The sequence below is a fragment of the Aethalodelphis obliquidens genome, unplaced genomic scaffold, assembly GCF_003676395.1.
Source record: "Aethalodelphis obliquidens isolate GAN/ISIS:26980383/991018 unplaced genomic scaffold, ASM367639v1 scaffold21, whole genome shotgun sequence".
Classification (NCBI taxonomy): Eukaryota; Metazoa; Chordata; class Mammalia; order Artiodactyla; family Delphinidae; genus Aethalodelphis; species Aethalodelphis obliquidens.
The window spans coordinates 2676461-2818782 of NW_020837965.1; the positions used below are offsets into that span (position 1 = coordinate 2676461).

At 46.5% G+C, this 142322-nt stretch overlaps 3 protein-coding genes across 6 annotated transcripts in view; 2 read left to right on the forward strand and 1 right to left on the reverse strand.

Annotated features, from left to right (window-relative positions):
* Positions 1–68324: 68324 nt before the first annotated feature.
* On the forward strand, positions 68325–89796 carry VASH1 (vasohibin 1). Its single transcript, XM_027120116.1, has 7 exons — positions 68325–70177; positions 76749–76837; positions 78048–78104; positions 79668–79742; positions 82440–82821; positions 84592–84704; positions 85629–89796. Exons 1-7 carry the CDS (start codon positions 69875–69877, stop codon positions 85699–85701), a joined length of 1092 nt encoding a protein of 363 aa, XP_026975917.1. The 5' UTR covers positions 68325–69874; the 3' UTR covers positions 85702–89796.
* A 3489-nt stretch (positions 89797–93285) lies between these two features.
* ANGEL1 (angel homolog 1) lies at positions 93286–116756 on the reverse strand. 4 transcript variants are annotated; one of them, XM_027120113.1, is made up of 10 exons: positions 116631–116756; positions 113253–113828; positions 112110–112336; positions 111583–111652; positions 110547–110980; positions 108113–108239; positions 107799–107804; positions 96966–97035; positions 96277–96440; positions 93286–95327 (listed from the first exon to the last, which is right to left on the reverse strand). In XM_027120113.1, exons 1-10 carry the CDS (start codon positions 116692–116694, stop codon positions 95167–95169), a joined length of 1899 nt encoding a protein of 632 aa, XP_026975914.1. In that variant the 5' UTR covers positions 116695–116756; the 3' UTR covers positions 93286–95166. The 4 variants fall into 4 exon arrangements, with proteins under 4 accessions (XP_026975914.1, XP_026975912.1, XP_026975916.1 ...); XM_027120111.1 differs by having other exon boundaries at positions 107694–107804; XM_027120115.1 differs by having other exon boundaries at positions 107694–107804; positions 113773–113828; positions 116631–116738.
* A 15429-nt stretch (positions 116757–132185) lies between these two features.
* LRRC74A (leucine rich repeat containing 74A) overlaps positions 132186–142322 on the forward strand; it is a 35545-nt gene continuing 25408 nt past the window's right edge. Inside the window, exons 1-5 of the mRNA XM_027120861.1 lie at positions 132186–132222; positions 133983–134111; positions 136863–137035; positions 139302–139409; positions 140423–140519. Coding sequence (XP_026976662.1) covers positions 132186–132222; positions 133983–134111; positions 136863–137035; positions 139302–139409; positions 140423–140519 — 544 coding nt within the window. The remainder of the gene's footprint in view (positions 132223–133982; positions 134112–136862; positions 137036–139301; positions 139410–140422; positions 140520–142322) is intronic.

Below are 142322 nucleotides of genomic sequence, written 5' to 3' on the forward strand. Positions count from 1 at the left end.
TCAAATAACGGCTTAGTTTCCTGCATCTGAAAAATAGTGCCTAGTTGTAAACTCCAAGGACTTGGAACTGAAAGCCCTACTGCTCTAATATTATAGATGAGGAATTAAGGCACAGAGAGGTTAAGGGAGTTGCCTAAGGTCACACAGCAAACAAGTAGCTGAGCTGAGCCAGACTAACTCTCAGTCTCACGATTCTCCATCCAGTTCCCATGCCGGCATGCCATTTGGTTGAATTGATCCATGGGCTTAAGGACCACATAATTGAATGAAGCCGTTACATCCCATTCCCCACCTTACTGAAAGCTGAGTTCTGTTGGATCTGTCCATTAGGGTCAGACCCCACCTCCTGCCTCTCTGCCTCACTTTTCAGGCTCACTTTTCTTACTATCGTGCAAAGTCAGTTCCTGCCCTCAGATGGAATACTCTTCCCAGCTCTTTGCATAGCTCCTCAGATCACTCAGGTCTCTGCTCTAAAGTCCCATCTTACCTAGACTTGTCCCTTCTTTCCTATTCCTTCCTATGCCTCCTACCCTCTCCGTTTTTCAGAGCCCTGATTGATTACTCTCTGAAACATCGTCCGTGCTTGTTCTCTTGTTTGTGTCCACCTCCCACACAGAAATGTGAATTCTGTGAACGCAGGGACTTTGCCTTGCTGTATCCCCAGCATCTGGCACTCAGTAGATGATCAATAGATAATGAATTTGTCTGTTATTACTATATTATTGATTAGTAGTCTTTAGAACCAAAATATAGCACCAAGCATAGGGTAGCAGGCAACCAGGTGGCTGCCGTGAGACACAGGAGCACAGCGGTGCTTTCCTGAGTATACCTAGATTCCAACACTCTGCAGAGCACAGTACATCTGGCTCCTGAGTGGGGAGGAACCTCCACAGAGCAGGGCCACATCTCCTCCAATGCCAGGTCAATGAGCTAAAACACAGGAACGCGGCCAGAACTTCAAGCTGCCCAGGAAGGATTAAGGTGCTCTTTCCTACACCCTATTTTTACCAGATAACAGATTCTCTCCATGATGAGATGCCCACTGCCTGGGACCCCACCCCTCACTAGGGCCCCACGCCCCACCAGACCACATGGCTGCCCTTAGAAATGCATATCATTGATGGTCACTCCGTCTTCCATCTGCAAAGATAAGAAGGTAACTGGCATCTTTAGGTGAGGGGCCTGGTTAACCCAGGAGTCAGCAGAGAAAAATGATCTGCCTCTGATCATGGAATTTGGAATATCAGTGCTAAGTGCGGGTAGGGGGGTATCTTCAGGCCTAGCGGTCCCTTTCTGTGACATGTGACATCACGAACCACTGGGAGCCACAGAAATCCTTCTCCCACCTCAGGAACCCCTCAGTCAAGTGAGGAGGGAGTCACCACACCAAAGTGGCCTCACGTTTTCCCTTCTTACACTCTCATTGAGATGCTCAGTGGCAGCCCAGTTTTTTTCCTGCCCTTGGCCCAAGCCGGGAACATCTCTGTATGTGAAGAGACTGCGTTTACTCTACAGGGTGACCCGAGTACCCTAAAATGCCCTTGGAGCTGCCCAATTCTGCTTAAAGATGGCTTCAGTATTCATGCTTTATTACATATTATTATTTTAATCAGTGGCTAGCATTAATAATATTATATGCTAGGCACTGTTTTAAGTATATTACTTGTATTAATTAATTTAATTCTCACAAGGCCCTATGAGATAAGCAGTATTATTACATCCATTTTCAGGTATGGAAATTGAGGCACAAAATGATTAATTTGCACAAGATTCTGCAGCTACTAAATGGTAGAAAAGGGATTTTCAACAACCCATCTGGCTCTATAGCTGCATACTCTTAAGTTTTTAAGGCTATGAATTTTCTTCTTATTTCAGCTTTAGCTATATTCCTCACTTCAGTTTGTACATTTTTCATTGTAATAATTTTCTAAATGTTATAAAACTTCAGTTTTGACTTTATTGTTAACCTAATAGTAGTTTAGAAAAGAGTTTTAGGTTTTTCAAGTGATTTAAGGTTTTTTTCTCTTTGTTTGTTCTTATGAGTTAGAAGTCTCTGATTGCAAGGAAAAACCTCCAGCTGACTTAGTAAAAGAGAAGTTTTTCTAAGGATATAAGGCTTGGTGTACTCCAAGGGCAAGAGTGCAAGTGAAACGTTTTAACAGCCACAAACCAGTGAGTGGGAAGTCATCAGGAGCCTCTCTCCATGTCTAATCTCTACTTCCTCCTGTGCATCTATTTCATTCTCTTTTTTGCCAACCTATTTCTTCTGTCTTAAATTCACATGGCAGCTCATGATCACTCAGATTCTCAAATCTGTTTATTACAGGTCCAGCCACTTGAGAGATGATATTCCCCTCTCTGTGCCTCAATTACAAATTCTCAAGAATTCTGGCTCAGCTGGCTCAGGTGTCCAAAAATCAATCAATCAATCAATCAAAGCCTGTGAGGTAGGGTTAAATTGCAATAAGTGGTTGTTGGAAGCCCAAAGCTGGGAGACATAGTTTTGGGAAATGGGGGAAGAGTAGTTGTGACCAGACTGGACACACAAAAAGGTATTCACTACTGTTTATTTTCTTATTTATTTCTGGGTTTACTACATTGTGGACAGAAAATATATTCTGTCTTATTTCTGTCTTTAGCAATTTATAGAAATTTTCTCAATTATGGCTTTTTTCTTATTTACTTTTATAGAAGGAAATGTGGTAAAGTTTCCTACTGATACTGTGTCTGTCCATTTTTTACTATATTTTAATGCTATATTGTTTGACACATAAAGTTTCAGATACATTGCATTCAGTTTAAGGAGTATATTCTTCTTCTCTTGGATGCTTAGAAGTCATAGACTCTCAGGGTTGGAAGAGAGCTTAAATGTCATTTAGATCATTCCTCCTTCAGAAACTTGACTGCTCTTTCTAACATTCCCCCAAGTGGCCATTCAGCCATGTCCTCTCTCCCAGACCAGGAAGCCCACTCCGCTATTGGTCTGCTCTGACAACCAGAAAGTTCCTTCTCAATGAACTGGACTCTACCTTCTTGGTCTCAATTCGAACATTGAGCATCCTGTCCCATACAGCATCTCTTCACATTTTTCAGATCAGTTTCTAGAAACACAAAACCAGATCCTTCTTTCTGGATGTCTTTTCTGATAGCTTCAAATGTACTAAACATATCACAAATTCTGAAATGCTCATTGGGAAAGAAATACTTGAAACCTAAAAATCTTCTTTTTTCTGCCCCTCACTTTATGAGGGATCCTTTAAAAAGTTAGACTATGTTTTCTTTGCTTTAGTTTCCCCTCACTACTCACTAGAGACACAGAACCCTAGATTAGAACTACATCACAAGTTAGCTGTCACACAAGGCCAGTGGCCCAGGTGACTGAGCTCAGGGTTTGGAGATGACTCTGGAGGCTATTCACTTGAGTCCAGCCTGGTTCTGAGGACACAGAAGCCCTTATGGTTTCTCTGAGAATACCCAGGATGGGCAGATGGCTATTCTGCCTGCCTCTCCATAGGCTGAGGGTTCCAATTTCATGAGACACTCCAGGACCAGAGGGAGACCCAGATCTCAGCTCTAATCTTCACAGTTTGGAGAGTCTGAACCTTATGAAGGGTCATGGACCTCTTTGACAATTTGATTAAATCTTAGAATGCTCTCCCTAGAAAAAATCTCACAGGTGTGTACATAGCTGCTGGCATGCTGTAAAGCCCGTCCATAGTCACCAGGCTATCCATAGTCACTAGTCACCCTGGTGCAAAGAGTGAGCCCTCTGATTGGACTTGCTCCAGGAATAAATCAGACTTAAGGGCTAAGGAAAAAGTCACAGCCACACAGAAGTCACTTTATTTTTGAATCATCTCATGTGATTCGAAAGCTGATATCTTTGTTTGAAGGGAAGGGGTCTGAGAGAGAGAGTGAAGGGTGACATTTAAAAGACACCTGCATACAGTTCTCAACCAGCTACTTTATTTTCTTTACATCTGTCTCATGATATGGAGAATCTAACAGTATTTCCATTTCCTTGGTAATTTGGAAGTTCATTCTAAAACACAGATCCTCAGAACAATATTGGTCTGCAAACAGCAAGAAATGTCCCCTCTCTCCAATGATGGTCTTCCTTGCCTTTCAGCAAGTCCTGGGTTGCCCCTCCCATATATCTGGCAACCACATTTTCTGATCCACGTACACTGAGATAAACTATCCGAAATCAGAGGCAGCCAGAGGTGTTGGAAGTCCATGGGCAGGGTAGGCAGGGTATCCCACCCAGCACTGCAATGCCAAGTTTTGGATATCACAAGATTGAACTCTGAGAAATTTTACATTTTTCTATTGGATTGGTGGATCTTCATCCTTTGGTGGTCACTAATGCTTCTGAAAATCTGATAAAGCTACACACCCCCTCATAACAAATATACAGTGTACACAGAAACAAACATTTGTAACCATTTTCAAGGGATTCACAACTTCCCTAAAGCTTATCCATGAATGCTCTAGAGCTGCACCATCCAAGATGGTAGCCACAAGCCCCATGTGGCTACTGAGCCCTTGAAGTGTGGCTAGTTGGAATTGAGATACACCAGAGTATAAAACGCACACTGATATTCAAAGACTTAGAATGAAAAAAAGAATGTAAATTATCTCGTTAATAATTTTATATGATTGCAAATTGAAATGATATTTTGATATATTAAGTTAAATAAATTACATTATTAAAATTAATTTCACCTGTTTCACAGCCTTAGGAGATTCTGGATTCCCAAACTACAGATATTTGCTTTAGCTTCTGCCCCACCATATTCCCTACTGCCCCGTTTCCTGATGTCGTCAAGGTGGCTGTGCTAGGCAGGGCTCCCTAGGCCATACCTCTACCCTTTCCCTTCCTCATCAACCTCGCCCAGGGCTGAAAGGAGGCTTGGGAACAGGTAGGGACCTTCCTAAGGGAGAAGGCCCCTGATCAGGCACTAGGAAGATGTCACAGCCTCTTGGTGGCCTCCAGATGTGGCCAGGGACTGAGCCTGCAGATGTGGCCAGGGACCTTTCAGCATGAGAAATGCGCCAGGGCCAAAGTTTTGCACTTCCTGCCAGTCCACCAGCCTCAGATAAAAACCCTGAAGCCTAGGTTCTAGGGGCCACAGCTCCTAAAGACCTGGGCCCAGCTGACCATATAAAGAATGATGCTTCCATGTTCCCCGGTATACATGAAGACCATGCAGTGGTTTCCACCACAGCCTTTGGACGTATTCTAGTTCCGGGCAATGTCAGCTACTAAGACCCAGAAATGCCATCTAGTCCAACGCCTCATCTTACAGATGGAGAAACTAAGACTCAGATGGGTTGAGTGACTTGCCTAGCCACACCACTGCTCAGTAATATCTTCAGGGTCTAGCACAGAGCCTGGCTCAGTAAATACATGCACCATGAATGAGGAAACAATTGCTCTGGGGAAGGAAACAGACGTCTCGCTGCACAGGTCAGTGCGCATTTTGTTACCCCACTGACATCCTACCCTCACCCCTCTTTGGAAAATAGAGAATTTGTTTACCCTGTTGATGACCACAGGGAAAGTATGCAGGAGAAAAACATAAGAAGCTGAACAGGATTTGAAAGGAGAGATTTGACCTGTGACTGATCACTGGCTCCAATCATCCTTCCCTCCTCCACAGGGATTTCAGGGTCTCTGTAAACCCTAGGTACTCTCACCTCCAGACACCCCATCCCACTGCTTACCAAACATATTCAAATGCTCCCATAGCCTACTCAAAATTTATACCTGACTATCTGAGTTGATATGCAATTAGTTATTGACATATGTTATGATTTATAGACATTTAATTAAAACATTATTAACTTTAATATTTGGGTGTGTTGTCATTGTTGTTATTGTTAAGTCTCAAACATTTTCATAGGACTTCGCGAAACTCAGACCCCAAAGGCAGGGCAGCTATTCACCTGGTGACTCCAGTACAGCTGTACTGTTGTTCACCTCTGGTACACTTCTAATTGGCCAGTTCCCATGCCTGCCAGATGTTAAGTCTTTGAACATTACCTGTGCTCAAGGATAAAATAACCCTGTGTTCCATGAGCTTACTTTGTCATTGGATAAGCAATAAACTTAATTAACAGTCTCAGTTTGTTCTTTCGCAGAAAGAAAGAACAATTCATATGGGTCTTAAAGAGTAACAACCGATTCCCAAAATCAGAGGTCCACGTGGGCCCCACCCTCACTTAGGATGACTCACCTGCCAGAAGCAGGATCCCACAGCCATTGACCACACTAATGCTGACGCTGCTCACTAAAAATGATAATCAACGAACACATACACAGCACTTCAGAGGTTGTAATTTCACATACCTATTTTTGCTAATAGGGTGGTGGAGAACATGATGGTGCACATGCTTTCCCACCACTCAGAAACTGGAGTCCTAGTGCATCTGGGCCCCTCCTCAGCTGCCAGGAAGACCACGTAATCCCACATCTGGTTCATCTGAGGCATGGGGCTGTGGAGGGGAGGTGTGCCCTGAGGCCATGTAGACCCCATTCCCAGCAGCATGGACATCTTCTGAAAGATCATTAGAAATGCAAAATCCCAGGCCCCACCCCAAATCTACTGAATCAGAATCTGAAGCCCAGGTGATTCATTCATACTTTAAAAATTTGAGAAACACTTCTCTGATAGATATCGTGGTGGGCTTGAGGTCTGGAGAACTGGGTTTGCATCCCAGCTCAGCCACTTTCTAGCTGCATCACCTTGGAAAATTTACTTATATCTGAGCTTCAGAATCCTCAGCTAAACAACTAAAAACAATGATAATGCCCTTCTCCAATCTCTTACGAGGATTATTGGAGCATGTACGTAGAAGTGTTTTGTAATGTATTAGGTGCCGGATAAATGCAACGTTCCATTTCTTTCCACTGTATGCATTTTTTCAAGTAACTCCAATGCTCTAGGGCCAAGAGGACAGCACCCTATTTCCCTTTTGACGTGAGGCTAGAGCACAGTCACATTGAAATGATAGCAGCTGCACCCATAGCTGCTCCTCCTTGGACACAGTCCTTGTCACTGTTTCCCATGGTCCCACGTGGACTTACTAAGACTAGGCAGCCTCAATGTGAGGGGAAGCCAAGCTGTTCATACAATTCCTGGGAGATCTGCCAGATTAACATTTATTAAGCCATAAAGAGGGAATATTGCAAAGAATATGGGCTTCCGAGACTAACAGATATGGCTTTAAATCCTGATTCTGCCAGTTCCTAGCTGTGACCTTGAACAAGCCAGCTCAACTTCTGAGCCTCAATTTCTTCATTTGTACAATGAAAATAATAACACAGACTTTTTTTTTGAGATAATGTATGTAAGGCATCTAATATAGCACCTGGCACATAGGTGCTCAATAAATGGTGCTCGTAGCAATAGTTACTGTTATAACCAATAAGAATTATTATAACGCTCGTTATAGAGGTCTGGTTTCCCAATGACCGTGAGGAGCTTGTCCTAGGCAAATCTTTTGGGCCTAGAATAGCTTAGGAGAAATATTCAGTAACTGACTCATTATTCAAGCACTTATTAAGCTCCAGCTGTATGCAGGGAAGATTTGTGTGGCAACAAGAGCATAGACTCTGCTGTCAGAAGAGCCCGGTTTGCATCTCCAAGGCTCCTTCCTGCTCTAGCATTCCAGAATGTGTCAACTTGCAGTGTAAGGAAGGAGAAAAGGGTACCCTAGAGCAGGAGCAATTCTGAGTGTCATAAACCAGGTAGGATTGTTCCTTTGCTGAGGGGAAAAGATATGACTGGGGGCAACAGGGATGAAAGGGGAGGGCATAGCAGAGAGCCCCACTTCACAGGGAGTCAGAGATAATCCGACCTCCAGAACAGAGCCCATAGGGTAGTCCCCCAACCTAAACCAGAGTAATGTTTGATTTTTTATTCTTTGAGCAGCTTGGAACATACTGGAAGTTAATGCTGTAGAGCAGCAATTCTCAAACTTACATGTGCCTCAGTGTCACCCAGAGAGCTTGTTAAATATATAGATTAGTGGGCTATAGCCCCAGAAAATCTAATTCAGTAGGGCTTGGCATCCACACATTTAACAGATGTTTCTGATGCAGGTGAAAGAAATTCTGCCTTAGGGACTGAAACACACTTCTTCTGACTCTAAATTCTGTTCTTTTTCTATCATCCTAAGCTCCCCTGGAAGGATGGGTAGACACATGGATGGATGGAAGGACAGATGGACAAAGTGAATGACAGTTTCCCCCACATAGGTCCACAAGGCTGTGGGTGCATAACAGAAACTGGGGCCCTAAACTTGTTTGTCATTACTGTCTCCTTAGCATGGTTCTGGGAAGAACCACTGAGCTCTGGAGCGCTGGCCAGAGGATTCTGGGACACTGATCAAAGCCAACTTGTGTGATAGAAAGGGTGTGAGCTATGGAGTTAGAATACGTGTCCAAGTAAGTCTAAGCCCTTGTACTCCCTGGTGTATGATCACATGGAATTCACACCTTTACTGAACCTTGATTTTCTCATTTATAAAAAGACGATAAAAGTGCCCAACCCACAAGAGTGTTAACTACTAAAGTATAATAAATGCTAGCTAATTTATCCAGGTAAGGACACAACTGCCAGTCTTCACTTCTTTTTCCTACCTGATCTGAAATCCTTAAGGGGGATCTAATTACCTCTCACGTTTATGTACACACCACTTTCAGGTCCTATTTGAGTCCCGCAACAGCGTGTGGCTCTTGTGAGGTGGTTGCTGGTTGTAATTCCCAACTGAGAGATAGTTGAGGCAATCAGAATGCAGAGAAGTCAAGCCACTTATCCAAGGTTACCCTGGCAACGGTTGGAGAACTACAGATCTCAAGCGCATCTTTGGGTTCGAAGTCCAGTGGCTTTTAACTACTCCCCAGTGCCTCCTCTAGAAGAGGGTGCTCTCACATGAAACCTGAAAATCGCCTTTGACATGGCTTGGGAGTATGGCGGGGTCACAGCTAAAATTAAGTTGGTCCCTTACATTTATTACTAAATTATAATTGGAAGTATTTGAATATTCAACTCCTGTGTGTCTACATCTTGCTGTCTAAGACTGGTTGGGCTGGGAGAGTTCCTGGGAACTCTCTTGAAATCCTTTCTTCAAGTCTGTTTCGTGGACTCTTTGCCCCTCTGGCCTTCAGAAGGCATTTGCATCCTGGTTTCTGAGAGAGGAGGCTCTGTGAGGGGACAGAGTCTATTTATTCTAACTTGCTCTGTCGCCTCTAATGTACTGTCACACAAGTGACTTGCTGTGCAATGCTAGAAACAATAAAATGCACGATTAAGAGTGTGGCTAATGCCTCCCAGGGAGTCGGACTCTCTGGAGGTCACATTTCCCTGTGAATTCATCGTCCATGGACAGTTTCCCCACGGCCTTCAGAGGGGCTCTGCTGTGGGGTGCCTATCTTGCCCTTTTTTCCTCTTTTCCATATGGAGTTGGGGGTTAGGTGGAAAGTGGGGAGGGGAGAATAGAGAAGGTAGAGGGACCCACTCCACCCAGTGACCCTCTAGGTGAGAATGGACCTGTCTCACCCTTTCCGTGGGGTTGTCTCTCCTCATCCTGAGTTCAACCCTTGCTTCAAAGAGGCAAGCTCTGGCTTTTATGACTCAAATGACCTAGAACAAATAGATCCCACTGTGCTGTTATTGCTCTGATCTTTTTAGTAAGTCCAAGTCTTCCTGGTTCTTTCCTTTTTTGGAGAGACTAAAGGATTCAGGTCTTCTTGGATTCTTTTAACAAACACAATTGACTTAACAAGAATGTCACTTCCCTCCAACCACACAGTCCCAGATATTAGGGCAATATTACCCCCCTATTGTCAAGAGATGGGGGTGGCAGGGACCCAGGAGAAAACTACAAGAAGGGAACCAGCATGCATTGCATATAATCACGTGCTGGGCATTTATATGGCTATCTCCAACCTCACCCAGCCAGATGGGTGGTGGAGCCCCGGTCTGGCTGACTCTAAAGCAGTTTTCTTCCCACTGTACCTGCCCTTGGATGACCCTAAGTGGCCTTCTCTGAGGAGACCCATCAGGTAAGAGAAAGTCCAACAGCACCATTGGCAACAGGAGTGTGGGACACAGCCCTGCTGGGGACTGTAATCGGGAAACTAGATCTTGCTCAAGAAGCTGCATCGAAGTACCTGCCCAGGTGTCCCTGCCCTGACTCTTGGAGGAGCCCCTACACAGAATCCCAAGTCAAGGGCACATAAGGAAAAATCAGGTACTGGGTAAACTGTGAAGAGAAAGTTGGTTTTTAGTTCTTCTGTTCTCTCGAGGCTGGTTGTCTCATGCTCCCTCCTGCCTCACGTGTACCCTGTTGACACACCTGTCCTGATCCTCAGGACACCAGGTACCACATAGTCCATCTGATAAACTTACCTGAGGTCCTGGGGGTCAGCAGGAGAGTCAGGCAAGCAGCGTTAACTGGGGCCTTCTGGAGCTGAGATCAGCGTCTGGCATGCACCCTCACTGTCCCCTACTTGGGAACTTCAAGACAAGGGGAAACCAGCCCACAGGGAGAAGGGGCTCTTTGGCACCCTTCACATCACATCCTGGCAGCTCAGGGAATGCCACTTCCAGCTCCTGTGACTCCTACCTGTCGGCTTATGCCCTAAGGGATTCCCTTACTGTCTCTCGGCCTCTGACACAGGCTCCTCTGAGGTTTGAACAGAGTGCTGGGGTCTCTATCTCCACCGACAGCCAGCGACAGCTGTGCAGGATGCTGGGGCAATCACCTCCAAGATTCTCTGTCTTCTGTGGACTCCCCTTCTCTCTCATCCACAGCCCTTGCTACTCCCAACCATATCCAGCCCTGGGGAGAAGGGGTGCAAACTCAGCCCTGCCCATCTCCCGCCCTCCCAGCCAAGGAAGGTCTCCTTCAGGAGTTCATCTGGCCCCAATCCTTGAACGCTGGGTTGTAAAGGGGGCCCATCCCTGAGGAGGGCTGATTTTGAGCAAAGCCAAGCCCAGCCCACTTGCAGGATGAAAGAGGCTTGGATCTGGGGGTAAAAAGAATTCCAGCCGAGCAGCTGCTCAGCCCTGGGCTGGAGAAGCGGTCAGAAGGAGGGGGCAGGGCTTCAGAACGGAGGCACAGTCCCCCTGGATGTTGCAGCTATCCCGTGCTTTCAGAGAGATCAGTTAGGGGCTGTCTTACTCATAATAAAAAGAAACTGCACTTGATAAAAGAAAAAAAAGGAAAGAGTGACCACAGGGTTCTCTGAGTAGCGACTACCCGCACTCTTTCCAGACCCGCCTCCAGTGAAAGCAAACTCAAGTTTGGGGTCAGTTCTCTCGGCCTTGTTTCCGGGCCCACGCCTATGGCATTGGTGCACCCACACTGCTGGGGCTCCCAGGAATCCGAAGACACCCAGAAGGTTTCAGGGCAAACCAGGCTGGGTGGATTTCAAGACACCAGCTCTACGAAACAAACCCAGAAGGCGCTTTCCGGAGGTGACGGCAGAAATGCCACAATGCAAATTGTGAAAAATCAGACTAGCGAGTGTAAGACAAGGCACAGCGTATTATTCTCCCCTTTATGTGCTTAATTTTGGGGCATCTCAGTCAGCGCTGGGTGGGCTGGAGCGGAGCAGGGTTACGGGGAGATGGACTCATGGCTCAGAGCAGAAGGTAGAAAGGCCAGAGAAAGAAGCAGAAGAAACAGCCAGGGGGAAACACAAAAGCAGGGGGGACTCCATGGGGCTTGCCGCTGCAGAGCCAAACTTGCAGCTCCGGCAAAGCTGACTTTAAGCCGACCTTCAGCAGCGCTTCTTAGCAATGTACACCCGGCAATCGCTGGTAAATCTTTATTAATTTTAATTGGCGGTACCCATTTATAAGAACCATTAAAAAGGATAAATTGAGCCCATCCGGCGTAATGTCTTTTGTTAATTAGTTTGTCAGCACTGTTTTAATAGCCCCTAATGACTTCATATTTCAGACCTGACATTAAAGGAGACGCTGTGAGAAAGGAAATGGTCTTATCACCGTGTACTGTAACGTTTTTCTTTTTTGAACAAAAAGTGTCCTTCCAAATGCTGACCAAGGTTAGATGTCATGTAATTCTCAAAGGTAGGTGCCCGAGGACTTCTGAGGCCCCCAAGTCCTGCCACCCAATCATTTCTCAACTTGCCTCTTTCCTCCAACCATCTCCCATAGGCATTCCCCAAACACCCATTCATTTCTTCCTTCCTCTCTTCATTTATTCAACAAACAGTTATTGAGCCCCTCAGAATCAAGGAGTATTTGGGGATGAAGTCAAGTGAGACACAGATACTTTCTAGGAAAAAAGACTTAAACGCTTTGCATTCTCCATCCCACTGAAGGGCTTTACTCTCAAGTTCAAGTCCATCATTTTGGGGGGGCAAGAAACAAAATACGGGAGGGAAGAGAAAGAAAGACACATACTTCAGATGGGCCTTGACTCCTGGTTCCAAAGAGTTTTGCTCTAAAATCAAAACTCACACACAGGTAATCTCCCAAGGAAGGAGCACGGGGAGAGAGAGAGAGAGAGAGAACTACGTTTGGGTCTTAGCACCTTTTGCTGTGGGGTTCAAAGGAGAAGGTATAGGATGAAGCACTGAAATGTTGGAAGCTTTTAGAATTATTTACACATTTCTAAAATCTAAACCAAAAAATAGGAAATTAAGCTTTGCTAATGTATAGTGAAAGTTTCACACCTTCACTCTGCCTTGGTCTGCATGTCCAAGGGCCCCTGTGACTCAGAGTAAGGGGTGAGGGAGGAAAGTCAGCAGCTGTGTCCCCTCGGCTTTCTGTGTGTTGCCCGCTCAGTTTACCTTTGCCTCGTTCAGTGAAGTTACGGGAATATAATCCAGGTTTACCTGAATTACTCTCACAAAAACCACAATGAGAAACTGTAGCTTAAACTGCAAGTTGACATGAAAAATGACAGAGCTGAAACTTCTCCCGGTCCCAGTACAAGCTCTTTGTCAACCATATTATGAGGTAAAAATAATGTTGCCCTAATCACATTTGACAAGCAATTGGTCAAAAAAAAATGTGTGAAAAATTATCAGGAAGACTATTTGAAGTGTGGATTTACATCCACGATTATTCACAGTAAACTTTGCCCTGGGCGTATTCTGTGCCTTGAGATATTAACTAATTAGTCCCATAAATGGGACTAATTTATGTTTTATGGATAAATAAATAGACATCAGTGGAGGTGCATGCAGGTTCAAAAACATTCTTACTGGTAGGGTATGCAACCATAAAAGTCTGGAGACCACCCAAGTGTGGGACTCCCAGCAAGTACTTAACCTCCTGGATCCTCAGTTTTCTCATCTGTAACCTTGTAGGTTGTTCTAATGACTAGAGATAAAGCATTTAAAGTGCCCATCCCAGAGCCTGGCACTGGGTGGAGCTTTCATCCTCATCCTCTTCATCACATCAACCAGCAATAAGTTACGATCCCTTCCAACAGAGTCTACAGCAATTATGGAATCACTGAAGATTAGAAACAAACAAACAAAACCAAAGTCTCCTTAAAAGAGACAATAAGAGTTTCTTGCAGGGCTTAAAGCTCTCTGGATGCACTTTCTCAGAACTTTCTCCTCTCTCCTACATTGTATGGATGCTGTAGAGCCGGACCTCAGCGGCTGCAGCAGACAGGTCATGCACAGGGATGAAGAGCGCCTCAGGTGGACCACCTGTCTAGAGGAGTGGCTACTTCTCAGCGCCCTGCAGTAGTAGCCTTGTAGGAAGGTGGGAAGATCAGAAAGGCAGTTACCCTTAGGTGAAATCTTTCCATGTTTTAATCTTGTATCTGTCTGTTATAGTGCCTAAAATAGCACTTTGGAGGTGCATTTTTGGGGTTCTTGCAGGGTTTTCAACTTAAGGTGTCCCCTATTGAAAAACAAGTATTCATGAGTGCATTTGGTCTCAACTAACATCTAAAAAGAGATTTACAAGTCAGTCTTTTGAGAGTGAAATCAAAGCCAAGAGGGGGAGTGGGGAGTAGGGATAGAGTGGGAGAGGAAGAGGAAAAAGGGCTAAAAGACAAAGTGGGGGACCCTGAGAGTGTTTAACATTACCCACACCCCCGCTTTGCTAAGGCTGACCCTTAGTCTTGGAGAGGGGATTATTTGCTTTTGAATATCTACACCTCCTTTTCCTCCCTATATCTTCTCACTTCCCAACCCTATCCAATCTCCTCTCCCCCAAACACACACACACACACACACACACACACACACACCCCTCAAAGCTTCTAGACCTCCAAATTAAAAAAAGCAAAAAGCAAAAAAGAAAAGGTTATGATGTAATAAACAAGATTTGAAAAACCACTAGATTCGAATACAGGACAAATTTGAAAGGAAAAACATTGTGTGTACATGTATGCATGTGATGTGTACTGTTTACAACTTTCAGCAACAACTAATCCTCTCATTCTCCAAAAACAAACCTCTATTAGCTCACACTATGAACTAGACCTCATGCTAAGTGCCAAAGGTACTATGACAAATAACTAATAACCCTTGTCCTCAAGGAGCTCACCATTTAGGTAGCAACGTCAACAAGCACATTATGACAGAAAAATCGTCACACGTTTTAACAGAGGTAAATCTATAGGAACATAGATAAGAAGGGTCCCCACCTGTTCCACTGGGGAAGTTGGTTTGGGGAAGGCCTCATAATAGGAGTGTCCCATAAAATAGATCATTCCTAAAACTTTTTTTTTACTGTGTGATGCATCATAGAGAAATGAATATAAATGATGCACATGTTCCTTTTAAAAATAATAAATGAACATCTGTGAACCTATGCCCCAGCCTAAGAAATAGAACAGCTTCCATACCTTTGAAGTCCCTCTGCGTGCCCCTTTCTGATATAATACTTATGTTTTATTAATCAGTCCCTTGTTTTTACTTATAATTTTACCACATATATATCTCACTAAACTATATACTTTTTTGGTTTGCTTGGTTTTGAATTTGATATAAATGAAGTGATGCAGTATTATGAGTTTTTTAATTCAACCTTTTGTGGGTTTTTTGAGAATTGTCTACATTCATATATGTAGCTACAGTTAATTAGTTTTTACTGAGGTATAGTAGTCTGCTGTATGAACAATACCCTAATTTATTGATCCATTTCACCATTAGTAACTATTGATATTTGGTTGTTTCCAGTTTTTTGCTATTATAAACAAGGACACTATGAACATTCTTCTATAAGTCCCCTGGTACATATGTCCTCTGCAAGAGGAACTATTACGTTGTCACTGGTATGTACGAATACAGTTGGCTTAAACTTTGATTTTATATCCAATAACTTTGCTAGATGTTCTCATTAATTAGAGAATTTTACCTGTAAATTATTTGGTATTTTTTTATAGACAACTATATCATCTGAAAATGATGTTTGTTTCTTTCTTTCAAATTCTTATATATATTCTTTCTTATTTTACTACAATTGTTAAGACTTCTAATATGAACTTGTATGGAAGTGATGATAGCTGACATCTATGTCTAGCTCCTGATCTTAAAGAGAATGCTTTCAACATTTTACAATTAATTATGCTATTGTAGGTTTTAAAGAATACATTATTAAGATTCCTTTATTAGGTTAAAGAATATTTCTTCTATTCATAATTTGCTAAGAGGTTTTTTTTTTAATCATGATTGAATTTTTAATTTGCCAAAAGTTCCTCTGCTTAAAAAAAAAGTTGTATGATTTTTTCACCTTGAATCTGTTAATTCCTTAAGGTGAATTACCTTATTCAGTTGTCTAACATTAAACCAACCTTGCATTCATAGGAAAAACCCAATAGTTATTATCTATGTTAATGTATGTAGCTACAATTAATCAGTTTTTATTAATGTAGAGTATTGTGAACTTAGTGCCTTTTAGTTCTAGCTGGCAGTGCTTTTGCCAATAAAACTCTCATAAAGACTTTGTGGGTTTCCAGTTTATTTGATTCTGGTTTGCTTCATGCCATAGAGCTACATTCACAATTCTTTTTTAGATAGGGCTCTCCCTATTTTTGGAAAATTAAAACCTTTTTGTCTAGCTGAGCTGGTCTAATAAAATCATCATAAACTTCAGAAGTCTTATCTAAGGGTCCTATAGCCACACTCTTGACTCAATCTTTACCCTGAAGCCATTACTTTGAAAATAATTTACTGGCTTCAGGGACTGGAATTAAGATGTAGTTTTGGTTCCCAGCCCATTAAGTCCTGGCTTCTCTATAGTCACTCTAAACTCTTCTTGCAAACTGAATAATTCTTTCTTCAGCTTATCTCCCTCTTCTCATACCTTATCATAGGCAACCAAAAGAAACTAATCAAGACTGTCCACATTCTGCCTGGAAATCATCTTATCAAAGTCCACTTTCTCTGCATCCTCACCAGCTTTTGATATTGTCACTAATTTGTATTTCAGCTGTTCTGATACATGTGCAAAAGTTTCTCATTGTGGTTTTAATTTACAGTTCCTTGTGGTTAGTGCTATTGAATATCTTTTCATGTACTTATTTTCCATCTGTATATAATTATCAGTGGAATGTCTCTTTGTGTATTTAGCCCATTTTCTAATTGAACTGTTGGCTTTTCTACTGTTGAGTTTTGAGATATATATATATATATATATATATATATATTTTATCCTCATGAAGTCTAGCTTATTGACTATTTCTTTTATGGGTTATGCTTTTGGTGTCATATGTAAGAACCCTGACCAAGCCCTAGGTCCCAAAGATTTTCTCCCATGTTATCTTCTAAAAGTTTTGTGACTTTACATTAAAATATATGATCCATTTTGAATTAATTATGTAAGTTATGAAACAAGGTGAGCTTCATTTTTTGGCCTATGGATGTCCAATTGCTCCAGCATCATTTTTTTTTAATGTTAAGAGACTCTGAATCTTGCACACTATTATATACAGAATGGATAAACAACAAGGTTCTACTGTATAGCACAGGGAACTATATTCAATATCCTGTAATAAGTCATAATGGAAAAGATATCAAAAAATATATACATGTATAACTGAATCACTTTGCTGTGCACCAGAAACTAACACTAACTAAACTAACATTAATATTGTAAATCAACTATACTTCAATAAAATAAATTTAAAGAGAAAAGAGAGACTCTAAATCGTATTTAACTCCTCTGTTTTTGAAGGCAATGCTCCAGTGGGGAAAAAGGGGTACTACCTCAATACTGCCAGGTGTGAGTGGAAGTTTGGATTTCTCACTCTGCTTCCATTGACATCTGGGGTACCCTGGGAAACAGCAGGAATCAGCCCCCAGTGTAAAGAGCAGAGTAATAGATCACAGAGCTTGTGGGCCCAAGATCAGTTCAAGAAAATACTTAGAAATATTAATGCCTTGTACAAATGTTAGCTATGATACATGGATATGTGGTATGAGGTGCACATTCACCACCCCTTAAGAGATCATCCATTCTAAAATCCCTGTTTTACAGATGAGCCCACTGAGGCTCAGAGAGAGACTCAAATGAATGCCACATATACTCATAAAACCTCAAAAAAATTTAAAGTATGCAGTTATGACTAGAATTATTGCAGGGAGGAACAAGGTGTAATGGTAACTGAGCCAATCACCGGTGAACAGTGTGATTCTGAAACTGGGGTCTTAAAAGACATTGGGATTCCCTTCTTGTTTTCTCTCTCAGTTCACTCACTCTGAGAGAAACCAGATACCATGTTGTGAAGATACATCAGGTGGCCGTGAGGAGAGGCCCACATGGCCAGGAACTGAAGTATCCTACCAACAGCCAGCAAGGAACAGAGACTTCCAGTCAATGACCCTGAGTGAACCATCTTGGAAGCAGCTCCTCCCTCCCCGTTCAGGCCTTCAGACAATACAGCCCCACTTGACATCTTGACCACAGCCTCATGAGAGACCACAAGCCAAAACCACCCAGCTAAGTGGATGGTTCCTCCCCCACAGAATCTAAGGTAATAAATATTTGCTGTCTTCAATCACTAAGTTTTGGATACAATTTGTTATGCATCACTAGATAATAGCACAGTGAATTATTATCATAAGACCTTTTAAAACCTGTTCCCATTTCCATTTCTTGCCACCCCAGCGATCATGGCTGCCCCAGTCCATTCCAACCCGTGTCAAAATCTCAAAGTAAAGAGGGCTGAGTCTTGATCCCTTCCTTTCCAACTTTGCCACGTCTCAGGCAGCAACTGCTAAGCTCCACCCACCAATGCGTATATGGGAGTGGCAATAGGGTCCCACACCTGCATAGCTGGACCTCAGGAACTGACAGCTACCTTCCAGTAACAGAAGACTGCCTGCAAATTTTAGAGATCAGCTCTCCGATTTCAAAAACTAAAAAATTTTTTGGAAGAAGTGTTTCTATTAGGTCACACTTGTGAAAATGTTTCCATTGAACTACCCCCTCAGTAACAGAGCAGAAAGTTTTAACTGGCCCTTCTGAGAGACGACCAATTTACACATCCACTGCTCCCCGACCCAACACACAGACACACAGAGGTAACAGGTAATGCACCACTCGCCACTGAATAATGGGGCGTCTGCCATGGGTATCTGATAGTTATTCTTGGGGGAAGCCAGCCTCACCTCCCACCATGGAAGCTGGAATGAGGACGTGTGACCTAATCTCTGGCGCGTGAGGATACAGAGAAGTCAGAACCATGGAGATCCTGCCTTGGTGGCAACATCCAGTTTCCAGGGCCAGCAGACGGCCATGCCCACAGCCCCACACCTGTGTCTGGCACTGGGGCGCCCAGTGTTTAACAGTGGTGGTGACAGCTCTGTCATCATTGGGCTTGTCCATGGTGCTATCTCTGCACTTCTGGGTGCCTGGTCTCCATATATGCCCAAAATGACTGCCCAGCCTTCCCAGACAGCCAGGGGTTTCCCAACATCCCTTCCAAAAGAGCCACTTTCTGTAGCTTGCAACTAAAACCTCAGATGAGAATACATTTCTCCCCTAAATCAGACCAAGAAAACTTCGATGTAAATTCAGGGCTGAGTAAGTGAATTCATGAAAACCAAAAAACCTAAATTAACTGTCATTATCACCAATTAATAGTTGTTTTCCATGAACTGCTTATTGTTTTAGGCAACGCATTACCCTAGAAATGACTTTTTTTTTAAGTGTAACCTTCTTTTTCAAAAGAAAAAAAAGGTACATGGGTGATGACTTGGGGAGACAAAATCCAGAAAACCAAAGCAAAAAATGACACATGATTTATGAACTTGAGTACATAAAAGGCACAGAAAAACAGTCTTCAAAGATAGTGCAAGAAAGAGGAGAATAAAGGAAAATGTTGCTTCTTTATTAGATGGGGACAGAGAGGAATGAGTAGCAGATGATAGGAAAAAAATATGAAATAATATTTTGATCTGGTATGAGCTTGATCCATATCAAAAAAAATGATAAGGTGCAGAAAAGCAGAGTTAACACAGGGACTTGGAGAAAGGAAGGACAAAGTTGCAGGCTTGAAGCTAGGTCAGAAGCTAAGAAAATTCATTTGAATGAGCTGAGACATGAATCTTAGGAAACTAAGTGCAGTCGTTGCCGGCAACTGCAAACTCAACAAACATGTATGGATTACTACTATTATGTTTGCAGTGCTGGCAACTGCAGACATATTCCACTCACAACAATGTTTTCCAGTAAAAATTCTTATCCCTTAATCTGCAGGTAAAGAAACTGGGTCCAAAAGTCATGTGATAGGAGTGGCATGGTCCTAGTGCATCTTTCCCACAGCTACCTTCCTAGGTGGGGAGATGAGGAAAGAGACAAAGACCCCAGAGGAACCAGCCTAGACCCTGGGCCAGATTCAGGGTAGCAGGTATTGGAGGTAGGTAGTGTGCTAACTGTTGGCAGAGACAGAGAAACCAAAAGTGCCCTGGAAATCAGCTCTAGAGCCTGCCTACTAGCTGTGTGACCTCGGGAAAGTTAATCTCCTGCTCTGGGCCTCAGTTTCCTAGTGAAATGAGGAGACGGGTCCGAGGGATCTTTGCCGTTGCTTCATATTCAAAGTCTATGATCCTGGCTAGGATTCGAAAATTCATAGAGGGATTCTAAGAAAGCTCGTGAGGCCTAAGAAAGACTATAGTTTTCCATTTACAGAGCACATATATATTTCTCTGGATTTCTGTTGCGTTACCAACACCGCTTGTGTCCTGAGTTTAGCACCCTGCTCCTACCCCCCTGTCTTTCCTTTGATGCATTATTGTTCCCACATTCCATGGAATTCTGATGGGGCTGCCAATCACAGTACCGACCCTACCCCTGGCCTAAGTGATTGGCCCAAAGGTTGGGCACATGACTCAAGAAAACCAATCAGAATCTTTCCCTGAATGTTTATGGGTGGATACAGGAGGAAGAAATGAACTGACTCCTGGGGTTGTAGGACTGATAAATATATACTGGAAATATTCTCTCATCACCCTCATCCCTACTACCACCACCCTTCCATATAGATATTTCCTCAATTTTCCACCTCACTGAGGAGGTTTATCTAGGGTAGAAGAGAAGCAGAGGCAGGAGGTAATGGGAGGAAGGGAGAACAGGCACTGTGGGACCACATTGCATGAGGACCTTAAAGCCAGCTCCACTCAAGGCTTCTTAGCATGGGAATCCCCAAAGTCTACATATTTGGTGGTATCAGCTTCCTATGGCTGCTATAACAAATTACCACAAACTTAATGGTTTAGAACAACTGAAATTTATTCTGTCATAATTCAGTAGTCTCAAAGTTTGAAATCAGTATCACTGGACCAAAATCAGGCTGTCAACAGGGCAGTGCTCCCACCAGAGGCTCCAGGGGAGAGTCTGCTCCTTGCTGCTTCTAGCTTCTGATGGCTGCTGGCATTCCTTGGCTGGTGGTAACATCACTCCAATCTCAGCCTCTGTGCTCACATTGCCCCCTCTTCAGCCTGCATCAAATCTCCCCCTGCCTTCCTCTTAGAAGGCCACTTGTGATAACAACTAGAACCCACCTGGATAATCCAGGATAATCTCCCCATCACAACATCCTTAATTCACTAGCACCTGCAAAGGCCCTTTTCCCAAATAAGTAATGTTTACAGGTTCTAGGGATCGGGACCTGATATCTTTGGGTGGCCATTATTCAGTCCATTATGGGGTGTTGTTAACCAGCTGGAATTCCATTTCTACTATTTGCTGCAGAAAGAGTTGTAACATAATGTTGATTGCGTAAAATTAGGGAAATAACAGATATAAAGAAGAAAATTAAATCCCACCCCATTTAATCATTCAACTATTAATGAATGCCTAATATAGAACAAGGTGCTGGTTAACAGGAACAAAAGTGGCCTGATTTCTAACCACTGGGGCCTCATAGTCTGATGAAAGAAAAAGAAACAAGTAAACAAGCAAATATAAACTGCTCTGATGGAAACTATGACAATGCTTTATTGCCTTCCATTATTTTCCTATGCACATTTTTTGCTATTGCTATATGCAGTTTTATTATCTCACTTTCTTCACTTGATTTTATATATGTAATTAGCATTGCCCATGTAATTAGGCATTCTCCTAAAGCAAAATTCTTATATTGAAATATGCCTTTATCTGAACATGCGGTGGTATGTTTAGTCATTCTCTAATATTGTTTTAAATTCCTTTTACTCTCACAAACAATATGATGAACATCTTCACTGGAATGACTAATTGCTTCCTTAGAAAACATTCTGAGAAATGGAAGGAGTTACTAGGTCGGAAACCATTTTTTAAATAGCTCTGGATGAATACTGCCAGGAGTCTCTCCAGAAAGAACAGCAGTTCACACTCCTACAAAATTGTTTCACAGCGTCTTTCTCTACATTTCATCTTTTATTTTTAAAAATTTATTTAGTTAATTTATTTATTATTTTTGGCTGCGTTGGGACTTCGTTGCTGCGCGCGGGCTTTCTTTAGTTGTGGCAAGCGGGGCTACTCTTTGTTGCAGTGCGCAGGCTCCTCATTGTGATGGCTTCTCTTGTTGCAGAGCACGGGCTCTAGGCACTTGGGCTTCAGTAGTTGTGGCACGCAGGCTCAGTAGTTGTGGCTCATGGGCTCTAGAGCACAGGCTCAGTAGTTGTGGTGCACGGGCTTAGTTGCTCCGTGGCATGTGGGATCTTCCTGGACCAGGGCTCAAACCCGTGTCCCCTGAATTGGCAGGTGGATTCTTAACCACTGCGCTACCCAGGAAGCCTGTCTACACTGTATTTTAAATTTCTGTCAAGTTGATGGATAAAAATTGTCTTTTTTAAATATGTATTTTTCTGATTATTAGAGTGAATCTTTTTTTAATCTCAGCTATCAACTTTATTCCTTCTATGAATTTTTTTCATGTCCTTTGTCATTTTTGCCCTTAGATTATTAGGTTTTTTTTTCATGAATTGGTAACCAAATTGTCATGTCTGTGGCAAATAGTTTTTTTCTGGTTTGCCAACAACCTTTTTATTCTGTTTGTGATACTGATTTCAGACTTGTGGCATCCAGAATTATGAGAGGCCACCAAGTTTGTGGTAATTTGTTACAAGGGTCACAGGAAATGAATACCCCCCAAAGGGGACCCCAAATGTGAACTTTTTAGCTGAAAGAGGTCTGGCTTTGCCTCTGGAGTTACCTCCATGCCTGACAGTGGGCTTACTGTGAGGAGAGGGTCAGCATTCCAGAGGTCTTGATTCAGTCTCACAAAACACAGAACTGAAATGTGACAATGTTCTTTTGGAGACAAAAATGCAAATTGCTCTTTGGACTGGCCTTCACCTTCATTTTACGATTTATCTGTTTTTGGTACACATATGGTTCATTCTCAAGATTTACAAGGTCTAAAAACCAGTTTTGTAAAAAAATTCCCATAAGTACAGTAAGTTCTCCTCTAAGTTGACACACTTCTGACAAACCTACCCCACATGATAAGAAAGATCTTGCCAGTTGGAGTGCAAGGCCCAGCTGGGAGCATGCATAGATATAGGACAGTATGTCGCTACTCTCCATCCCCACCCCTGGAAGAGCATGAGGGTTTTGTCATCACTATTGCTGTTCATCTGCCTTTCTGTGTGTTTTGGAAATCATTTAATATGACACATGTCTGAGTGTACAAAGACAGTCAAAGGGTACCCAACGGCACCCAAGCTGAGAGCCAGAGTTCAATTGCTCAGGATAAGAAAAAAGATTTGAGAAGCCATAAAAGCATAAAGAGAGAAAGAGAGGAAACAGGTGCCTGGCACCTGGAAGGAAACTGAAGAAGGAATGGAGATGTTTAAAAGGAGATTTCATGAGTTTTATCACGAGGAATGTGACGCAAGCCTTCTTCCTTCAAGGAAATATATGCACTCCACAGGTGCACTTGGAATGGAGCCATCGGGTGAGAAGTGAAATGGTGAGAGCAGCCTTGAACTGGATGCTGGTTGAGCACCAAGATGGAGGGAGAGGGCCAGCCAAGCCCAGATCACAGAGGCCCGGGGCACTCGCTGGCAGAGGGACGGTCACTCTCCGTGATGTGGTCCAGGGGAAGGCAGCACTCTGGCTCATCAGCTCACACTGGGCTGGTTGGCAGGATGACACTTTTTGTGCCTCTTTTGGCTACACTGACCAGAGTAAGCTCATGCCTCCATCCCTTCCCACCTGGAAATTCCCAGCAGCCTCTCACCTGTCCCGCCCCCAGCCACCAGTGTGATCTCTCTAAGTCACAGGTCTGATGCATTTCTCCTGGATTATAACCTTTGATGACTCCCACTTGCCAGCCCTCTCCTTTGCACGCAAAGGCTGGAGACATCGTCCTGTCCAACTTTCCATCCTCGTCCCCTCTTCCCTGTGCACAGAGCCTCTGTTTCACCACGCACGCACGCTCCAACCTCCACACTCTGACATGTGCCCTTCCCCACCTGAATGCCATCTGGACTCCTAGGTTGCTCTGACAGATTTATGCACCCCCTTCTCTGGGCTCTCAAAGCACATCAAACCTACATGGATTCTTGTAAAAAACAAGTTAATCCTCCGAGTACCTATTACACACCAGAACTTCTGCTAGTACTTTACTGTATTGGCTCACTGACCCTACAACCTTGTGAGCTCAGTCCTACGGTTAACTCATCTGAGGAAACTGAGGCCCAGAGAGGTTACATGCCTTGACCAAGGGTATATAGCTAGTGAGTAGCAGTTCTGACGTTTAAGCCCTGGCCTCTTAACCATCACTTTATATGGCTCGAAGCACTTCCCATATTGTATTTTAATTGTGTGTCTACAACAGGAGCTCCCAACCCTGGCTAGCCTCAGGATAACTTACTCTTAGCCTAATGAATTGGAATGTCTTGGGGTAGGGCCCAGGAGTCTGTCATTTTTTAAAACCTGTCCAGGTGGAACAGGCGCTCAGCCAGGCTTAGGAGTAGAGTGACCAACCATCCTGATCTGTCTGGCACTAAGAAGCTTCCCAGGGTGTGGGAAAGTCCTGGGCAAACTGGGACGAGTTGACCACCCACTCGGAAGGTAAGTTGTGCCCTTCAGTCTCCTCGCAAGGACTGTGGGCTCCCTGTGGCTGAGAACCACGTGTTACTCACCCTGTATCACTCTGGCACCCAGCAGTGTCTGGCTCAGAGTAGGAGCTTGATAAATGGAGAGACATGTGTCGTGTGTCGAGAACTTATCAACAAGCCAGAACAATTAGCTTCAGGCTCCGCTGGAAAATCATCTTCAGGGGCCCTGAGCAGGGTGGGAGGTCAAGTCAGAGACAGTCACCCGGGTACAGCCCTCGTCTTGCTCACGCCACACTGCCCCACTTTACCTTCCCGTGAGAAGCCACTCTGGCTTGGGGATAACCAGGTGGCAAGGGTCAATTGGAAGACTACCCCCAGGAGACCTCAAAGGGAATCCTCCTTTTCCAAGCCATGTGTGAGCAACATGGGGCTCCCAGGAAGACTCAGAGGGTGAAGGCAGAGGCCTTGGTGAACACTGGCCCAATCCCCTGCGTCACAGATGAGGAAACCGAGTCCCATCCTAGTGGATTTGTGTGTGCTCCTTGTGAAAGAAGGAAACTAGCTCTTTGCCCACGATATATTTGCAAGTGTATTTCCTCAGTTTGCCCCTGGTCTTTGAGGTATGTTTATGGTATTTTTTTCCCATAGTGATGTTTTTTAATTTTTATGTAATCATGTACTATTAATGTCTTTCCTTTATGGCTTTGGGGTTTTATGCCCTACTGAGAATGGCTCCCCTACTACTTACTTTCTTCTAGAACTTTTATAAAATATTTTGAGTGTGAAGACTGTTAGGGATCCAGCCTTTTCCCCCAAAATTAAACCCAGACAGGAGAAATAACTCTTTCAAAAATCACAAAGTGGGTCTGAGGTCTGCTGATTAGGGTGTCCCATTCTGAGCTCACCACACTGTCATTATCCCCAAATTGCATAGAGATCTTGTCTTTATCCCCAAATTGCATAGAGATCTTGTCTTTAACCACTCTTTCTGTGGTTAAAGAGAAGCCCAAAGAGAATAACTTTTCACAACTTGTTTTCATTGTATTCTGTCTTGAATTATAGTCATTTGTGAGTTTGGATTTCCTCATACTCATTTTGTAACTACATTCTGTTCATCTGTGGCTCCCACCAACCCTCAATACCTTGCCCAGTGCTTCGCATAAATAATTGGGAATTAAACTGAGTTGTATGCTACAACTGGCTGTGTGAAGTGAAGGGCCCTGGGATCTCCTCAATGCAGAAACAAGGGAGTTGGTTGGGTCACTGACCTGTAGACCCTTCTATTCCTAAGGCTCCATGACCTTGGCAGGGGTTGCCAAAGAAAGAGATGCACCCAAGTGTGACCTCTGTCTTCCCTTCCCATTTGTCATGATTGGGAGCCTGCCTGCCAGAGGGCTCTGGAGCAGTTGCTGGGTTCACAGGATAAAGGGGCTTGATCTATGGGGAAACACAAAGAAGGGATTAGACAGGAAGAGAAACTGCAGCTCCTCTGCCTGATCTTGGGTCTTCTCTTGTCAGCCCACCTCTCAGATGTGAGTGTTTCTTAGACCACAAGGGACAGAATGGCAGAAATTGAAGAAAAGTGAGAACTGAATAGGCAAGAGGGTGCTCTCTGTTTCTCGAGCCTTCAGAAACTAGAATCTGCCCAGTGTCCTTTGTGGTCAGCATATCCCACAATTCAAGGCCAATACAAGCATGTCCCAATTCTTTAGAATGCTCAAGGAACGCAGTGTCCTGACATGTTGCAGACCCTTATGCGTAGAATGGCCACCATTACTGAAGGTGCCTTGTTCACTTACCCACTCAACAGTTACAGGACGCCTGCTGGGTGCCTGACTCCATGCGCTGTTCTAGGTGCTGGGAGACAGCAGTGAAAGAGAGAGAGAGTTGCCTGTTCTCATGGAACTTACTTTTCAGTAGAAGGAGACAGAGAGCAAACAAGTAGACCCAAAATGCACAAGAAAATATCAGATACTGATAAATGTTACTGGGAAATGCTATGCCAGGCAGTGTGTTAGTGGGGAGTCAGGAAAGGAGGGGTCATGTCACCTGAGGCCTGAGTGATGAGAAGGACCCACCCACCTTGTAAAGACAGAGAGGAAGAGTATTTCAGGCAAAGGCACAAGTGGAGATCCTGAGGCAGGACCTAGTGAACTGGAAGAAGGCCAGCTGGAGCATGGTGAGTGGGGAGGAGACGGGACAAAATCGAGAGTACTAGATAACAATAAAGTACACTTCGCGTGCACTGACAATGGCTGAACTTGTCAACAGTGATTCCGAAAGATCTTTATCACCTATGCCTAGAGGGACTTCCCATGTCACAGGTGACAGGGTCTTCAGCCAGCCTCTGGTCCAGTGTGTCTCAAACTCAGGAACTCTCTCTGACAAAGGAGAATAACAGCATATCCCCAGAGTTTCTAGAAGTTTTGCTTTTTGAAGATGTGTGTTCTAGCTTTGAAACAAAAGCAGATTTTGCATTCAATTCCCCGAGATATCCATATTTGCTTTCATGTTTAAAATGACGTTCTGAATAATCACATTAAATGAATGCTCCAAAAGGTTGGCCATGGATGTGCTCTGTGGCCTTACGGACCCCCTGGCATGCCATCAGGTACCCCAGTTTGAGAAACACCAATCACTTGGCAGATGAGAGAACAAAAGCCCAGAAGGACAGGATGAGGTGATTTTCCCAAGTTCACCCAAGTTGTTGGAGAAACATAAAGTGCTGGTGTCTTGTGCTTTCTGAATATTAGGATTCTAATGGACAGCTGTTTCCTGCTCATTTGAATATATTTTGAGGGCTTGTTTTATTTCTTTTTTAATTTTAATTGGAGTACAGTTGATTTAGAATGTTGTGTTAGCTTCAGGTGGACAGCAAAGTGGATCAGTTACACATATACATATATCCACTCTTTTTTTAGATTCTTTTCCCATATAGGTCATTACAGAGTATTGAGTAGAGTTCCCTGTGCTATACAGTAGTTCCTTATTAGTTATCTATCTTAGATATAGTAGTTGTATATGTCAATCCCAAGCTTCCAATTTATCCTTCTTCCCTTTCCTCCCTGGTAACCATAAATTTGTTTTCTACATCTGTGACTCTATTTCTGTTTTGTAAATAAGTTCATTGGTACTATTTTTTTTTGAGATTTTCTTTTCTGTTTTTAAAACTCTTTATTTTATATTGGAGCATAGTTGATTAACAGTGTTGTGTTAGTTTCAGGTGTACAGCAAAGTGATTCAGTTATACATATACATGTATCTATTCTTTTTCAAATTATTTTCCCATTTAGGTTATTACAGAATATTGAACAGAGTTCCCTGTGCTGTACAGTAGGTCCTTGTTGGTTATCTATTTTAAATACAGTAGTGTGTACATGTCAATCCCAAACTCCCAATCTATGCCTCCCCCCAACCCTTCCCCCCATAACTTCATTCCCTAAGTCTGTGAGTCTGTTTTGTAAATAAGTTCATTTGTATCATTTTTTCAGATTCTGCTTATAAGCAATATCATATGATATTTGTCTTTCTCTGTCTGACTTACTTCACTTAGTATGATAATCTCCAGGTCCATCCATGTTGCTGCAAGTGTCATTATTTCATTCTTTTTTATGGCTGAGTAATATTCCATTGTATATATGTACCACATCTTCTTTATCCATTCCTCTGTTGATGAGCATTTAGGTTGTTTCCATGTCTTGGTTATTGTAAACAGCGTTGCAACGAACATTGGGGTGCATGTATCCTTTCGAATTAAGGTTTTCTCCAGATATGTGCCCAGGAGTGGGATTGCTGGATCGTATGGTAGCTTTATTTTTAGTTTTTTAAGGAACCTCCATACATTCTCCACAGTGGCTGCACAAATTTACATTCCCACTAACAGTGTACAAGGATTCCCTTTTCTCCACTCCCTCTCCAGCAAGAGCTTGTGTTATACCCGGCTTGACAGGCTCCTCTCTGTTCCCAAGCTAGTCCTATTGGCTTCATCCTAGTCACTGCATTGTCCTTTCAGGCTGTGGGAGATGAAGGGCATGCCAGCCCTGTGAAGGGGATGCTGGGGGCCAGAGACACTCCTTGTGCAAAGCTGCCTTCCCAGGATCAGCTTCCCCCACGGACCAAGGGAAGCATCCTCAAAATTCTTCTGGGCCCCCACTCATGAGGTAAGAGAAGCCATCTCTCCAGCAAAGATGAAACTGTCTTCCCATGGCTTTAAAATCCTTGCACTGGCCGCATGCAATGTATTGTGCCACTGTTTAGCATGAGACTTACAAAGAGGTTGACGTGAAGGGAGAAAAACTTATGTTTTAATGCTAGTTAATGCAACAGGTGACAAAATTAAATATGCAGGGTAAACTCAACTAAACTTGCAGGGGAAAGCATAGGAAAAAGGAAAGACTAGAAAGAATTAGGCCGAAAGGTTAACAATAGTAGTCACAGGAAAATGAGATTGTGGAGAATGTGGGGATGTGGGATTTGGGCTATTTTTATGATTTTTACATTTTCCAAATTTTCTCTGTGTGTGATGGGGTGGAGAGGATTGAACAGAAGGTGTCTTTCTCAAATTCCAAGCTCAAGAAAATATCAATATGAACATAGAATATTTTTTAAGTCTTGAAGGTGAGTATTCAATGTGTTTATAGAGAAAGCCGTGTGGAACTTACTGGGCTATTGTAGCTGCCAATTAATTAATGGTGATAAAATAGATACGAATAATTTATGATCAGCAAGTTGATTGTTCTGAAAAGAGTGCTTCTAAAATTCTGGAACTACTTTCAAATGGACTAAACATTTTCCATATAATCCTGTTCATATTCCTTACCATTTGGGGAAATCCTTTGATAGTTTAAAAGGGAAAGCAGCTTAACCCTTACCTAAGTTATCACAAATTCATGGAACCCATGTACTACGATTCCAGGGCACATCTGGCTTGACCTGTCCACCCCAGCCTGTGGCAGAGGGGAGAGTGCCCTGGAGAAAATGGCCAGGAGGCTCTCACTCCTGCTGTCCCGGTTCCCTGGGACCTCATAAGGGGTCAGCCCCCATCTGTCCCCCCCCGGACTGAATTTCTTGACCTGTAAGATGAGGAGCATGGCCCAGGCATATCAAATGCCTCTCCAAGTTATTCATTTATTCACTTTTACTTATTGAGCACCCACAGGGGCCAGGCATGTCTCCAGGCACTGGGGACAGCATTGAATGAAGCAAAATCCCCATTTTCTTGGCATTTCACCTTCTTCCCAAACACGTAGAGCTCTGACCTTCTCTAACACCTGTTATAGACAGGGCTGCTTTCTGCACGTAACCACACACCGCCTGTCATGTGAGTTTAACTGACCTGCCAATGTAATATGGAAGAACCTTTTGTATTCTATTACAAGTTAATCACTAAAGGGATGTTGCTTATAAGCTTAAATTATACATAATGGCCCATCTCTGGAAACCCTGCCTTTCAGGCAATGAGCATTAAGCTAAAATACCTTTGTTCAGTTCACAGGAAACATCCAGACCAGGCTCACCTGTGAACGACTGCAGGGAGGAAGAAATTAATACATGGCCTCTGGAGGCTGACCGGAACCGGGAAATGTTTGACTTTACTCCCTTTCCTTTTAGTATAGAAGAAGCCTGGATTCTAACTCAGGTAAGATGGTCCTTTGGGGCACGAGTCCACCATCTTCTCAGGCTGCTGGCTTTCCGAATAAAGTCGCTACTCCTTGCCCCACCCACTCATCTCTCCATTTACTGGCCTGTCGTGAGGCGAGCAGTACGAAGCTCGGGAATGCCAACTCGATTATAAACCCCAGGGGAGCAGAGACCATGATCTCTTTCACTGTGTTTCCACAGTCCTTAACACAACCCCAGCACCCTAATTTTTCAATTAGGAAAGCACAGTATCTGCACACTGTAAGGACTTGATGAATGTTTGTTGGGTGAATAATAAGGATCATACAACATGTTGGACATTTACAGACATTAGCTCCTACAGTCCTCATGAAAGCCCTAAAAGGTGCAATTTATGATGGGGAAAGAGAGGTTAAGTGACTTGTTAAGACACACAGTAGGTGGTGGATCCTGGAAACAAGCCCAGGTCTCAACCTTCATAAAATAAGATGTAACACGAAACAAGACAGTTTCTGAAACATATCACATGCATAGTGGGAACAGTAAGTTCTTCAGAGAAGGGAAGGATTTGTGAGGCCAGAATGGGCAGGGAAGAAATTATGGCAGAAGTGGGGCTTTGGCTGGACTTTGAAGGATGGAGGAGGGGAGAAGGATGGCAAAAATGACAGTGCATGAATCCATGAGGTCCAGAGCACCCAGGCAAAGACCTGAGATTGGCCTCACCTGACTCAGGGCACCTTAGCCAACTGAAGGGTCTGGTGCACGTTTCTCTAACAGCTGGAAAGTGATGAGAAAATAATTGTTCAATATGTGCAAAAGATCACTAGCCTAACTAAGCATGTGGATGAGCTTGAAATGAAGCCAGACACCCTCCCCGCTGTGAACACCAGGCTGCAGAGCAGACCTGTTGCTGCTGCAGCACCTGAGCCTGACCCTGAGCAAAGCAGTGGGGGCTGGGAGCAGGTGCCCCTACAAGGCCTTCAGTGAGGTAATGGGGGCCCTTCATACACTGCTTGTTTCTGCAGAGCCTTGACCTCTGCCATATGCACTCTGACTCAGTGACCTCTCAGGAAGAGGTTATTTCACACCCACAAGATGCACTCGCAGGCCTTCCAAAATGATGCAGGGAAAGCACCCTGGCCTTTGATTCTGGTGACCAGAGTTCTTGACCTAGCTCTGCCATTTCTGGGTATGTGACTTTGAACAATTCATGACAAGACTTGTGGTCTCTGAATAGTAGTATGGGACAGTACAGTGACTTCCTCACATCGTGTGGCACCCTCAAACCAGTTGAGATTAATATAGTGCATCAAGACCAGGACTCCTTAGAATGATATGAAATGGAATAGCATCAAAAACTCAACATGCCCAAAGATGACACGCAGGTGGACAATGGGCACATGAAAAGATGCTCAACAACGTTAATCATCAGGGAAATGCAAATCAAAATCACAATGAGATATCACCTCACACCTGTCAGAATGGCTGTCATCCAAAAGAACATAAATAACAAACGTTGGCAAGGATGTGGAAAAAGGGAACCCTTGTACACTGTTGATGGAAATGCAAATGGGTGCAGCCACTGTGGAAAACAGTATGGAGGTTTCTCAAAAAACTAAAAATAGAACTACCATATGACCCAGCAATTCCACTCCTGGATATATATCCGAAAAAAACAAAAACACTAATTCGAAAAGATACATGCACCCCAATGTTCATAGCAGCATTACTACAATTGCCAAGATATGGAAGCAACCTAAGTGTCCATCAACAGATAAATGGATAAAGATGTGGTGTATATATACAATGGAATACTGCTCAACCATTAAAAAAAATGAAATTTTGCCATTTCCTGCAACATGGATGGACTTGGAGAGTATTATGCTAAGTGAAATGTCAGACAAAGACAAGTTCTGTATGATACCACTTATATGTGGAATCTAAAAATAAAACAAATGTCCCTATTGGCATGTATGTCTTCTTTGCAGAAATGTCTATTTAGGTCTTCTGCCCATTTTTTGATTGGGTTGTTTGTTTATTTGTTATTGAATTATATGACCTGTTTGTATATTTTGGAAGTTAAGCCCTCATCAGTTGCATTGTTTACAAATATTTTCTCCCAGTCCATAGGTTGTCTTTTTGTTCTGTTTATGGTTTCCTTTGCTGTGTAAAAGCTTATGTTTGATTAGGTCCCATTTGTTTATTTTTGCTTTTATTTCTATTGCCTTGAGAGACTGACCTAAGAATACGTTGGTATGATTTATGTCGGAGAACGTTTTGGCTATGTTTTCTTCTGGGAGTTTTACGGTGTCATGTTTTATATTTAAGAGTTTAAGCCTTTTTAAGTTTATTCTTGTGTATGGTGTGTGTGTTCTAACTTCATTGATTTACATGTGGCTGTCCAGCTTTACCAACACCATTTGTTGAAGAACCTGTCTTTTCCCCATTATATATTCTTGTCTCCTTTGTTGAAAATTAATTGACCATAGGCATGTGGGTTTATTTCTGGGCTCACTATTCTGTTCCATTGATCCATATGTCTGTTTTTGTGCCAATACCACACTGTTTTGATTACTGTAACTCTGTAGTACTGTCTGAAGTCTGGGAGGTTATGCCTCCAGCTTTGTTCTTTTTCCTCAGGATTGCTTTGGCAATTCTGGGTCTTTTATGGTTCCATAGACATTTTAGGATTATTTATTCCAGTTTTGTTAAAAATGTCATGGGTAATTTGATAGGGATAACATTAAACCTATAGATTGCTTTGGGTAGTATGGCCATTTTAATAATATTAATTCTTCCAATCCAAGAGCATTGGGATATCTTTCCATCTCCTTGAATCATCTACAATTTCCTTTTTTTTTTTTTTTTTTGGTTTTTTTTTTTTGGCCTCACCACACGGCTTGTGGGATTTTAGTTCCCTGACCAGGGATTGAACCTGGGCCCTTGGCAGTGAGAGCATGGAGTCCTAACCACTGGACCACCAGGGAATTCCCTACAACTTCCTTTATCAATTTTTTATAGTTCTCAGCATACAAGTCTTTCACCTCCTTGGTCAGGTTTATTCCTAAGTATTTTTTGGATGCTATTTTAAAAGGGATTGTTTTTTATTTTCCCTTTCTGATACTTCATTGTTAGTGTAAAGAAGTGCAGGACTTCCCTGGTGGTCCAGTGGTTAAGACTCTGCACTTCCATTGCACGGGGCACAGGTTCGATCCCTGGTCAGGGAAGTAAGATCCCACATGCTGCGCAGTGCGGCCAAAAAGAAAAATAATTGTAAATCAAGTACACTTCAATTAAAAAACAAAACACCAAAAACAAAACAAAACTGATTTCTGCATGTTAATCTTCTATCCTGCTACCTTGCTGAATTTGTTTATCAGTTCTAGTAGTTTTTGTGCAGCGTCTTTAGGGTTTCCTATATATAGCATCATGTCATCTGCATATAATGACAATTTTACCTCTTCTCTTCCAACTTGGATACCTTTTATTTCTTTTTCTTGTCTGATTGCTGTGGCTAGTACTTCCAATATTATGTTGAATAGAAGTGGTGAGAGTGGGTATCCTTGTCTTGTTCCAGATTTTAGTGAGAAGGCTTTCAGCTTTTCACCATTGAGTATTATGTTGGCTGTGGGTTTGTCATAAATAGTTTTTATTACGTTGAGATATGTTCCCTCTATACACACTCTGGTAAAAGTTTTGATCATGAATGGATGTTGAATTTTATCAAATGCTTTTTCTGCATCTATTGAGATGATCATGGACATTACATCAAAAAAAAAAAGAGCATAATACACAGTCTTTTCAGATGCACATGGAATATTCTCTAGGATTAACCACATACTAGGACACAAAACAAGCCTCAACAAATTTAAGAGGATAGAAATTATTTCAAGCTTCTTTTCTGACCACAACAGCATAAAACTAGAAATCAACCACAGAAAGAGAAATGAGAAAAAAAACAATTATATGGAGCCTAAATAACTTGCTACTGTTGTACATCAACTACACTTTAATAATAAAAAAAAAATGTGCATCTCATGTTTGGTGAAACTTATATTCATAGAAGGTGATCACCTTAAAATGATTCCCATTGTGCACCATGCTCAGAAAAGTCTGAAAGCCCCTGGCCTAGTGGCTGAGGGTGACGGGTGTGGAGTCAGATGGCCTCAGTTTGAATTGGGCTCTGCCACTTGCTAGCTGTGTGATTTGGGGGCAAGTTATTTCACCTCTCGGTTTCAACATCTATAAAATCTGGAAGATAATATTACTAACCTCATAATGTTGTTGAGAGAATTCAATCATTCAATCAATAAATCAATATATATAAAGTCCCTAGGACCACACCTGGCATTCAGTAAGGAATCTGCTGCTGCTGTTTCCATGTTGGTTGTTGAGGCAGCTGGACCAGAAACAACTGAAGTCCAGGAGGTCCCAAAACTAACTCAAGATCCCTTGGTTTTCGCTCAGTTCAAAGAGCCCAGTATCATTTTTCTGAAGCTTTAGCTTGGGTCCAGGCAGGCCTGGGGGCCAGTGACAAAGCAGGGCATGGAAAGGGTCCTGGTTCCCTCTGCCCAGGCCCTGAGATTCCCCCCGGAACTGTCCTTCACTCAGAGGCAAGAAGCACCAGAATACTCCGACAGCAAGCATGTCTTGGAGCTCCAAAATGAACGCACCAAACTGCAACAGAAACTGCAAAGACACCCCTCACCCCCTTCACACACACCCCAGGGCCGGGAGAGCCAATGTCAGTAAGAGAGACAGCTGGCAAACTGGTTTTGCTTTTGCTTGTTTGTTCCTGCAAAGTAACTCACAATTTGACAGAAAAATAAGATAGAGGTCACAGTCTGTTAACGGTCTTAGAGCATGTGCTAAACATCGTTAAATTGTTCTCCTCAAGGATAACACTGAGTTACAATATGAACAGTTATATACATACATATAGTCAGCACATACATGATACAACAATAATGTGTAAGTATTGTGAGTAAACCTATTTCCTCACAGCTTTCCAGCATTGGATTTTACTACTTTATATTTGCAAATTTAATAAGTATATAGGGACACCTATTCTAACTTACTTATCTTTAAATAATGAGGCTGACCTTTTTTTCCAGGTGTTCACTTCCTACATCATTTTTTCCTAACATGTAACCCCCGGTCTTTCAGTCAGCAATGTGTATTATGTAATTGCTAGGGGTTGAGTTTTACATTAGGTGGTAGAAAAGCAATGTTTATAAAAGCTTCAGATAAACTTCCTGTTCTCAAGGACATGGCTCCGGAATGGTCATGACAAGAACCAGCTTCACTACAACTGTATGTGCTGGCGAATGTCACTTCTAACAAGGTCCAAGCCAGCCTACTGCCAAATGCAGTTTTATAACAATCACTTTGCCTATGATTCTTCCTGCTATCCAGAACTGAACATCTCTGTCTATAAGTCAAGCCTCTGGGTCATACATGCAACTGAAGAAGCCAGAGGTGACACCATCCCAGCCAAAATCAATGAGACCATTTTCTAACCATCCCTGTTCTGGGAAAACAACCTGCGGCCAGCAATGCCTTCATGATATGTGGTGTGCTGTCCATGACCAGGATGGTGTCCACCAAAACTGAAGAAATAGTCTAAGTATATGCCACCGAAACCCAAAAGGAACAGTACATCACCTCCAGTTCCAAAAGAAGTGATGAAATGTGACCAACCTGCACTATGGTCCAACTGTCCAAAAACTGTACATGGGCAGTGATGGCTACTGGACCCACTACCATGTTGATTTTTATCATGTGTGAGGAAGACAACAGGAGGGTCAGGCCATGCCAGAGGATAAAACCTTTGGGGCTGGAGGTAGAAAAACTAGACACATTTGTATTTATTGGTTGGTTTGCTGCATGTGTGTTTGCTTGTGTCTTCCTTACACAGGAGGCTTTCCTCAAATGTTTGGTGACCTTGGCTGTCTGTTCCCATTTAGGAGCAAGACATTAAAAGTCAGTTAGTACCCTGAAACCTAGAAACTCCACTCCACAGACCTGCACACAAACATGCACCAAAAGATACATATGAGAATGTCCATACCAATTCTATTTGCAATAGCCCGAAGTCTGAAACTACCCAGAAGTCCACCAAGAGTAGAAAGGATAAATAAGTTGTGGTATGTCAACATAATGGGATAAAATGCCTCAATGAGAATGAACAATCTATAACTGTGTGCAAAAATATAGATGAATCTTACAAACATAATTCCAAGTTAAAAAAAAAACAGAAACCAAAAGGCTCCCATGCTCTATGAGTCCATTTATTTAAGAACAGAACAGGGAAAATTATTAATCTATGGTGTCAAAAGTAAAGATGGCAGTTATCCTTGGATGGGGATAGTGAATGTTCCTCCTATGTAAAGCAGAAAAGAAAAATGGAGAGAAATACACTGTAGGGAGAATTTAACACACCATTCTCAGTATAAGACAGATCAAACGGACAAAAATTGAGCAAAGACAGAAATCTAAACAACCTAATCAACAATGTAGGCCTTTAAAACCATTTAATCCTGATTTGAGCACACACATGTGCACACAAACACACACATATTGGCATTCTGATTAGAAGGGCATTAAACTTATATATTAATTTTAGAAGGAGTTATATCTTTATAATAAGCTGTTTCATCTATGAGTATGGAGCGAATCTCTCCCTTTGTTAATATAGAGAAAAGCTACGGATTTTTGTATATTTATCTTGTATATAGCCCCCTTTCAAAATTCTATTGGTAATTTTAATAGTTATTCATTTTAATCATTTGCTATGAGACTAGGTTTGCAATCTGGCCTGACAAAAAGATAATTTTCCCTTCTTTAATAATGTTCATATGGACTATTTCATTTCCTGTCTTATTTCATTAGTGAAAATCTCTAAAACTGTTCATCATTAGCAGTGATAACAGACAACCTTGTCCTGTTACTGATATTACATGGACGACTCTCTCAGGCACTGCTCAGAATCAGAAGGAGCCTGTGTCCTGTAGCCCCTACCCAGGAGGTTACCAAGGTCCTGATGCAATAGAGAAGGACAAATCTGACTCCATATTGGATGTTTCTTTTACTTTAACCTTTGTATTCTATTGCTTTTGCTACAAGTTAAGAATGTTGCCTGTAGCCTGAAATATATAGGATAGCCATTCTCAAGACTCTGACCTATAAAGGTATAACGCTTTTCCATTCACATAGAGATAAAAAGTTACAGAACAGAGAATAATAATTGTCTTGTTGGAGGTGTATAGGAACACTGTGACCAGACCTACATAGACAGCTGCAAGAACGAAGGATTCAGCACCAAGAAGCTTGCAACAATCAACCGCACCCCCTCCCCTTTTAGTATAAAAGAAGCTTGAATTTTTTTTTAACATCTTTATTGGAGTATAATTGCTTTACAATGGTGTGTTAGTTTCTGCTTTATAACAAAGTGAATCAGCTACACATATACATATATCCCCATATCTCCTCCCTCTTGCATCTCCCTCCCACCCTTCCTATCCCTCCCCTCTAGGTGGTCACAAAGCACCTAGTTGATCTCCCTGTGCTATGCAGCTGCTTCCCACTAGCTATCTATTTTACATTTGGTAGTGTATATATGTCCATGCCACTCTCTCACTTCGTGCCAGCTTACCCTTCCCCCTCCCCTTGTCCTCAAGTCCATTCTCTATGTCTGCGTCTTTATTCCTGTCCTGTCCCTAGGTTTTTCAGAACCATTTTTTTTTAGATTCCATATATATGTGTTAGCATATGGTATTTATTTTTCCTACAAACAACTCAATTTTGTTTCTTTTTATGGCTGAGTAATATTCCATTGTATATATGCGCCACATTTTCTTTATCCATTCATAAAAAGCCTGAATTCTTAACTCAGGTAAGATGGTTCTTTGGGACAGTAGTCCTCCATCTTCTCAGTCTGCTGGCTTTCCAAATAAAGTCACTATTTCTTGCCCCGACAACTCGTCTCTCGATTTATTGGCCCATCAGGCAGCGAGCAGTACCAGCTTAGACTCAGTAACGCTGACCACCACAACCCTTCACTCCAGGAGCCTACAAAAGCCCGGAGCTGCAGTCCCTGGGGAGGCTTCTCTCCACTCCTTTCTCTTCTATGTCCCTAGCTCAGGCCCCCGTGACCTTGTTCCCAGGCTATTACAGTGGCCTCCCAATTGGCTTCCCTTCCTCTCCTCCTTCCCCTCCTGTGTCCTCCTGCAGTCTGTCCAGCACACTACAGCCAGCGTGAGCTTTCAAAATGCAAATCTGATCATGCCCTTCTTCTTCATCCCATTCTTCTGAGAATAAAGTGGTACAAGCCTGTGTGAGCACTGCACCCCCTCCAGCTTCATCTCCTCCACTCTCCCACCCTCTCAGGAAGAACCTACTGTCTTTCAGTTCCCTGAATGCACCCTGCCCCTTCCTGTGTCACCACCTTACACCTGCTTTTATTACTTCCTGTACCACTCACACACACACACACACACACACACACTCCCTAACTCACACATATCACCAGTGTCATCAACTCCACAGATGTATACATACATTTATCCATTCAATGTCTTCACCTCTAGACCATAAATTCCACCACAGTAGAGACTGTGCGTTTCTGCCACCCTTAACCCCAGGACCCAGTACAGGGCCTGGCCCCTAGGAAATGTCCAATAATTATTTTAAATTAATAATTAGTAGGCCAGTGGTTATTAGCCTTTCATATTTCATAACCCACGGATTCCTGTTTTATCCCCCTAAGAGATAGGTAGACATAAAAGCATCTTTTATCCTTATTTTAAAAAGTAGTTTTTGGGAATTCCCCGGCGGTCCACTGGTTAGGACTTGGCGCTCTCACTGCCGTGGCCCGGGTTCAATCCCTGGTGGGGGAACTAAGATCCCACAAACCAGTCAGCGTGGCCAAAAAATAAATAAATTGGGGCCAGGCACATGATATTATATAGGCTGGTTTCTTTCGAGTCTCAAGGAAGGGTACCACAACTCCAGTTTCCCCTGCCGAACCTTGGTCATGCCGTGCAGTTTCTTTACCAACCAGGAATGGATTATCTGTTGAGATTTCATCCCTCTGTGATTCACCACAAGGCCCCGAGCAGGGACACATGAAGGAGGTATAACTCTTAAGAACCCACAGAATGCGTGTTTGTTCCACAGTCACTGCACACACTCACCTCCAGCACCCGGCCGCTTCTTCCACTGAAACCCAGCTCTCAGTGCTACTCCCCAGCTCAGACCTCTTCCATGCCCAGGGCCTCTGCCCAGAGTTTTGTTCTTTGTTATGTCGATGGGCAGGGGGAGGGCTCCGACAGTCCCACTTTTTTTTTTTTTTTTTTTTGCGGTACGCGGGCCTCTCACTGCTGTGGCCTCTCCCGTTGCGGAGCACAGGCTCCGGACGCGCAGGCTCAGTGGCCATGGCTCACAGGCCCAGCCGCTCCGCGGCATGCGGGATCTTCCCGGACCGGGGCGCAAACCCGTGTCCCCTGCCTCGGCAGGCGGACAGTCCGACTTTCAAAGATATGCTGTAGGAAGGAACTCCAGCTGGCGTCCCTCCCTGGAAGCTGAAGCCTTGCGGCACAGACAGAATCTTACGGATACTTATAATTTCGGCTTCCTGTTGGTCTGCTGCAAGTGCACCCTGAGGGCATGCCTGAGCCTGAAGGCAGAGTTTTGGAGCACTTAACTATGAACGCAAGAGACCTCCCCTCCCATGTGGTCAGCCAAACCGCAAGTGTATTCCCTTCACTCATTATAATGTAGCTAAGGCAGTTAAGTATGGTGACTGTGGCACAATTAAAACTCATGTAATTAAGGAAAGTGGGGGTGAGAAGAAAAGGACTGGTTCTGAAAGCTCAGCCCAAGGGTTGAGAAAGAGACCAATATTTATTTTCACCACTAGATGGCAGGCTTCCTGCTTTAATTCCCTCGCTAGTCCAATTAAATTGAGAAATGATCCCCAATCAGCCCTGCCACAAAACAATCCTCATAGAATGTTACCTGCCACAAAACAATCCTCCAAAGTACCCTCATAGAGACTCATAGAATGTTACGGGCCGACAATTTGGTGCGTTTTTTTTAGCCAGACCTTACATTAACAGAAGAAGAGAGAGCCGAAGAGATCAGTAGATCCCAGGTTTACAAATTCTCCCGGGCCACCCTGCCTCTTGACAAAAGCCATCCAAACATTGACTTAAAAAGAGATATGATATGGATATGCTCAGTTTCTGAAAAATTCGTAGAGCCGTGTTATGATTTGTGCACTTTTCTGTGTGTACGTAATACTGACAGGGAGAGAGAGAGAGTAACTCTTCCACAAATGCAGTGGGATGTTTGCCTAGATTTGGTCTTGTTTATTTGTGAGCTTGGCTAGCCCTTGGCTGGTGAGCAACTTGAAGTCTGGGATCCTTTATGCAGCTCTGTGCTCCCACAAGCCTTATGCAACAACTGACAAAAGGACAGATGAGGCATCTGAATTGTTTGGAATAAATTAAAGTGACTGCAACCAGCTGGGTGACTTTAGCCAAGGGACTTGCTCCTCGGGACCTCAATTTCAAAAATTCAGTGCTGAATTACACTATCATCTAATCTCTGAGTACAGAATAAATCCGAGAAATACCTAGTAGAGTGCTGCAAATGTTATAAGACAGTGTTTCTCAAAGTGTGGTCCAAGGACCCCTAAGGGTTCCCCTTCCCTTTCCCAACCCTTTAGGAAAAGGGCTGTTTGTAAGAATAGCAGTAACGCCAAGGAAAATGATAACTTTCCATCGTGGCTGTAGCTATTCAACCATGTAAACTTTTTTTTTTTTCTCTTCAAAAGACATCCTTAAGGAATCCTAAGTATTTAGCTGGAATCTTGTGCTGGTGGCCAATTTTCTCCTTGTGTGTGTTTGGGAGAATAAAAGGAAATGAACTGGTTTTCTTTCAACACTGTCCTCACAGATCCTCATGGATTTTTGCTGCTGGCGGTAGATAAAACAATCAGGGTGGGAGGATGGTTTTCTTCATATACTTCCATCAAAACAATATATCACAAGACATTCAATGCAGAAGTGGATATGAGAATGTATAAACTAAAATTAAAGAGATTTGCAAAAATGTAAAACAATGTCATTTTTATAAATTTCTTTAATTTGGAAAAATATATTGTTCATAAAAATTATGTAATTTATGTTAACATGCAATGGAGTCTTATTGTTATTTTAAAATATATTAAGTATTTAGATTTTTCTCAGTTATAATTTATAATAAAGTATGGGAAATATCAGAATATAGAAACAAAAGCTGTTTGGGGTTCTCAATTGCTTTTACGAGTGTAAAGGGGCCCTGAGAACAAAAGATTTGAGAACTGCTGTTGTAGGAGCTTAATTAATCCCTTTATTAGCTCTCGGTTATTTATGTTTCATTCTTCAAAAACAGAAAGTTATATCTCACAATGTTAATTTCAGCATTATCAACACTAGCAAAGAAAAAGAAAAAAGACAAGCTGAATGTCTAATATGATAACATATGCTCCATTAAGGCAATGGAATTATATCATATAGTATTGCACAGGGTTTCCCTGGTGGCGCAGTGGTTGAGAGTCCACCTGCCGATGCAGGGGACACGGGTTCGTGCCCCGGTCCGGGAAGATCCCACATACCGCGGAGTGGCTGGGCCCGTGAGCTATGGCCGCTGAGCCTGTGCGTCCGGAGCCTGTGCTCCTCAACGGGAGAGGTCACAACAGTGAGAGGCCCGCATAATGCATATAGTATTGCACAATAAAATGATTATATGACATCATGTTAAGAGTGTAAAAACATAAATCGGTATTGCCACTAACTGTAAAAATATGAGATTGGAATCTGATATATAAAATGAAAACAGTAAACACCTATTATATTATGTTGGGATGTTGAGACTATAGGTGCTGTCTTTCTTTAATTAAACTATTGGCTATTAGCATTTCACTGCATATTTTTTAAAACAGCATTTTTAAGTGAGCACTTTAAGACCTGGCTTCCCCAGGTCTCCCACACTAGGGCCAAAGAGGCCATCGCCTCTTTCCATTTAACAAGCCAAAAAGGTTCCTGATTTTGAAAAGCCAACTTCCTCCAGCGGACCCCCAACAAAAGTCCTTGTCTCGCAGGCCTCTGGGAACAACCTCTGACGAATGGCAAATCTGTACAAAACACAACTGCCCTGGCCGTAGCAACACTTGAAGAGAACCAGTACTGAATGGGAAGTGGTCTGGCGTTCAGCGGGTCAGCAAGCAAACAGGAGTCTTTGTGAAGGGAACAAAACTGCATCTGCCCCTCACCAAGAGGGTCTCCGGCACCCCTCCTCTCCTGCGCTGCCACCCCCACACACTCACAGTGAGCATTTATGTTTTGCTTCATAGGCATACTATAAACTCCGTCTTAAGCCAACTGCTTCTGAGGTTTTGAAGTGAAAAACATGGCCAGAAGGAGGATGCATGCTTCAAGGAACCCTTACCTCCAGTCCATTAACTGGGTGCTGTTCACATCTTTCCCAAGACCAGCTGGGGTTATTCCCCTTCCTAACTCCAAATGTGCTTATGGTTCTATTTCAGACTCCCAGGATGGGCAGCACAGTGTGAAAGAAATACACTGGATAATTAAAGAGATGATCTTATTCAGGCTCTAGCAAGAGGGAGGTCATTCATTAATGCAGAATATCTCCGAGAAAAGGCAGGAGGGGTTTTACAGAGGCAAGAGAGTGGGGAGGAGAGTGGACAGCAGGTCTCATCTGAAGGCTGGAATGGATCTCATCTGTAGTGGGGTGGGTCTCATCTGAAGAGTGGGATGGGAATAAGCTGAATACGTGAGGGCAGGGTTGTTCTTTGCAGTTTCTCCACTGTCCCAGCTCCCCGGCTCTCTGGGAGCACGGGGCTCAGATAAACTTCAACATGGTCAACAGATTACTAAAAATCTGGACTCGCTTGTAGCAGAGAGGGGAGGAGGTAAGTGGTGAGAGTGAGGTCCCAGATGCCTCCGGGGAGGTGGTGAGGGGAGAGACGGAAGGGCGGGAGAAGCGGACACCCCTCTAGACAGTCTCTGGGCAGCTGAAATTTTGTTCCTCAAATTCAGAAAGCTTCTCCTTTTCCCCTCCTGTTCCTCTCTCCCTCTTTCTTTCTCAGGTGCCAGGTGAGTGAGGACAGTGTTGAAAGAAAACCAGTTCGTTTCCTTTTATTCTCCCAAGCACACACATGGAGACAATTGGCCACCAGCACAAGATTCCAGCTAAATACTTAGGGTTCCTCAAGGATGTCTTCTGAAGAAAAAAAAAAAAGTTTACATGGTTGAATAGCTACAGCCACGATGGAAAGTTATCATTTTCCTTGGTGTTACTGCTATTCTTAACAAACAGCCCTTTTCCTAACATCTTCTTTGATGAAAGCAAGCCCTACCCTGCTTCTTTGCCCTAAAGCCCCTCTTTTCAACCAATCCAGCCAGATGTGTGATTTTTTCCATTCACACAGCACAGGGTTTAAGGATGGAAGAAGGGATGAGCTGTTTCCCTCATTAGTGGCTCTTTCCACCCCTACAGAGACTGTTTGTGGAGGATTTGTGTTGCTGGCTGTAGATAAAACAATCAGGGTAGGGGCCGCTTTGGAAATAGGGGGAGGGATGGGGATTTTTCCATCTGGAATCACAAGGCTGTCGGTGGCAGGGCCAGATGGAACCACAGTCTGTCTGTGGAAACAAAGCTTCTCTATAAACTGGTCATGCAAACAAGAATATGAGGTTTTTGACAACACGATGGCCAAGAGATAGGAAACTGAGACTGGTTATGAAATGCCAAGGACAGATCCCTCCAACTTTGGTGAATTAAGCCCTGGATGTAATTCAGCAAGGAGCTTCCTTGGGCTGATGAAAGCAAGGACTGTAAAGCTTTGAATTCAAACTGGGACACTAGAAGAACAACTCACGGTCAGCCAGTCTCCATCCTCTGAATTTAAGTCATCTTTCAGCTGGGAGCGAACATGCTTCCTTAACGCACCAGAACAATGTTGGGACTTAGATTACTGTAAAGAATTTTATAAATGCTGAGTGTCCCTGTCAGCACTATTAATGAACATCCTCTGAGCTGCACTTGAGCCAAATTCCAAGGTATAATTAGGGGTTCTAAGCAATGATAGAACATAGATGGCAAGTTTGAAGCTCCCAACATCCAATTAGAGGGATGGGAGCAGATTTCCCAGAGCACAGGAGATGAAAACCACCTGTTTCAGCCTGCTTCCTAAGTCCTTCCTTCCAGGAGAGTTCTTTGTGTCACCTAATAATGCCAAAAGGAACGCTTCTTGGCCCTCAAACCCCATCTTGCAACCAGAGGTCAATTAACAAGCTGTGTGCCCTAGAGCAGGTCACTTACCCCCTTTGAGCCTTAATTCTGTCTTCTACAAAAATGCAGCCGTTGGACAAGGATCCGTGTTTTCAAACTTTTTAAAGCAGTGGAACCTTTCGTTTTTCCCCTGAGGAAACCTTTATGATGGAACTCAATTTGTAAATATCCTATGTCACTTGGAGGAACTATAGTCAATATGTCACGTATCAGAATGATGAAGGGAAACAGCTCGTCTTTGTAACTTAAATCTCCAGATAGACTATCAGTTCCAATGTATTCAATCACTCCTTGCAAATATTAAGTGCTTTATAAATATTGCGTAGGGAAAAAAATGTGCTTCAGTGGAAAACTATTCATCATTTAGAGCATGCACTTCCAGGTTACCTGAATGTGATGCTACAGGGACTCTTTCACTGTCTTTGAGCTATTTTACAACTCTGTAAATTGTAGATAAGCGATAGCAATGCAAATAATTCTTGTTTATAGACATACAAATAAATGCTGTCCTATGGAAATGCCATTGACTTCCCTCCCAATCCCCCAAGGGAAAAGCCAGTTTTCATCTATTTGTAAATGTATTTCAACATTCCTTTACTCCATATACATTGAGGCTTCTTTAACTTCTCATTTGAACTGGTTGTAACATCTCACTAGCTCTCATTAATAACAAGCTAAATAAAGACTTTAACATGTGTTCATTTATATTTGTATGAGTGTCATGATTTTTAGCTTTATTTGAAAATTACCATATTTTGAAAATTTTCTAATGTTATATCACAATTCTTACCAATCCTGATCAAATGTGTAACCTCCACATTGAAAGAGCCACCCAAAGCCAGTCTTCAAAGTCTCAGTAAATCCTCCAACTTGGCCCTCCCTCTATGGCTGTGGTTCTCCCCATCACCGTGAGCAATAAACTCAGCCTTTCCCTATCAACAGCTTGTTTCGGTGATTTTGGGGAGATGGCATTTGAGAGAAGGGAAAATATATGTGGAGGCAATTGTGCACTAGGCCTAAATCCCTCAGGAGGGCTTCTGCCCGGGCCAAGTTCAGTGGGATGGTGGCATTTGTTTTCCCATGTGGATACAAATCTAGAGTTTAGGGGGCTGGAAGGAATCCAGGGGATGAGCTCATCCCTTCCTTCCTTCCTTTATGGATGAGGTCACTGGGACCCACAGAAATAGGTCAGCTAGGGGCTGGGATATGAATTCGACCCTGCAACTCCAGGCCAGGTGCCCTGCATTCATTTATTCTCTCACTCGTTCGTTTTTTCAACAACCATTTCCTGAAGGCTGGGCACTGTGCCATCTGATGAACGCTCGGAAGTGGGGTCCCATTTCTGAGATATCTGCCCCCGTGGCCCTCTGTCCCTTTTAGGCAAATCTTGGACTCCATGTTCTTTTTCTCAAGAAAGTAGTGAGAGGGGAGGAAGCTGAGAACTGCCTCTGTGAGAACATTCAGCTTCCAATCCCCGAAGTCTAAACACTTGGGAAGAACAGAGAAGCCTATAGGTAACGACTGAAAAGTCCAGTAAAGGTTTTCCCTGAGCTAGTATCAGAGGGGAGAAGAAAGGAGTGGCTGTGCCCTGGTCTGGGGCAAAGCCCCAGGGATGCCCACAGCAGAGCCGCAGGAGGGAGTGCCTGTGTGGACAGGGCCCCAAGGAGGGCTCCGAGTCTCTGCGACACAAAGCGGTGGAGAGCCCCACCCTCCCCAAGGCCATGCGGACAAGACTGAGGGACAGCTCAGGAGTGACCTGGGGAACCAATACCAGGACTGGATGACCTGGCACCATTAGGGTCTTGGCTCCATTAAGACTCTGAAATTTAAAAAAAAGGGGGGGAAGGGGGAGTTGGTGTTGCAGACAGAGGGATGGGCGCTCAGAGCCAAGGAGGCTCCAGGATTTCTCCCCAGATCCGGGTCAAGAGGACAGTGTTTCCTCACTCTCCGCCCAGACTAATCAAACTCCCAACCAGCACTGGGGGTGGCCACTCCCGAAGTGGGGGCCACCCACCCTCCAACCCACTCTGGTCATAGGAGAAAGAAAAAAATTCTTCCTGAGTTGAGGTTGTAAGGAACTCCTCAACAAAGAGAAATCCTGGGCAGAACGATGCTGGGATGGTGGACACTGTCAGTGCTTTTATGTCAGTGTTTGCTGACTGTTGCCACAGCCAGGAATTGGGACCAGAGGGGATCAGGGGGGAGGCGCAAGGAAGCACACACAGCCTCACTTCCTCTCTTCCCACGCAGCAGCGGATGGGACCCCGGTGTGCCCCCCCCGGTGCTCCCCTCTCCCCTGCTGGCCTCCAGCCAGATCCCAGATTCCAGTCCTTTCCAGTGCCCAAGAGGACCCAACTTTCAAAAGGGGGAAGGAAGGAAGGAAAGAAGGGGAGGGGAAGAAGGGCTCATAAGAGAATGGAGGGTTTAGGCGAGGAGGAAAGCAGGCATTGGTGGGGAAGGGGAAATCAGACAGGAGGAAACAAAATGAGTAACTAATTGTGAAATGGTGGCACCTGAGGCCTTGGGCCCTTTTGGTCAACTCTCGCCCAGGGTCCTATCACAGGGAGCTCAGGAGGGCTGTTTCCGGTGTCGCTCATTCATGTAGTAGCTCAAATTTAGATTTACAAAGACCTCCAAATGAAATACTGAGAAGCACAGACCTGCGTTTTAAGAAGATGCTGCTCAACCTTCAGCTTGAAGCTTGTCTTCATCCTGGTCACCCCAGATGCCGTGTGCCATGAGTCAGTACTGCTAACCGATACAATGGTCCTCCTGTCCAGTTTCACTGCAATGTTTTCTTTGTATTTAACGGACTAATCTGTTGAAGGCAAACATTTAAAATAAATCGCAAATTTTATAATGCTGTTAGGGTTCTGCTCTTTGTTTTTTAATTTACAGGGAGGCTTTAAAACCAGAAGTGATCCAAGTCTCCCTCAGTCCCTGAGAGGCTGTGGTACCACCTCTCACAGCCTTAAGCCTCTATGGGGCCTGAGTTTCCCCTGGAGGTCGCCCACGAGAACAAGGACAGCCCCTCCAAACGCTCAGGAAGGAAGCAGTCAGGGCACCATAACTGTTGAAGAAAAAATTATTCTGACACCTGTTAAATGGGAAGGAGTGTTTTATTTAGGACTATCATAGTAGGTGTCAAGACTATTGCAAGAGGGAAGAGCGATTGGGCTCAACTCCTAATACAACAAGAACAAGTGGGGATTTATAGCCAAGGAGCCGGGAGGGGGAGGGGGTATCAGTGGATGGAGAATTACTAAGAGGAGGCATGGGGTGCTGATCAGGAATTCTTGCTAAACCAACTTAAACAGGATTCTTGCTCAAGGCAGCCAGGGTGATAGGCCCTCAAGGGTGGCGGTATTCTCCCTAAACTGACTTAGCAGGATCCTTGCTACTGCAACTGGGCTCTGCAGGCCCAGCAAGGACAGGCTGAGGTCGAGGCATAGTTGTGAAGTGGGCTCAGAGGAGCCTGACTCAAGTTTGGTCAAGGAGTCTGTCAGTCACAGCCTCTTTATCCCAGAGGGTCCCACAGCTATTGTGACACCACGTGAATTAGTTCTTCATGAGAGACTAAGAGGAGGGGAGAAAAGACATTCTCTGGGATGCCAACTCAGAGAAGATTTGAGCCCTGACAAAGTGCCCCCATTTGTTGGTGACCCACACAACAGCCTTTCCCTGACTCCCTCCTCTCATAGGAGGAGTTGCAAACACCAAAGACTCACTTTCCCAGCCTCCTTGGTAGCTAGAAGGAGCCTTGCAACCCAGTTCTGGGCAAAAAGGGAGAAGGGAAATTCTCCTGAGTGGCTTTTAGGAAATATTTTCCTCTCTGAATGAGGGAGTGGGAAGATAACACGCCTGGTGCTGGGGCAAGCATCCCCCATGGCGAGATGCAAGCCCAAGGATGTAGTGTCCTTGGAGCGTGCTGAAGATGGAGGGAAAAAGGAGCCTGGGTCCTTGGTGACATTGCTGAGCTGTTGCACCAACCCCTACTTGTCTATGCCCAGACTTCTAACTATGGGAGATTTAACTAAGCAGCTTTTTGATTTAAGCTACTCTTATGCTGGTGTTCTATAACTTGCAGCCAAAAGTACTGCCAACCCCCAGGGCTGTGCTAGGATTTGTAAAGGACACAGAGACATCCAAACATCAGTCTCTTCCTTCTATTCTAGAAGTTTACGGTCAAGGTGGGGAAACTAGACATATGTACACATGTACCATGTCCTTAAAAATTAAATAATTTGAATATAATCAAGTTTTAAACTGAAGTCACAGCAATTCCACTCCCAGGAATTTTTCCCCCAAAGTATATTAAAAGATATCCACTGAACTTTAACATATAATAGAGAAAATATGGACATACCCTAAATGTTCAACAATAGAGGTTGAAATTACAGCCCATACATAATATCATTAAAGATGATGATGTTGATCTATACTTAATTATAGGCATTCTCCAAACAAAAATTGGGTAAAAAAAACCCCAGGTTATTAACTGTGCATTAAATAAATCCACTCTTGTGCAGAAAAACATCTCTGAGTCTAGGTTAAATGTGAAGCTGTCAGCAGTGCTTATTGTTATATAGTGCAATTATGATTGAGCTTTATTTTCTTTATGCCTTTCTGTAACTTTTGCTTTCGTTGCAATAAACACATATTTATTTTATAATAAGTCCACTCAGAATGTTTAGAAATGCAACTGATTAGTAAGTCTCTATATACTAATAGAACACCATGGAGAGCTTTACAAAATCTACCAACAATTTGCAGAACAATATGGTATATGAGGAGGGAGGTTTAGAATAACAAAGATGATTCACAGTCCCAGACACAGTTCATGGCTTTAAAGAACCAGGTCCCAACTTGGGGGCACTAAGGACTCAACCTTGGGTTCACTCACCCATATGCAGTAAAGACGATCTACTGACACCAGGTGGTGGTAAAGAAAAGTAGAGTATTTACTGCAGGGCTCCAAACAAGGAGAATGGGCAGCTCATGCTCAAAAGAGCAGAACTCCCCAGTGGCTTTCAGGGAAAGGATTTGAAAGGCAGTGTGAGGGAGGGGTTGCAGGGTGTGGGATCAGCTCATGAACAATTCTCTGACTGGTTGGTATGAATGTGGTTCCAAGTATCATCAACCTTCTGGCTTCAGCTGGTCTAGGGTCTATGTGCTTGCAGTCAGCAGTTTTCATATGGTAGGGGTTGGCTTCCTGTAAAAACAACTTAGGAGTGTGGGTCAGGCCTGTATATCTATATCCTTCAAGGAACTGGGAGTTCAGTGATTCTGCTGTGTGGCAGATTTATAGTCTAAATACCAGTTTCGCAGCCCAGGAGCTATTCTTTGTTTCTACATCTTTACACTTCCTAATTATTAACTCTTGAGTCACCCTTTTGAGACTCATGGGAGGCCTGGGAGACTAAAGCCTTTTACTTCAAAAGACAGGGACATGGGATTGTATATGGTTTCAGACAGTTTCTGAAATGGTTCTGTCCAGTTCTATGAGCTGTAGAATATTCATCACATATCTCACCCTCCCCAATGACAGGATGTATACTGAAGCAAAACACTGAGTGGTAACTATTTGACATTGTGGAAAATAACTCTAAATAAAACTTTTTGTATTGTACGTGGTATAGACAGAGTATGTAATTCAGGCATTGTGAATAACTTCTAGGAAATGCTTTCAGGCTCTTTTCCAGGCTTTTGCCTAGGAATTGTTTGAAAAGTCTGATTTAACATTCCGTCTATAATATAGAAACCTAGTTCACACCAAAACACTTTGTATTTCTTAGAGGCACAAACACATCAAAGGCTCTCTCGATATCTAAAATACTTTCAAATCATAAAAAGTGTTATCAGGTGAAACTCTGTGATATTCTGATTGGCTTATTGCTCACTTGGTGTGACTCTGATGCTGCCCGCGGCACAACTTAATTCCGGAGGTTGACCTTCTTTCCCTGTTTCCCAGTATATTCTAGCAACATAGGTAGCATTCCATCATTCCTTAGACAGTGTTAAAATAATTGTGATTGCATTTAACATTTGAGTACAGAAAAAGATGGTGAAAGGTGGCAGAATGTGTCACCTCAAAATATGCCACATTGTGGCACAGTGGTTGAGAGTCCGCCTGCCGATGCAGGAGACGTGGGTTCGTGCCCTGGTCCAGGAGGATCCCACATGCCGCGAAACGGCTGGGCCTGTGAGCCTGCACGTCCGGAGCCTGTGCTCTGCAACGGGAGAGGCCACAACAGTGAGAGGCCTGCGTACCGCAAAAAAAAAAAAAAAAAAAAAAAATGCCACCTTGGCATAAGGGCTATTTTGAGCTAAAGAACAGCAGATGCAAGAATGTCATTCTGACCTCCCTTTTTTCCCTGAAGGCAGGAGTTAATACTCCCATGTGAAAGATGCCCTCCTGTAACAGAGAAGAATAAACCTGCCTCCATATTGGATCTATTCCTTTAGCTCTAACCTTTGTGCTCTGTTGCCTATGCTTAGTCATGCTGGCTCTGCAGCTTTTGTAAAAGAATGTTGCCTATAGACGGAAATACACAGGATATACACAGGATAGCCCATTCTCAAGGCTCTGACCTTTAAATGTATAACACTCTTCCATTCACAGAGAGATAAAAAGTTGCAGAACAGGGAATAATATTTGTCTTATTGGAGGTTTATAGGAACATTGTGACCAGACCTACATAGACAGCTGCAAGAAAGAAGGATTCAGCACCAAGAAGTTTGCAACAATCGGCCACACTCCTGCCCCTTTTAGTGTAAAAGAAGTCTGAATTCTAACTTGGGTAAGATAAATTGTTGGGACACTAGTCCACCATCTTCTCAGTCTGCTGGCTTTCTGAATAAAGTCACTATTCCTCGCCCCACCAACTCATCTCTCAATTTATTGGCCTGTCTTGCAGCAAGCAGTATGAGTTTGGACTTGGTAACACTCCCTATACCAGGAGGAAAGAAATACTATCATCACCAGAGATGCGGAGTCAAAGCAGAGAGAAATCCATACAAACAGACCTTGTTAGGATTACTCTTATCTCCTTTTAGTATCCCCATATATTTTAGTAAACTTTTCCACAATTGCTACTCTTTGTTCAACCTAGTATATGAGCACTTGGGCCTATCAGCGTTTTTGGGTCTTCCTTTTCCTCTGGCGGCTCCCACGTACATGCAAAAATCTATATGCTTGTCTCCTCTTATTCTGTATTATGTCAATTTAATTCTCAGGACCAGCAGAGACCCTAGAAGGGTAGAGAGAAAGTTATGCCTCCCCTACAATGATCTACGTTTATTTACCAAACCGAGCCACCCAAGATTTGGGTGACATTCATCCATCCCACGTTCTTGTGGTCACTCGCCTCTGGGATGCTTCAGCTGCGTTACTTGACTTTCGGAATAATCTGGCTGTCCTGTTCATATTGCCAGTGCCCTGCATACCACTGACCCAGGCACTGGACTTGCTGGGACTCATAACAGGCTGCCCCAAGACATGCCACATTGATTATTTTGAGTTAAAGTTACTTAAGAAACAGCCCGTGGGAAAAATGATATAAAAACACACAATGACACCCCCTCCTTCCCCTTGAAAGTAGGAAATAAATCTCCCATGTAAAAGTAACCTCCCTACATCAGGAGGGTAGAAAGTATCCTCATCACCCGAGTTAGGGAATTCAAGGCTGAGAAAACTGTATAAACAAACGTTGTTACTTCTTCATTAGTCTGCTATCCCAAGCACAAGGCCCTTTGTTAAATCTTCACACAAAAAATTGTTTCCTTGTCGAAAAATGATATAGAAACAGCCTGCTTTGGTCGCTTCAAGGGTCCTATTTCTATGAGACCTCCATGCATACAAATTAAATTGGTTTTGTTCTCCTGTTAATCTGTCTTGTGTCCATTTAATTATATGACCAGGCCAAAGAACTGCAAGAGGGGTAAGGGAGAAATTTCCCCCTCCCACATACTCAAACTACTTTCCCAGTTTGGGGTGTGTGTGCGTGTGTTGAAGGCTCTACTAAAAATCAGTGCATGTGTCACATGTATAATTCCTTTTTCATTTTGATTTGTAGAATAGCTTTACAGTAGAAACACCAGCAAACAACTTTTAGACTATTAAAAGGCTTTCTTCCCTTCCTAAATGTTTTAATTGTGCCAAGAAGCTTTTTATGGACCTTGCAACTTTGTTGCTAGCTTCAGGTTGATTATTGTGATTGTATTGTTCACTGTGCGTAGAAATAGTATGAATACGATTTACATAGATTGTTCAGTTTTTAATATTAGCCATAGAACTGGTTAGTATCTCAGTAGTTCAATGAAACGTTTCCTGTATTCTCATCTATTTTGAGAAATTCTGTGGGGTTTTTTTTAATTGTGTCTTATGGTTCAAGTTTGTAGATTTTAATAAGCAAAAATGTTTAAAGATGTGGTAATCTTCCAACTAATACTTATCTGTCTTTCATGACCGCACAAACTGCATCTTTAAATCCATAAATAAGTTTCCTTAAGTATCATACTTTTCTGGTCTTTCATGCTTAGTGATAAGGGGGAAGCACAAGAAAAATTTCAGTAGAATACAGTTTTTATTTTGTAAACATTAATGTATTAAACTTGCTATACATTGAAGCAAATAATATCTATTTTTATTTGAATTGTATATATGAATTGGATGTTATAACTAGTTGATTTTTTTCATTGTGTTAGAGGTATTTTCACTGAGCAAGGTCAATTGGTTACCTCAGTATTACAACCTATATAGTCCAAGGGACCATTTCAAAATAAATAAATAAATAAATAAATAAATAAATAAATAAATAAATAAATAAATAAATAAATAAATAAATGAATGAAAATAAATCAGTGCATGGCCTCTTGCTTCCTCTTTCCTCCCACCCCCCAGATACAGGAAGTGGTTTGTCTCTCTTTTGTTGCTTACTGGCCAGGGCCTTCAGCATCTCACCTTCTTTATTCAGTCAGTCAATAAATATTTATTGAAGGCCTGCTACGTGCCAGGCACTGTGCTAGGTGCTGGGGGAGAGGCAGTCACGTAGCTTAACTTCAGAGAGCTTACTGCCTCATGTCAAAGACAAACCTTATTCAAAGAATCACACAATCAAATATAGTTCCCTAAGTGCTTTTTTCTTAACTTCTTATTCTGAAATAATTTTAGATTCACCTAGAAATACTATAGAATTCCTGTGGACCCTTTGCTCAGCTTGCTTCAATGACAGTACCCTATGTAATCACAGTACAATGATCAAAACCAAGAAATTAACATGGATACAATACTAAGCTACGGCCCTTATTGGATTTCTCTAAGGGCTTTTTATTACATTAATTCTTGGGAAGTAAATATTGGGTTGGCCAAAAGGTTCATTTGGATTTTTCCCTAAGATGTTATGGAAAATCCCGAACTAACTTTTTGGCCAACCCAATACTACCATCACCCTCCATTTTATAGATGCAGAAACTGAGTTTCAGAACAATTACATAACTTGGGCAAGACTCCAGCTTGAAAGTGGCACAGTGAGGACTGCAGACCCAGGCAGCCTGGCTGTGAGGGGTCTGCTCCCCACCACTGAACTACACCTCCTCTTAACATCAGCCAAGCAAGTTTCCTTGTTCAAACTCAAAGAACCTTACTGTCACAGCACTACAATAAACGGCTGGGGAGCTATTAGAACGAGTTGTAACTGTTGGATGCCATCTTTAAAGTCAAAATATTTGCTTCCAAAATCAAAGTTTGTTTCAATGGCAAAGGCTTCCCAAAGGAAATTACTATTTCAATCACTATGGATGAAACAATGTTCTTTGGGCTAACAAAGGCTGAGCTCTCAAACATTTCCCTCTGGTTGAAAATAACTTTAGTTGAAACATTTTGACTCTCAAAAGGAAGTTTCTTTGTAAGAAACTGCAAGAAATCCAGGTGCAGTTAAGGCTCACCCCAAACCGAAGCCTTCGGAAAAGCCAGCTTCCTCTCAAAATCATACCGTTTCCAACTGTCTCACCCCTGCATGACTCAAAGCCAGAGGAAATCTGCAAGAATAGAGGTATGTTGATCTGCTTTGCATAGGAGGATATCAATCCCAAAATGGGAGCGAGGGGGAGATCAAAAAAAAACTGAACAAGGAAAAATACCTTTCTTGCTTAACTATGCATCTGTGGAATTTGTACTTGTTACCGAAATGCAGAAGTTACTTAAATGACCGCAGGGTTCCACTTCTCCCTTCTCCAGCGCTGAGATGCAGTACTACTGAGCATGTCCCAAAGGCAGTTCAGTTACTATAAAGAGGAGTCTCTTTTTTAAGATATCACTGTTAACAGTAACATCTCGTGATTCCGTCTACAACAGATTATAGCTCGGGTTTGCTCTCCGCTTTGTCCTTCCTCTGATTTCGAGCCAGTCGCCAGGCCCTTTGGAATGGCTTACTTTCTGGATTTTGCTGAGCAGAAAGCAAGGAAGCTGCAAATCAATGACTCCTTTACATTTTTGGGAGGTGGGGGGTTGGGGAGGGGAGAGACAAGAGCTACGGAAATGTAGTGAAGAGGTGTGTCCTCAGAGTGGAGTAAGAGTAGCAAGAGAGAATCTTCCAGCCTGCACTGGGGAGCCATGCATTGCTTTCCAGCAAGATCTGAAGGGATAGCCAGCTATCTGGTGCACCTAGGGGTGCTGAGCCCCAGACACCAAGGCTTCAAGTCTTCTCAAGAGTCCCTTGCCCCAAATGTGGCACAGACACAGCAAGGGCCTAAAGGAACATGCAACAGGGACATAGGGGTCCCAGAGTAGCCAGTGGGACTCAGGACAAGCAGAGTATTTCAGATGAGGCTTTAGAGCTTAAGGTTTCAAGGTCTTCGTGTAACCTGGAGAAGGTGGGACACTGTGGGGAAGACCCAGTTATCACTGAAACTTAACTTCCCACCAGTTCAACACGTGGGATAAACCCAAGATGACTTAATACAAAGAAGTTTAATATTTTTGAACATCTGAGTTTGTGAGCTGACGTTCACACCAACTATACATTCATTTATACATCTATACATACATTCAACTATACATTTGTTCATCTGAAAAACACATCATACACTGAGATGGGACCTGAGGACATGGTGGTTCCCCAGGCTCCCGTGATCAACAGTCAGACGTGTCCATCCTAAAGTAAGGAGAGGCTGCTACACGGTCACTAACGGTAAGATAAAGTCCTGGGGTGACTTACAGGCGTCATTATAACCTTCCAGGGACTTTAAAGCATCCCCATTGGACACAGCCTGGCATCCACAGCACTGCTGGTCTAGCCCAGCAGGATGGCTTCCTGCTATAACCAACCAACAAGACAGAACCTCTGGTTTTCAGAAAACGTCACTCTCCTGCTTACCAAAGAGAATGGGTCCACGCCCTGTCCTTCACCCACAAAGATGACACCACCAATGCACACTGGCTTTATTTCTCCAGGGGTGGAGATGGTTAGCCATGTTCTAGCCACACTCTCTGACCCGGTCTGACAAGCATATAGGCAAAGAGGGCAGGCTTTGGTAACTCTGGAATGGCACTAACCAGCACTTTTAGAGTTTCACTCGTGGCACCAACGTGTCATAAACCGGTGATGTTTGCCCAACTGTGAAGTTTGTCAAGAGGTTCGATTTTACAAAGACAGCCTTTCAAGTATGGATTTTTAATTTATACATTCACATATTTATTTTTGTGTTTGATATATATGGATTAAGCATCTCCTCAGTGCCAGGCACTGTTTTAGGAGCAGGAGACATGGTGGTGAACAAGACAGACACTGGCCCTGTTCTCATGTTGCTGGAAGGAGAGACACTGAACAAGGGTTCAGAGGGCTTTGAAGAGGGAGAAGCAATGGGTGCATTGTGTGTGTGACAAGGAGGCTGCACCCAGTCTAAGGAGGCAAAGATCCATGCTCCCCAAAGAGCCAGAGTTTAAACCCAAACATGGAAGGTAAGTAGGAGTGGGCCAAAAAGGGCGGGGGGTGGGGGGCGGATCAGGAGGAAGAAGAATGCATCAGGCAGAAGGATATGCTAATGGCCAGAACCTAGGACTGCAGTCTGTGCGTAGCTAAGGAACTGAAGGCGTCCGAAAGGGTTGGTGAGTATGGACGAAAGTCAAGCTGGAAAGGCAGGCAGGGGCCAGAATGTGAAGGGTTATTTTAAGTCCAGTTAAGAAACTGAGGCTGTCCTTACTCCAATGGGAAACCATCACAGAGTTTTAAGCAAAGGGGTGCTTTGCTCCCAGGTGGAGAATGGATTGCCTGAATCTCCAGTAGTGGCCCTGAGTCATGAGTGATGGTTGTTGTGTAGCATAAACCCTATGGAAAGGCTTACTGCAGCCTGGTTTAGACAACTGAAAGGAAGCAGAGATGCCCACCGGGACTTCTATGCTTCCCACACTCCCCATCACAGCTTTCAGAACCATACAAACAAGGACATCTTAAAACAAAATGGAGTAGAGGCAGGAATACCACACTGTCCTAAGTACTACAGATTTATCATACCTCTGATCCTGCTGGCATACATCTTCCAGCTTTCTTTTTTTTTTGCTCCAGACGCGCAGGCTCAGTGGCCACAGCTCACGGGCCCAGCCGCTCCACATGTGGGATCTTCCCGGACCGGGGCACGAACCCGTGTCCCCTGCATCGGCAGGCGGACTCTCAACCACTGTGCCACTAGGGAAGCCCTCCAGCTTTCTTTTTCTTCAAGATTATCTTTACTCTTCTTGGCCATTTGAATTTCCATATGAATTTTAGAATCAGCGTGTCTATTTCCACAATGTAAAACCTGCTAGTATATCGATTGGGATTGCATTGAATCTAAAGATGAATTTGGAAAGAACTGACCTCTTTGCAGTATTAAGCCTTCCAATCTATGAACATGGTCTAGCCCTCCATTTATTTAGGTTTTCTGTAATTTCTTTCAATAATGATATGATGTGTCCAGTGATGAGGTCTTGCATATGTTTTGTTAGATCTATTCCTAGATAGGCGATGTTTTAGGTGATTGTAATGGGCAAATATTAGAGATGCTAATTAAAGGAAGTAATGTCTGGGGAAAGTACTTTGCAAAATGTAAAACTTTATGCAAATCCAAGATATTCTTTCTCACCAACACTACTGAGCACATCACTTTGGAAAGCCAGTCTACACACCCGTAAGGCATCTTTCCCAGTAGCTATGGATTAACCAAGACGCTAAGGCTCTAGAACCAGGAACTGCCAAAAAGTGACATCAGAGGCCAAAGAAGAGAATTACTGGCCTGGAATAAACTCTTAGAAAAAAACAACTTCTCAGTCTGAGTCTGAATTTTACCCAACAGCCATCAGATGGCCTCAGGGGGGAAAAGAGCTCAAAAAGCACATCCTTCATTCAAAACTCAGGGACTTGATACAAGATCTTATTCAGTCTATGAGCTCCTGACACTGTTGCTGAAAATTAGCATAGACCAGCCCTCAGTGGGAGCTGAGGTCCTGCTTCAGCTTCTCATCTTCACAGGAATTCTGCACAGAACCAACGAAGGGCAGATCTAGCTTCTTCCTGGGCACAGTCCCTGGCAATGCTGACGCTCTCACTTTCAGCTGCCTCTGAGTCTGAACTAGTGACTCACAGCCGCTTCTCTGAGCCCAGCCTCACAGGCACCCTCCCCCTCCTGCCAAGCGCTGCCTGCCACAGACACAGCTCGGGTTCTCACCTCCTTCCTCCTTCCCCCAGTCTGGAGGAGACAGTGGCCAAGCATGAAATCTTCAGGATATTAAGAGTACTTATAAAATACAAAAAGGAGACAGACTTTGCTGTTATTTACCCCCAGATCATTCCATTCCAGTTTCTCGGACTCCTCTCTCCATTCATCAGTGTAGCAATAATCATTATTCACTGAATCAACAAATATTTTTTGAGCATGTGCCACATGCCAGGCAGTATTTTAAGCACCCGAGATACAGCAGTGAACAGCACAACTGACGTCCCTTCCTTCATGCAGCTTATACCACTGCGGGAAGGGGTGACCGCATCCCCAGGGAAGGAGGAGAGGGGCAGGGAACAGGGCCATCAGTTGCAAATCGAAAGGATTTTAGAAGCCCGAGGTCTTAGTTTGGGTTCCCCCCAAAGCAGACGCTAAGATAAGGATTTGAGAGCAGGTTGCTTATTGAGGGAGTGATCCCAGGAAGTATAGGTGAGCAAATGGGGAAGTGACAGCAAAGAAGGAAAGCCATAGTTTGTTAATGAGGGGGGTAAAGCTGTGGGCGACTGAGGCCCAGTCCTGGGTGTCCCTCATAGAGATATAAAATGTGCCTCAAAAGTATCCCTCTGCAGGACAAGGAAGCTCAGGGGTTTATCCACCAACTCCCACCCTTGATTAGTCGAGGGTCACTCCTAGGATCTTAACTCCCTGGCATCTCTGGCAGAGAGAGGCTGGAGGCCACGAGCATGTACAGGAGCTGTCTGCAGGTCACCTCTGAGATGCGCTCCGGGGATGTGGGTGGCACCGTTGGCATCCGCTACTCCCAGTCATCTTGTTCCATGACATGCCCAGCACCTAGTGTGGTTTCAGGTGCACGGCAGGCACTCAATAAATATATGTGGAGTAACTGGGTGTCTTATCACCTGAAGATGCCTTTAAAGCTGTCCCAGAGTCAGCAGGAGAAAGGGCCCTGAACGTGAACTTGTCAACAGTGGGCTCCAAGCACATTAAGCTAATGATCTTGGGCAAGTCCCTAACCCTTTCCAATCTCAATCTTCACAGCCATAAAAAGGAGACTCTAGCAACTTCCTTGCCTGCCTCATTGGACTGTGATGAGACGCCAATAAAAGAAACGCAGTGAAAGTGCTTTGGAACACCAGAACATGCTAGAACTATCTTTCTTGTGGAAAAAGCCTGGAATATGGAATGTGTTCTGAAAAAGTAGATTCTTGGTCAAGTCAATTGTGTGTGTGTTTCCTCAATTATAAAACAGGCACAATGATAATCAGGCCACGACACGTCTCAGAGTGCTGTGATGGGGCTCACGAGGCAAGATAATGGATGTAGCGTGCGCCACTTCCTTCTGAAACTCTACAAAAATGACAAAAAGGGATGTGGATTTTTAAAGGGGGGGGGGATCATAAACCCATGATGACACGGCAACAGGAGAGGAAACGATAGCAACAAAACTCTGGAAGCCGGAAAGTAAACGGCCAATTAGCAAATGGCTTAGCCAGCAGAGCAAATTAAATACTAAAATAGTGCTAGGGAATGAAGGAACGTAGCTCGCCCCAAACTTTAGGCACCAGACACCTCTGGCAGTGAGGGTGAAGGTGGGGCAAAGAACAGGAAGATTGGCCGAAAGTCTTTTTAAGAAGTCAGAGCTTCAAACCCCTCCTCAACCCTGGCAGAAACTCTGGGGGCGGCCCCCAGCCAGCTGTTTCTACAAGCCCTCCAAATGATCGAGGGGCTCTCTGGAGATTATCTAATTCCACAAGGGTGCACATTTACAGTTGTCTTTCTATGGCCTTGGCTATTTTACAACCCTGTAAGGATAAAAGTTTACTTGTAGAAAAACTGAGAGCAATGCAAATGTTTCTTGGCCATAGAAATGCAAATTAATTTTTTCCAGTAGAGATACATTGGCTTTTAGAAAAAAATAACCCCATTCCAGTTCATTGCCCTATAGCATATTAACTAGATTTACATCCATTGGCAAATTCGTTTCAGTATTACTGATTATATAGTTCTGTTCAAATTTTCCCCTTAACTGGTTTTAACAACTTCCTAGTTCTCTCATTAATTAAATAAATAAATCTTTAACACAAATTCATTTTACATATGTATGAGAGCTACTTTCAGCTTTTTGAAAAGTATACTTTAGCACAGTGATTCTCAGAGTGAAGTCCTGGACCACCGGGGTGTCACCTGGGAACTCGATGCAGATTCTCAGACCTCACCCAGACCTGCTGAATCAGAAACTCTGGGGGTGGGGGCCAGCCACTTGTGCTGTTAGGAGCCCTCAGGTTCTAATGCACACTCAAGTGTGCGAAGCACTGCTTTAGCACTTCCATCAAACGCTACCAAGATGCTACCTTAGTCCTGACTCAGTTGAAACCTTGGAACTTGACAGTCTACGTGGTCTCTAACATAGCTCTGCCTGTGACAGATGAGAACAGGCCAGGCCATCCTTCTCTCTCATCTCCAGGGATGCCTCAGCTGTCCCGTCACTCACTCCCTGTCTCCTTGCAGCACCAAGAGATGGAACAAGGGTCCTTCGTGAGCTGGACAGAACATAAAATTCAAGATTCCTTAAGAGGATTCGTTTAGGGCCCGTTGGCACCTGCTGGTCTGACTCTGTGGGACTAAAACCCTCAAGCTTTGGAACTAATGGTCCCAAAGGGACCATTACCCCAAAGAGAAGGGATGAGCATGAAGGAAAAAGCTACCTCAGAACCCAGCCCCAAATGTTGTGTTATTTATTCTCTGCCTCCTGCAATAATAATAGAGTGTTATTTCATTGCTGACAGATGCAAAATAACAAGCCCGTTGTGTGCTGATCTGGAGCACATATGCCACCCATTTGTCTTGCAGCCTGACCGGGCGTTCTGCCCTGTTCACAGGCAGCCCTCCCTGACAGCCAAATGCCATACAAGCCCGATAATTGCCCTTCACTGGGGGGAGGATCCCCTTCATCTGCACAACTGATGCTAACGTGTAGCTGGGCTTGAGAACCATGGTTGTAATCTGGTCAGACCAGTGAAGTGAGCTGCTTGAGATAACCTGAAAACCTGAATCAGCATGGGTCTGACCTCCATTCTGGGCTTGTATGGGGAAGGGCATTCTAGCCACTCCTCACTACCACAGCCCCAACTCTGCCACTTAGCAGAGGGGTCAACTTGGACACGTTTTTTTCCCCTCTTCTAGCCTCTGTTCCCCTGGTAGAATGCAAATAATAGAAACACCTTCCTCTAGGGGTGCTGTGAGGACTAAATGAACTGAGGATTATAACGCCCTTAACACAGAGCCACTCCCCAAATAAGTGTGGGTGTTTGTACTTGGTGGTGGGGTGTGATGATGAAATAAGATTCCCTAACAGCACCTTGGAAGGGGAGTAGGGGCCATAGGAAGAAAAGCAGGCTGAACTAACTGAGGCCAGGAAGGAGCTGGTTCTAGAGGACCCGCTCCATCAATGAGAAGCCCCCAGCCTGCACTGAGGTCCCTGCACTGACAGTCCCGTGACTGTCCTTTGCTTTGCATACGACAAGAGTGAGCCACAGGGCCAGTGGGAAGAGGGAAATCTGAGTGGACGCTCTTTGTCAAGCAGGAAAACACTAATTAAATGATTTTTTTCCTCCTTTCTTCATTGCCAAAATACTTGTCTTAACAAGATCCTTCTAGGTCCAGGTAGGAGGCCACTGCTTACCTAAAACCAGTGGTTCCCAACTGGCAGTGATTGTCACCAGTGGGAACTTGCTACTAGCTTCTAGCGGGTAGGGGCCTTGGATGTTGCTAAACGTCCTACAGTGCACAGGACAGCTCTTCACAATAAAGAATGGTGCGGCCCCAAGCGCCAACAGTGCCCAAAACCAAACATGGCTGCCCATATTAAGCGAATCTCTCCCTCCACTATGCTCTTCAGACACCTCGTTTGAGCCTGTGCTGGGGCACTGGCCTGACTCTGCCAGGTGTGGTGGTTAGCTGGTGGCCTCCTGGAACAGCAGAAAGGGCAGAAGCTCTGAAACCTGGCTCAGCCACCCACTGGCTAGGACCCAGAAACAGTCATTTAGCTTCTCTGAGGCCATTTTCTCATCTGAAAATGGAACTTAGAATCCTAATTTGCAAGGTTATGGTCAAGATTAGATAAAATACTCTGTGTAGAGCACCTGGCACATGGTAAGTACTCAGTAAATTTTAGGGTCACATCTTCCTAGATACAACCCAGAGGGCCACAGTGATGTCTTGCGTATCTTTACATTGCCTATAGCATCTCAGGCTATGCCATGCACACAGTAGGCGCTCAGAAGTTGTTGAACTAAAGTGAAGTCTTGCCTGGAAGCCAAGGCTCAAGAAATAAACCTAGCCCACCTCATGGACCTATAGTCCTGCCACTTGTAAATGGTTTTAATTCAGTCCTCAGGATGCACCCGTATCTCAGAACAGGATCTGTTTCTCCCTGTCACCAAGTCCTGGGTCCTTCCAGTGAGCAGGGAGGCTGAGCTTGGCCTTTTTTTTTTTTTTTTTTGGTACGCGGGCCTCTCACTGTTGTGGCCTCTCCCGCTGCGGAGCACAGGCTCCGGACGCGCAGGCTCAGCTGCCATGGCTCACGGGCCCAGCCACTCCGCAGCATGTGGGATCTTCCCGGACCGGGGCACGAACCCGCGTCCCCTGCGTCCCCTGCATCCCCTGCATCAGCAGGCGGACTCCCAACCACTGCGCCACCAGGGAAGCCCCTGAGCTTGGCCTTTGATTCTTTCAGGGACAGCCAGAGCCTTGGCCACTGCTTGGGAGCAACTACCACAGTCCAGCCATTCCCAGCTGACCAACTCGATAACCTGCCAGTAGCCAAATACCTGCCACAGTACCTGGAGAAATAAGTCAAAGGAAATGCCAGTTTCCTAACAAAGGAGGGATGCAAGTCTGGATGAGTATGATTTGCTTGGAAAATGAGAAGGGCCATCACCCAGTCCTCCAGATTGAACAGAGCCTTCCTAAATACACACCCTGCCCACACCCACCCGCTGACACACACAGCTCGGCCAGAGCGGGAAGCAGATGTGAGAAGACCATCTCTATCCCTTTTCACTGAAAAGCTTTCAAGGGTTCATCTACCACCAGCTTCTCCCCTGCTAGAGAAGACATCAGGGAAGGCATATTGGACCAGGGGGGAGACCTGAATGCAGGTGTGATCCCTGCCAATAGCATGTTGTATCATTTTGAACAAGTCCTGTCACCTCTCTGAGCCTCAGTTTCCCAACTATGAAATGAAACCTGACCAAGAAGGGCCCTTCCGGCTGTGATAGCCTATGCTCTTTCTACGGCCAGTCGTGGCTTCGCTCCCACATAGACCCGCTGAATGCCACGCAGACAAACGCTGATCCATTCCGAGTCCAGCCCTTGCTGCTCTCCAAGGCCTGGATCTCCTATTACTTTACCAGGTGGCCCCCAGCGAACGGCAGGGGAGCCCTATCTCCCCCTCTGTTAGAGTTCTTTGGAATGGACACAATAGTCCTGCCCCTCCTCAGCACCCCACCCCCACCCCGGAGGCCAGGCCAGGCTGCCCAGGAAGTATCAGGCAGGGACTCAGATTGCAAAGATACACGGTGACACAGACACTCTGCCAACCTCCAGGAATCCTGGCCAAGAACAGGTAATGCTGACACCAAGCAGGCACCATAATTGCTAGGTGTCTAAGAGCTAACTGCTCCAGGCGTAACATTGCTCTAGGCTGCTTTCTCCAAATCCCTGGATAAAAGGAATCTAGGCACAACCATCAACAAAAATGAGAACTCCACTCCAAATCCCCTCTCCTGTCCTATTCCTGAATCTTCTTCCCTCCAGGCCCCAGTACCCTCTCTGAGTACAGTGTCTGGGTCCCATTAGCTCAGGGGCTTCCCCTGACACACAAAGGACTGCATCTCACCTGCACAAAGCTTTCTTTCCTATGCGATGCGGAGCAGTACACAACTGTCTGCCAGCTGCCCTGCACTCTTGGCTACGGGGGAGGCTCAGGGTGGGGAAGCGGAAAGGACACCAACTCCGGAGTGGGAATCCCAGCTGTGCCAAGTAGGACAATTTATAATCCTCAGTCTTTTTGCATCTTAATTTGCAGATCTGTAAACTGATATTAGCAAAACCTACCTTACAAGAGTGTCCTGGGGATTAAATGAACTGACCTACCCTAGGTGCTCGGGAAAGGGCGCTATTTTTATAAGGGGTTTCACCAACTTGGCTGAGCGATACAGTTCCAGGCACAAAACACTCAAAACAATTTGTAAAAGAAGCATTTGAAAACCAGAGTTCTATTGGCACTTTATTGGAAGTGAATCGGATTCCCTTTGGACTAAGGAAGAGCAGACTTCTTCTTCTCTAAGAATTGTTCATTCAATTCAGACAGATGCCAAATGCATGGAGAACTTTGATTCTGTTGTAAGAAGCCCAGAATGGAGGTCATGGGACCCATGCTGATTCAGGTTTTCAGGTTATCTCAAGCAGCTCACTTCACTGGTCTGACCAGATTACAATGGTTCTCAAGCCCAGCTACACGTTAGCATCAGCCCGGGAGCTGTTCCAACCTATGGGTGTGCAAGCCCCATCCCAAAGCAATTTCACCAGAATCTCTGCCAGGTAGGGTGAGGTATCAGTACTTTAAAGAGCTCCCTGGATGCTTCTCATGTGAGATCCACTGGACCAAGAGATCTCCATGATCCCCCCCAGGCATCCTGGTGTGTACAATAACGTATGATTCAGAGTAGACATTTAGTATATGTTTATTGAATAAATGGATGAAGATTCTGACTCATCTTTTTTGCTATTTCCATATTCACCAAAAAAAAAAGAAGAAAATAAAAAGAGCTGAATTCCAAGTAAGAATCCTAGAGCAGTACTGTCTAGTAGAAATTTCAGCAATGATGGAAATGTTCTATAATCTGTGCTGCTCAGTACAGTAGCCACAAACGGTCTGTGGCTACTGAGTACTTGAAATGTGGCTAGTGTGACTGAGGAACTGAATTTTAAATTTTATTTAATGCTGATTAAATTTAAATAGCCACATGACTTCTGGCTACCACACTGGACAGTGCAAACGAAGAGTATGTACCTTTCATGAACACATCTACAGCTGTGTGCTTCCACGTCCCTCTTTTACCAACAGCACCCCATTTTCATTTAGGGCAGCCCCCTGTCACCACCACCTGCAGTCTTTTGGGGACAGCTAATGAAGTTGCCCTGCCCTTCTCCAGCCAAGGGGTGAGCCCAGGACACAAGCTACATCAACCTCTCCAGAAATTTTACTCTAGCTTCAGTGTCACAAGAATAGTAAATGATGGGCTTCCCTGGTGGCACAGTGGTTGAGAGTCCGCCTGCTGATGCAGGGGATACGGGTTCGTGCCCCGGTCTGGGAAGATCCCACATGCTGCAGAGCGGCTGGGCCCGTGAGCCATGGCCGCTGAGTCTGCGCGTCCGGAGCCTGTGCTCCACAATAGGAGAGGCCACAACAATGAGAGGCCCACGTGCCGGAAAAAAAAAAAAGAATAGAAAATGAGTTGGAGTAGATAAATACCAACGTTAGTAGTGGCATTAAGACACTGTGTGTCGGTTTCCAGAACATTAGTCCAGAGTTTGACGATCACAACAGTGATATATGAGATGGGCTAGGCATTATCATCACCATCCTTGTCATCATCAAAGTCCCTGGTACCTAGAAGATCTGATGTGCCAGCTTCTGAACTAAGTACTTAAGTTGCCTAGCTTCCCTGTGCATCATTTCTTCATCTGTAAATTGGGAATTAACTCCTCCTAACCTCTTCCGGCGTTTTTGTGAAGACAGATCAGGTCCATAAGAGCTTTGAGCCAAATAAGGAGTTACCCAAGGTTTCCCTCTCTGGGCATTAGTGTGGGGGAATCATGAGAGGATTTGATGCAGGACACAGTATCTAGGCCCAGTTTACAAGCTGTGTGACACCAGGCAAGACACTTGTCCTTTCTGGGCTTTCAGTTAAAGTGAGATTGAGTTAGACAACTCCCTTTCCAGTTTCTCCATTTTCTAACTTATTTGCATGCCCCTCCCACCTGGACTGACACCTATCCCTTCCCACTTCTAAGAACATCCCCCAGAAAACTCTCTAGCCAAGACCATGCTGGCCTTCTGGCCAACTCATTTCTTCTTTCCCCGACAACCCACCTGACCAGAAAGTTGCCCGGGGTAAGCACTCCCGTACCTTCCTGTACTAAGCGTCTGGCAAAGCACTTTACTGGAAACATGTTTAAACATCTCCTCTACTAGTAGACCATAGCCCTACTAGGGCAAAGACCATGTCCCTCTTATTCACCACTGTATCCCCAGTGCCTAGTACAGGGTCAGGCACATAAAAGGTGCTCAGTAAGTACTTACTGTTTGAATGAATACCCCAAATCTATCTATTTCATTATTTATCATTGCAGGAAACCCACAGTATTCATTATCTAATGCTGTGTAACAAAGTATCTCAAAACCTACCGGCTTAAAAACAACAATGATCACTTCTTATCTCCCAATTTCTGTGGGAGAGAGATTCAGACAGGGTACGGTGGGGTTGGCTTGTCTCTGCTCCTCATCTGGAACGTTGGCTGAAAGACTCAAAGGCTGGGGGCCGGAATTGTCTCAGTTCACCACCTAGCTGGTGGTTGAGGCAGGCTGTTGCCTGAGAGCCTAGCTGGAGATATCGGCCAGACCACTTCATGTCACCTCTCCCATGTGGCTTGGGCTTCCTCACAACATGGTGGCTGCGTTCCAAGGGTGGGTGTCCTGAGACAGTAAGAAAGAGACAGGAGGAATGTCTCCTTTTTATGACCTAGGTTTGAGAGGTACATCCTATCGCTTCCACCACCTTCTATTCATTAGAAGCCAGACACTAAGTCCAGCCCACATTAAAAGGGAAGGGGATCAGACTCCATCTTTTGAGAGAAGTGGTAAAGAGCTTGCAAACATATTTTAAAACCATGACAACCATCTAGCTAGCACAAGAGGCAAAATGCATGGTGAAAGCTAAGTGTCTGAAGAAGCAGGGATTCGGGTCAAATTATTAGCTGTGTGAATGTGAGGAAATGACTCTCTGAGACTGGGTTTCCCTATCTAAACAATCAGTAGGTTGCAGTTATTGGTCCCTGGTGGTATTTACATGCTTGGAGTCTTCTTGCCTCAGTCATCTTAAAAGGATCCCCTCGTAACTTTCTTGACATCCACTGACCCTTCCCATCATTGATCACCCTTGGTTTCTGACAGTGGAGGCAGCAAGAGTTTGCTACTGGAGCTAGGGGACCTAGGATTCAGACACCAGGGGCAACTTTAAGGAACAGATGTTGAACCATTGAGGACCTCGGGATTCTCCAAGGTCTTCTCAGTCCCAGCCCAGGAGAGGTGAGAAACGCAGCAGTCACAGACCTGAGGAATCTGAATCTGCCTGCCGGGGCCCAGGGATCTGCATTTACTTTTTCACACTAACTGCTGCTGGGGGGAGGGGAGGAGTCTTAAAGCACGTACCCCGGCTGTCTCACCTTAGTCAAGTTCCTTGCTTTTGTTCCCAGTTCGAGGCTTTTCCGCTCCACCACTCTGTGAAAGGGGGAGGGGGAGGGTGCCTTGAGTCTCCGCAGTCCTGGGCCCCTCATACAACAGTGAGCCGTACTTTCGCCTTTTTCTGGGCCGGCTGACCCTCCCCAGCCATCGCCTCGCGTGGGTCATGGTCCTAAGACTCGGGCGGAGCATCCCCCTGCCGTGTGCGCCCGGCGCCCAGAGCCGGGTCCTGGGAGGCCCACAGGGACGAAGTCAGCACACCCCGCTATCACTGGTGCAGGTTATGGGGTGGAAATGGGTGACTTTTAACCCTTTCATTTTCAAGGGGTAGTGACCCTGACCCCTTGATAGCCTCCTTTAAGGAACACGCGCGCCGGGAGATCTCTGTGCTCACCCAGTGTGAAGACCTCGGCTGACAGATGGGGAAACCGAGGCCCATAGAAGGCAGTGATCTGTTGCATGTCCCACACGATCTAGAACCCTGGATTTTCAAACCATAGTCTGGTTTCTACACCCTGAGGGAAATTCAGTCAGGCAGTCCCCTTAGGAAATTCCCGACCGCGGGCCTTCCGAGCCCGGAATCTCCATGGAGTTTGAGTTCGTTGCGAACTTCGCCTGCAGCTCTGCACCGGCTTCGCGGCGTCCTGAGAGAGGGGTGAGAGGGGAGCGCAAGCCCACCGGCATCCTAGAGGTAACTGGGGGCAGAGGAATGGCTGAGGGAGACGGAGGCCCCGGCGGGAACGCACTGGCCCTTTAAGGGGGGGACGGAGCGCATGCGCGGCGCGGGCCGGAGCCGCGCCGGGTGGGCGGCGGGCCGGCAGTGGACCCCGCCGGCAGCTGCTGGGTCCTGAGGCGGCGGGGGTGGCGGTGGCCTGATCTTCGCCGAGCCTCGGAGAAGCGACCTGCGCGTGGACCCCGCGCTCGGCGGGCTGCTCTCCGGGCACTAGCGCAGCCCGCGCTCGCCGAGGCTTTGTCACTCGCCTCTAGCTTCATCCGCGGCCGTGGCTGCGCGAGCCTCCGGGCTTGCTCTCCCCGCCCAGCTGTCCTGCCTCCAGCCCTTAGCTGGGGGCGTGGGGTACGCAGCTGGAGCCCGAGCTAACAGCCGCGGAGCATCCTTCGCCCGTCCCGGCCGCGCCACCGCCCATGCTGCAGCCAGTCCAGGGCGGCGACCCTGTGGCCGCAGCCCGCCGCTCGGTGACCCTGCGCCCCGCCCGAGCCTTCCCCGCTGAGCCCCGGGCCCGGGAGCGGGACCCGCGCCCCGTGATGGCTCGGCTGGCGCAGGTTGGCGCTGGGTGCCCGCCATCCGCCCGCTGAGACGCGCCCGGCTGGGTACCGACGGGGCCTTGGAGCTCCCCGCTTCTCTTCCCCGCCGCGCCCTTCCCCCTTCTGGGGGCTCCGCCGCTCCTTCCCGGGGGCGAGGGCACAGGGGGCCGAGACAAAGCCCACTTTGTGCGGGGAGTTGGCTGCGGGCGTGGAATGTGCGCGTCGGCGCGCGCCCCCTCCCCGCGCCCCGCCAGCTGCGAGTCTTGGCTCCCAGACTCCTCTCGTCGGAGAAATCGCGCCCCCTCACCGCCCTCCGGTCCGGGGGTCCCGGCTCGGAGCTGACGCGGCCTGGAGTCGGGTCGGTCCCCCACCCCGGAGCACGCGCAGGTGTGAGAGTACGATATTTTGTAGTGGAATTTGCTTGCCTTCAAAACTGGGAGCTGGGGCGCCCAGTCGGCGTGGGCACCCGTGCCTTGACCCTTTCGTGGCCGCAGATCTGAGCTGCCTGGCCTCAGTTTCCGTCTGACTTTCCTCTGCCAGCCCAGACTGTTGTCCGTTATTGTTCTCGCCGTCAAATGGGGGTGCTTTGTGAAAGCTGCCAAGTTGGGAAGTATTCTCTAGATCCCGTTTTTCATAAAGAACAAGGCCTCTAAGGCTCATCCGGGACAACCAACCCTCTCTGCCCCGCACTTCACGTTGAGGCACTGATTTTTTTTCCCCCCATCAAGTAGTATTTTATTGTACGGGAGCCACGCCCTGGTTTCTTAAAGGCGCCTTGCACTCTGTTTGGCCATGTGTTATCTCTGCAGCTGGTGTGTGGGAGGCCTCCTGTGAGCCACCTTTTCTACCCCTGTCCGCTGAGACATCCTCCCACCCCCGTCAAGGATTTGGGGATGCCAGGGGGGAAGAAGGTGGTCGGGGGCAGCAGCAGCGGTGCTGCCCCCACTGCCGCTGCTGTCCCCTCTGGGGCCAGGCGTTTGGAGACCAGCGAAGGAGCCTCAGCCCAGAGAGATGATGAGCCAGAAGAAGAAGGGGAAGAGGACCTGCGAGATGGAGGCATCCCCTTCTTTATCAACCGGGGTGGGCTGCCTGTCGACGAGGCCACCTGGGAGAGGATGTGGAAGCACGTGGCTAAGATCCACCCCGATGGAGAGAAGGTGGCTCAGCGGATCCGTGGGGCCATGGACCTGCCCAAGGTGAGGGGTTTGTGTGTGGGAGGGGAGCGGAGAGCTAAGATCTTAGTGACCTTGGGGCTTCCAGAGCAAAGGGACACTTTCTGTGTTGGGGTGGGGAACTACTGGCATGGTAATATGTTAAAAATATAGGTAGGTTGAACCTGTCCAGAAGAACTTTCAGTTGCCGTTGAGGTTGTTCTGTGAGGTCCACCTGCCCTGTTTCCAGGAGGCCCTCCTCTGTCTCTTCTAAAAAGCCCATGTTTTGTGGGCAGAGCAGCAAATTAACTAACGAGTACACTAAAGTGGCCTGACATCTTATTTGCTAAGTCAGAGAACTGTGGGCAGAGAGAGAATGAATGACTAAGGAGGCTCCAGGGCTTAAGATGTTGAGAAAATATTTTCATGTGTTGTTTTGCTGAATTCTCCAACAGCCTTGTGCATTAAGTGCAGTTTGGGGACCCATTTTACAGACAAGAATGCTGAAAACTCAAGTAGGAACTAGGGGTCCCACAGCCAGTAAGTGGCAGAGCTTGGGTCTCACCCCCAGGTCTTCCGGTTCCAGGGCCTTTGCTTGGGGGGACACGAGGTTCAAGGGCAGTTAGAAGAGGGCCTGTGGAGAGGGGCAAAGTTCAGTCATTTATCTGTGTACGCCTGGAACTTCTCCATGACAGCTCTCCTTCAGTTGTGTCACCGTGGAGGCTGAGGCTGTCTCATTCATCTTTGTCTTTCCAAGACCTCCTGTGTGCTTGGTACAGAACAGGCACTTGTAAGTGTTTGCTGAATGAAAGGGTTCTTGAGACTTTCTGTGCCCTATAGTGCTAGGTGGAAAAACGTGCCTGATTTTTTTTCCCCCAACGTTATGGTTAAGACTAAGAAAGCACTCTCCCAAATGCAGAGTCCTGAAATCCCCCAAGAAAAGCCAATTGGACAGAGGTCAGAGCCCCAGGCTCAGGTCCTGCCTGCTCAGGTGAGAAGGAGGGGGCCAGGGAGAGCAACAGTTAATGTGGATTAGACATGGAGACAGGTGGCCTATTTTGTTTTCTTTTTACCAAGTTATTGGTAGAACCATCAGAGACTATCTTCTGGGACAGGCTGAATTCAGAGGTTGAAGGTTGAGGAACTGCCATATATTTCCAGGGGAAATCAAATGTGGTTTGATTTTGAAGGCTACCTAATCGCCTTCTGTACTAATTTAGAATTTAGCTAATTCCCTGTGTCTGGACATTGTTTCCGATAATTTACTCTTAAAGTGAACACTGTGTTGCACATTCTAAAACATGAATTTGGGTGTCCATCTCTGATTATTTCCTTGGGATAAATGCCTGGAAAAGGAAGTGTGACGTCAAAGGATATGGACATCTGTTCTGATCACCCACCTAGCTATGAACTCAAGCAGGCCCCTTCAACCTGTTTGAGCCACAGTTTTCTCATCTGTAGAATGGGGTTGATTGTAGTGAAGCTTAAATGAGAGAATATGTTTTAAAGCATTTAAGAAACTGTAAAGCCTCAAACCAGTACTGGTTACTGGATGTTCATTACCTCTGTTCACATCCTTCATCAGGAGAGGAGGCTAGATCTCACTCAGCATTTGTTCCAGTGAAGCTAGAGCCACATGCTTCTCCCACGTGAGCAAGTTGGGGATTAGCAGATGGCTATCCAGCCATCCTGCTGATGTCTAAATCAGGCTACGAGAGAGTGTGAATGGACCCCTGCAGAACTGTCACAACTCCTGGGGGCTGAAAAAAAAAATTGACAACCTCATTAGCAACTGGTTTGGTAATGTCATCTTGTCATCTTCAAGCTTCGTGCATAGGAAAGATACTGATGAAGGAATGAAGCTATTGTCTGTCGGGGGGTGTCATGACTGACAGGAGTGTGCAGGTCCTGAAGGAATTTTGTGAGAGGATTGGGAAAATTGAAACTTCTCCTCCTCAAACCACAGGGAAAGTGTTCCTCCTCCAAAGGAGGGTTCCTCCTCCACCTCGGCCCAGAGTAGGAAGGAGCCCCAGAGTCTGGGCAGGGTGGAGGAGGCCGGGAGGCAGCAGGGTCAGGTCCCAGAGTGCCAGCATTATGCACCCAGTGCTGGGCTGGCCCCTCCCTGAGTGGTCATGCCCTTGGAGTTGACACAGAGGCATTCACAGAAGAGATTACACTGTGGTGAGACTAAGAGTTTGGGGATGGCATAATGGTTTTTTTTTTGTTTGTTTTTTTTGTGTTGTTGGTTTTCTTTTTTTGGCTGCGTTGGGTCTTCATTGCTGCGCACGGGCTTTCTCTAGTTGCGGCGAGCAGGAGCTACTCTTTGTTGCGGTGTGTGGGCTTCTCATCGGAGTGGCTTCTCTTGTTGCAGAGCATGGGCTCTAGGAGCGCGGGCTTCAGTAGTTGTGGCATGCAGGCTCAGTAGTTGCGGCTCGCAGGCTCTAAAGTGCAGGCTCAGTAGTTGTGGTGCATGGGCTTCGTTGCTCCGCGGCATGTGGGATCTTCCCAGACCAGGGATCAAACCCGTGTTCCCTGCATTGGCAGGCAGATTCTCAACCACTGTGCCACCAGGGAAGCCCTGGCATAATGTTATAAAAGGCCACTTGAGCCAAAATTTAAAATAGGGAGATTTCACATTCAAGGTCCAGATTTTTGGCATCTTTTCAGAAAATGAGAAGATCTGGAAACAGAATCTGTGACCCCACATGGCAGCAGGCAGCTGGAGGTGAGGGCTGGTTCCACTCCCCCAGGTGGCCACGGTCCCCACCACTCACTCTCAGCCTGCTTTCCCTGCGGTTACCTGTACGGCCCCTGCAGGTGGTTGAGTCTGGGGCCCCTGCAGTGTAGTGTGATAAAACATCACATCCAGCATGTTCAAATCCTGGTACTTCCGTAACTACTTGTAGGTGGAAGGTATGCAAACTCCTTGTGCCTCAGTTTCCTCAGCTGTGAAATATAAAATGGGCATAATAGCAATACCCACTTTTGAGGGGTTATTGGGAGGAACTGATGAAGTAAAGCATGTGAAATGGGTGAGCATGTAATACGTACCCAGCAAATGGAGCAAGGAGGTGAGGGTGCAGCAGACCACCCCACAGGCGCTTTGGGGAAACGTCCTTTAAAAGGATGATGCCAGTATGTTAAAGGGCAGCAGTTTCTAAAAGGATCACAGATCCAGGAGCAGTTTGTGCCCCTTTGTATGAATGTCTCCTTGATGTTTCAAGCTGCCACTGCCTTTTTTTTTTTTAATAAATTTATTTATTTCATTTATTTATCTTTGGCTGCGTTGGGTCTTCATTGCCGCGTGTGGGCTTTCTGTGGTTGCGGTGAGCAGGGGCTACTCTTCATTGCGGTGCGCGGGCTTCTCATTGCCGTGGCTTCTCTCGTTGCGGATCACGGGCTCTAGGCACACGGGCTTCAGGAGTCGTGGCTCACGGGCTCTAGAGCGCAGGCTCAGTAGTTGTGGCGCACGGGCTTAGTTGCTCTGCGGCATGTGGGATCTTCCCGGACCAGGACTCAAACCCGTGTCCCCTGCATTGGCAGGCTGATTCTTAACCACTGAGCCACCAGGGAAGCCCCTGCCACCACCTTTGTGAAAGCTCAGTGGCCACTGGTGGGGCTCTGGACACCGAGCTCCTGCAAAATGCGAATTTGGACATCTCCCCCAAAAAAGCCAGCATTGCCAGGGTCCTCATGGGCTGGCATGCACAGGAATAACAGTGACAGTGGGCAGGACCCGAGCCTCTGCTGTGTACAGAGGACTGTGTGCAGGGCCTTAGGCCCTGTCCTAAGGCCTGGACATGCAGTGTCTCATCTAGGCTCTGAGGCTGGTTCTGTTATGGAACCCACTAGGATCTTACTGCCAGGCAGTGAACGGCAGGCTTGGGATTTAGACAGAGATGGACCGGTTCCAGATTCAGCTCCATCAGCCTTTAGGCCATCGTACATCTTGTCCACACACTCAGCTGCAGGCTGCCCCACCTCCCCCAAGCCTCCTTTCTGTTCTAGTCTGAGATGGACCTGTTCTAGATCCAGCTCCATTAGCCTTTAGGCTATCGTACATCTTGTCCACACACTCAGCTGCAGGCTGCCCCACCTCCCCCAAGCCTCTTTCTGTTCTAGTCTGAGATGGACTCCGCCGGGGGAGAGTGTCTTAATAGAACTCAGGACTTTAGGGGGTTCCTGGAGCAAAGGTAACCCTTGGCCTTGGTAGTGGAGGAGGAGTCATCCCTGAATTGATCTGGGCCAATATCACTTACCTCCACTGTGACCCCACTTAACCCTACAGCTCAACAGTGAGGGCGCATTTCCTGGCTTCTGGTTTGGGGTTGGGGGCTGTGGGCAAAGCCAGGCTGCCAGCCCTCCACTAGGCCCGATCATTTGGATGTACAGAATCTTGCCTGTTTGTTTTGAATGAATGAGTGTATGCTTGTGTGAACATTCAGAAGAAAGGTGCCGGCCTGTTGGCAATGGTTAACGTGAGTTAATGTGTCACTGAGCCGCTGGACAGCTCCCTCCAGCTAAGCCTCAGTGATGGTGGCCTTTAAGCCCCTGCTCATGGATCCCAGGTCTTTTTTAACTTTTTCAGAGCTGTTTAGTTTTTGCAGAGCCGCCAGTTCCTGGGTCCTCTGTCTGGGTGGCAGGGGATGCCCTCGTGGGTACCGCCCGGCCCTGCCCCAGGGCTGGCTCCTGTGAGCTTAGTCTAAGGACTCTTGGACCACAGTGCCCTCCTTGTTTGGAGTGTCTCCCCGGAGGGTGTACTTACAGTCCCTACCCAGGCTCCTCGAAGTCACTGGATGCCCTCACGGGAAGTGGGAACGACGTGCCTGGGATCGATCTTCCACCTGAAGAAGCCACGTGCCATGCTGTTTATAGTAAATTGTGCAGTAATTCCTCTCCCACCCCATATCCTTGACACGGGGAGGCCAGCCAGGCCCTCAGAGAGTTCTGGAGCCCGTCTGGCACAGGGTGGTCAGGCAGGCAGGGGGAGAGCCCACCGTCCGGGGCTTTTATCCCCCTGCTGATTGTAAGTGGTGGCGACAGTTTGGGCAGCAGGGGGTGGTATGAAAGGGAAAGTAGCTTCCTCCAGATGAGGTGTCAGTGGCTTGGGACTGCCCAGACCGGAAGGAGGGGACGGGCAGGGAAGGGGAGGAAGTTCACGCAGAGCTGCCTCCTGGACCTGGCCTTCCCTCTGTGCCTCGGCCCCTTGGGGCAAGTAGGTGTCTGTTAGGGGCTGTGCTGTGTCCCCCTGCCATCTGTGATCACTGGTGTGTCACTTCCCTTCATGTCAGAGCCCCAGCCGCTGTAGCCGCGTTATTTAAAAGGCTGTGCCTTCGCCACACCACAGGGAGCACCTCCCCCGGCCCAGCGCTACCTGTGGGCTCCTGCTTTGCCCTTTCCCTTCCCTACCTGTGCACACTGACACTCTCAGCAGCCCCTGCCTGCTGGGGGGCTGGGCAGAGGCCTGGGGGGAAGAGCGTGGGACCTTTTCGTGTGATGAGCCTGAGGCCACCTCACAGCTGGCAGTGCTGGTAGCCAAGGGGGACCCCAGAGGGGTGGGCCTTGGCCCTGGAAATCTGGTTCTTCTACCCAGTGAAGGCCGTTCTGTAACCCCGAGGACCCGGTTGATGCTTCCCTTGGCTTCTGAGGCCTCACTGACTTGTGGCAGCCAAACCGCCAGCCATCGGGCTCCCCTGGCCAGAGAGGGTGGCCTGGGGGTGCACACCTGGTGGTGGCCTCTTTCCTGGCAACGGCTTGGTTGCCGAGGGACAGCCCTGGGGGTCCACAGCTCCTAACCTGACTCCCAGCATCCAGGCAGCCCAGGCTGGCGGTTCCCAGCCCTCAGGAGGCCCCTGCCCGACACCCCACCTCTCCCCTTCCTGGGTCTGGCTCTGGAAAGTCTCTTCTGGTGAGGAGGACTGTACAGTTCCCTGGTTACCTGTGCTGGTTACAGGTGTGGAGCTGGTAGGACAGGGGGCTATTGAAGGGGAACCGGAGTTCCTGTGCTGCCGTGGAACCCCTTCAAAGTGGCTACTCCATGGCAAGACCTGTCCCAGACCACGTGCCCCCTGCACTTACTCCTGGACAGCTTAGCTTGGAGCTGGAAGGCCTGGTCGCTGTGCCGTAATATGGGGGGTGGTGCGTGACACCACCTGCCAAGGGTGTGTCCGCCTCTCACGGAGCGCTCCCCCAGCCCAGGACAGGGACACCCGATAAACCGATTTTGATCCGGCCCTTGAACCAGAGTGAACACCACCCCAATACTGACATGCCTGTTAGGCCTTGAAGTTAATGAAATTTAAAATTCAAACACCTGTGAGTCAGGTGAGTCAACCTGTGTTTTTCTGAAATCATTAAAGAAGCATAAAATTGGCACATGGACGTGAGCTCCAAATTAGAAATGCTGTCCAGTGCCAGGAGGGAGAGGAAGGGCTGTGGTGGGGGCCTGACGGGAGCCTCTGGAAGGGGCTGCCGAGGAGAGAGGCTCGGCTGAGGAGAGAACCAGGGTGGCCCTCTGTGGGATGTGGCTTCTCTGGGGGCTAATCTGAGTGTTGGGTGGGCTGGAAGCTCCACGGTGAGCGTCCCTCTGTGACCAGAGCTCTTTCTCCGTCCCCAGATTCCCATACCGAGTGTGCCTACGTTCCAGCCCTCTACTCCTGTCCCTGAGCGCCTGGAAGCCGTGCAGCGCTACATCAGGGAGCTGCAGTATCCTCCCTGGTCAGGGTCATGGCCACCGTCCGGCTGGTCCAAAGGCCAAGTGGGGCTTGTTTTCGGACAGGGCCAGAGAGGGCCCGGCAGAGCAGCCTCACTCCACAACTCCAGGGGCGCCGTTCCCATGTCATCTCTGTGCCCCGGAGTCGTGTAAGCACAGCCTGTGTCCACCCGGGTGTTGGAGGTAGTTTGATGAATGCCAGACGCACTCCAGCCTCTCTGCCACCTGCTTCCTCCTCTGTGTGATGGGGTAAATGTCTCCTGAGCAACCTGCTGGTGGAAGCCTAGTCCAGGTCCGCCAGGCCAGACCTCTGCTGACCATCCAGCGCCAGCAGAGGGAGAGAGGGGAGTTTCCCTTGGGGCTGTTTAAAAACTGGTCTAAAATGGGGATGTGGTGGGAGGGCGGCAGGTAGATGGAGAAAAAGGATTTTATGCTTCGGGAGGTAACTTCCCCATCTTGGAAGTTTCTCCCATTTCTTCACCTTTTTCTTCCCTGGCAGGAGGCCAGTTGCCCAGCATGGGAAGAGCCTCCCCTGAGCGCAGGATTCCCCAGTGTCCCTGAGTTGGGCCCCTCTACCCCTGTGCCCTGCCTGGAGCTATGCGACCTAGGCTCTCCCCCGCCCTCCTAGCTGCAGATTCGGTCAGAGATGGCAGGACCAGGCACCAGGCGCGGGTCCTGAGCAGAAGAAAAGCCAGGCTGGTGACTGAAAACTGGGTCCGGCCCTTCCTTTGCCGTGGAGGGGGGGGGGGGCGTTGGGGCCCAGAGAGGGAGGCGGTTGGCTCGGGAGCAGCACTCAGCAACGCAGTCGTGCAGGAATCCCACCCCAGCCTTCTCCCAGTTCACGCTGCTTCTCACTGGTTGGACTATGAAGTACTGCAGAGAGCTGCCCAGGGCTCAGCCTCTTTCCCAGCCCTGGCTGCCTGCCCCATGGCTCCCTCCCTAGGAGAGCAAGGGTGGCAGCAGAGGATGAGAGGGAAGGACGCAGAGGGGCCCTGTGGGGCAAGGAGAAGCAGCGTGCTGCGTCCCCTTCTCCCTTCCGACAGTCGGGTCTTGAGCATCCTCCCAGGTGCCTTACAGAAGCATTTTGTGGGGTCCTTACCCAGCCTGCACCCCTGGGAGTGCTGGACCCCCAGGTTCTGGATGAGGGCAGAGGGACACACCTCTTCCAGGTCAAGCCAGGAAGCCCTTAACCGGCACCCACAGGTACAATCACACAGGGACGCAGTTCTTTGAAATTAAGAAGAGCAGACCTCTGACAGGGTAAGTGTGGGGAGTGCCTCGTCCCTCTGCACCAAGGTAACAGCGCCTGGTCCAGTTGGAGCCCCTCGGGCACCTGTGGGTGGAAGCTTATGAGGCAGGCAGGGACTCTTCCCAGGGGAGCCCGCCAGCAGGACAAGTACCACCGTGGGGCCCTCCTTAGGACATCCTAAAGAGGGGACTCTGGCCAAGACGGGCAGCTGGGGCTCCCTTGAGGATAAGGAACCCTGACATCCACGCTGAGCCAGGAAGGTGATGGCAGCCCCCCAGCTTGGTGATGACAGAGGGCAGTCCCAGGTAGATGTCTGGGTGTGAGCCTCGCTTCTTTTTAAGAGAGGTGGGCCTCGTAGGAGAGAGCCCTCCGCCTCTCTCCATTCCCTGGAGCTGCCTGTGCACTCCCCACGGCAGGGACCTGCATGTCACCCCAGTGGCCTTACTGGACTCTCTTCTGGTCATTTAATACAAGGCCCAGTTTCTGAGCAACAGGGACCCCACTGGAGAGAACACTGCATCTCTCACTTCCCATTCTACACTCCAAGTGTTGACCCCTGACTGGATCCACCCCGAAGAAACCCTTAGGGCAGATCAGAATGGAGACTGAATGCCACAGCTGGGTCTGGGGGCCCAGCCCAAAGCTGTCCAGGCGTCTAAAACCCTATGCTTTTAAAATTAATGTGAATTTTATGTCTTGCTCCACATATAATCTGTCCATGTTCACTGCTGTGTAAAAAATGCTTTAAATGGCCTATTAGCTAATTACTTAATTACCCCCTTTCCAAGCCCCCGGGTGGAATGCAGCCTTGCTCACCCCAAAGCTTTGCTCTTGTTGTCCTGTGGCCGCTGTGTGTGTGGGCCCAGCTCCAGCCTCATGGGATGGAGGAATCCAGCACCCTCCCCAGCAAAGCCAGTGGCCAGGCTGCATTCCGAGGCCCAGAGGGCAGCATTCAGTGAGGAGGGAGGAACCAGGCTTCAGGGATAGTCTGTGTTAAAGTGGCCTGAATTCCAAGTTCAAGAAGCAGGCAGGGGAGTCACTGGGCAGCTAACTTCCTGAGATCCCATGTCCAGGCCCCAGGCAGCTGGCCAGCTGCGGGGCAGCAGTTACAATCAATTACAAACTCTTCAGAGAAGTCAGAGTTGGGTCAGGGGTGTCCACTGTGCTGTGAAGAGACAAGATCAAGATCAAGGCCAATGTCTCCAGCACCCTTGGCATGCTTTCCCATGGGACCCCCAAACACCACCTTCACAGAGGGCTCCTAGCCCAGTGGCTGTCAAAGATCTGCCTACCACTGCATGCCCCCCATTCACCCTCCCCGCCAGAGGTCTTGGAGCAGAGCCTGAGGGGAGGGGGAAGAGGCCTCTTTCCTTAACTTCAGTGGTTGCCTCTTCTCCCATCCCCTTAGGCTCAGGAAGGATGTGAGGGGAAGGAGAGGGAGGTGCTGGGCCTGAGCTGAGGCAGCTTGGAAGGGAGGGGAGCCTCTGTCCATCTAGCATCTCTAGTCCACCTCGTGATACTCCTTCACCGGAAGGAGCCTCTGTCCTTATGACTCTTGCCTCCCTTCCCCCCAGGCTGATGGACCTGGCCAAGGAAATGACCAAAGAGGCTCTGCCAATCAAATGCCTGGAAGCCGTGATCCTGGGAATGTATCCTTCCTCTGAGAGGCCTGGGTGGGGGGTAGGCACGTGCTCAGCACCTCTGGGCCAGCTTCGTCCTCTGGAAGAGGAGGGCTGAGTGAGTTCCAGGGCCCTCCCAGCTCCCTCTCCCAGCAGTCATGAACTTGGCCCAATGTGAACGAGCTTGATGGGGACTCAGTCCCTTGCATCTGTTGCTAACTTCCGAGGCTTACTGGGCAGCTTTTTTTGAGTCGTGGACGCGGTGACCCTGTTCTCAGAACCACAGATCAGGGCACATTGTTTCATAAGGCTGTTGTGCTATTTCCCAGAACCAGAGTCTGGAAGAAGCAGGTTGGATGCCCAGATGTTGGCATTTCCAGGACATGTTAATTTGTGGAGATAATGGATGGGATCTTTGATATAAAACTGCCTATTAAAAAAAAAGCAAACAGGGTTTCTCAGTCTCCCCCACCCAAAGGGTAGAACTGGGACCTATGGCTGGGTTACAAGAGTAGCTAAGTGGGACATATAAGCCCCCCAATATCCCCAGTTAGAGCAAAGTAAGGAGACAGGTGTTTATGGCCAGTCCTCTGTCATAAGTGGACCCTGCCTGAGCCCTACCCTGTTTTGTTTTTTTGCAGAAAATCTTAACCTTGTAGAAGCATAGATTAATATAATGGAACCCATGTGCCCATCACTCAGTTGTACCAATTGAAGGCCAATCTCGATCCATCTCTGCCCACCACCCCTCACATCACCCTCTTTCCTGCACCTACCAAGGCTTTTAAATATTCTGTTTGCCACCCCTGGTGCAGGCACCTGGCTCTGTGCTGAGCAGGGCAAGGTGGCAGGTGCCTAATGGGACGGAGGAGTCCACTTGCTAGGGCAGGTCCCGGAGGAGAAGACAACGGTCAAAGGCCAGGAGCACAGCTTCTCTGAGGAGGACTGTGATCTGAGGGGGACACTCCCCACCCCCGTAGGCATACCTGCCTTAAACTATGTGAAGACACTGAAGGGGTGCCCCCGGTCCCCCTCCCTGAGGGGTCCTCAGAGCTAAGCCTACTGTGGCAGTCCTCTGTGGACCAAAGAGCCCCACGAGCATGGCCCTGTCCAAAGGGTTCTTTGCTGGGACGAGTGTGAGGCCAGCCCAAGAACTCCAGGCTGCTGCCAGCAACCGCTTCAGAGCCACACACCAAAGTGGAGGTTCCCACCCCATCGTAAGAGGGAGACTCATTTCCCCTTCCCCTGAGCACACAGAGAAGCTGGTCCAGATGGGATCACGTGGTCCTGCAGGCTTTTCAGGGGTTACCTGCTGGCTCGTATGTAGGCGGGAAGAAAACAGGAGCAGCCCTCATCTGGGGGGACCCCTCCCCACTGTCCCCACAGGACCACCACGGGTCCCTCCTACACACGTGGTGAGCACTGTATTGGGTTTGTCCCTGGGCCTCATCCTCGCTGCACACTGAGCCTGCGCCTTGCTCATCTGTGTCCCCAGTCACTCGCTTGCAAGGAGTCGGGCTCCGTAAGCATCGTGGTGACTGAGAGAACAGACTTCGGGGTCAGGCCAACCTGGACCTGAATCCTAGCTCTGCCGCGTCCTCACTGTGTGACGCCGAACAAGTTCCTTAACACCTCTGAGCCTCGGAGTCCTCCTCTGCAGAAGGGGACGATGGCAATCCCACCCTGCAAGTTTGTTAGGACAGTTGAATGAGCGGGTGCGTGTAGGACGCTGGATGCAGTGTCTCCGTGGTCTCTCCTCCAAGCTTTTATCCTGTTTATCTCATTCTACCCGTTTGTTCAAGAAGAGTTTTGAGTGACCGTTATGTGCCCACCTCTGTGCTGGGCCCCAGAGATACAGCAAAGAACGTGACAGACAAGGTCCCCATTCTCAGAAGATTACATTCTAGTCGGGGAGACAAAAAATAAGCAAGTAAACCAAGAAGTAAGAAAAATAATTACAGATTGTGGTGATGTGCTGTGGGGCAAATCCATAGAGCAGACTTGCTGTAGAAAGGGAGGTCAGCGGTGCTGGCCAAGCCTGAGGCCTGAGGACGAGCTGGCAGCTGCAGCGGGGGGTGGAGGGGCAGCTAGAGGAAAGAGCTGGCACAGAAGGTCCCCCGTGGAGGTTGCAGTGGGCCGTTGGACCAGGCTCTCGGCCTCCCAGGCCACAGGGGCAAGCTTGGTTTTATTTGAAGAGCAATAGGCAGTATGTCTGTGCGTAGGGGGTGGAGAGAGAGAGAGAGAACAGGATTGTCAGTGCATCTGTGAGGAAGTGTGTGTGAGAGAAAGACGGTGTGAGAGGCAAGGTAGAGGTGAGGAGGGCTGTGTGACTGACAGGAGGAGAGAGGGAGACGGGGTGGTGGGCAGAGGGCCCTCTTACCCTTCCTTCAGCCCAGGACTCTGGAGGGCCCTGTGGTTTGGAGTGCCGGCCTCACTCTTAAGGTGTTATTTGGTGAGCCCTGCTTGAGGTCATGGCAGCAGCTGGTAATCACTGAGTGCCCTGACCCATAGAGATTGAGTTTATTGAGCACCTACTTATGCCAGGCCCAACCCTGACGACAGGAAGTGGAGGTGAGCAAGACCTGCTGCCAGCACTCAGGAGCTGGGGTGCAGGGCCGCTCACTTAGCCTCTCCCAGGTTGGGGTGGAGGCCGTCCCCGTCCCGCCCCTGCGCGCTGGCCCTCGGGCCTCTCCCTGGCTGTTTCCTTAGCTGGGGCGGCGCGGCCAGTTACCTCACCAACAGCATGCCTACCCTGGAACGCTTCCCCATCAGCTTCAAGACCTACTTCTCAGGGAACTACTTCCGCCACATCGTGCTGGGGGTGAACTTCGGCGGCCGCTACGGGGCGCTGGGCATGAGCCGGCGCGAGGACCTGATGTACAAGCCGCCGGCCTTCCGCACCCTCAGCGAGCTCGTGCTGGACTATGAGGCCGCCTACAGCCGCTGCTGGCACGTGTTAAAGAAGGTGAAGCTGGGCCAGTGCGTGTCCCACGACCCGCACAGCGTGGAGCAGATCGAGTGGAAGCACTCGGTCCTGGACGTGGAGAGGCTGGGCCGCGAGGACTTCCGCAAGGAGCTGGAGCGGCACGCCCGCGACATGCGGCTCAAGGTCCGTGTGAGCGGCCGCCCTGCCCGCGAGTGTCCAGGGGTGTGAGCATCCAGGGGCCGACAGGGGTGGAGACGGAAGGGCTTCCGCTTCCTAGGGGGTCGCTCTTCCAGGGAAGCCCCCTCCCTCCTCCCCTGTCCCCCGCCCCCGCCCCAGCAGAGGTGGTGCCAGGATTAAGGGAGATGAGGGGGAGAGGTTTCCGGGCTTTGCTCAAAGGTCGTCATCCATGAGACAGTCCCCTCCGGTGAGCAGGCCAGAGGAGGCTCTGAAGGGGGCAGCAGACGAGCCGGGTCTGAGCATGTGGAGGAGGGCAGGGGTGCCACAGGCCAGGTGGAGGGGGCTGTGCGTAAGGACTGGAGGGAAATCATAGCCTGTCTGGAGGGAATGGTCGTGTGGGGTGGGCAGCAGCTGTCATCACCCCCGTGTATCCTGACTCTTGACCCCTAGCCCCAGTGAAGGGCTAGGAGAAAGTTAGAAAAAGGAGGAGGTTCAGACTGTGGGGACACAAGGCGGGGTGGTCCCTTCTCCTGCTTTCCCACACCCACTGAGCAGGGGTCTTGGAGGAGGGGGAGGGGCTGCTGGACCCAGAAGTAGTCGGGCTGAGCTGCTGAGGAGTTGGTCCCCAGAGCCTTACAGGTGAGCAAAATCTTGGCCTCTCCCTGGTTTCCCGTGGATGGGGGTGCCTCCTCTGGGGCCTGCCAGCCCCTCCCCATTGCCCAGTCATGCAGCCCTGTGCGCTGCCCCTCTGGGTAGCCTGGGGCCGCAGCCATGACTGTGGCAACTTTGCATCCACTGCTGCTCCCCAAAACGCCGGGAGGGCAGCGGGCAGCAGTGGGTGCTCCCTTTTCAGGGTAAGGAAGTGAGGTGCGGGCAGCCCAGAGACTTGCTCGCGGGCTGTGGGAGGCAGATGGGACTGGGGCTCAGTGTCCGGATGGCGAACCCAGGCACATCACAGGTGCTTTCAGGTGTCCCAGCGGGGATGCGGCAGAGCTAAGGCAGCCCTGCCCCGCCAGCCAGCCCCTAGGCCAGGACCGTGGGGCAACAGTGCCTTCCCCAAGGCAGAAGCGGGCTGTAGTTGACCCTGCCGCTTTCGGGGGCTGCCCTCTTCCCCTGCAGAGCTCTGGGTGCCCAGCTGCTGGAGTGTTACTGCATCTTCAGGGGAGCAGGTTGGATCTAGAGTTGGAGGCACTATTACCTAGTTTTTCGTGCTGTGTTTCCCAATCTGTTGGGTGCTGTGCATTTCCCACGTTATTTGCCCCCTTCCAGTACCACTCCCGTATACCCCAAGTTTTGAAGATTCAGGTCAAATGGACAGTGCTGCATAAATTCACTTGCTTTTCTCATTTTTTTCCTTAATCAGAGATATAGCTGCTAGTCTGAACTTCTGATTGACTCGAGATAACCAGTGTCACCCTTGGGTCTGGTAGGATCCCAGCCCATAGCTCAGACATGGGCTGTTTCCCCAGCCGGCCCATCTACCTGGCATGGGTAAATGGCCCTTTTCTCAAGGGCCACCATGAACCCTCAGTAACTTCCACCCACATCCTTGCTATTTCAGGGGCCAACAGAGATTAGGCAGCCCTGCTGTGGAACCACTGCCCTGGCAGTTGTAGTGCCTGGGAAACAGGTTTGGGAAGACCCTGGGATGGCAGAGCATGGCTCGAGGCTTCCTGGGCCCTGCCCAGGGCAGCTTTGGGGCTTGTGGCTCCTGCCGGGCAGGACGGGCTCTGGGGCAGTCCTGGAATGAGTGTTTGTTTCTTCCTCCCCACCAAGATTGGCAAAGGGACCGGCCCTCCCTCCCCCACCAAGGACCGCAAGAAGGATGTGTCCTCCCCACAGCGGGGCCAGTCTAGCCCCCACCGCAGGAACAGCCGCAGTGAAAGGCGGTGAGAAAAGGGTTTCGCCTTGGGTGGGGGGCTGGGGAGACAGCAAAAGGCGTTTTCTTTCCCTCTCATCTTCCAGATCCCTCTGTTCTTCCCCCCACCTCTTCTCTTTCTCACCTTTCTCTTTTTTGCCTCTGCTGGAGGGAACTTAGGATGGTGTGTTTGTTTGTGTGTTGATATGGAGGCAATGCGATCCCATTTCTCGAGAGAAGACATTGCTGGCCCACTGGTCATCCTATGCGGGGCCCAGATGCCAAGCCGGAGACCCACAGGGAAGGCTGGAGGCCAGCTGCAGAATGGGCTCTGTGGGAGGGAGGGTAGAAGGGGCGGGGCCCTGCCTACAGTGAATCCTTCCAGGAATATCACTGGAGAAGATTTGACGTCAGATGGCAGCTGGTGGCTGGCTTTGAAGGAAACTTTTGCCCTTGTGAGTCTGTGGTTTCTGCAGAAACATCCCGTTAAGACACCAGGCTTCCTCATCAGATTTGTCTCCTACACGTCGGCCTGGCTCTTGCTTTAAATGTCGTTGTCATTCTGGAAGCACCTCTCTGGTGTAAGGGCCGCCAAGCTGGCCTCCAATATCCAGCATCCTTCACTTTGACCTAGGAGGGTTTCAGAGAGAACAGATCCCCCTCACAGAGACGGACGCATTACACTATTACTTTCTTACTTAACTGCAGCCGGAATTGCTGACCTCCGTGAAAAGCAGTACCCTGCAAGGGAGTGCAGGGACCACACTCAGGACAGCAAGGCGTGTGGGCGCTCCAGAAGCACACTTCCACAGGGGCTCTACTGATTCCTTTGGGACACCTTGGAGACTGGGGAGGTGGGGAGCCAGCAGGGGCAGCCACCCCTTGCTCCCTGCTCCCGCACCTCCCTGACGGGCCACTCACCCCTTCCCCCTCCTCTGCTCTCTCCTCCCTGCAGGCCTTCTGGTGAGAAGAAGCCTTCGGAGCCCAAAGCCATGCCAGACCTCAATGGGTACCAGATCCGGGTGTGAGGCAGGCGGCAGTGCCCCAGCCGCACCCACTTCTGGGGGCCGGCATCTACCTGCCAGAACCGGCCTCGCTCCTGGGGAAGTTGGGGCTGATGGTGGGGCAGGGTGAGGGGCAGCGGGAAGAGCGTGTCCCAGCTCAGCCACCCAAGATGCTGCCCCTCCCGCTGGGCCAAGCCCCCTCACTTTGGACCACGAGGCAGTGAAGAGTTTAATTTTGAGTTTTTAACTCAACAACTGAAATTTAAGGTATTTGGGAAAAAACTTAAAACTAATGGATCTGCCAGTGGCTGGAAGGCCAGTGCTTAGAGGATCTAAGCGCCACAGGGCTGGGTGAGGAGGGGTTGCTGGCTCTGCTGGTACCCCTGCCCCAAGGTCTCTCTGGGATTTGGGTCCATTCCATCTATGGGAAACCTCCCAGCTCTGCTAGGCCTGTGGCAGGATGGAGGGAGGGGTGTTTCTCCAGTCCTGTCTGCCCTGGCAGATCTTCACCCAGGGAAAGGAAAGCAGGGTAGGAACCACCCTGAGAAAGGGCTGTATGGCCCGTATCAGGAGCTCAGCACAGGCCACATCTGCCCCGAGAGCCAGAGCCTGTGGCTCAGAGGGTCCTCGGGCCCTTGCAGCCCCATGGACAGTGTTTTGTGGGCTGACATTGCCTCGTGGCAGGGGCCGTGCTGGAATGGGCTGGACGAGAGCCCAGGAGAGAACCACTGGGGGAAGGGTTCCCGGACCCCTACCTGGCCTCCTTGCTCAGCCCAGCTCTGCCTGTTGCTGAAGCCGGGGCCTCCCTGCAGAGGGGCTGGGCTGTGCCAAGGGCCCAGATATGCACTGGGCTCAGCATGACTGTGGGGACTGAATAGACCTGGTGGGTCCAGGAACCGTGGCTGGGGATGGGGTGGGCCACTCAGGCCTAGGTCTGTCCCCCTGGTAGGTAGTCCCCAGGGACTGCTCCCCCTTCCTGTTACCTTAGCCCTTGCTGGGGAAATGAAGACCAGATCAGGCTGCCTGTGTCCCAGCCCTACCTCCCCTCATTCAGCAGCCTGGGTAGGTGTGGAGGGCCCAGTGATGATCAGGCCTGTTGTGTGAGGCAGCTCATCAGGGAAGAAGCTGAGCTGCTGGCGTCTGCACAGCCTGCCTGGCAGGTGTGAGATACCTGGCGGGCAGGTGAGAGGTTGTGGAGAGAGGTTGGAGGGCCTGCGGGAAGGTTCTGGAGGCCCAAGTAACAAAGAGGTGTAGGTCAAGGGGGCAGTGCGGCCACTGAGGAGAGGCAGGGCCCGAGAACTGGGGAATGTAAGTGAGAAAAGAATGTGGGGGAGAGTTTAGAATCAGGCGGCTTTGGGGAGTAGTGAGTTCCCTATTGCTGGAGGTATTCAAGCAAAGACTAGATGGCTGCTTGTCATCTTGAAAGCTATAGAAAGGATTTAGGTTACGGAAGGATAACTGGATGAGATGACCATTAAGGTTTCTTAATACTGAGAGGCTAGGATTCAGCCAGGGGCAGCTGGCAGTAAGGCTGCAGCGGGGCTGGGGGCCTGGAAGAGGGAGGACCAGAGCCAGAGTTGTAAACTCAAATGCCTGCGGGGCCAGGCAGATGACTAAAAGGAGGGCTGCAGGGCTGGGTGGGGATTGTGGCCAATTAATGAAGACATACCCCATTAAAGCAGCCGCTGTTGCTCAGCCATTCTGAGCGCAGGCCCTGCAGTATCAGATTGCCTGATTTTTTTTGTTGTTGAGAGGCCAGAACTCTGAATTTTTATGTGAAATATGCTGATTTTTAAATGTTGGCAGTCAGTTCAGAAAATTGTAAAGCCCAACGTGAAAAAGAATGCTGGTTTGTAATCTCTGAAGTAGAGAGGGCTTGGGCTGGGGAGAGGTCCACCAAGGTACTTTGAGGTGAAAAGCGTGAAAAGTTGTAGGCCTCTCAGAGCAGGCCGGGCCAGGGCAGCGTCCTCGCTGCTGACGCTGCTCAGAGTGGGCAGCTACCCCACGTTCATGTTCGCTCTCCCTGCAGACCAGAGACATACCAGGAACTCCCTGTGGTTGCTGAGACACCAGAGGGGGTGGAGTGGAATTGAAATAGTGCAATTCTCAGCCTGCCAGGGAGATGGATTGTGCCTGAGAAGCAAAGAAAGGGAGAGGGGGAGACAGGATGTGTTTGCTGACGCAAGTGCCCGCCAGGGAAGGCACCAGGCTGGCAGCTCTTAACACCAGCAGCTCTTGGCCCAGAGCCAGGCCCAACAGGGAAGCCGGCTGCTCAGTCCCCTGGGTTTCTCATGGGTCACTGGGCCCTGGGGAGGTGCCTAACCTGTCCCCCGGACTACACCCCAGCCAGACCAATCCGAGGGCCACTGTGAGCTCTAACTCACCATCCCATCCCATCCCAGTTTGCAGGGAGAGGGGTGGTGGGTCCCCACGTTCACACATTTGCCTGAGGCAGAGATGGATCCGTTTGGGAGGCGTGAGGCTGAAAGTGAGGACTTTTGTGGGTCTGGATGTGGGTGCCTCGTGCAGGCTGCTCATCGGCAGACACCCCAGATGCCCCTGTGGACCACAGGGCTTGAGGGTGAGATGTGAGGGAGCCGCTCCTGGTAAGGGAGCCCAGCAGGGTGCTCTGACCCTCTGGCTCCTTCCTGAGCCCTTTGGGGAGAAGGAAGCAGGACGAAGCCCCAACCCCTACTGCTGTCTTCCAGGGAGGGAGCCGACCACCCACAGCTGATAACCCCCTAGCACTCCCCCTTCCTCGCTCAGACCTCGGGCCTGTGGACACCCACAGGATACAGCGGTGCTTTTTAATTTAACTGTTTCACAGATGTAGCAACCCCTCCTCCCCTCCTGGGCGTGTTTACACAGGCTCTGCTCCCCAGGGCTGGCCTGGCTGCAGAGTTTCTGGGGAGGCAGAGGCAGGGACTTCAGGGCCTTAGTCACCATCCTCAGTATCACCTCATCTCAATTCCTGTGAGGGACCAGGCCTCGCTCCTCCCGACTCAGGACTGCCTTCCAGCTCTCAGCGTGGGTTCCTCAGGGGTAGGGGCTGCTGGCTGGGGAGGGGTCAAGGGAAGGGCAGAGAAAGCTGCTTGATGAAGGGGGCTCGGCAAGGGCGGGCAGTGATTGCTCCCCAAGGCCTGGCTGCTCGTGCTCTGTGCTGGGTGCCGGGTCAGAACACTGGGACACTGGGTTTCAAGCCTTCCCACCCACCTACCTGCCAGTCCTCTCCCTCCCGTGGCCTCAGTACGGTCATGGTCCCCTCGCCCATCTCGCCAGCCAACCCATCCTTCCTGGGCGTGGCCAAGTGGGGAGAGCGGCGCCCCCGGCCTCCAGGTGCCATGATGAAGCCTAGGGCCAAGGTTCTGAGCAGCAGAAAGAGCCTGGAGGTTGGCCGTATCTGGTTTCTGGCCCACTCTGTCATCTTATGCCCCCCGCTTATGCCCCCATCTTATGCCAACGCTTCCAGCTCGGACTGGACTTCCCGGCCCAGGGACGGGGTCTAATTCTGGCTGGTGGCACCCAGAGGCCTGTGTGCCTGTGCGTGCCTCGGTCTCCTGCCTGGGTGGTTTCCGGCTTAGCTACAGCGGCTTCCCCAGGCACCGCCCCCCGGCCTCTGAGTATAGGGAGGTGTGAGCTGGGCCCAGCATATCGACCACGTTCTGTGTGCCAGAAGTGGGCTGTGTTGAAATCCCCACTTCCCTTGCTCCACTGAGAAACCAGTGGGAAGGGCAGGGAGATCCTCTGGGGGAGCGTGGGGTGGGAGGTGAGGTCTGCCCCCGGCCAGGCAGGGCTGCTGCGGTGCTAGCTCCAAGTCCATCAGTATTGACCCGCTCGCCCCATCTTGGTGCTCCAGAGTCCCAAGTTCCCCTTTTTCTTCAAGTCTGATGAGAGAAGAAATCGGGTGCGCTTGGCCTGGGGCCTAGTGATGGTGCACGGCCCCTCCCTCGAGCTCTGTGTTGGCTGCCATGTTGTACTGGACTTTGTTCCCCCTCTTCTCATATCAGTGTTGGCCGTCCCCCTTTGACTTTTACACTTCGTCTCATTCCTGTTCTCACTTTTTCCTTGAAATGAATAAAGTCTCCCCAGCTCAGCTCTGTGGGCTGGGAGGAAGCCCCAGTTTGTAAACCTTGTCTTCTTCTCTCTGGGAGCTGAGGCTGGAGCTGCCCCACCCACCAGTGTCAGCCTCGGCAGCTCCGGAGAGAACCTTCCCCAGAGGTGAGGAGAGCCCCAAACAAGCCAACAGGACACCTCACAGCCCCTGCAGTCATGATAAAACTTCTGGGGTCCCAGGCTGTCACCCTCAGCCTGCTGAAGCCGCTCAGCTCTTGCTAATCCTAATCTGGGAGATCTTTCCTGCTGGCTGTAAATGAATGCATTCTCCCTCACACAGCCAGTTCAGCCCCCAGAGGCGCAGGATGCATTCCAGAGCCCTGCTCTTCCTGTCCTAGTCCCCAGCAGTCCATCAGGAACAGGAGAGGAAGGCTGTCCATCAGGAACAGCAGTCCATCAGGAACAGCAGTCCATCAGGAACAGGAGAGGAAGCCTCATCTCCTGGGAGATGAGGCTATTTCAGGAAACCATAGCAACAGGGATCTGCAGTCCCTTCTCATCACAGTTGCCAGTGCAGAATCTATGGTGGTTAAAGCCACAGCTTTGGAAAACACCGCTGGTTCCACCCTTCTTCCTCTACACTGTCCCTCCAGCTCTGGACCTCTTCCCAATGCTTTAAGGCAAGTCCAAACAATTACAACCAGACCTGCACAGAAATATCTTTTAGACTCCACAGCATTTTTCACCTTTAACCCTTCCTCCCTGTTTCTCTGGTCTCCTTTCATTCAGCTTGGGAGTAAAACCTAGACTTATAAGAGGAGGGAGTATATTTCCTACTTCTTAATCGCAGCCAATCCCCATAAGGTCCTAACTAGAAGTGTTGTTTAGCACAGCAAGAGTCCCTCACTTTCAGTAGCGTGGTGGTGAGGCATGGCCACTGGGAAGAGGAGGGGTGGTCCGGTGGAATCCATGAACATCTTAGACTGTACGCCATTAAAAAGAGGCAGTTATGTTAATTACAGGTTCATTTAAATCCAGCTTAAACGATAACGAAAAAGAGCCTTTCAATAAACCAGAGTTTGTGAATAACTCGGATTATACACCTTTACACAAAGGCAGTCTTGAAATTTACACATTCAAGTCCAGCTAAAGTACCAAGTAAAGGGCCTTGTGGGTGGACTGCAATGAGATGGGCTCATACACAGTAGGCCCCTGGAGTGCTCTCGTGGAAGGAGGGCTGGGTTAAGTGCGGTGAGTCTGTATGAGTCAACCAGGCTCACCGTGGACACTGCCTGGCCACTTTCTTAGAATTGACGCAGAGGTAAGTGCCAATTGTGGACTCCCAAGAGGACCAGAACGCAGCTTGCTGGGGGCATTACCGCACTTCCTTCTGCTCCCTTTCTTTCAAGCTCACGGCATGTGCCTGCCTAGTTTAGGCACATGACTAGAGTGGGTCGGGCCTTTAAACGCAGGTGGCACTTCTCAGAGCCCTGGACGCGAAGAGATTGAAGCTCTGCACCCACATCTGCCAGGATCTGACATCTTGACCGCGACTGTGGAGGGCAGTGCTGACAGGAAGTGCTGGTCATACGAAAGACCAAGCTGACTGGGCCACGTGCAGGCTGCCTGGTAACCCTTAAAGTGTTTGCCAAGGGGGTGAGGGGCCCGCTGAGGCCTGGCAGGTGGTTGGAGATGGGCCACCTCAGGTGGGCTGAGGGACAGCGCTCTGAGCAGCCCACATGGGAATGTGCACTCCCTCCAACCCCCAGCCAGAAAGGACCTGGTCACGGGAAAGACAGAACCTCCAAGAATGTTAAGTGTGGAGACTCCACTCTTCTTTCCGCAGCTGTGAGGCCTCTGGCCTTATGGGCACAGGAACTGACTAGGGATGGGGCAGAAGGCAGAGTTCCCAATTAAGGTCACGTTCTCCTAACCTGGGAGAGATCACCCTACCAGGTTCTCATCTGGCTGGCTGGCCCTTGCCTGGGATAGTTTTGTTTTGCTCTCTCTCCCCGGGTGGAAACTAGAGGAGGTGGGCCCCTGCTGCTCCCAGAAGACGGGAAGCCATGCTTTGCCTTATGTAACCAATCAGAAAACAATCCTCTAGTCCAGCAGCTACACCAGGGCAAGAACTGGGGAGAAAAACCAGGGTTTAAAAACAAGCCAGCAGAGGACTGGTTGGTCATTTCCCTTCTCCCAGCCCCAGCCCCACGTATCTGCCTTAGAAGACAACCTGTCTCCTCTACTCCCAGGAAAGGCTGTGTTCTGAGGAGTTGGGTGGCAAGAAATAAAGGAGGTTCTCAGTTTACCTCTTTGGGATCTCTGTTTCCTTGGATATAAAGGTAAGATATGCACACCTGAACTGCCACCTTGTAGTGCAACTGTCTACTGATCATGGAAGTGGAAGCACTCGAACTGAATCAAAGTGCCGTGCGGATGCTACATGACTCACCTCAACCAGGGGGAAGCCCTCCAGGCCAGGAAAGGGGTCTCTGGGAACATACCTCAAAGCTTAGGAGCTATAAAATAATTCCAAGCCCCCAGGGCCAACTGTCCAGGCTGACTAGGGAGAACTACCCACCCTCAATTCCTATTGTAACCAGTAATTACCAATTATTGTAATTACCAATAATACTCTGGGATTTTTAGCATCCCTTCAAATAACGTAATTTCAGATCTGAAAATTCCTCACACGTAGAAAAGAATATTACTTTTAATTTCTCTTTCACCAAGATATGTGCAACATAGGGAGGGGTTAACTTACCCACAATCACCAAGTGACCAGGCCAAGATGACCAGTGGTGTTCCTAATCCCTGGCTAAATCCCAGCCCAGGCGGTTCAACTGGTACCCAGGTAGCTTTAAATAACCCAGCTTCTCAGGTACTGATTCAGAGGTGTGGGGTCTGGGATTCTGTTCAGGTAAGGCAGAAAACCACACCTGTCTCAGGGCTTCTTCCCACGGGCACAGGGGCTGGTGGACCTGCTGCACAGGAAGGCCGGAGGAAGAAGTCCCAGCACAGTGAGGCCCAGGAAAGATGAGAAACCTTGCCAGCAACAGGTGGTTCACAGCTCAGCCCTGGCTCCTGAACACAGAAGAGATGATCAAAAATAGAAGCGCGGCAAGAGGCATCTGCCACGTGCATCGTGCCTCACGCAGCTGCCATAGCTTTGACCAGGAAAACACTTCTCATCCTGCTTTCGCCACAGATCCTCCTCTGCTTGGACTAGGCGGAGGTATGGCAGGTACAGGGGCAGCAGATGGAATAAGAATGAGAGCAGCTGAAAGCAGTATTCTCCTCTAGCTTGGCGAGGATGGAGAAGAGAGCTGCACCCCACGAAAGTCCGGGCAGGAGGCTGCGCTCAAGCCGTTCCTCCCAGGCCTCAGAGTAGTGGGCATCTGCTCAGTTACCAGAGGGAGATGATAACCCTTTTCTCTGGTCTAGATCTCAGGTTTGAGGCCCCACCCCAGGATCGGTCTCTTCTTCTCTGCCCACCTCATTCCCCAGGCCTTCCCTCCCCCATGCCTTTCAGGATCCTAATAAAATAACCAACAGTAGGGGGGAAAGGTAAACCTTTATTTGGAAAAGAGAGTTCAAATGACCATTTAAAACCCCCTTTCATTTCCAAAACAGAAAATAAGAAAACAAGGAAAAGATCATCTATCAAGCTCCTGCCCTCTGCCATCTTTAGCCATTTTTAAACTACGTTTCCTGGCAGAAAAAAACAGTGATGGGCCCTAGTCCTACAAACCAATAGGGCACTGTCTTGAGACCATCTCAGGAGATGCCCAGGGAGAGACAAACAGAGTGGATGGTGGAGTGTGGACAGATAGGCCTGGGGCTCAGACAGGCACATGCCCAGTACCCAGGAAACAATGTTTAAAAATATACATGAATAGATAAATTCCCCAGAACCCAGGCATGGAAAGCTTATAACCATGAACGCAGCAGCAGAATTATTCAAGCTGGGTCTTCGGCTCTCAAAAAAAAAAAAAGGAGAAAACATTAACCTCTAGCTAACTGTCCCGAACTCCAGCCTCTCAGCTATATCCTCCAGTCCCATTCTGGAGGCCAAGTGGGCCAACAGCAAGTCAAGTCTGCAGGGCCAGCAGCTACACCCAGCGATGCAGGATTCAGGCATGCAGGTGACTCATGTGGGCAAGGGAGCACCCCCTGGAGGCCCCAGGGTGCTCCTGCACCAGGAGAGGGAAAGCAGAGGCCATGAGCCGCCTTGCCGGAGGTGGGGCACCGCCACCTCCAGTTTGCCCAGGGCCACCTTTCTGCTGAGAAGGTCTGGCCTGAGCTAAATACCAGGCTTTTCTAGTGGAAAAAAGGAAGGGGATGGGGGAGGCAGCAAAGAGTAAAAAGCAGTGGGAGGAGAGGACCAGAGAGCTGCAGCTTAGCTGTGCAGAGGGAAGGGAACAAGTCCCTGAGGTCTTGCGTCCCAGCTGAGGCAGCTGCAGAACCTGCCGGCTCTCTCCCCGCTGGGACTCCCGCCCTCGCTGCAGTCCTCCAGTGAGATAGGAGCTCCCTGACAGTTCTTCCTCCTCATGCTTAAAGAGTTTGGCACCTCAGTCCACTACCCCTGCCCACCGACCCCACACAAGGGTTCAAACTTTGGCCTCCCACAGGGCAGCCTGGGGAAAGGGATGAGCCCTGGAGGAAGCATGCCAGGCCTGTGGGGAGCTCTGGGTCAAGGGCATCCCTGAATCCACTGCTCCAGCTCGTGGGGCCCACTTGTTACCAGAGCCCGGACGATGAGGATGCCCTGGTTGGCAGGATGGACACCTAACGAAACACAGATGATAAAAGGAGAGACGGGCCCACGCTCCTGCCGCGGGCAGCCAGGTGCCCATGTGCCTGGCAGCACACAGCTACCCGGTCACGCCCTCCACCTGCCCCTAGGCTGACAGCCCCAGTGTGGAAAGTGGGCTAGTCAGAGACAGGCATGACTACGCAGAGCAGTCCCACCCCGAGAGGATGCACACACAACACACATCTCACGCGTGTGTGTCTGGCAAGAGGGCTGGGCCCAGGGGTCTCAGGCAGGGAGAAGGTCAGGTCAGAAGGCACCCCACCAAGAAACGGCCTGAATACAAATAACCAATGAGATCAATAGCTCCCGCAACCCTGGTAATTAAAAATCAAGGGGGAGCGCTGGATACATGGAAGGAAGGGGAACCCCCCCTTCTGCCTCTCCCAGGGCCACCCAGTATGTGGCACAGGTTTAGGAAGAGGCTGGGGCGGGGCAGGGACCACAGGCAGAGAATGTGGACAGGCCTGGAGGAAATCTAGCCATGGGAGAAAGGGAACGAGGAGGGGAGGGGAGGGGACGTAAGTTTCTTGGAGCTAAGTTTCCAGAAGCATGGGATATTTCCACAGTCTCTGATCCAGGTGGCTCTTCTGGAAGAGAAGCTCTCTTCCCCTGGGAGACCGTCATAGGGCGGTGACTTCCATCTCGAAGCTGGCCAGTAGGCAGAGGTGGTCTGAAGAGCAGAAGGGGTTGGGTAAGCCATTGGCAGCCCAGAGGATCTCTTCAGAGAGGAGCGAGAGCCGGCCCAGGAGCTTGAGAGTTCCATCGTGACAAAGCCTGCGATCTGGAGCACAAAGCGGAGGCCGGTGGGTAAGGCAGCCGCAGCCAAGCTGCATGGGGTGGGGGGCCCCGTGGGAGCCACACCTCAGGAGGCTGCGTCTCCTAGGCGGCCCTATCCTCCCTCACCTCCTGCCGCCTCTGGCGGAGGGCTCATTTTCTCAGATATGCCATGATATGTCAATGAAAGAAGCCAGGTGGCTTCGGTGGGACTGCAGCAAACTAGAGTGCACGTCCAAGCCCAGCATTACAAGATCTTCTGATTTTCCAAGAGAAGCCGAAGTCCAGATTTGCTATGTAAAATTTGATTTCTCAACAGAAAATCCAAACATTTTAAAAGACATGCTTTAAACAAAACAGGCATGGGGCTGATAGACTGCTATACTGTGACTATTGTGAGAGGTGAGAAGACAGGAAATAGGGTTTCTAACCTAACCAAGTCCCTTACTAACCAGCTGCCACTGAACAAATCCAATAGAGCACTTCCTGGTGCTCTATTTTCATCTTTAAAACGGAGGGACGGGGCTTCCCTGGTGGCGCAGTGGTTGAGAGTCCGCCTGCCGATGCAGGGGACATGGGTTCGTGCCCCGGTCCGGGAAGATCCCACATGCCGCGGAGCGGCTGGGCCCGTGAGCCATGGCCGCTGAGCCTGCGCTCCGCAACGGGAGAGGCCACAACAGTGAGAGGCCCGCGTACCACAAAAAACAAAAAACAAAAAACGGAGGGATGGCTTGTTCTGCCCACATCTCTCTAATGCTACAAGGATAAAAGAGAAGGCGGGCAAATGGCCTAAGGGAAGTATGATGAGGATGACCAGTGTCAGGTAGGTATGAGATCTGCTCCTTTGCTGGTCAGGTCCCAGCAGCCCAAGCCATGTGATCAAATGCCTGACCTACCATCAGTTCCCAGGGACTCTTGGGGGTGGCTTCTAGGAATCCAGGATCCACCAAGCTTACCAGTTCTGTTCCCATTCTTGCAGGACTCAGCTGAGAAGAAGATGTAATCTACTGTCATTCCAAGACCCAAGGGCATTGTGGTGACCTCTGGGCGGCCATGCTGGGGCAGGAAATGAGTATATACTGAGGTCAGGTGGAGGCAGTGCTGGATGGTGCCTACAGTCCTTCGGGGATGGAGGGGAAGATGTCAGTCAACAAACATTACTGAACTTTTCCCAAGGTCACTTCTCTGTGGGTTTTATCAAGTTTTTTAAGGGATGATCCCAAATAACTCAACCTCAGCAAATGCCTTCCCATGCTAATTAAGAGGCTGAGAGTCTTAGCTAAAATTAGCCTAGAAACAGACACATTTATATACAGTCCTGCTGACATTTCTCACCCCCCACTCTCCTCTTGCTACCTGGTGAAGTATACCTAATGTACCCTTGTCCATGGGTCAGCAAGCTCTTCTGTGAGGCCTTACTCCCAAAGGAAAAGGGCAGGGGCTTTTCATCTGCAAGAACCTAGGTGGGTCACCTCTGGCCTCTGCACACCAGTATGTTCCTCCATAAACTTAGCACACACAAGGGGAAGAGAGAGCTCAGCAAAATGTGTTCGCCCAAATCAGCCCCAGGAAAGCCAACAGGAATCTCTCTAATACCCCTCGATGGGGCTGGAATGCAAGCAGAAGGGAACTGGAAGAAGATTACCTGGGGAAGTCAGGCTCAGGCTCAGATATGTCTTCCTCAATGACAGGCTCGGCCCAGCCAGCAGGTCGCTCTGTAGAAGACCGGAGACAAAGGGTTTTATCAATCACAGACAGTGAAGCAGGGTTAGAACCTTGCACCCTGAAATCCCACTCAGATCCTTGACTGGATTGTTCCAGAAGGGAAAAGGGAAAGAGAAAAGGTGAGGAGAGGAAGAAAACAATGGACCAAAGTCAAGAACCTCAGGAAGCAGACAGACAGAGGTCTCTAACACAGACATCTCTTCCCTGGCTCAGCAACTTCTTAAAAAATTTAAATTCATTCTTTAGGTAACACAGTCACATGGTACAAAAATCAAAATGTAGAGAAAAATATCAGTGAAAAGGCTCCCTCCCACTCTGGGACCTTGCCACTCAATTCCTCTCTCCGGAGGCAACCAATGTTAACAAATTCCTGGTGTATTCCTCCAGAGATTTTCTATCACCCACCATCCATTGTGTGCATATATGTATCTGTGTATGTATGCGTATACATATGTAAGCACACACACATATCCATACTTATACACACCTATACATGTACACACACATACACAAAGAAAAAAGACACACATTACCAATATCAGGAGAGAAAGAGGGAATATTATTACAGATCTTACTGACATTAATAGGTATTATGAACTGAATGTTTGTCTCTCCTCAAAATATGTTGAAATCTTAACCCCCAGTGTGATGGCATTAGGAGGTGAGGCCTTTAGGAGGTAATTTGGCCTTGAGGGTGAAGCCCTCATGAACAGGATTAATGCCCTTATAAAAGGGATCCCAGAGAGCTGTCCTTTCTGCCATGTATGGATGCAACAGTAAGCTGGCAATCAGCAACCCAGAGGAGGGTCCTCACTGAAAATGCACCATGCTGGCACCCTGACCTTGAACTTCCAGCCTCCAGAACTGTGAGAAATAAATTTCTGTTGTTTATAAACTACTCAGGCTGTAGTGTTTTGGTATAACAATCCAAACTAAGAAAAGGATAACAAGGATCAACAAAATTGACAAACCCTTAGCTAGACTGACCAAGAAAAAAAGAGAAAACTCAAATTACTAAAACCAGGAGTGAAAGAGGGGGCCATCACAACCAACCTTAAGAAATAAAAAAATTATAGGGATACAATAAACAATTGTATACCAACAAATTAGATGACTTAGGTAAAATGGACAAATTCCTAAAAAGACAAAAACTACACAAACTGACTCAAGAAAAAGAAGAAAATCTGAATAGTTCTATAACAATTAAAGAGACTGAATTAGCAATTTAAAAATTCTCACAAAAAGCCCAGGCTCAGATAGCTTTACTAGTGAATTCTGCTAAGCATTAAAAAAGTAATATGAATCCTTCACAAATACTTCCAAAATATAAAAGAGGGAACACTTCCCAACTCATGCTATGAGGTATTATTCTGATATCAAAACTAGACAAAAACATCACAAAGAATGAAAACTATAGACTAATATCGCCTATGAATGTAGATGCAAAATGCCTCAACAATTACAGTTCTGTGATTTATAAGAAATGTATATTTGGTCATTCAGATGACCAAATATATATTTCTCATATATAGTCAGTCTTCATATACAGTCTTAGTCCACAGTTGCTGGTTCAAAGCTCCCCAAACCCTTAGAATTTCCTGAGTGTTGAGAGTGAGCAAGGTGCCTTTTGTTATGTTCATGAGGCAATTTTGGAAAATACCTAAGGTTGGGGGCTGGTTGCCAATGGAACCAACCATGTGATCAGAGGAACTTTCAGTCCCACCCTATGACCTCTAGGGAGCGGAGAGAGGTTGGAGGTGGAATCAATCACCAATGACTAAGGATTTAATAAATCATGCCCATGTATTGAAGCCTTCATAAAACCCAAAAAGGACAGGGTTTGGAAAGCTTCCAGGTTGGTGAACTTATGGAGATTCGAGGGAGAATGGTGCACCCAGAGAGGGCGTGGAAGCTCCACATCCCTTCCTACATACCTTGCCCTATGCATCTCTTCTGTACAGCTGTTCCTGAGTTATATCCTTTTATAATAAACCGATGATCTAGCAAGTGAAATGTTTCTCTAAGTTCTGTGAACCACTCTAGCAAATTAATCTAACCCAAGGAAGGAGGGGATAGTGGGAACCTCTGATTTATAGCCAGTCGGTCAGAAGAAGCACAGGGAACAACCTGGTCTTTTGACAGGCACCTGAAGTGTTGGAGGGGTGGGTCTTGTAGAACTGAGCCCTTAAGCTGTGGAATCTGATGCTATCGCTGGGGAGACAGTGTCAGAATTGAGTTGAATTATTTGTTGGCGTTGGGGGAAACTCCTCCTCTCCCATGTTGGAAAACGAGTCTCAGAACAATATACTGGCAAACTAAATCCAGCAAAATAGAAAAATGACTATATACTATGACCAAATACGATTTATCCTAAAAATGTAAGGTTGGTTTAACATCTGAAAATCAATTAATATAATACATCATATTAACAGAATACTGAAGAACAAAAACCACGTGATTATCTGAATAGTCACAGAAAAAATATCTGACAAAATCCACTCCTTTATGACCAGAAAACAAACCCACAACACTTAAAAAACTAGGAATAAAAGAGAACTTCCTCAATCTGGTGAAGGGAATCCACAAAACACAAACAAATAAAAAGCAAACAAAAAAACCTCATGGCTAACATCATACTCAATGCTGAAAGACTGAAAACTTTACCCCTAAGATCAGGAATAAGACAAGAATATTCGCTGTCACCACTCAACACTGTAATGAGAGTTCTAGCCAGGACAATTATGGAAGAAATAAAATGCATCCAAATTGGAATGGAAAAAAGTAATACTATTTCTATTTGCAAGGTGACATGATCTTATATATAGAAAATCCTAAGAAATGCACTAAAAAACTATTAGAACTAATAAATGAGTTTGAGGGACTTCCCTGGTGGTGCAGTGGTTAAGAATCTGCCTGCCAATGCAGGGGACACGGGTTCGAGCCCTGGTCGGGGAAGATCCCACATGCTGCGAAGCAACTAAGCCCATGTGCCACAACTACTGAGCCTGCACTCTACAGCCCGAGAGCTGCAACTACGGAGCCCACGTGCCACAACTACTGAGCCCACGTGCCACAAGTACTGAGCCCACGAGCCACAACTACTGAAGCCCGTGCGCCTAGAGCCCCTGCTCCACACAAGAGAAGCCGCCGCAATGAGAAGCCTGTGCACCACAACGAAGAGTAATCCCTGCTCATCGCAACTAGAGAAAGCCCACGTGCAGCAATGGAGACCCAACGCAGCCAAAAATAAATAAATTTATTCATTTAAAAAAAATTGAGTTTGAAAGATTGCAAGATACAAGACTGATATACAAAAATTGCATCTCTATACACTAGCAATGAACAATCCAAAAATGAAATTCAGAAAATATTTCCATTTATAAAAGTAACAAAAGGAATTTTAAGTAGTTACAAATAAATTTTACAAAAGAAGTATAAGACACACTGAAAGCTATAAAACATGGAAAGACATTAAAGATCTAAATAAATGGGAAAACTTCCATGTTCACTGATCGTAAGATAATACTGTTAAAATGGCAACACTTCCCAAACTGATCTACAGATCTGTAAATCCCTACCAAAATCCCAACTAACTTTTTTGCACAAATTGACGTGGTGATCCTAAAATCCACATAGAAATGTATAAGAGACCCAGAATAGCCAAAATAATCTTGAAAAACAACAATGAAGTTACAAGATTTACACTTCTCTATTTCAAACTTATACAAAGCTAAAATAATCAAGGCAGAGTGGTACCGGCATAAGGCTAGGCATATAGATGAATGGAGTAGAACTGAGAGTCCAGAAACCCATAGGTCCACTGTTGATTTTTTACAAGGGGAGGGGTAAAGGGAAAATAACTGCTAATGAATATGGGATTCCTTTTGGGGGTGATGAAAATGTTGTAAAATTATATTGTGATGATGGTTCCACAACTCTGAATATACTAAAAGCCACTGATTTGCACACTTTAAATGGGTGAATTTTATGGTATGTGAATTCCACCTCAATAAAGTTATTTTTAAAAAAAGGTAAGAGAATGTTACGGACAACTTCATGCCAATAAATTTGTTAATTTATATGAAATGAAATATTCCTACATTTTCCCTGTTAAATTATTTTCTTTTTGTTGCTATTATAAATAGGGTCTTCTTAAAATTACATCTTATAACAAATATATCATTATTTTATTATATGAATACTATTGATTTCTGTATATTAATATTCTGCCCAGATACTTTCCAGAATTAATGCTAATAATAGTTGTTAGGTGATTCTCTTGGATAACCAGTTATATAACCATATTAACAGCAAGTAATAGTTTACCCTCTCCTTTCCATTGTTTACTTCTATTTTCTTGTCTATATTTCTATGTTCTATTTCTAATTCTGTGGCTGGTGTCTCTCACAGTTGAATGACAATAGTCATCCCTATCTTGTTCCCCACTTTGACAGGAATGCTACTAGACTGTCTTCTTTAAGCAAGATGCTCATTTTTGGATTGAGATGAATGCTTTTGTTTTTTTTTCTTTTTCAGGCATCTGGCGGCTCCACGCCCCTTCCTCCATGGTGCACCAAAGCGCTGACTGACCAAGATAAATGTATTTTAAGGGTATAAGGAATTATCTATTTTTTCCTTAAGAAGGTTCTTTTTAAAAGAATCCGGAATAGATGTTGAATTTTAACAAACGTCTCTGACATCTACAGGATGACATGCATTTCTATTTTTTAATAGATTTCATATATTTATTAGCATGATAAATACAATAATAGATTTCCCAATACTGAACTACCTTCATATTTCTGATATACTCTATTTGGGCATAGTATATTGCTCTTGAAATGTGATGTTAGATTCTGCTTCCTGATCTTCTATGTACATTTTTTGCATCAATATTCATAAGTGGAGAATATTAAGGTCTGTAGTTTTCTTTTCCTGTGTAACTGTTGTCAGGTGTTGGTGTCAAATACTTCTTTTGTAAAAATAACTTGGCCCCCTTCTGCTGTGCTCTTTAACAATTTAAACAGTAATGGAATTACAAGTTCTTTAAAGGTTTGATGATGTTCTCCTATCAACATGAACATGGTGTTTTTGTGGGACTGTATCTCTGAGAACTTTCACTATTTTTTCACCCTGTGGTAATCTATTTATGTTATGTCTCTCTTTCACAATCAGTTTTAGTAAGTTACATTTTCTAAAATTAACATAGGCCATCTAAGTTTCCAATTTCTTTTGCACTCAGTTGAGAAAAGAACCCCCTTATAATCCTCTAAATTCTTCTGCATCTGAATACTTTTACTTGCTCCTCCCCTGCCCCCTTAAATAGGTTAGCTAATCTGACAGCTGTTTTTCACCCAAAAAACCGATTTTTAGAGCTTATTAGTCCTACTGTTTTTCTGTTCTCTAAATTATTTTCATTTTCATCTTCTGCTTTCTTTCAGCTTGTTCTCTTTTCTAACTTGGGGGATACTTAATTTACTTACTTTAATTTTTTCTTACCAATATAATTCTCTGATTCAAGATATTCTATATAATTCTATGAATTTTTCACTGAACGCTATTTTAGCTATATACCACAAGTATATGGTATTTTCATTACTGTTATTTTCTACACACTCTGCAGTTTGTTTAAATTTCATCTTTGACCCAAAAGTTGTTTGAAATTTTTTAAATGTCCAGATGATAGCATTCTTTTAACTTCTATTTTTAATGCATGTGTGATCACGGAAAGTTGGCTATACTATTTCTACTGTTTGAAATTTACTGATTTTTTTTGTGGTAGTCTAATATATGGCCAATTCTCAGGAATTTCCTGTGGATATTTTAAAAGATGTCTTTGCTCTGCTTTCAGTGCTCAGAGTTTGATATGTATCCATCAGATTTACCATACAACATGTTATTTAAGTCTTCTATATTCTCAGTTATTTTTTATCTACTTTAACTATTGTGAACTGAGAAAGATGAATTAAAATCTTCAACCATTAGTTATTTTCTGACTATTATTCCTGTTAAATACTGCAGTTTCACTTTGTGATGACTGATGTGATGTTATTTGGAACATAAATGTTCCTAACACTAATATCTTCATTTTGAATCAGAAAAATCACAGTGACCAGCAGGATATTGAAAATGGTTTTCCCTTCAGCAAGAGGCAAGCTTATTTAGGCTTCTGAATCATGTAAGAGGTCAGGAATCAGAGGTACCATTACTCCAGAAAAGAGGTGGGAGGTGAAAATCAAAACTGGCACAATGAACTCACCAGTCAATTAGAACCATCCCTTACACAGAGCCATTACGTTTTCATGTCTCATTCCTAAATGTGAATGGACACCTGATGGAATCTTTGGGAACAAACAGTGGGGTAGGAAGAAACTAACTCTTAATTAAAAGAACCTTGGGGGGAAAAAAAAAAAAAAAGAACCTTGGAAGGAACAGATGGAATATTAAAAAATAATATCCTCAGTAGTAAAAAGGCAATATTGCATTCATTAAAAAAAAAAAAAAAAAAACAATCTCACAGATGGTAGATTCTAATATCCAATTAACAGTAATTCCAAAAAGAGAAAGCAGAAGATAGGAAATTATTGAAGAAATATTACCAGCAAAATTATGTGATTCGAAATAAATTAGTTTCCATTTGAAAGGGCCGTGGAGTATACAAAATAATGAATGAAACCAACACCCTGAGTAGGGTAAACCATCATGAGATTTCAGAAATCAAGGGATTAGAGATAAGAACCAGAAAGTCTCAGAGAGGCAACATACGTGATATACAAAGAAAGGATCAAGAATCAAAATGGCAGCAGACTTCTCATTAGCAATGCTGGAACCTGCAAGACAATGGACTGATTTCCAAACTAGACATTTACACTTGGCAAATTTTCATATTAGTGTGAGGATAAAAAAAATCAAGTCTTTTTTTAGTACATGAAAAGAAAAACAAAAAAGAAAGAAAGAAAACTGCTTCTCTCAACACCAGGTTCTACCCATGCAGCACTATGTACAAACGGCACTGCTCCAGCAGTTACATGGGACTCAAGGCCTCTGCCTGTCCCACCAGGCCACATGAGCACATGGGCCACAACTGCCTCTACCTGAGCTGCAACATCTTCCTGGACCATTCAGCACTGGCAGCAGCCAAGCAAGTAAGTTCTTCTGCAAGTGTACTTGGGAAGAGGATAATAAGTTGTGCAGGGATGGGCCAGTGGAGGAGCTGGATTCAGAACTTTCCTGGTTCAAAAACTGATCAGACAGCCTTTCCTCTGTGGCCATCTGGTCAGTTTGTTAATAATTGTTTATGGAAGTCATTTATTAGCAACTGTTTTTTCCTAGAATGCACTTAATTGGGCACATGGTTTATTTTTACATGTTAAAAGACCTGAAGCTCTGGAGATAAATGGAAATGTGCAAGTGCTCATGAAAAAGAAAACAGAGTAACCCCTTTCAGTGTCTTTAAGAACCATACTGGAAAGAATAAACCACTAATAATTAAAAATATTTACAAGAGGGGGACTTAAAATTTAGATTCCCATCTTATGAATTATTCCTTCACAAAGGGAGTTGGGGAGAGTGAGAATCACAATTTTTTTTTTATTATACAACTTGTGTGATGTAGAACACTCCAGCACAATGCAACGTCAACTTGTTGGAAAGTTAGACCATCACTCCCCAGCACTGTAGCTACTTTGGCAATTCAGATGCTTCCCATTAAAGTCAGTGTCACAGTCAACTTGGCAAGTTTGAATGTCTACAGTTGAGTTGGATGACTCTGGTATTGGACTGGAAATATTATTTGTTAGCACATCTAAACAAATCCTCTAGAAAAAAAGATCACACACTATGATCTCCTTGTACTGCACCTGAAGTCTTTCTATTCATGGTCTAAAACTGGTGGTAGGTTTTTAGATTTGGAGTCCTTAAAAGAGATTCATCAGGACCCTATTCGGCCCTGGGTGGGGATACTAAACAAACGGAAGGGTACGTTCACAGTATGTGGAGGATGGGTGTGTTTACCCAAATTTAATCTCAATTTTGAAAATACTGCTATTATTGGGTACTGTTAGTGAACTGGATATTTTCCCCCATATAATGATTCTACTTACAAAGTGATTGTCAGTGTATTTTAAAGGTTCTTATTTTGTTATTAAATTGAAATGCTTATTTTATGTTTCAAGTACAGTACTGATTTTTTTTAAATAACCTATTCTTAACATGGAATTATCTATGTGGGATCCTACTACTGTTTAACTTTAGGATTTCGTATTCTTTTTTTTTTTTTGGCGGTACGTGGGCCTGTCACTGTTGTGGCCTCTCCTGTTGCGGGACGTGCAGGCTCAGCGGCCATGGCTCACGGGCCCAGCCGCTCTGCAGCATGTGAGATCTTCCCAGACCAGGGCACGAACCCATGTCCCCTGCATCAGCAGGCGGACTCTCAACCACTGTGCCACCAGGGAAGCCCAGGATTTTGTATTCTTAAAACATTGAGCTACTGCTTCCCTGCCTGAGCCCAAGTGATCCAAGCACTTATCCCAGTTCCTAGCACACGCCAGTCGCTCTATGCATGGTGGCCACCACTATTATTATTGCTATCACCACAGTTGTAATAATACACTAGCTTTGCAATTAAAAAAAAACAACAAAAAAAAACCAAGCCATTGAAATGTTCACTGCTCTTTGCAAAATGCCAATTCAAGTTAAATTCCTTCAAGAAAAAAATGAATTCATTGCTTACCACCAGTCCTTTTACTATAGTTTTTTCAGTCATTGCTTGGTTGTCTTAAGTTTCTTGGTTGTCTAGCAGTTTCTTCATGAAAGGCTTTGGGTTGAGTATAAAATTTTTGACCATACCGTCTTTCTTTGAAACCTTGCTCTCCTGTGTTCCAGAGTCGAACGTTAATGTTAAGAAATCTGAAGCCTACCTGATTATTTTTACCTTTAAAAATAGCCCAATTTTTTTGGTTCTGCCCAAACGATTCTTTTATCTTTGACTTCTGTTAACTTCACTAAGATGTCTTACTGTTGACTCTCCTATGTCATTTTTTACTGAGACATGGTATATCCTTCTCAATGTGGAGTCAGATCTCTTGATTTTGGGAAAATCTTCCCTGAACCATACCTTTAAATATTCCCTTTGTGCTATTATACTGGATTTCTTCTTTGTGAACTCGAACTATGTGTATGTTGAATCTCTTTAACTTCCACTACTGTTATTTTCTTTCTAGTGCTTTTTATCCTTCCTGGCCTCTGCCTCTTGCCTTGTTTTCAGCAGTGCCTATTCTCTCTTGGACTACTTCTAATTTTGTATTCATTATGTGATTCTTAAATTTTTTATTCCACTTTTTTCCTGAGCTCTACAGTTTACATTTCATCTACTGATGTCTTGCCATGTGCTTGAACTTATTTTATAAAAGCAATTATTTTATTTTTGCACTCTTATGTTATAAAGACAATTGCTTAATTTTTTTTATTCATGGGAAAATAATCATAATGTTTATATGCTCCATGGCAACAATTTTTATCTTCGAAGTATTCTTTATCTGCCTTTTACTTTTCCTGCTCTTCCAACTCTTTTTCTTATAGTATTTTAGTACAGATCTCACGCTGGCTCCTTTTGGGCAGCCCAGCTTGGAATTAGTTGAGGTTTTTATGTACAAGCTATTGGTACAAAGCTTATACAAGCGAAGACCTGGGTACGCATTCCAAGTAACAGGCATCTTTCCTTATGACGCAGGGTTGTGTGTGAGTCCTGTTCATCTTTACTTCCCCCTAGCCAAAAGAAATATGCAGTTTAAGTGTTACACCTCCCCCCACCACTTAAACAGACTGCTTCGTGCAAATTTGGCTTGATTCCTTGATCAGTCTTTCCTCTACTGCCTCTTTGGACCAAAAGAGGTTCAGACAATATCCTTTCACAACCTGCGCATCTTATTCTTGTTGATGAAACAAGGGATTTTGACTTCGTGCCTCGGGGTACGCTCCTCACCTTGGAGAAAGGCACACTGCTGGTTCTTTTGGAGATCCATATGGCCCCACAGACCAGTCTCTCCATACCTGCTCCAGCACCCCTGCATGACCTCCAGTGCTTCTTGCAACCATTCCACCTGTGCTGTGGTTCATGATTTCAAATATCTTCAGGTCTCCTAGCTTTCTCAAAGATGGAGTTTGCATTTCTCTTTTTCATTCTCCTTGTTGCTTTGGAGTGTTTTCAGAGACAAGAAGGGGAGAACATCAAGCATACTCTGCTACTTACAATCTGGAAGTTCTCAGTAGGAGTAACTTGTTATCACACCCAGGAGTACTGTCACCTTATGATTTTCAAAGCCATCAAGTGTATTTTCTCTCTTAAATATGCTGTATACATGCTAGTTATTAGAAACTTAATACTAAAAAGCTTGTGGCTTACTCAAGGTCTCAGAGCTAGTTAGAACCCAGGTCTCTTGATTCCTGGTCCATGTTCTGAACACATTGCACATGGCCGGTGAACTCCACTGACCTTCCTCCTAAGCATACTTATTACCAGAAGCTGATCTCTAAGAATTATACCTAGAAAAGACTAAGAAACCACATAACTGACAAATATCAGAGGTGCAGAGGAAAGAGGACCAAGCTTAGTTGGAACAAGTTAGGGAACAAGCTTAGTTCCCATTACCTGGCTTAGTATCTGTCACTCCTTCCATAAGAACCAGTCCTACAGGTCGCTGACAGGCGATGCTGCAGAAGCGGAAACGTAGCAGGAAGTCTCGGCTATACTTACGTTTCTCTGTAAACCAGGAAAAGCCATACAGTGAAAGACAGGAAGAGGAGCCACATGCTGAGACTTCCTTAATACCAAGAAGCTTACAAGTAGGGACACAGAGGAAGTCTGGCTCTGAAGACAAGGAGATTTTCCAATGGCTATGATTTAAAGTTGTCCATTTCACTGGGTGACCATGAGGAGGACAATGAAAAAAACAAAGGAACGTGCTAAGAGAATTGAGGGAATTACACTTTCTCTTGTCACGGAGGTGCCAGCTTTCTCCCAAAATGGGCATGGAGGGACAACCAACCAAGAATGTGGCATGTGCTCACCTGATCTCTTGGGGTGACAGGAGGTGACATACTGACAGCAATCAGTGATGCCCAGGGAGCTGGGCCATAGTGGGGCCTGCAGCTTCCTCTGATAAAGCTGATGGGAGAAGTCTTCCTGTCCAGATACCTACAAGGAAAGAGCAGATGGGAATAAGGAATCTGAGATGGAAAAAGGAAATAGCCCATGTTTTGGGACATGCAGACAAACATACACACACACACACACACACACACACACACACACAGTCACATACTAGGTACGTAACACAAGCAAAACACGTAAGTCTCAGGGGAAAGTTAAAAATAAGAAGCTATTTAAAACCATTATTTTATTTTTTTTTACTAGAAACACTGAAATATCTATGAGACAGGAATAAGGGGTTAAGAGAGTGAGGTATGTGAGTCAAAGAGAACAGAACTATATGAACATATGGTCCCCTAAATTTCAGCTCAGAAATATCTACACTACTCTGCCCAGGGAATGTCAACTTTCAGGGGCTTTAATTTGCAGTGGGAAAAGGTTTATCCTGATCTTTGGATCTTCTGGATCAAAGTCTAGCATCTTAAGCCTATTAGTGGGAAACCACGGGGTCAAACCAAATGGGAAATTCACCAAAGCACTTTACCGTATCTACGTCACCATCCTCGGTCAAAGCCAATGAGCAGCCTGGGAACGGACAGAACGTAGTAGGGGAAACATTCGGCAACATCAGTCATCTGCGTATCTCCAACGTGTGTAGCAAAACCCCCTTTATTTCATTTAACAACAACAAATATTTGAATGCCAACTATGTGCAAAACACTAGCTAAGTGCTGGGGAGAGAGCAGTGACAGACACAATCTCTCTGCCCCTCGAGGACACACATTTTCAGAATGCCATCAGAAGTAAAACACACCTTCAATTTAATGGTCATTTACTAACTGTGTGACTTTGGGCAAGTTAGTTAACTCTCTTGGGTTCAACATGCTCTACTATTGAATGGGATAATAATACCACATACAATTAAGAATCCTGGTAACCATAACTACTACCAGTTACTGACTGCTTCCTTTGAAGCAGAAACTGGAAAACACTGTGTGCATTATTTTATGTAATCCACCAAAGAAAACCCTCTGAAGTAGGTCCCATTATATCCCCAGTGTATGACGAGGCAAATGGGGCTTACGGAAGTGAAGTAACTTGCCCAAGGTGGCAGAGCAGGCATCTGAACGCAGGACTATCTGGCTTCAAGATGGTGCTCTTAATCACTATGCTTAACGGCAGCTGTCACGTGGTAGGCACTTAGTAAATTCTTCTTCCCATTCCCTGAGCCCCTTGATAACAGCAGCTTCCTGGCAGGATAATGCCTTTCTCTGCGCATGTAGCAACCAGGACATCGCTGGCACTTGAGTAACCTCATTAAAATAAAAGCCCAAAGTGCTCAACAATAATTCAGTCATTTTATGTCTTTTCTCTCCTGTGCCTTGCCAAAAGTTAAGCAACAAATTGGATCAGCAGGGGCAAAAGAGAGGAACAAGGAGATTAAGTGACATGTAAAGAAATCAGCACAAGCTGAATGCTCCTCAGTAGGGCTAAATAAACTACAATAAAACTATAAGATACCTAGGTTATAAACATTCAGCAGTTAAAAGGAATGAGACAGACACATATGTACATTGTTGAGTGAAAAAAAACAAGCTACAAAATGAAATATATATAATATATCCCATTTATAAACACACACAGTACATTATATACCAGCTGTTAGAAGCAATCACAGCATAGTATTGGAGGGCAAGAGCTCTGGGGCCAGACTACCTGGTTACAAATCCTGGCTCCACCACTCACTACCTGCAAAAACTAGAGTAAGCAAATTGCCTAACTTCTCTACACCTTAGCTTTTTCATTTATAAAATGGAAGGAATGATAGAAATTGTGAAAATTAATGAGTTAACACATGTAAAGTGCTTAAAATAGCACCTGGCACACAGTAAGTGCTTAATAAAATGTAGATTATAATTACATCATCACAACAGCTTAGATACTACTGCAAATGCATAGAAAATGACCTGGAGGAACACCACCAAACATTGAACAGTTATTACTTGACTCTAAGTGGAGACGTGGGAAATGTAGGTAATAAAAGGGGCTTTGGTCTTATTTTAAAATGTCTGAATCCTTAAAGGGATGCACTTGTGTACTTACATGCACTTACATATATACTTATGTACTTGTAAATTAAACATAATGATAAAAACTGAAAGGATTCCAATATACCAAAGGCACTCACGAGCTCCTAACTTCCAGGCTTGGGTACCAGATATCAATAGAACAAGAAAAAGCCAGAGGAAGCCAGAACAGGTGTAACTGAGGTCCCTGCCACAGAAGCAACACCAGATGCCAACACCAAAATCTCTCCCTAAGCCAACCCCACAGCGGCCTCTCCCATTTCACCTTCCAGGCCGGCATCCCATGGTACTGGAGTTCTCCATCCCTGATGAAGTTGTAAAGAGGTGAATCAGGGACAGAATTCAGGTCCCCACACAAGATGATGGGGCAGTGGCTGCCATCTGACAACCTGGCCACCTTGTCCACTTCAGCCAAGAAAATGGCCATCTGGGCTAGCTTGACATCGCCCCGACGTGGGTTGTACAGGACGTGAGTATTTGCCACACATAAGGGGGCCACTGAGACTTGCCCCAGGCCTTCTGGGACTAGTGGCTGCAGCAGCAACACTAAGCCCACATTGTCCCGATTGAGGAGCTCCAAGCCAGGCCGAAAGTACTCCACAGGGCTGGCGCAGAGCAGACGGAATCGCGTGGGCTTGTAGCAGACAGCACAGCCATCTGTCTTACACCCGGTCCTCCTCTTGTAGAAACAGGTAAAGCCTGCAAGGAACACCCCACCAAGGAGATGGGTCAGAGTCCTTGAAGATGGGTTAGGGTCCCTCTACCCAGTGGCAGTAGCCCAGGCATGGGTGCCTAATGCACTGCTCCTGCAGTTCAATAAGGGGAGTCCTTGCCCTTGCCAATTCCTTGGTTCTGCAGAGGCTCCCTTACAGTTGTAACCACATGACTGAGTGGCTAGAAGGGGAAGAAGGGACAGAAGGGTATGAAGCAATAACCTGACAGGAAAAGCATGGACTCTAGGGTCAGACAAGCTGGAGTCCAGGCTCCACAACCTATGAGCTTCATATTTATAGCTTTGTGACCTTGAGCTAGTCACACAAATTTTCTGAACCTCAGTTTCCGCACTGTAAAATGGGGATAATGATATTCAGCCTCACAGGGTTGGTTACTTCAAGGATTAAATGGAAATATATGTCAGAATTGCTTTAAAACTTCAGGACTCTCCTCACCCACACAAAGAAACTAGCTCACAGATGAGACTGAGGGTTTACTGAGATGAAAGAAAGATACAGTGCATTCAGGAGAGAGCAGACAGGGCTGCAGGAAGAAAGACTGGCAAACGTGCCAGGGAGCGGCATTACCCATCATTCTCAGAGAGGGCTCCAGCTGCTGCCAGTAATGGTCTTCCTGGACTTCCTGGAGACACAAGATCTGGGAAATGACAAGGAATCCAATCACTCCAGAGTAATGGAGGGCCCTGGAGTACGACTCCCACCCCAGGAGCAGGCACTGAAGCCACATGGGAAGCTGCTGTGGGTCTCAGGCTGGGTCACACTGAAACTTCCCCTGGTGCTGACTCTTCCCTGATAGCCACTACCAGCAACAACAGGCCCAGAGTTAAGCTGAGATCAGATACATGCGCTGGATCTTCCTGCTCCTTGAATCCCTCACGTCTCCCTGCCTGCACAAAGGTGCTAGAAAGCGTGCACCCACGGACAGTCTTCTTAGCATCTGCCCCAAACTCATTACACCAGGCAGGCAAGCACCAGTCCTAGGCAGGAGGCCAATCATATGAACAGCTGTGGGGTTCAATTCATTTTCTAAGAGCATTGGGACAGCCAGGGTCCAGGGCAAATGCAGGATGGCACATCTCCCCATCTTCACTCACATCGGGGTCCCAGTGCTGGAATTCCTGCATGAGATTCGCAAAGCGGTAGTTCCAACTGAGGATGTCTGGATGGCAATGCAGATAGAGCTCTGAGCTCTGCTGCATCAGGTCCTGAGCCAGGATGTTATAGGACATCAGAGTGAACTGGAACTGAGGGCCATCCCCCGCCTCCAGGCCCTGAGCATCTGGCTGAGTGGAGAAATCCTCCCATTCTCGCCACAAGATTTCTGCAAAGGTGTCGGGAAGAAGAGGTCCATGGTAAGTCCATGTTATTCACAGGGCCCACCATCTCCACTCCTGACTCCATGATACTGCGACGAGTTCCTTTTTTCATTTTCCCTGTCATTCATCCCTTTCTGTGGTGATTTGAACAACACTCTAAGGACATTCTCAGACGAGACAATAAACTCCACAAAGCCTAAGATAATCTTGGCCTGTTCATCACTGTATCCCTAGTACCTAGCATAGTACCTGGCACCTAGTACAAGTTCACTAAATATGGCCAACAATTTCTCACTTCTGATAAATCCATGGGTCTCTGGGGAATCACTCAGATGAATGTGCTTAACAGTCATCTGAGATTAAAGACATTTCTAGAGTAATCTCAGCCTTAGGTGTTTTCTGACCTCTAAACCTGAAAATGCCTACAGAGCCAGAAACCATAATGTGTCTCCCATGTGCCCTCGAGCAGAGAGCTGCAGAGTGGAGTTCAAACCTATGTGAGCCACAGCACTCGCTCTCCAAAGTCTAATGGAAGCCTGACATATAACACAGATAAAAATGGAGTCATCCTGGTCGAGGCAGAGAGTGGAGCCCTGAGCGCTCTCCACCGCTGCCCCAGGTCACCTCCAGAGAACCAATAATGTAGAGAATCAGAGCTATGGTCTGCTTTCAGTTCTGCCACTACCTAGCTATGTGACTTTAGGCATGTCCTGCTACCTCTCTGTGCCGTGATCACTTCATCTGAAAGGCCACGGGGCTGGATGAAATGCTCTCTAAGGCCCCTCTGGATCTGCCACTGCAGGAGTCTCAGAAAAACACAATGCAGCAGCAGAGCTCCACACAAGAGAACTTTAGCAGTGACTGTGTGCACATCCGAGACAACCTGCTGCCCCGGCTCACCCAGCTGGTTGTCAGACTCACCATGATATGGGATTTCCACTGGGGGAGGCTGCAACTGCCCCAGGCCCTCAAAGGACCAGATGGGAGCCTCTTCCTGGGGCACAGGCTCCGGTGCTATGCTCCAGGCCACAACTGCGGGGTCCTCCTCCCACTGCTCTGCAGCCAGGGCACCCACTGGGAGGACAGCACAGTCTGCATACTGGGGGCCAGTCTGCACGGGGACTTCTGCCCACATTGGGCCCTCGACCTCTGGCAGTGGCTCCTCTCCTAGCACCTCAGGGAAAGACTCCTCCAGGTTCTCTGCTGCCCACAGGTCACTCAGCTGCCTGCTGGACCACTTGTCTTCTGAAGCAGCATCCTGTTCTCCAGGATTATCCATCAGGTGCGCCAGGCTGCTCTCGGCTACTCCCTTATCTACAAGCAGACCCTCGCTCACAGTTGAGAGTGCCTGGCTTGACCCTTCTTCTTGCCACTGCTGCAGCAGGCCCTCACACTCCTCCTGGTCGGGGCCCCGAGGGGCCATGGCAAAGTCGCCGTCTACCTGGGGGGACGAGCTCTTCGCCAGGAAGGCATTTTTTCGACATGTGAAGAAAGCATCTAAGAAGAAAGCCAAGATACCATGTTATAAGATGACAGCATCACCCAACCCATGCTCTTCTCCCAACTTCTAGTAAGTCTCATACAAGCAAGAATCATGTCCACCTTGCTCATCACTGTACCATCACTGAGCCTGACCATTTTAGTGCCTGGAACATCCTCATCATCAGAGCAAAGTGCTTACTATGTGCCAGGCACTGTTCTAAATGCTCTACAAGTATCAACTAATTCATATAGTAGGGATCTGATAAATATTCATGTGTGAATGAAAGAATGGCTATCCCGCATAATCTAGGACAGAGATGGTCACATAAAACCACACTCCTTTTATCTGGAGGTTAAGATTCCTATTAACGTCAACTCTCTGGTTCTAAGAGCCGCATTACACTGGAACCAGCACTTGACCATGAGTCAGAACTGTGGGTTATGGCCTAGCACTGAAATTAACAAAGCTATGTGACCTTGGACAATGGCCCTAGTGAGATGGACTCACTCTTGACTGTAAAATGAGGACAAGGGAAGTTTGAACTAGATAATCCCCAAGAGCTTTTCTAGTTCTATAAATCCACTAATCTATGAATGCATTCTAAAAGAAAAAGGCCTAAAGTAGACAAAAAGGGTGTCTCAAAATCTGTACAATCTCTCTCTTAGCAAAGGCCCTGGGTCCTCTTCTCAAATCTATTTATTCTACTCATAAATCTTCACAGACTTCATTATCATCTTTCCCATTCCATAGTACTCTAGCGGCTGTAAATCGGAAGGTGCCAACAACTGACAGCAAGAGACAGCTGCCACCTCTCTGCTACGGCAGCCACCGTGACAGCCAACAGGCAAAAAGCAGGTGGGAAAAACTATAAAACTGGAGCCCCCAAAATCCAAGCACAGTATTTTGGTGCAAACAAAACTTCCGCCTACCAACACACACTAAGTCACTTATTTTTAGCATAGGACAAGTGACATGTATGATGATGACCCTCAATCACCAGAGATTTATTTTATCAGCTCTTTTTTTTAAAAGGCAAGAAAAACTTCAAAATGGTTCAAACGTTGAAAGACACTATCTTATTTAGGGTCTATGTGGATTTACGTCCCTCAAACTCGTGGTTTTTCAACCAGGGGTGATTTTGCCCTCAGGGAACATTTCTGCATTGTCTGGAGACAGTGGTCGTCACAACTGTGGGGATGCTACACTGGCATCTAGTGGTTATAGGATGAAGATACTGCTGAATATCCTAACAGTGCAAGAGACACCTCCACAACGAACTACCCAGGCCCAGACGTCAACAGTACTGAGATTGGGAAACCCTGCTCTAAACCCATGGGCTGGGTTGCTGGCCTTAGTCTCAGGAACTTATTAATTCCCTGCCCTTTGAAACATCCTCTATGTGTATCGCATGGCAGAAGTTCTTTGATTTATATGTGTGAGGTTATTAGTTTTCAAACTCAGCAGGTTTTGGTTGGTGGTGGTGGTTTGTTTTTCAGCAGCAGAATTCTTTTATTAAAAGAAAATCTGTAGAAACCAAAAGTACAAATACAAATGGGACTACTTTAATAGCTGTGTGCAAGTGGGTGGGGGGAGGCGGCCCTTCCTCTGACATACCTAAAACTCTGACTACTGGTCTAGAAACCTCTGGACTAGTATATGTCACTATGGCTGCCATTATGGACACTGGCAGAGCTCCAGAAATGACAGCAACATGGTTAGAAGAATATGCCTTAGTTCTCTGAAAACAATGACTTCTGTGGAGTTCCTCATTTCTGAGAAGTATGTACACACAAGACATTCCCGAACTGAGTGCCTACTGCATTCTGGGCAGTATGCTAGCACTAGATACAGTGAGCAAAACAGACATGGCCCTGCCCTCCTGGAGCCCGCATTCTAGTGGCAGATACAAACATACACATACATACATTAAATGTTTTATATGAAATATATAGGAACAGAAATTACAAACACACACACACATATTGTGTAAAGTTCCAGAAAGGAAAAGCACAGAATGCACACATTTGGACATCTTATTTCTAAAAGTCCTTCTTGGTCTGTCCTGCCCCCTAAAATGCCAGAGAAAAGTCTGGGGGTTCTGTGGGATCTCCCAGAGTAACTGATGGTCTCATAAGAGCCCAGGAGTGGGGAGCGCAGGCAGATCATGGCAAAGTTAAACAATAACTCTTCTCTAAGTACCCGCTGGGCACTGCCTCCACCCCACCACATCTCTAAACGCACGGGACATTGCTTCTAAGCCGAAGTTTCAATGTGCCTCTGGATTCTGAGCATCCGTTTTTTCAACCAGACTCCGCTGAGAGGCGGCTGGGAAACGTGAGTGTGGAGTTGACCCAGGGGAAAAACAGGTACGTCTAGGTCTTCAGTCCACAGATCCGCCCCCAGGGCCGACTGGCCCCTGTCCACAGAGAATTCGGACATTAGCCTAGGCCCCGAGCGGCCAACCCTCCCCGACCCCCAGGGCAGTGACTCAGCGGGACCGGAACCTCTCCGCAACCCCGGGGCCAGAGAAGGGCAGCTCTGGCCCCTCCCCAAGCCGCCTCACGTTAACTGTGGCCCGACACCTCCAGGTCACAGGGGTGAGGAGGGGCCCGCCCACGACGCTCGCCGGCCAGGCCCGGGCCTCGTTTAGTCCAGGACAGGCACGGCGGGGCCGAGGGCCGCCTCCCCACACCTTGGCACTGCCGGGGGAAAGTGGTCGTGAGGCCGCCCGCGACGCACGCCGCCCCAGGCCCCGCGGGGCCCCGCCGAGGCACGCCCGGGCCTGGCACCCGCCCGTCAGGACACAGGGCCGGTACCTGAGAGGGCGCGGAAAAGGCGCGCGGCCGGCAGCAGCAGGTAACACAGGCACGACGCGATCATGGCCGGCCGCCTGCGCCCGCTCCCGCGCCCGCTCCAGTGCCCGCCTCCCTTCCTCGCCGCCGCCCGCCAGGTCGCCCTCCGTTCGGCCCCGCCCCCGCCCCCGGCTCGCCCCACCCCCGGCTCCGCCCCCGGGACGGCTCACATGGTACCACTGAGCTTCAACAACAACTTTATTAGGAGCTCGGGGCCAAGCGGGCGCCCGCTGGGCGGGGAAGCCAGTTCCCAAGGCAACGGAGCATAGTGGGCCGGGCCTGGCTCTCAGCTGCGGCAGAAGCGCCGGGATTTGAAATTAAACCCCTCCTGGAGGCACCATAGTATTACTTAAAGTCCACAGTTTTATTCCCGCTTCTGCCGCCTCACTACGGCTCCACCTTGGGTCCACCACATAACGTCTCCGCCCCTCAGTTCCCTCATCTGTAAAATGAGGTGCTGGACCTTGTCTAAGGCTTCACCCAGCTCTGACTTCTATGATCTTGACCGGCTTAGCCCAGACTGGAGAGAGCCAGCTCTTTCCCATTTTTCTCCTTTTCCTAACTCTCTTCCCCAGCTCAGATTTAGGTCAAACATTGAGTCCACACCTTGCTTCAGCACATAAGATTTTATCTCCTCATCCTGTTCCAAATGGGCCCTTTTTCCCCTAATCTGGAAAAAAGGGGTGTCCCATTGATAAGAGGGCCAAGAAGGGGAGGGGGTGAACCCTCCACAAGGGCAACGGGACCAAGTCTGGTTGGTTGGTTGGCTTTCCTTGAGGTATCTCTTCTCTCCAGTGTCTATGACAGTGTCAGGCACATAGTAGGGACCAAATAAACCTTTGTTGACTGAACAAAATATATGTCACTGAAAGAAGGCCAGTTCTTCCATCAACTCTGTGCTACCCAGACCTCTTTAATTCTCTCCTTCCCTTTCCCACTCTCAATCTTCTGCTGCTGTAAAGAAGGAGGGACCACTTAATACTCCCAGTTTCAGTACCCAGTGTATGAGCTGTGTGATTTCCAATTTGTGGCTGGAGCCTCGGTTGTTCGGGGAAGCCCTCTGCGGAGTCACCAGATCTGGGACCATCTGGATACATCATAACACTGAAAGGCGGAAAGGAGGAAGAAGGAGAGAGTCAGTATTGTGGCCTTCCCACTCTTTCCCGTTAGCTCTAGAGGCAGTGTATGCCTTCAGGCAACAGCGCTCTTGCCCTTGCCAGAGATGAGGCAGAGGCTCCAGGGGCAATCTGAAGGTTGGGAAGCCTCTTAGAAACTAGCACACAAATGTTAACTCTACCTAAGGAGGCTCCAAAGTCAGATCACTTCCTTGATATGGCTTAAATAAACCTTCCTTGTATGCCCTTCCATGTTGTCCCAATAAGTACCCAGAAGTCCAAGTTCCAAATCAGATCCTAAATCAAGGCACTTATCTAGAGACTAGGTTTTGTAAAATGATGGTTCCCTTAACACTTGCAAATGTTTTTACTTATTTTTTTAATTTATTTTTTTATACAGCAGGTTCTTATTAGTCATTCATTTTATACACATCAGTGTATACATGTCAATCCCAATTGCCCAATTCATCACACCACCACCACCACCCACCGCCGCTTTCCCCACTCGGTGTCCATACGTTTGTTCTCTACATCTGTGTCTCACTTTCTGCCCTGCAAACCGGTTCATCTGTACCATTTTTCTATGTTCCACATATATGTGTTAATATACGATATTTTTCTCTTTCTGACTTACTTCACTCTGTACGACAGTCTATAGATCCATCCATGTCTCCACAAATGACCCAATTTTGTTCCTTCTTGTGGCTGAGTAATACTCCATTGTATATATGTACCACATCTTCTTTATCTATTCATCTGTCGATGGGCATTTAGGTTGCTTCCGTAACCTGGCTATTGTAAATAGTGCTGCAATGAACATTGGGGTGCATGTGTCTTTTTGAATTATGGTTTTCTCTGGGTATATGCCCAGTAGTGGGATTGCTGGATCATATGGTAATTCTATTTTTAGTTTTTTAAGGAACCTCCATACTGTTCTCCATAGTGGCTGTATCAATTTACATTCCCACCAACAGTGCAAGAGGGTTCCCTTTTCTCCACACCCTCTCCAGCATTTGTTGTTTGTAGATTTTCTGATGATGCCCATTCTAACTGGTGTGAGGTGATACCTAATTGTAGTTTTGATTTGCATTTCTTTAATAATTAGTGATGTTGAGCAGCTTTTCATGTGCTTCTTGGCCATCTGTATGTCTTCTTCGGAGAAATGTCTATTTAGGTCTTCTGCCCATATTTGGATTGGGTTGTTTGTTTTTTTGATATTGAGTTGCATGAACTGTTTATATATTTTGGAGATTAATCCTTTGTCCGTTGATTCATTTGCAAATATTTTCTCCCATTCTGAGGGTTGTCTTTTCATCTTGTTTATGGTTTCCTTTGCTGTGCAAAAGCTTTTAAGTTTCATTAGGTCCCATTTGTTTATTTTTGTTTTTATTTCCATTATTCTAGGAGATGGATCAAAAAAGATCTTGCTGTGATTTATGTCAAAGAGTGTTCTTCCTATGTTTTCCCCTAACAGTTTTATAGTGTCCGGTCTTACATTTAGGTCTCTAATCCATTTTGAGATTTATTTTTGTGTATGGTGTTAGGGACTGTTCTAATTTCATTCTTTTACATGTAGCTGTCCAGTTTTCCCAGCACCACCTATTGAAGAGACTGTCTTTTCTCCATTGTATATCCTTGCCTCCTTTGTCATAGGTTAGTTGACCATAGGTGCATGGGTTTATCTCTGGGCTTTCTATCTTGTTCCATTGATCTTTATTTCTGTTTTTGTGCCAGTACCATATTGTCTTGATTACTGGAGCTTTGTAGTATAGTCTGAAGTCAGGGAGTCTGATTCCTCCAGCTCTGTATTTTTCCCTCAAGACTGCTTTGGCTATTCGGGGTCTTTTGTGTCTCCATACAAATTTTAAGATTTTTTGTTCTAGTTCTGTAAAAAATGCCATTGGTAATTTGATAGGGATTGCATTGGATCTGTAAATTGCTTTGGGTAGTATAGTCATATTCACAATATTGATTCTTCCAATCCAAGAACATGGTATATCTCTCCATCTGTTGGTATCATCTTTAATTTCTTTCATCAGTGTCTTATAGCTTTCTGCATACAGGTCTTTTGTCTCCCTAGGTAGGTTTATTCCTAGGTGTTTTATTATTTTTGTTGCAGTGGTAAATGGGAGTGTTTCTTTAATTTCTCTTTCAGATTTTTCATCATTAGGGTATAGGAATGCAAGAGATTTCTGTGCATTAATTTTGTATCCTGCAACTTTACCAAATTCATTGATTAGCTCTAGTAGTTTTCTGGTGGCATCTTTAGGATTCTCTATGTATAGTATCATGTCATCTGCAAACAGTGACAGTTTTACTTCTTCTTTTCCAATTTGTATTCCTTTTATTTCTTTTTCTTCTCTGATTGCCGTGGCTAGGACTTCCAAAACTGTGTTGAATAATAGTGGTGAGAGTGGACATCCTTGTCTTGTTCCTGATATTAGAGGAAATGCTTTCAGTTCTTCACCATTGAGAATGATGTTTGCTGTGGGTTTGTCGTATATGGCCCTTATTATGTTGAGATAGGTTCCTTCTGTGCCCACTTTCTGGAGAGTTTTTATCATAAATGGGTGTTGAATTTTGGCAAAAGCTTTTTCTGCATCTATTGAGATGATCATATGGTTTTTATTCTTCAATTTGTTAATATGGTGTATCATATTGATTTGTGTATATTGAAGAATACTTGCATCCCTGGCATAAATCCCACTTGATCATGGTGTGTGATCCTTTTAATGTGTTGTTGGATTCTGTCTGCTAGTATTTTGTTGAGGATTTTTGCATCTATATTCATTGGTGATACTGGTCTGCAATTTTCTTTTTTTTGTAGTATCTTTGTCTGGTTTGGGTATCAAGGTGATGGTTGCCTCATAGAATGAGTTTGGGAGCATTCCTTCATCTGCAATTTTTTGCAAGAGTTTGAGGAGGATGGGTGTTAGCTCTGCTCTAAATGTTTGATAGAATTCGCCTGTGAAGCCATCTGTCCTGGGTTTTTGTTTGTTGGAAGATTTTTTTTTTTTTTAAAGAAGATGTTAGGGGTAGGAGTTTATTAATTAATTAATTTATTTTTGCTGTGTTGGGTCTTCGTTTCTGTGTGAGGGCTTTCTCTAGTTGTGGCAAGTGGGGGCCACTCTTCATCGCGGTGCGCGGGCCTCTCACTATCGCGGCCTCTTTTGTTGTGTAGCACAGGCTCCAGACGCGCAGGCTCAGTAGTTGTGGCTCACGGGCCTAGTTGTTCCACGGCATGTGGGATCCTCCTAGACCAGGGCTCAAACCTGTGTCCCCTGCATTAGCAGGCAGATTCTCAACCACTGCGCCACCAGGGAAGCCCTGTTGGAAGATTTTTAATCACAGTTTCAATTTCATTACTTGTGACTGGTCTGTTCATATTTTCTATTTCTTCCTGGTTCAGTCTTGGAAGGTTATACCTTTCTAAGAATTTGTCCATTTCTTCCATGTTGTCCATTTTATTGGCATAGAGTTGCTTGTAGTAGTCTCTTAGGATGCTATGCATTTCTGTGGTGTCTGTTGTAACTTTTCATTTCTAATTTTATTGATTTGAATCCTCTCCCTCTTTTTCTTGATGAGTCTGGCTAATGGTTTATCAATTTTGTTTATCTTCTCAAAGAACCAGCTTTTAGTTTTATTGATCTTTGCTATTGTTTTCTTTGTTTCTATTTCATTTATTTCTGCTCTGATCTTTATGATTTCTTTCCTTCTGCTAACTTTGGGTTTTGTTTGTTCTTCTTTGTCTAGTTTCTTTAGGTGTAAGTTTAGATTGTTTATTTGAGATTTTTCTTGTTTCTTTAGGTAGGCTTGTATAGCTATAAACTTCCCTCTTAGACCTGCTTTTGCTGCATCCCATAGGTTTTGGATCATCGTGTTTTCATTGTCATTTGTCTCTAGGTATGTTTTGATTTCCTCTTTGATTTATTCAGTGATCTCTTGGTTATTTAGTATCATATTGTTTAGCCACCATGTGTTTGTGTTTTTTCCTTTTTTTCCCCTGTAATTGATTTCTAATCTCATAGTGTTGTGGTCAGAAAAGATGCTTGATATGATTTCAATTTTCTTAAATTTACTGAGGCTTGATTTATGACCCAAGATGTGATCTATCCTGGAGAATGTTCCGTGCACACTTGAGAAGCAAGTGTAATCTGCTGGTTTTGGATGGAATGTCCTATAAATATCAATTAAATCTATCTGGTCTATTGTGTCATTTAAAGTTGTGCTTCCTTATTAATTTTCTGTTTGGATGATCTGTCCATTGGTGTAAGTGTGGTGTTAAATTCCCCCACTATTATTGTGTTACTGTCGATTTCCTCTTTTATAGCTGTTAGCAGTTGCCTTATGTATTGAGGTGGTCCTGTGTTGGGTGCATATATATTTATAATTGTTATATCTTCTTCTTGGATTGATCCCTTGATCATTATGTAGTGTCCTTCTTTGTCTCTTGTAATAGTCTTTGTTTTAAAGTTTATTTTGTCTGATATGAGAATTGCTACTCCAGCTTTCTTTTGATTTCCATTTGCATGGAACATCTTTTTCCATCCCCTCACTTTCAGTCTGTATGCGTCCCTAGGTCTGAAGTGGATCTCTTGTAGACAGCATATATATGGGTCTTGTTTTTGTATCCATTCAGCCAATCTATGTCTTTTGGTTGGAGCATTTAATCCATTTACATTTAAGGTAATTATCGATATGTATGTTCCTATTACCATTTTGTTAATTGTTCTGGGTTTGTTTTTGTAGGTCCTTTTCTTCTCTTGTGTTTCCCACTTAGAGAAGTTCCTTTAGCATTTGTTGTAGAGCTGGTTTGGTGGTGCTGAATTCTCTTAGCTTTTGCTTGTCTGTAAAGTTTTTGATTTCTCTATCGAATCTGAATGAGATCCTTGCCGGGTACAGTAATCTTGGTTGTATGTTCTTCCCTTTCATCACTTTAAGTATATCATGCCACTCTCTTCTGGCTTGTAGAGTTTCTGCTGAGAAATCAGCTGTTAACCTTATGGGAGTTTCCTTGTATGTTATTTGTCGTTTTTCCCTTGCTGCTTTCAATAATTTTTCTTTGTCTTTAATTTTTGCCAATTTGATTACTGTGTCTCAGCGTGTTTCTCCTTGGGTTTATCCTGTATGGGACTCTCTGAGCTTCCTGGACTTGGGTGGCTATTTCCTTTCCCATGTTAGGGAAGTTTTCGACTATAATCTCTTCAAATATTTTCTCGGGTCCTTTCTCTCTCTCTTCTCCTTCTGGCACCCCTATAATGCAAATGTTATTGCATTTAATGTTGTCCCAGAGGTCTCTTAGGCTGTCTTCATTTCTTTTCATTCTTTTTTCTTTATTCTGTTCTGCAGCAGTGAATTCCACCATTCTGTCTTCCAGGTCACTTATCTGTTCTTCTGCCTCAGTTATTCTGCTATTGATTCCTCCTAGTGTATTTTTCATTTCAGTTATTGTATTGTTCATCTCTGTTTGTTTGTTCTTTAATTCTTCTAGGTCTTTGTTAAACATTTCTTGCATCTTCTCAATCTTTGCCTCCATTCTTTTTCTGAGGTCCTGGATCACCTTCACTATCATTATTCTGAATTCTTTTTCTGGAAGTTTGCCTATCTCCACTTCATTTAGTTGTTTTTCTGTTTTGTTTTTGTTTGTTTGTTTGTTTGGCTATATTAGGTCTTCGTTGCTGCGTGTGGGCTTTCTCTAGTTGTGGCGAGCAGGGGCTACTCTTCATTACAGTGTACAGGCTTCTCACTGTGGGGGCTTCTCTTGTTGCGGAGCATGGGCTCTAGGAGCATGGGTTTCAGTAGTTGTAGCATGCAGGTTCAGGAGTTGTGGCTCGTGAGCTCTAGAGCGCAGGCTCAGTAGTTGGGGCACATGGGCTTAGTTGCTCCGCGGCATGTGGGATCTTCCCGGACCAGGGCCCAGACCCATGTCCCCTGCATTGGCAGGTGGATTCTTAACCACTGTGCCACCAGGGAAGCCCATTTTTCTGGGGTTTTATCTTGTTCCTTCATCTGGTTCATAGCCCTCTGCCTTTTCATCTTGTCTATCTTTCTGTGAATGTGGTTTTTGTTCCACAGGCTGCAGGACTGTAGTTCTTCTTGCTTCTGCTGTCTGCCCTCTGCTGCCAATGTTTTTAAAATACAACTTCCTAGGCATTGTCCCAGGGTTCTGATTTAACAGGTCAGGGATGGGGCCCTTAAACACTCACCAAGTTATCCTGATATACAGTCCTCTACTAAAGGACCTACCCTCAGCTGGGCTGTTCAATGAACATGTGGGCAAAATGTGTCAGGCCAACTGATGCCATGTTCTTTCAGAGCCTTTTCCTGAGGCCAATTAAGCAAGGCTGGCTTCTTTTTGTTTCCTGATCCATTATCAGCTATGCTGGAAAGGATCACAAGCTTTGGAGTTAGACCACCTGGGTTCAGGTCCTGACGCTGCCACTTCCTAGCTTAGGAATTACCTAACCTCTTGGAGCTTCCTCACCTTGCCCAACACAGGGTAAGCTCTCAGTGTTTACTATAACATTTTTTAAATTTAGGCCCAAAACAACTCTGGCTACTGCTAATGTAGGGTCATCTTCTACAATTCTGGGCAGAAATAAGGGTCTTCCAAACTGTAATGTGGCACTGCTAAGCAAGCCATAACAGCAGATCCAAGGAAACTTGTTCAGGAGAAGTGCAGCCTCACGAATCCCCAGTCAAAGGAAAGTTACGAGTATAATCTGCACCATCTGCAGTCTCATCATGTCAGAAATATTCCGAGAAGAGGGACCACATGAGCCCCTCAATTCATCCCAATTGTGACCACAGCGCAGGCAATGATAAACGTCTGCCTCCACCACTGAGTGTTTTCAAGGAGCCAGAATCTACCTAATGGGGCAGGTGGGAGGTTTTTCAATCCTTTCAGGGGTTTAAAATGTTCTTTTAGAGGGAAATTTCCTGTATATAGGATAAGTCCTGAACTATTCATATTTTGCTTATGCTAACAGACACGTATGGAAGTTCAACATGGTGGCTGCTTTTATTAATTTATTGGTTGAACTGTGCAACATACAGGATGGCATAATGCTTCCTTCAGGATTGCAGAGGCTACTGACCAAAGCCTAGAGCAGTGCTGCCCAAGACAATTATCATGTCAGCCACATAGGTGCTTTAACATTTTCCAATAGCCTCATATAAAAGGTTGGAAAAAAAGCAGGTGAAATTAATTTTAATAACATTTTATTTAATCACACTTAAAACATTTAGCATTTTCACGTCATCAATATTTTAAAATGAGATATTTTGTGGGTTTTTTCCTTTTTTTTCTACTAAGTCTTTGAAGTCCAGTGTGTGTTTCATGTGGACAGCCCATCTCAATTCATACTAGCCACATTTCAAGGGCTCAGTAGCTATAAGATGGTAGTGGCTACTGGACTGAATCCATGCAGGTGTAAAGGCCTCAAACAGCCTGTCAGATAGGATAGGCTGAAAAGAATTGCCTATGCTCAACTATTATGATAATCTGAGACCCATACACTCCTAGTAATTGGTTACTGGTAACCATACACTCCTAGTAACATTCTTCTGGGAAGAATGTGACAGATTGGTATGAGTTGATGCATTCATTCTTTCACTCTTTCCGATTCATGCATTCATGTATTCATTAGAGATTTATCAACCACTCATCAGTATTTACCCCAGCTTCACCCTGGTCTTATCTTGACCTCAGGTCCGCTCCTCCCCTTTCACTGAAGACTCTAGCCCTGGACTCCCAGTCTTCCCTACCTCAAGTCCTCGCATCATTATTGTGGATAAGCCATCCCAAATCCTAGAAGCTCATTGTCACCACCTCCTCATGACCTAATTCCCACTGTACTTCAGACACCCTTGCTGTGTCATTACAGGGTACTGCTCCACCTCTAGAATCATAAAGTCACACCCCCACTCTAATGGATCCCCTCATGGCTTTCTGCCTCTCTCACTTTCACTCCTGCATCGTCTGTTCTTTAACTCCATTGAACCCATGAGCCATTTTTTAAATTACTCTCTTCCTAATATCGACTCTCTTGCCCACTGTTCTTTGACGACACCTGCCTAGGTTAGTAAAAGCCATTCTTCTTCTTGGCTCTTACATCTGGGCTGCTGAGCACCAGTGAAACAGTTACTAGCCGCACAGATTGGAGCTATTAGTGTGCTGGTCTGCAACCTCACTTTAGCCCTCAACCTTCCCCAGCCAACCTGTGTTCTTAGATCTCTCTCCTATTTCCACAATGACCATTCTTTTCAAACTTGCTGCTCTGTTGCCTCCCTTCCTGCTCTGAAGATCAACTTTAGAGAAAAAATAGAACCACCCAGTGCAAACTCTCTGCTCCCCGTTGCGACACCAACACGATGGCCAGCATCAGTAACCACCTTTTCCTCTTTCCCTCCCAACGCTGTGGCTGACCACTCCGCCAGGCTTGGGATCTCCCACTCTTTCCTCCACAGGGACTGTGCCCCTTCTGCTCACCCCTCTCCTTTTCTTCCCTGACTCCTTCCCATGAACATTTAATCATGCTCAAATCACTCCTATACTATGAGAGTCAGGAGACGTCCCCCTCCAGCCATTCCTCCATCTCCCCACATCTCCTTCAGAGCCAAGCTTCTTGAAAGACTTGTCTGCTCCTCTGTCTCCTTTCTCACCCCTCATTCATCTTCATTCCACTGAGGTACAGCTTCCACCCTCATCACTCCACTGACTCCCCACCAAAGTTCCCAATGCCTTCCTTGTGGATAAATTCAATAGACACTCTCCAAGCTTTATTATTTCTTGAATATTCTGTAAATTTGCATAACTCTCCCTTCTTAGAAGATTCTCTTCCCTCAAGTTCTGTGACATTCTCGTTTTCCTTCCAACTCTGTGGACATTTTGTCCTAGTACCTTTTATTTCTGTTCCATCCTTTCAGTGATGGTATTTCTAGGATTTCATCCTTGGCCTCTCTCCTCTTCTTTAAAGTGCCTCTTTGTGAAACTTTCACCACTCCAATGGCTTCAAATAGCACCCATATACAGATAACTCACACATCTACATTTTTAACCCTTTTCTTGGGCCATAGACTCATAAATCCTTCGGCCTATAGATTTCTCCAGCAGATGTCTCAGAAGCACCTCAAAGACCCAACACACAAAGTTGCACGCATTTCCTTCCCCCACCATCCGCTAAAAATCCACTACCCCAGCTTCTCAGTCCTCTTCTTTGTGAGTGGCACAATCATCTATCAAGTTATCCTGGCTTCCTGCTTTTTCCCCATCTTTTACTTTCATATCTGATCTATCCCCAAGCCCAGGTGGTTTGGCCTTCTCTATATTTAGTCAGTCCACTTCCTCCCCTCAGCCACTCCTAACTGGCGTTGATCGTCCTCCTACCGTCCATCCACTTTCCACACCGCGGCCGGAACAATCTTTCTACCATGCAAATCACGTCGGGTCATACTACTGGTTAAAAACCTCTTTGCAAACCCTCACTATCTTCAAAATTCAGTCAAACTCTATAGCATAGCATTGAAGGCCCTTCATTATTGCCCTCTGCTCACCTCCCATCTCATCTGTTAGCTCTCCCTTCCTATCACAACTCTCCCTGGAGGCGAGAATCACACTGCTAAACTGCCTGAGACTCCAACATGCTGTCGGGACTTTTATATGCTTTCTTCTCAGCCTCAAATACCTCTCCTTCCCCACCAGGTCTACCCCATCCCTCTGCCTTCACCCAATTACTGTCTAACAGGCTTTCAAGTCTCAGCCTAGACATTCCTTCCTCAAGGAAGCTTTCCGAGATCTCCTACACCCACCCACCCACAGACACACCACTGCCCACACCCCCGGTCTGGGCCAGAAGCCTCCTCCTGTTTGCTTCTGAAACATCCTCGCTTACTTTGGGCTCAACGCTGTCACTATCTGTTTACTCATCAGTATCTCAGGAAGTTGTATACTTCATGAGGTTCACCACTCTAATGCCGTCACCCAGCCCAGTGCCCGGGCATTCAACACATTCATTCATTCATTAGTAATTAATTAATGAAAAATCCTTCTTTCTGAAGAGCTTTGGTTTCATAAGGAAACCAAGCATAATAACATCCAGACTTGCAAAGGCGGACACACAATGGGAACGTCTCTGTATTTTCCAAAGATTTTTTTGCTTTACAGAATAATTCTGAAAGTGCTTTTCTTTCAAAGTCCCCCGCATATTTGAAATCTGACTTGACTTACAGTTATCATTTAAAGAAAAACAGCCCTTGCATAAAACTGGATGTTATTACACCTAATAATGAGGCATCTGTTTCCTTCTGTGGCTGTGCTCCCTCACCCTGCCTCCTCACATGGCTCCTGCCAGCCTTCTTTCTTTGATTCTTTTCTCTCCATTCCTTCCCTTGGAGTACTAGAGCCTTGTGTAATTATCCCATGCTAATGGCCGTCAAATACAACAGCAAATTTTCTCCCAAAGGACCAGATAGAAAATGTTTTTGGCTTTGCAGGCCATGGGTCTCTGGAGCAGCTGCTTGACTTTGCCATTGTAGCACGAAAGCAGCCACAGAAATACCTAAATGAGTGATCCTGGCTGTGTTTCAACAAAACTTTATTACAGAAACAAGCAATGGACCCAACTTGGTCCTCAGGCTGTAGTTTGCCAACTCCCGAAATACATAACCTGAGCACAGACCCTTTTGAACCATGAACAACAGTTGCCCTGAGTGGGGAACAACCTTGTCATGTTCAAGGAATAGCAAGGGGGTCAATGTAGAAAAGCTGCAGCCAGACCGACTTCACTTATATCACAGACCTACCACTTTCTCACTGTTTGACCTTGGGCCAGTAACTTAGCCTCTCTGTGCTCAGTTTTCTCCTCTATAAAATGGGAATAAAAATAGCATCTCATAATAGTTGTTAGACAATTTAAATGTGTTAATACATGTAATGACCATCGAACAATGCCTGCACTTATAAGCGCTCTATAAAAGGTTATAGGATAGTAAAGGGTCCCTCTGCCATGATCCCCACTAAAAGATAGATTGTTAACAAGAATATTGGCAATAAAGAAGAACACGGTCATTCTCTTAGTATTTGGCCATACCTTGCTCTGGGTGACATTCTCTTGGACTCATTTCCAGTCAAAATCACAGCTCCCTCCTCCCCTGAGACTGTCTCTTTTGCCCTGCTCTGTGGATAGCCTGTAGTCAGTCCACCTCCCACCTCTAAATGCCTTAGGCCCACCTCCCAGCACCACGGGGGCTTATCTCACAAACTAGTGGTTTAAAGTACATTTTGATTAGGTGGTCCATCGCATGCTCGTTATGTGGTTTTGGAAATACTAGCCCTGCAAAAAGATGCATATTTTTGACAGTGGTGAAAAGATAATACATGGAGAAAGAACAGTCTTTTCAACAAATGGTGCTGGGTCGTGTGAACATCCACGTGCATATATATGTATATTGTATACTTCACACCTTATCCAAAAATTAACTCCAAATGGATCGTAGAAAAAGTTCTGGAAATGGATAGTGGTGATGGTTGTGCAACATTGTGAATATAACTAATGCCATTGGATTGCACACTTAAAAGGGTTAAAATGATAAATTTTATGTTAGCATATTTTATTATGACAAAAAAGATAATGCATCATAGACCTAAATATAAAAGCTAAAATGGTAAAACTTCTAGCATAAAACAGGAGAAAAGCTACATGACCTTGGGTTAGGCAGAGAGTTTAGATATGACACAAAAACATGATCCATAAAAGAAAAAAATTGATAAAATTTGACTTCATCAAAATTAAAAGTTGTACTCTGTGAAAGACATTGTTAAGAGTAAGAAGCTAAACCATAGACTGCGAGAACATATTTGCAAATCACATTTCTAACAAAGGACTTATATCCAGAACACATTAAGAACTCTCAAAACTCAGCAGGAAAATAAACAATCCAATTTTTAAATGGGCAGAAGATCTGAACAAACAACAAAGAAGATATAGGAATGGCCAATAAACATATGAAAGGATGCTCAACATCATTAGTCATTAGGGAAATTCAAATTAAAACCACCACGAAATACCACTACACGCTTATTAGACTGGCAAAACCAAAACAAAACTGTCAATATCAAGGATTAGTGAGAATGTGAAGCACTGATGCTCTCATATATTCCTAGTGGGAATTCAGAATGGTACAGCTGCTTTGAATAACAACTTGGCACATTCCCAGAAATGCCTCTTCCCCACACCTTACTTGTCCAGAGCCCACAAATAATAGGGACTCCTGGATGTCTATTTTATTCTTTGGGTTACAGTACGATACCACTGTTTATTTTGCTGTTCAAGTTCCAACCGTGGCTGTGGGAGCTCATTCATGTTGGCTCCTGGGCCTTTTCAACATGCCCCCTCTTTTTTATTTTTGTTCTTGATCCCTTCCTTTTCTGGCACCACAGGAATTAACCACCTTTCCAAGGAAAATGGAAACCTAGACCTGGGCACTGGCATGCTCATCACCACTGGGTTGTCACTGCTTCTGGTCCCTTTCAGTGGATAAAGCTAGGAAATATATGTATGTATAACAACCCATGCATAGCCCATATATAACCCATAACTCATATATATTTATTTCTATACCCATCTAACTGTGTATGTATATTAAGCAAAACCCAAACCCATGAATCTACACAGAAAGCTCTGACTCCAATCCAGCGTCACTCTTTGTGAGCCCATGAATGCTCCCCAGCATGACCCTTATCAATTTCCGGTACTGCCCTTAGACCCAGGCAAGCAGTGTCGCTGCCCAGTGGCTATTTGCAGTGCCTTCCTCCAAATTTTCTAATTTGCCCTTGGTACCTGAGACCACAGAGCACCAGGCAGAGCACCCCAAACTTAGACCAGGATCTACATACTCTCCGGTCACCATTTTTCTCCTTTAAGTACACTTTCTTATCCTCTGCACCAGCATGGGGTTGACCAGATATCCCAAGGGTCTCCAGGACTTGGGCCTACCGAGTCATCCTAGGAGTTGATCACTCTCTCTGGCTTGTTCAGTATTTCTTTCACAGAACCACATGAGATTGGACCACTAGAATGATGCTGTCATGCTGATTTAGGATGACTCAAATTGTTTATTTGAACAGGAGCTCTGCCAAAGGTATTTATTTGCCCAGGACCCTCACAACCTAGGAGTGGCCCTGTCAATTTCTTGTTTTATACACGTGTTGAAAGGTCCAAGTCTTCACCATATCTGCATTCCCCTCCCCACGATGGTGCCTATCTTAGTGCCTTGAATGTAATGGATGCTCCATAAATATTTTTCAGAATGAATGCCTGGAGGAATGAGTAATATCTCAGATTTACATATTTCTTTTGATCCAAGGTTCTATGTTTTTCCTACACAAATTCCCAGATCTTCATCATTCTTCTGAGTGGTAAAGAGGGATTTTCATGTCCCCAAGCCCTCCAGTCACTGACCTGCCCGTTGATGTGCTGATAGTTTATCAAGAAGGAACAAACACGCCTCCAGGTTCTCTTGACAGTAAACTGCAAGTGAACTTCAACTCCAAGACACGTGAAAACAGCCAAGGGTGGGAATGATGGTTGAGTGGTTTCAAGTTAGGCAGCCTGGTAGTTTGAACAATGCTTTGGCTGTAACAAATTGTAGTGATAGAACATATGTTTGTCGTGCTTTGCTTTTGATCTTCTGCTCCAAGGTTGAGGATACTCTCCCAAGGGGTAAAGAAAAAAGCAAGATGAACTGGGAAGAAGAAAACTGACCTCACCCATCACTGAAATATTTCGTACCTGAAGCACCTTGAGAGAAGAACATGGTGGCAGCTCAAAGCAGTCACCTGATTAAGGGGCTTGGGTTTGGTCCTGACTCAGAGGGAAATACAACTCCACCTAGAGGCCCCCGCACAGCACCTGCACACTCACAGCCAAGCCTGGGCTTGGCCCCAGCAGATATAAGAGAAAAGATGACTACCAGAGCCACCAGGAGGCTGGGAGGCTTGCTGTTGCCAGGTCCACCCACGTGGATCACAATGACCGCATGAGGTCATGGAATGTTGAAGATGAAATTTAAGTGGGTCCTAAGTCATAAAGGTGCAGGTAGGTGGGCATCCTTTCAACAGGGCTCCCAGGAATAGAGCTGTACCTCTCTCCTTGATGATCCCGGGAAGTAGCTACCTCTCCCAGACAGAGTTGGGGTCAAATCCAGACATGTCCCACCAAAACCCACTCTCCCCAGGGCTTGCTGGAATAGAAGGATAACTACAGCCCCCAGCCCCCAGGATCTGTCTAGGTGAGGGCAGGGTACGCAAAGTTTGAGACAGAGGTGAACCGACAGGTAGCTTCTTAGGGAAGCAGCAGAAAGGTGGCAAGAAGCTGGCAGCAGCCCCTGAGAGGGCCCCGGCACCATGGACAATGGCGACCCTCTTGAGCCTGAGACAAAAGGTGACAATGCATCCCATTTCTCACCACTCAGGCCCTTCTGGCTGCCTCAGTGTAATGCCTAGTGACCACATAGACCCGGAAGCGCCCTTCCCTCCTCTCCTGGGACCCTCTAGAATTGGGGTGATGTGTGACATTGACTTGACTTCGGGGCTTGCCAAACAGGGAGTGAGAGAGTTGGTTGCAACGCTGTGCTGGAACTGGCTCACACCAGCTCTGGCTGACTTTAACTTTCATTCTGTGAGCTGGCCCATGTCATGTTGGTAGTTGGAAATCAGCCATGTTAGGAATATTTACACCACCTGAATTGGCTAACATTACAAAGCAGGATTTTTTTTTTTTTTTCTGGAGAGCCAGTTAAACAGTTACCAACATTCCACTGGTTGGATGGAATTCTAAAATTGTTTATCTAATGAGGAAATTAAGAAATCATCCCTTTTTGAGGGCTACGTCTGATGGCTAAGCTGCTGTATGTCTTCTAAATGTCTGACTGCTACTTCCACCCCTTGTCACACAGACCTTGTCTTATAGGCTGGGAAATAAATGTTGGAGCTTGGGTCTATGGACAAGGGCTGAGAAGGACACAAACCTGCATGGAATCATTAGGAGCTCCACTATCTTAGAAACTGGGGGGTCAAAACTTGCGACCCATGCCATGAATGCTCAGCCCACCCGAAGAGAGAAGGTCGGTTGAGTTTTGACAGGCCATCCAGGGGTGCAGCCTGGCTTCCTGAAACCACTGCAACCTGCTGACGTGGGAGGACTAGGCCTGGACTTTGTGTGGCTTTCAGGAGCCCAGGGCTGTTTCCAGATCAGTGGCCCAATGACAGAAAAATCACATCTAGCAAGTGCAGGGGACTAGTGTGAGGGAAGCCCAGGACACTTGTATTTAATCATAGCAATTAGTTTCAATCCCAGGGAGATTTGCAAGCCCTTCCTTCTGCATGGTCATAAATTTGGACTGGAAGGAAGAGAAGCTAGGTCAGGTCCTTAGGAATCAAGTTATCCCTCTCACTCTCTGGAACTGCTTCTGTTCCGCTTTATTTTACACTTGACCCAAGTCACCTGCCCTTCCCCTTGCCCTCCCAGCATCATCTGTGCCTACCAATGAGGAATTCTAGGCATTAGCACACGTCCTTCCCCTGAAAGAGTAAAGCAAACCCTGAACACCATCCGAGCTAATAAGAAGGAAAAGAAGGAGCAAGCAGGGCTTCCCTGGTGGCGCAGTGGTTGAGAGTCCACCTGCCGATGCAGGGGACGCGGGTTCATGCCCCGGTCCGGGAAGATCCCACATGCCGCGGAGCGGCTGGGCCCGTGAGCCATGGCCGCTGAGCCTGCGCGTCCGGAGCCTGTGCTCCGCAATGGGAGAGGCCACAGCAGTGAGTGGCCCACGTACCACAAAAAAAAAAAAAAAAAAAAAAAAAGGAGCAAACAGCCAACATCTAAGGCTGGCCCAACACAGGGGGTGGGACAGGAGCGAGGCCTCCAGAGAACACGAAGGGCGTTTAGCACAGACGATTCAGCCAGTAGGCAGCTCTGTGTCAGGGAAACAGGGCTCATAGAGGGGAGCCCCCCTTGCAGGGCTGAAGGAAGGCTGTAGTCCCTTGGCACCTTGAGCCACGCGAGGCTGAGGGACAATGGCTGCAGCCAGGACTCGGGCTGCAGATGAGAGAAACAGAGGCCCAGGGCGGCCAGTGGTGGGCTCCACCTGAAAGGCCAGCGGGTTTCGTTTCCAGAATCAAGGAGATGAGTTTTTCTTCCAGATGAGACTGACACCATGTCGGCACGGCAGAGCAGTGAGGAAACACTCTACTGTGAGGCAGAAGCCCCTGTGGCTGTCGAAAAAGAGAAACCAGCCCGGGAGAGCTCAGAAACAGACCTTGAGATCGAAGGTGAGCGAGCGGGGGCCTTTGGCGGGCGAGGGGTGGCTTGCCTTCTTCCTCAGAAGCTGGAGAAATCGGTTTCCAGTTGGCCAAGGCTCTGCCCGGTGGGATGTGCTGCAGAGGGAACGGGGCAGAAACACCTGTTTTATGCCACGACCTCCCCGACACTGGCCCGGGGGCAGCAGTCTCTGCTGCCCCATGCTCGTGGCTGGACTCATGAGCAGAGGGGTCCCATCAGCTTGCTGAAAGCTGGAGCAATAAGTGAACAGGGGCTTCTGGTTTTCTGAACGTTTCCACATGGCATCATACGTCACCTTTGCAATAGCCCCGGGAGGTAGGCGTTATTACCTGCCCTTTACAGAGGGTAGAAACTGAGGTTTAGAAGGATTGTGTGAGTTGCCCAAGGCCACCGAGAGTTTGCCGATGTCTGCCGACCCCATGTTCCCCCCACCTTGTAGATCTACCTTCCCTATTCCATATTCCAGGGGCCCCTGGAGGATTTACAGCCCATCTTGCATCCTGACGACGTTCCTCTACTCACATTAGAGCTCTTGTTTCCCCAGCTTGAGAGCCCCGTGTTTTCCTTCCCTGTGTTTTTTCCCTCCAACAAATCCAAGCGTGTCTAGGTATGGGGAGGGGTGCAAGCTGAGTTGGAGCAAAGACTCTGTTACTGCAAACAACACCTCCACCCTCTTCTCCTTTCCAGTTTCCCCAAGGAAGGAAGTGCAAAAAAGGGCACTTGGGAAGCAGGGCCAGAACGGTACTGGCTCCACCTGATGGGCCGGCCCCCAACTTCCCGGGCTGAGGCCAGCCGGCCCAGTGGCCCTTTCCCTCCTGTGTCCCGGCGCTAGGTGGTAGGCTGTGATCAGTAGCAGCAGAGATGCAGGGGAAGCTGCTCTGCTCGTCTCCATGGTCACCGCCCCCCCCACCAGGGTCCACATACAACTTCATCCTCAACACAGACCTCCTCCCTGCCACCTTCCGGGGAGCCTGTTGTTGCCCTCCTAACTTCTTTTCCGCTTCGAGGCTGCTGGTGATATTGCTTGCGACACTGAATTTTACCTGGTTGGCAGGGTGGCAGATGGAAACACTGGATGTTTTGTCCCAGACTCCAGCTTCTAGCTCATTGCCCCTCCCAGCAAGTGATAACATTGTTGCAAGCTGCCTCTAAAACGTAACCTAGGGAATACAGCTAGAAGGCGTCCGCAGAATCAACCGGAGCAGAGTGAGTGCCAAGGACAAAGCTGGGGGTTACCTACTCTGCTTTAGCAAACAGGAGCCTCTAACGACTGAATCTGGCACCAACTATTCTGTGTCGGATGGACACCCAGGGCTCAGCTCCTCCAGCTTCTGGTGCCTCTATAGCTGGTGCTGAGATGCTGGGAATGGGGCAGGAAGGGCTTCCTGGGATGAACTGAGACATGAGCCAGGCGGGAATAGCAAGCTGGTGGTGAGGCTACGGAAGAGGGGAAGTTGCTCGGCCACCACGTGCTGCTCTTCCTATACAACAGGCGATTTTGCACCCCAGGGGACACTTGGCAAACTGGGGGTGGGGTGAATGGTGGGGGGATGCTACTAGAATCTCATGGGCAGAGGCTAAGAATCCTGCCAAATATCTTACACTGCACGGAACAGCCCCTCACAGCAGAGAATCATCCAACTCAAAATGTCCTTAGTGCCGAGGCTGAAAAATCCTGGTCTGCAACCACCGGGAAAAGAAGCCCAGTTTGTAGCTGCGCCTGCAAAATCAACTTCCTTGCAAAGACCTTGTCCTTTCACCAACAAAGCTTCCATTGTCCGTCTTAGAAATGTCTGGGGTGGGTTGGCCAAAGACTCTGAGATCTGAAGGAAAAAAACAGATGCCAGCTTAGATCCCTGCTGACCATGGAAAGCCCTGTGTCAACAGAGCTTGCTTCATGAGGACAGGGCTGTGGGGCATCCAGAACCCAGGGAGGCCCTCTGCCCACCGACCACGAGTCAGGATGGTCTAAAGCCCAAGGAACAAAAGCCCCCAAGAGGTTAGAATGGAGAAGAGCAGCCCCCATTCTGTTCGCTGGTTCAAGTACTTATCAGCTGTGTGTGATTTGGGGCTAGCTCTGTTCATCGGTAAAGTAGGAATGACAGTCCTTTTTGTGAGGAAAAATGACATGCAAGTCTTTGAAAGAAGCAAACCCACTCAAATGCAAGTTTGTTTCTGACGGATTTGGGGGTCTCTCCATCTTGCACTGATCTGCCACCTTCAGAAGCCCACTGTGTCCTACTTGGGCTTTTTCTAGTTGGTACTTCTCTACATCTTTAGTAAAACTGTTTGTGGCTCACATTTTTACAGTGGTAGTGAAACTAAAACTGCAATGGAGACTCCCTCAGCCATCACCAATCACCAGCTTTTTGTCTGGTTGGCCTTTCAAAGCTGTCCTGAGGTGGGCAAGGATGCGCTCACACACCCTTGTGCTCAGTCACTAGATGCAGTCAACCTGGGAAGGTGGGGACGGAGCATATTGTTTCTCCTAGGTAGCGTGGAGCCTAAAACCAGGGGCCTTCTCTCTAACCCAAAGGGAGATGTGCACATGGGGCTTTCTGGATTTAGGGTCTCCCACCACTGGCTGACTTTCCAGTTGGAGCTGGAACATACACCCATAGGGACAGAGCCTCAGACAAGAGGGGACACCAGTCAGAATCGAATGTGGTCTGGGTTAACAGGGAGATAAGGCAAAGGTAGAAGAGAAACTCTGCTTCATCCACTTGCATCTTTTTCTGCAGATACGGAGAAATTTTTCACCACCAGACAAAAGGAGCTGTACCTGGAGGCCTGCAGACTTGTGGGCGTAGTGCCCGTCTCCTACTTCATCCGGAACATGGAGGAGTCCTATGTGAACCTCAACCACCGTGGGCTGGGCCCCAGGGGTACCAAGGCTATTGCTATAGCCCTGGTGGTGAGCATACCAGTGCGGGCACGTGAAGGCTGGCAGAAGAGGGAACTTGACAGGGTGGTAGGCCCAGGAGTCAGAGAGCCCCACCTTGGGACCCTGCATTGCAACCTCTATGCCCACCTTGCCCTAGACTCTGCATGACTACCAGTTGCTTTCCCCAACAGGCATGGATGCCCATTAGCTCCTGGGAAGGAGGCTGCTAGAGACCTGGGCCTTGGAAGTCTATGCTGTTTCCTATTCAGAAAGCAAAGGCACCAGCCTGTGGGCCCTGGAGAAGCAACTGGTCCGGGCTTGGGCCCAAACGCTAATGTGAGAACACAATGCAAAATGTCAACCAGATCTCAATTCCAAAGCTCACCTTTGCCATAAACGAGTTCACGACTGAGCCATTCCATTTGATGTCTGCCTTTTGCAGTATGTTAGGTAAACCTTCAAGACCACACTGTGGAGTGGATCATGTTTTCCCACAGGAAGAATGTTCTCTCCGGCTTGGCTTGAATGATAAGACTTGTCCTTGAACTCATCATAGCTTTCTATAATTATAATTGATTATATACAAAACTGACTCCATCCCAGGAAAACAGAAAATGTAACAGGTGTATGTCAGCACAACACTGTTCACTTAGGACAGTAAAGAAAAATTTCGATTTTTAAAAAAAGCACCCATTTTTGGAACCATAACTGCATTTGCACTTAGCGCAGGCCCATTAAGAAGTCACATGATGTGAGATTGTGCTGCTCTCTGGGGAGGGGGAGGGAAGGGAGGGAAGGGCAGAGAAAGAACAAAGCCATCTTGAAATTTATGGAGCGTTGAAAGACTGATTAATGAAGTGTTAGGAATTCACCATTACCTCATGAGCTTCATGGAAATAATAATAAAATCCACTCAGAACTTGGGCCACTTGCCTCTCAGTAACAGCAGTTTCTGTTTAAGGGGAGGTTTTCTTCTCTGATTCTTTGTATCATCCCTTTGACAATCATAGTGACATTCCAATGGACTGCACTTTTATTTATCTTTGGTTCTGTTTAACTTCTCACATGTTGTGTTTCCCTGGCTTAGAGGAAGAGTATTCCGATAGGAGGAATCATTTTCATACTTCTTTGGGTCTGTCCCTCCTCCACCTATCTCCATGCCGTTGGACTTGGTGGGCTATGAGCCCCTCTAGAGGAGGAATGGTCTCTGTTCATCCCTGTTTCCTCGGCAGTTAGCACAGAGGGTGAGAGATACTCACTCGTGTGAAATGAATGTGAATGGATTTGGCGATCAGGCCACCTGCTACACCACATACTGTGCTGGTCCCCGGGATGACTCTGAAAGTGGTCCTTCAGCCCCCATTTCTGCTAAATGACACCTAGACTGGGGGGCCCCCTGAGCCATCTCGCTTGCCTTTGAGCACGACTGAATTTTCCCACCCCTGCAAGAGAGCGGAGGCCCGAAGACACTTCATGAAGGCCCTGGGGGGCCATTCTGCCTTGCAGTAATTCACACTATCACACTTTCCCTTTGCCTGAAACGAGAGCTACTTCTCTCACTGCTTTGTGTGCTCTGAAAACCGCTCAAATTCAAAGACATGTCTGTTCTCTGTGCCTTTCTGCACGGGGAACGGTGGGGAAGGGAAGGACAAAAGTTCTGGTTAGAGCTAACCCCAGTCCCTCATGCTGCAATGCCAGTCATTTCCACCTGTCTTGCTCCCTGTGGGAATGCAGACTAACTTGGATGTAGATATTTATTTAAGATTTAAGTTCCAGCTCCTTCTAAACAGCCTTGAGGCAACATCCTGACTATCAGAGAGTACCAGACAACCCTTAAGCCTGAACTAGAAGAAAGGCCTCTGAAGGAATCAGGCACAGTAAAGGCGTTATGCTTAAATACGCTTCTTAAATAGCACATTCTCCTTAAACTTGGAGTAGGTCACAGGCCTCTCTCCTTAAAGCTAAACAGTTAAAATCTGTTCAGCTCACCCTTGTGCCTCATCTTTTTCAGGACTTTATTTTAATGTCCCTTTTCTAAATCCCCCTTGGTACCCCTTTTGGGGAGGGAGGTGCCCAGAATAAGCATGTCATCCTAGCAAAACTCACTGGGATGGCTTGTCCCTTGCGCTATTCTCCTGTTCCTAGCCACTCCTCCAGAATCGCTAGCCTGCCTCTCTGTACCCTCTGACGTGGCTGGGATATTCGAGAGGGGTGATGGGCTCTGGGCAAGGGCAGGGAACTGACTAGGTCACCAACCACCTCTGTCTCTCTCCCCCTCCCTTTGTGGTGGCTGAAGTCCAACACGTCTGTTCTCACGCTGGAGCTGGCGGACAATAGTATCACGGAGGAGGGCATCTTGAGCCTGGTGGAGATGCTACAGGAGAACTACTACCTGCAGGAGATGGTACTGTGCCCTGTTCTACCAGTTCCTACAACCATGCTTAGAGTCTCAGAACCCACTTCAGAGAAGCCAGCGTCCTCTGCCCGAGCTCAGGCCAGCCTCCAGGCTTTCTGCAATCAGTCTGGGGCCTCCCCTCCCCTGGAAGCAACTTCTCAGAGGAGGTTCCGCACATGAGAGCCTGGCCAGGGGCACTGTGTTCCCTGTGGCCGTAGGAAACCCTGAGAAACCATTTCCATCTGGATCTCATAAGCCCCTAAATGAACAAACTTACTTTAGAGTTGCCTTAATGTAAACGTTCTTAAAGAAAATAAAGCCATGAAATAATTCCATAAAATACAGTGTTGCCTGGAGACAGATGTTGATGATGGCTGCACAGCAATGTGAACGTACTTCAGCCCATTGAATTGTACACTTAAAAATCGTTAGGATGGTAAATGTTGCGTTACGTCTATTTTACCACAATTTTAAAAATTACAAAAAGAAGGGGAAAGACAATTAAGATGCTAATGGCTGGCTTATGTAAAGTCCCTCCCACTCACCTGAAAGGACCATGTCCGTTTATACCCCTACGACTTCTGAGCACAGTGATTCATGCTCGTGAACCAATGAAGGGAATTACAATGATTGCTTACTCTAAATTCATTTTTCAATTGTTTCATGCCAAACCCTCCAAATAAAGTTGTCTTAGGTTTCAATAAAAATAATAATACAATGTGCTTATCTGAAATACCAGGGCTAAATTGGGGAGGTGGGGAGTCACTGAGGTCAACGTCAGAGAACTGAGATCAGCCTGAGAGCTTCACGGTGAAGCATCAGAAAAGCCAGGGGTTCCTCTCCTCCTCCTCTTCCCCTTTGCACCACCCTAACCCTTCCCATCCTTTCACCCCAGCCCTGCTCTCCCCACCCCACCCCTACTCCCTCAGGGTAGGCCTCAAGTAAGCCCCCACCCCCATCATTTGTTAATGAGGGCCCTTTGGTGGGATTGTCGCATACTTAAGTGTTCTCTTGCCTTTTAGAATATTTCCGACAATGATCTTGGTTTGGAGGGGGCCAGAATCCTCTGTGAGTTCCTCCAGAATAACACCTCTTCGCTCTTTGGTCTTCAGCTTTCAGGTGAGCCTATGAAGGAGGGTGGGGAGGACACTGGGAATGTAATGGAGAGAAGGGTCAGAGCAGAGTGATCCAGGGTCTAACTGAGCCAGACCAGGTCCTGCTGATGTCAGAGACCAGAACACAGTGTCTACACCCTGCTAGATTCTTCCAACCATTCTTGTCCCCTCTCCACAACCACACTGGCTTCACGGCTGTCCTGGACAAGAGACTTCTGATTCACTTTGCAATATTCCCACCTCTGCTGGAAAGTCTCTACCCCAGATACCTGCACAGCTCCCACTCCCCCTTCATTCCTGCCTCCGCTCACAGGTCATCTCCTTAAGGGGACTTCTCTGACCTATCAAAGCAGCACCTCCCCGTCACCATCACTCTCTAACCTGTTTCTCTTCCTGGTTTTCCTAACAGCACTTATTACTACCTGACCCCCTGTAGTATAACTAATTTTTAATTAGTTTATTATCAGTCTCGCTCACAGAAAAAAAAGTCACTTGAGAACTCTATTACCCACAGACCTGCCCTCACTCAGGTTTATGGTTTGCATTTATACTATCTTCAGGGTGCTGGAATCCCTATGGCAGGAAATGAACATGCAAAGTGGTCCTATGTTGGTAATACCTTGGGGCACCCAACAGAAACAAACATAAACCTCTGACAGGCTCCAGGCTGTTGGGGATTCCCACAGATAAAGCTCCACTAAAGATGGGCTCACAGTCCAAAACTGCAAAACAAGGAAACACCATGAGAGCTGTCAGACCCACCAAGTAATAGCATGGGACCCTCGAGAACTTCAGGAAATAACGTTATCCTATATAGACTGTAAATTGAGTGACCATAAAATTTATCCATCAAACTGCACAAGAGCACTATCAATTAACTGACACTTCTAATAAATAGATATCTTGCACCCAACTCTAAATCAAGTTTGATATGATTAAGAACATAAAACATACAAGAACAAATCACTATTTTTTAATAGATCCGCCCAAAATAAAACTTCTACAAATGAAAAATATATAATTATTGAAATTAAAGACTCAATGGATAAATTCAACAGCCAATTAGATACAGTGAATAAAATTAGTGACCTGGAAAATAGATAAAAGGATACTTTATCTGTCTTTGCAGTATAGAAAGATAAAGATATAGAGAATATAAAAGATAAAAATATAAAGGAATGAATAGACTCAGTATAGCTAATAGGCGGTCCAGAAGAAGCGAACAACAATATATGAGCAAATAATAGCTGACGTGTTTCCTGAACTGATGAATTAATTCTCAGATACAGGAATCCTGGTGAGTCCTAAGTACAGTAAAGGAAAAAGAAATCCACACCTGAGTGTATCACAGTAAAAGCACCTAAGATAAAAAGATCTTGAAAGTATCCAGAGAGAAAATACAGAAACAGAGGTTACGTATTTTTTTTTTTTTTAACATCTTTATTGGAGTATAATTGCTTTACAATGGTGTGTTAGTTTCTGCTTTATAACAAAGTGAATCAGTTATACATATACATATATCCCCATATCTCTTCCCTCTTGCGTCTCCCTCCCTCCCACCCTCCCTATCCCACCCCTCTAGGTGGTCACAAAGCACCAAGCTGATCTCTCTGTGTTATGCGGCTGCTTCCCACTATCTATCTATTTTATATTTGGTAGTGTATATATGTCCATGCCACTCTCTCACTTTCTCCCAGCTTACCCTTCCGCCTCCCTGTATCCTCAAGTCCATGCTCTAGTAGGTCTGTGTCTTTATTCCCGTCTTGCCCCTAGGTTCTTCATGTCCACTTTTTTTTTTTTTTTTTAG

Bases quoted from the DNA above. Each gene is read 5' to 3' on its own strand.
- ANGEL1 (XM_027120111.1), bottom strand. From the start codon at position 116,694: ATGATCGCGTCGTGCCTGTGTTACCTGCTGCTGCCGGCCGCGCGCCTT. The intron at 112,337-113,252 runs GTGAGTCTGACA...ACACCTTTGCAG, and splicing joins AGTGGAAATCCCATATCATG to AAATCTTGTGGCGAGAATGG. The intron at 110,981-111,582 runs GTAATGCCGCTC...TGTTCCTTGCAG, and splicing joins GCCCTCTCTGAGAATGATGG to GCTTTACCTGTTTCTACAAG.
- VASH1 (XM_027120116.1), top strand. From the start codon at position 69,875: ATGCCAGGGGGGAAGAAGGTGGTCGGGGGCAGCAGCAGCGGTGCTGCC. The intron at 76,838-78,047 runs GTATCCTCCCTG...CGGCACCCACAG, and splicing joins CGCTACATCAGGGAGCTGCA to GTACAATCACACAGGGACGC. The intron at 78,105-79,667 runs GTAAGTGTGGGG...CCTTCCCCCCAG, and splicing joins AAGAGCAGACCTCTGACAGG to GCTGATGGACCTGGCCAAGG.